The sequence below is a fragment of the Callionymus lyra genome, chromosome 14, assembly GCF_982586985.1.
Source record: "Callionymus lyra chromosome 14, fCalLyr1.hap1.1, whole genome shotgun sequence".
Taxonomy (NCBI): domain Eukaryota; kingdom Metazoa; phylum Chordata; class Actinopteri; order Syngnathiformes; family Callionymidae; genus Callionymus; species Callionymus lyra.
Window position 1 is genome coordinate 2,911,365 of NC_141831.1, and position 144,179 is coordinate 3,055,543.

The window sequence follows — 144,179 nt, forward strand, 5'->3', positions numbered from 1 at the left end:
AGCTGGTCATAATGTTACGGCTCTTGTTCTCCTGAAACATCTTCAGCTGGTCATAATGTTATGGCTCTTGAAACATCTTCAGCTGGTCTTAATGTTACGCTCTTGTTCTCCTGAAACATCTTCAGCTGGTCATAATGTTACGGCTCTTGTTCTCTTGAAACATCTTCAGCTGGTCATTATGTTACGGCTCTTGTTCTCCTGAAACATCTTCAGCTGGTCATAATGTTACGGCTCTTGTTCTCTTGAAACATCTTCAGCTGGTCATAATGTTACGGCTCTTGTTCTCCTGAAACATCTTCAGCTGGTCATAATGTTACGGCTCTTGTTCTCCTGAAACATCTTCAGCTGGTCATAATGTTACGGCTCTTGTTCTCTTGAAACATCTTCAGCTGGTCATAATGTTACGGCTCTTGTTCTCTTGAAACATCTTCAGCTGGTCATAATGTTACGGCTCTTGTTCTCCTGAAACATCTTCAGCTGGTCATAATGTTACGGCTCTTGTTCTCTTGAAACATCTTCAGCTGGTCATAATGTTACGGCTCTTGTTCTCCTGAAACATCTTCAGCTGGTCATAATGTTACGGCTCTTGTTCTCCTGAAACATCTTCAGCTGGTCATAATGTTACGGCTCTTGTTCTCTTGAAACATCTTCAGCTGGTCATAATGTTACGGCTCTTGTTCTCCTGAAACATCTTCAGCTGGTCATAATGTTACGGCTCTTGTTCTCCTGAAACATCTTCAGCTGGTCATAATGTTACGGCTCTTGTTCTCCTGAAACATCTTCAGCTGGTCATAATGTTACGGCTCTTGTTCTCTTGAAACATCTTCAGCTGGTCATAATGTTACGGCTCTTGTTCTCTTGAAACATCTTCAGCTGGTCATAATGTTACGGCTCTTGTTCTCTTGAAACATCTTCAGATGGTCATAATGTTACGGCTCTTGTTCTCCTGAAACCTCTTCAGCTGGTCATAATGTTACGGCTCTTGTTCTCTTGAAACATCTTCAGATGGTCATAATGTTACGGCTCTTGTTCTCCTGAAACATCTTCAGCTGGTCATAATGTTACGGCTCTTGTTCTCTTGAAACATCTTCAGATGGTCATAATGTTACGGCTCTTGTTCTCCTGAAACATCTTCAGATGGTCATAATGTTACGGCTCTTGTTCTCCTGAAACATCTTCAGCTGGTCATAATGTTACGGCTCTTGAAACATCTTCAGCTGGTCATAATGTTACGGCTCTTGTTCTCCTGAAACATCTTCAGCTGGTCATAATGTTATGGCTCTTGAAACATCTTCAGCTGGTCATAATGTTACGGCTCTTGAAACATCTTCATCTGGTCATAATGTTACGGCTCTTGTTCTCCTGAAACATCTTCAGCTGGTCATAATGTTACGGCTCTTGTTCTCCTGAAACATCTTCAGCTGGTCATAATGTTACGCTCTTGTTCTCTTGAAACATCTTCAGCTGGTCATAATGTTACGGCTCTTGTTCTCTTGAAACATCTTCAGCTGGTCATAATGTTACGGCTCTTGTTCTCTTGAAACATCTTCAGATGGTCATAATGTTACGGCTCTTGTTCTCCTGAAACATCTTCAGCTGGTCATAATGTTACGGCTCTTGTTCTCTTGAAACATCTTCAGCTGGTCATAATGTTACGGCTCTTGTTCTCTTGAAACATCTTCAGCTGGTCATAATGTTACGGCTCTTGTTCTCTTGAAACATCTTCAGATGGTCATAATGTTACGGCTCTTGTTCTCCTGAAACCTCTTCAGCTGGTCATAATGTTACGGCTCTTGTTCTCTTGAAACATCTTCAGATGGTCATAATGTTACGGCTCTTGTTCTCCTGAAACATCTTCAGCTGGTCATAATGTTACGGCTCTTGTTCTCTTGAAACATCTTCAGATGGTCATAATGTTACGGCTCTTGTTCTCCTGAAACATCTTCAGATGGTCATAATGTTACGGCTCTTGTTCTCCTGAAACCTCTTCAGCTGGTCATAATGTTACGGCTCTTGTTCTCCTGAAACATCTTCAGCTGGTCATAATGTTACGGCTCTTGTTCTCTTGAAACATCTTCAGATGGTCATAATGTTACGGCTCTTGTTCTCCTGAAACATCTTCAGATGGTCATAATGTTACGGCTCTTGTTCTCCTGAAACCTCTTCAGCTGGTCATAATGTTATGGCTCTTGAAACATCTTCAGCTGGTCATAATGTTACGGCTCTTGTTCTCCTGAAACCTCTTCAGATGGTCATAATGTTACGGCTCTTGTTCTCCTGAAACATCTTCAGCTGGTCATAATGTTACGGTCGTGTGTAGAAACCAGTCACATCCGTGATAAAAGGCTTTATTCTTGGGGGTCACAGGTAGGGGGCGCTCTGACAGGCCTGGTCAGGTCCGTCATCACGTCGATCAGGTTGTCCAGACCCCACAGGTAGCCGTCCTCGTGGTTCCCCTCCATCCAGGCCCGCCGGTGGTCCAGGGTCAGAGCCGGCGGGAGCGGAACCGTCTTCCCGAAGTCGATCATCCAGACGCCGGTTCTGCCGCTCGGGTCGTGAACGAAGAGAAGAGAAGAACCGACGACCTGCAGACATCGGGTTTGAATCAGTGACGCGACCTTGACTTCATTAGAATGTTTCTGTTTCGACATTTTCATCGCAATATGTCGCATAATATGTCCCTGAAGACACTTTACACTGATTCCTCCTGATGGCAGAGCTGGTGCATGTGGTGCAGCCTACAGCCTACTGCCGTCAGTATGTGTGAATGCATGACTGTCCAAAGCGCTTTGTGACCCTGGTCTAGGCGCTTTATAAATAGACAGTATTATTATTATTATAATATGTCGCATCCCAGTACATCGCGTCACAATATGTTGCAGCAAAATTTATTGCATCACAATATGTCGCATCCCAATAAGTTGCATGTTGCATCACCATATGTTGCATCACCATATGTCGCATCACCATATGTCGCATCACCATATGTCGCATCACCATATGTCGCATCACCATATGTCGCATCACCATATGTTGCATCACCATATGTTGCATCACCATATGTCGCATCACCATATGTCGCATCACCATATGTCGCATCACCATATGTCGCATCACCATATGTCGCGTCACCATATGTCGCATCACCATATGTCGCATCACCATATGTTGCATCACCATATGTCGCATCACCATATGTCGCATCACCATATGTCGCATCACCATATGTCGCGTCACCATATGTCGCATCACCATATGTCGCATCACCATATGTCGCATCACAATATGTCGCAGCCCAACACGTCGCATCACAATATGTCGCGTCACAATATGTCGGCATCCCAGCATGTCGCGTCACAATATGTCGGCATCCCAACATGTCGCGTCACAATATGTCGGCATCCCAGCATGTCGCGTCACAATATGTCGGCATCACAATATGTCGCGTCACAATATGTCGGCATCACAATATGTTGCGTCACAATATGTCGGCATCCCAACATGTCGCGTCACAATATGTCGGCATCCCAACATGTCGCGTCACAATATGTCGGCATCCCAACATGTCGCGTCACATTATGTCGGCATCACAATATGCCGCGTTACAATATGTCGGCATCCCAACATGTCGCGTCACAATATGTCGGCGTCACAATATGTCGGCGTCACAATATGTTGCGTCACAATATGTCGGCATTCCAACATGTGGATCAGAATCTACTTATGGTTCCACGCACACGGTTCAGGACCAGAGGAGAGAAATCTTTTCAGGCTGTTGCTCCTAAGCTTTGGAACGATCTTCTCTCTCTTTGCTCTTGATGATCTACTGACTCCTTTAAGAAACATCTTAAGACGTTTCTATTTGTTCAGGCTTTTCCTTGAATTTCTCGAACTCCTGTGTTGTTCTCAGTATTATCTTGATCTTTGAAGTATGTACTGTTTGGAGTATTGTTTTGATTGTTAAAGCGCTTTGTGACCCTGGTCTCGAAAAGCGCTATATAAATAAATATTACTTACTTACTTACTTACTTACAATATGTCGGCATCCCAACATGTCGCGTCACAATATGTCGGCATCCCAACATGTCGCGTCACAATGTCGCGGCACATTATGTGGGCATCACAATATGTCGGCGTCACAATATGTCGGCATCCCAACATGTCGCGTCACATTATGTCGGCATCACAATATGTCGCGTCACAATATGTTGCGTCACAATATGTTGGCATCCCAACATGTCGCGTCACATTATGTCGGCATCACAATATGTCGGCGTCACAATATGTTGCGTCACAATATGTTGGCATTCCAACATGTCGCGTCACAATATGTCGGCATCACAATATGTCGCGTCACAATATGTCGGCATCCCAACATGTCGGCATCACAATATGCCGCGTCACAATATGTCAGCATCCCAACATGTCGCGTCACAATGTCGCGGCACATTATGTGGGCATCACAATATGTCGGCGTCACAATATGTCGGCATCCCAACATGTCGCGTCACAATATGTCGGCATCACAATATGTCGCGTCACAATATGTCGGCGTCACAATATGTTGCGTCACAATATGTTGGCATCCCAACATGTCGCGTCACATTATGTCGGCATCACAATATGTCGGCATCACAATATGTTGGCATTCCAACATGTCGCGTCACAATATGTCGGCATCACAATATGTCGGCATCCCAACATGTCGCGTCACAATATGTCGGCATCCCAACATGTCGCGTCACAATATGTCGGCATCCCAACATGTCGCGTCACAATATGTCGGCATCCCAACATGTCGCGTCACATTATGTCGGCATCACAATATGTCGGCGTCACAATATGTTGCGTCACAATATGTCGGCATTCCAACATGTCGCGTCACAATATGTCGGCATCCCAAGATGTCGCGTCACAATGTCGCGTCACATTATGTGGGCATCACAATATGTCGCGTCACAATATGTCGCGTCACAATATGTCGCGTCACAATATGTCGCGTCACAATATGTCGGCATCCCAGCATGTCGCGTCACAATATGTCGCGTCACAATATGTCGGCATCCCAGCATGTCGCGTCACAATATGTCGGCATCCCAACATGTCGCGTCACAATATGTCGGCATCCCAACATGTCGCGTCACATTATGTCGGCATCACAATATGTCGGCGTCACAATATGTTGCGTCACAATATGTCGGCATTCCAACATGTCGCGTCACAATATGTCGGCATCCCAAGATGTCGCGTCACAATGTCGCGTCACATTATGTCGGCATCCCAACATGTCGCGTCACAATGTCGCGTCACATTATGTGGGCATCACAATATGTCGGCGTCACAATATGTCGCGTCACAATATGTCGGCATCACAATATGTCGCGTCACAATATGTCGGCATCCCAACATATCGCGTCACAATGTCGCGTCACATTATGTCGGCATCACAATATGTCGGCGTCACAATATGTTGCGTCACAATATTTTGGCATTCCAACATGTCGCGTCACAATATGTCGGCATCCCGACATGTCGCGTCACATTATGTCGCGTCACATTATGTCGGCATCACAATATGTCGGCATCACAATATGTCGCGTCACAATATGTCGGCATCCCAACATATCGCGTCACAATGTCGCGTCACATTATGTCGGCATCACAATATGTCGGCGTCACAATATGTTGCGTCACAATATGTTGGCATTCCAACATGTCGCGTCACATTATGTCGCGTCACATTATGTCGGCATCACAATATGTCGGCGTCACAATATGTCGCGTCACATTATGTCGGCATCACAATATGTCGGCATCACAATATGTCGCGTCACAATATGTCGGCATCCCAACATGTCGCGTCACAATGTCGGGTCACATTATGTCGGCATCACAATATGTCGGCGGCACAGTATGTCGGCATCCCAACATGTCGCGTCACAATGTCGCGTCACATTATGTCGGCATCACAATATGTCGGCATCACAATATGTTGCGTCACAATATGTCGGCATCCCAACATGTCGCGTCACAATGTCGCGTCACATTATGTCGGCATCACAATATGTCGGCGTCACAATATGTCGCGTCACAATATGTCGCGTCACAATATGTCGGCATCCCAACATGTCGCGTCACAATGTCGCGTCACATTATGTCGGCATCACAATATGTCGGCATCACAATATGTCGCGTCACAATATGTCGGCATCCCAACATGTCGCGTCACAATGTCGCGTCACATTATGTCGGCATCACATTATGTCGGCATCACAATATGTCGGCATCCCAACATGTCGCGTCACAATATGTCGGCATCCCAACATGTCGCGTCACAATGTCGCGTCACATTATGTCGGCATCACAATATGTCGGCATCACAATATGTTGCGTCACAATATGTCGGCATCCCAACATGTCGCGTCACAATGTCGCGTCACATTATGTCGGCATCACAATATGTCGGCGTCACAATATGTCGCGTCACAATATGTCGCGTCACAATATGTCGGCATCCCAACATGTTGCGTCACAATGTCGCGTCACATTATGTCGGCATCACAATATGTCGGCATCACAATATGTCGCGTCACAATATGTCGGCATCCCAACATGTCGCGTCACAATGTCGCGTCACATTATGTCGGCATCACATTATGTCGGCATCACAATATGTCGGCATCCCAACATGTCGCGTCACAATATGTCGGCATCCCAACATGTCGCGTCACAATGTCGCGTCACATTATGTCGGCATCACAATATGTCGCGTCACAATATGTCGCGTCACATTATGTCGGCATCACAATATGTCGGCGCCACAATATGTCGCGTCACAATGTCGCGCCACAATATGTCGCGTCACAATATGTCGCCATCCCAACATGTCGCGTCACATTATGTCGGCGTCACAATATGTCGCGTCACAATATGTCGGCATCCCAACATGTCGCGTCACAATATGTCGTCGTCCCAACATGTCGCGTCACAATATGTCGGCATCACAATATGTCGCGTCACAATATGTCGGCATCCCAACATGTCGCGTCACATTATGTCGGCATCACAATATGTCGCGTCACAATATGTCGCGTCACATTATGTCGGCATCACAATATGTCGGCGCCACAATATGTCGCGTCACAATGTCGCGCCACAATATGTCGCGTCACAATATGTCGCCATCCCAACATGTCGCGTCACATTATGTCGGCGTCACAATATGTCGCGTCACAATATGTCGGCATCCCAACATGTCGCGTCACAATATGTCGTCGTCCCAACATGTCGCGTCACAATGTCGCGTCACAATATGTCGGCATCACAATATGTCGCGTCACAATATGTCGGCATCACAATATGTCGCGTCACAATATGTCGGCATCCAACATGTCGCATCACAATATGTCGGCATCCCAACATGTCGCGTCACAATATGTCGGCATCCCAACATGTCGCATCACAATATGTCGGCATCCAACATGTCGCATCACAATATTTCGGCATCCCAACATGTCGCGTCACAATATGTCGGCATCCCAACATGTCGCATCACAATATGTCGGCATCCCAACATGTCGCGTCACAATTAGTCGGCATCCCAACATGTCGCGTCACATTATGTCGGCATCCCAACATGTCGCGTCACAATGTCGCGTCACATTATGTCGGCATCACAATATGTCGCGTCACAATATGTCGCGTCACAATGTCGCGTCACATTATGTCGGCATCACAATATGTCGCGTCACAATATGTCGCGTCACAATATGTCGGCATCCCAACATGTCGCATCACAATATGTCGGCATCCCAACATGTCGCGTCACAATATGTCGGCATCCCAACATGTCGCGTCACAATAAGTCGGCATCACAATATGTCGGCGTCACAATATGTCGCGTCACAATATGTCGGCATCCCAACATGTCGCGTCACAATATGTCGGCATCCCGAAATGTCGCGTCACAATGTCGCGTCACATTATGTCGGCATCACAATATGTTGGCATCACAATATGTTGCGTCACCATATGTCGCGTCACAATATGTCGCGTCACAATATGTCGCGTCACAATATGTCGCGTCACAATGTCGCGTCACATTATGTCGGCATCACAATATGTCGCGTCACAATATGTCGCGTCACAATATGTCGGCATCCCAACATGTCGCATCACAATATGTCGGCATCCCAACATGTCGCGTCACAATATGTCGGCATCCCAACATGTCGCGTCACAATAAGTCGGCATCACAATATGTCGGCGTCACAATATGTCGCGTCACAATATGTCGGCATCCCAACATGTCGCGTCACAATATGTCGGCATCCCGAAATGTCGCGTCACAATGTCGCGTCACATTATGTCGGCATCACAATATGTTGGCATCACAATATGTTGCGTCACCATATGTCGCGTCACAATATGTCGCGTCACAATATGTCGCGTCACAATATGTCGCGTCACAATATGTCCCGTCACAATATGTCGCATCACCACATGTCGCATCACAATATGTCGGCATCCCAACATGTCGCGTCACAATATGTCGGCATCCCAACATGTCGCGTCACAATATGTCGGCATCCCAACATGTCGCGTCACAATATGTCGGCATCACAATATGTTGGCATCACAATATGTTGCGTCACCATATGTCGCGTCACAATATGTCGCGTCACAATATGTCGCGTCACAATATGTCGCGTCACAATATGTTGCGTCACCATATGTCGCGTCACAATATGTCGCGTCACAATATGTCGCGTCACAATATGTCGCGTCACAATGTCGCGTCACATTATGTCGGCATCACAATATGTCGCGTCACAATATGTCGCGTCACAATATGTCGGCATCCCAACATGTCGCATCACAATATGTCGGCATCCCAACATGTCGCGTCACAATATGTCGGCATCCCAACATGTCGCGTCACAATAAGTCGGCATCACAATATGTCGGCGTCACAATATGTCGCGTCACAATATGTCGGCATCCCAACATGTCGCGTCACAATATGTCGGCATCCCGAAATGTCGCGTCACAATGTCGCGTCACATTATGTCGGCATCACAATATGTTGGCATCACAATATGTTGCGTCACCATATGTCGCGTCACAATATGTCGCGTCACAATATGTCGCGTCACAATATGTCGCGTCACAATATGTCCCGTCACAATATGTCGCATCACCACATGTCGCATCACAATATGTCGGCATCCCAACATGTCGCGTCACAATATGTCGGCATCCCAACATGTCGCGTCACAATATGTCGGCATCCCAACATGTCGCGTCACAATATGTCGGCATCCCAACATGTCGCGTCACAATATGTCGGCATCCCAACATGTCGGCATCCCAACATGTCGGCATCCCAACATGTCGCGTCACAATATGTCGGCATCCCAACATGTCGCGTCACATTATGTCGGCATCACAATATGTCGGCGTCACAATATGTCGGCATCCCAACATGTCGCGTCACATTATGTCGGCATCCCAACATGTCGCGTCACATTATGTCGGCATCACAATATGTCGCGTCACAACATGTCGCGTCACAACATGTCGCGTCACATTATGTCGGCATCCCAACATGTCGCGTCACATTATGTCGCGTCACAATTTGTCGGCATCCCGAAATGTCGCGTCACAATGTCGCGTCACATTATGTCGGCATCACAATATGTTGGCATCACAATATGTTGCGTCACCATATGTCGCGTCACAATATGTCGCGTCACATTATGTCGGCATCACAATATGTCGCGTCACAATATGTCGCGTCACAATATGTCGGCATCCCAACATGTCGCATCACAATATGTCGGCATCCCAACATGTCGCGTCACAATATGTCGGCATCCCAACATGTCGCGTCACAATAAGTCGGCATCACAATATGTCGGCGTCACAATATGTCGCGTCACAATATGTCGGCATCCCAACATGTCGCGTCACAATATGTCGGCATCCCGAAATGTCGCGTCACAATGTCGCGTCACATTATGTCGGCATCACAATATGTTGGCATCACAATATGTTGCGTCACCATATGTCGCGTCACAATATGTCGCGTCACAATATGTCGCGTCACAATATGTCGCGTCACAATATGTCCCGTCACAATATGTCGCATCACCACATGTCGCATCACAATATGTCGGCATCCCAACATGTCGCGTCACAATATGTCGGCATCCCAACATGTCGCGTCACAATATGTCGGCATCCCAACATGTCGCGTCACAATATGTCGGCATCCCAACATGTCGCGTCACAATATGTCGGCATCCCAACATGTCGGCATCCCAACATGTCGGCATCCCAACATGTCGGCATCCCAACATGTCGCGTCACAATATGTCGGCATCCCAACATGTCGCGTCACATTATGTCGGCATCACAATATGTCGGCGTCACAATATGTCGGCATCCCAACATGTCGCGTCACATTATGTCGGCATCCCAACATGTCGCGTCACATTATGTCGGCATCACAATATGTCGCGTCACAACATGTCGCGTCACAACATGTCGCGTCACAACATGTCGCGTCACATTATGTCGGCATCCCAACATGTCGCGTCACATTATGTCGCGTCACAATTTGTCGGCATCCCGATACAACGCATCAAAATCTTGTGCCACTATTAAAACAACATTTATATATTGAATTGCAGGAATTCGAAAACATTTGAAAATATCTCAATAAAATAAGTTTCAACATTTAAAACGTTCAACATGTGAATATAATCAACTCTTTACCTCGTGAGTCTTGAAGAACTGTGACTCCTCCAGGATGTTCCTCAGGTGCTTCAGCCTCTTCAGGTACGCCTGCTGGAGAGAAGATGTTAGAGAAGTCTCGTGCACGCTCGTCCACTCTCGTCCACGCTCGTGCACTCTCGTCCACGCTCGTGCACTCTCGTCCACGCTCGTGCACTCTCGTCTACGCTCGTCCACGCTCGTGCACTCTCCCGTCTACGCTCGTCCACGCTCGTGCACTCTCGTCCACTCTCGTCCATGCTCGTGCACGCTCGTCCACGCTCGTGCACTCTCGTCCACGCTCGTCCACACTCGTGCACTCTCGTCCACTCTCGTCCACGCTCGTGCACTCTCGTCCACGCTCGTGCACTCTTGTCCACGCTCGTCCACGCTCGTGCACTCTCGTCCACGCTCGTCCACGCTCGTCCACGCTCGTGCACTCTCGTCCACGCTCGTCCACGCTCATGCACTCTCGTCCACGCTCGTGCACTCTCGTCCACGCTTGTCCACGCTCGTGCACTCTCGTCCACGCTCGTCCACGCTCATGCACTCTCGTCCACGCTCGTGCACTCTCGTCCACGCTTGTCCACGCTCGTGCACTCTCGTCCACGCTCGTCCACGCTCGTGCACTCTCGTCCACGCTCGTGCACTCTCGTCCACGCTCGTGCACTCTCATCCACGCTCGTGCACACTCCTCCACGCTCGTACCAGCAGGCTGGACTGTGAGTCCACGAAGCTCCCGAGCGCCTCCATCACCTGCTCGCGGCTCCTGGTCCTCTTGAAGCTGGTGTGACACTCTCCACTGGACTTCTGCAGGACCAGCAGGCGTCAGCTCTGACGGACCAGGACCACCAGAAGAACTCACCCTGAAGCCTTCCACGCGGAAGCCGAGCGTGGTGGTGGAGCTGAGGCTCTCCCGCCACTGCATGTAGCGCGTCTTCAGCACCGCTTGCTGCTCCCGCTCCTGGCCTGTAGGGGCCGCCGGATCCACCGCCACCATCTTCAGGTACATGTCCCGGCGCGGCTGAGGACGCTCCTGCAGCTCCTCCTCCAGGTACGTCCTGGAACATCAACCACATGAGCACCTTAGCCGCTAGCTAACCTGTGATGTCACGTAAAGAAGGAATTACATTTATATACATATTATATTTTCTACACATACAGTTTGATTTTCTAACTCAAACAATTAAAGAAATAATTTTGTAAATTCAATATTTTTCTATTCGAAGCCTTTTAAATTCAATAAAAAAATAAAAATGATCAAACCTTCAGCCAATCACAGGACGCAGAGACGATCATGTGACAACATAGACTTTAACTGTCCATTGATGTTTTCTTGTATTTATACATATTTATTTATGTTCTACTATTTTAAATACTGCCAGTGAAATGTTGTAAAAAAGAATAATTGAATAAAAAAATCATAATAACAATAAATGTTAAAATATTGAGTAAACGATTAAATATACAAATACATAAAAGTTTAAACATATAAATAAATGTTTACAAACACAGAAATAAAACTGTTCTTAGAAATAAAATAAAAAGATTTGTATTTATACTTTGAATTTCGTATTATTTTACAATCTACCAGATGAAAAGAAGAAAAACAGAAACGATAGAAAAAAAAGGGAAAAGTTTAAATGACTCTCAGCCAATGATGCGACTCGCAGACGATCATGTGACGTCGTCGAAGTTATAACTCTGTTATAACAACACGTATATAATTAATTAAAAAGACTGTGAATTTAAATATATTGAATTAAGAAAATGTATGTTTGAAGATATTTTTTCAAATGTAGTTATTCTGTAAAAACTCATTTGATCTTAAATATAGGAATCATTTAAATCAATTTAAAAAAAAGCGAAAAAAAGGTTAAAATCTAACATAAAACGATACAAAACATCACAACGATCATGAATCCACTCGTGGACCCGGCGGGTCAAAGGTCGTACGAACCGACTGCCCATCTTGCAGTCCATGATGGCGGGCGCGTGGAAGTGCGTCAGCAGGTTATCCATCACGTTGAAGTCCTGCTGCTCGCGCCGCGTCACGCCGTAGTACGTCGGCACGAAGGAGCGAAGACCGTCGTCCATGAGCTTCAGGTAACACACCTGCTCCCGCGGGCAGAACCTCTTGAGCAGACGCCCACACTCGCCCACCTGGAAGTTCCCTGCGAGAGAAGGTCATGAGTGGCGGCGGCGGGGTCGCGACCCTTGACGGAGGCGCTCACCTGCGTGTCCGACCACCTGCAGCCACGGCGGCGTGTGGCGGCTCATGAGGACACGAGAAGGTCTGCAGCGTCTCAGGTGCTTCCATGAGAAGCTCCGGCTCATCAGGAAGACGTTCTTCTCTGCATCCAAACAAACACCTCAGACTTCAGACTCTTGGTTCCTGATGGCTGCTCGTCGCCGCGGTAACGGCTCGCCGTCGCGACTCTGACCTCGAGTCGGTCAAACATTGACGAGTGTCGTCTTCGTCTAGTTTGACCTCCGTGACCTTCACCAGGTTTCAACGTCTTTGAAAAATAATATAAATAAATAATAATAATTAATACAAATATATAATAATAAAAATATAAATAAATAATATAAATAAATAATAATAATTAATACAAATATATAATAATAAATAATATAAATAAATAATAATAAATAATGGAAATAAATAATAATAAATAATGGAAATAAATATTAAATAATATAAATAAATAAATAATAATAAATAATGGAAATAAATAATAATAAATAAATAATAATATATAATGGAAAGAAATAATAATAAATAATAGAAAGAAATAATAATAAATAATAGAAATAAATAATAATAAATAATGGAAAGAAATAATAATAAATAAATAATAATAAATAATATAAATAAATAATAATAAATAAATAATAATATATAATGGAAAGAAATAATAATAAATAATAGAAAGAAATAACAATAAATAACAGAAAGAAATAATAATAAATAATGGAAAGAAATAATAATAAATAAATAATAATAAATAATATAAATAAATAATAATAAATAAATAATAATATATAATGGAAAGAAATAATAATAAATAATAGAAAGAAATAACAATAAATAATAGAAAGAAATAATAATAAATAATGGAAAGAAATAATAATAAAGAATAGAAAGAAATAATAATAAATAATGGAAAGAAATAATAATAAATAAACACACGAATTAATGACTGAACACATTTGAACATGTTTAAATAAATCAGTAAATAAATGTGTAATAAATAAATATTAAATGTTTAAAGAAATAAATGTGTCAATAAACATTAAATTGTTGACATGTTTCATAAATAAATAAAAGTTTAAATAACCAATTAGATACATACTTATATGTACAACTAAATTAAAGTTAAAATGTATGAATATAATATAAACTTATTAATACTTAAATTAGCAAGTGTGTAAATAAATATTTAAAAAAATTGAAATATTGAAAATTGAATAAATGTATATGAGTAAATAAATAAATGTGTGAATAAAAAAATAAATGTGTGAATAAATAAAATAAAAAAATGTGTGAATAAATAAATGTGTGAATAAAAAAAAATGTGTGAGTAAAAAAATAAATGTGTGAATAAATAAATAAATAAATGTGTGAATAAATAAAATAAAATAATGTGTGATTAAATAAATAAATAAATGTGTGAATAAATAAAATAAAATAATGTGTGATTAAATAAATAAGTAAATGTGTGAATAAAAAAAATAATGTGTGAATAAATAAAATAAAATAATGTGAGAGTAAATAAATAAATAAATAAATGTATGAGTAAATAAATAAATGTGTGAATAAATAAATATAAACTAAACTAAATATACAGATAAAAAAACGTCTGAATTTATTGTTGTCGAAGATTTTTTCTATTTATTTGTACATTTAATTATTCATGTATTTCTACATGTATTTATTCATGTATTTATACTTTTCACTTTTGATAAATGTCTGTTTTTATACACTTGACATTGTGTCGGACGATAAGTGTAAACATTAAATGAATAGAAATGTATAATAATAATAATATAAAAATGTTAGAATCACAAAATATATGAATAATACATGTATAGATAAATAAATGTATTATTGACACATTTATGAATCTTTACATGTTTTTCTAATGATGTCATTTAAGAGTTAAATCACATCCTAGTATTTAAATACTTTCTAGGTCATTATTTACTGTTAAATGACGAACAAACATGTATTTAAGAACTAACAGCAGCAGTGTCGGGTGCCGGCCTGTGGGGGGCGCGCGCGAGCCGAGCAGGCTGTGACGCGACATGGAAAACCAGTCGCTCGGAGCGAAGAAGACTTGAACGTTCCCGGTTGTTCAGCCGCTGATTCCGCTGCCGTTTTACCTGCTTTTCCTGCAACACCCACGTCACAGATGCATCCCCTCGAGCCCAGCAGGACCGGCAGCATGTCCGGCCCTCCGTGTTCCGAGTGTTGACAACTGGACCGAAGGTACCGAGCGTTTATTGGCGGGTTTTCTCGGAACTACTCGTGTTGTTTTGCTCGATAACAGTCTCGGCGTCAAACTAGCGACCCTCGCACCTCTCGCGACACGTGCGCGCGCACGGACTCACAACTACACAACAACAACACAACAACAACACAACATCTGACTCACCTCGTCCAGCGTCACTCACAGCTGCGTCGACATTAGAACCAGCGACTCCTGCTTCTGACGCGACTCACCAGCGCCTCCTGCGGTTCACCGAGCAACTGCAGGCACAGATTTAAAGTCGCTCAACTGATTTAGACTCACGAGAGCTTCCTGTTCCAGAGTGTGACTGTGAACGTTAGTTTGTTGAGATTCTTTTGTGAAACTATTTCATGTTTTTGTTTGTTTGAGTTTTTCTATTGTTATGAAGTTTTTTATCCTTTTTCACTTTCTAACAACAACTTTCTGTTGCTATGACGACCAGAGTGTGTTTGTTTAGTCAAGAATGTTTTCATCCTGATGTGATAGTGTAGTAACAAGTATATATGTGTAGTATTGTCCAGTACTTGACTCTGGTGTTGTGATAGTGTAGTAACAAGTATATATGTGTAGTATTGTCCAGTACTTGACTCTGGTGTTGTGATAGTGTAGTAACAAGTATATATGTGTAGTATTGTCCAGTACTTGACTCTGGTGTTGTGATAGTGTAGTAACAAGTATATATGTGTAGTATTGTCCAGTACTTGACTCTGGTGTTGTGATAGTGTAGTAACAAGTATATATGTGTAGTATTGTCCTGTACTTGACTCTGGTGTTGTGATAGTGTAGTAACAAGTATATATGTGTAGTATTGTCCAGTACTTGACTCTGGTGTTGTGATAGTGTAGTAACAAGTATATATGTGTAGTATTCTCCAGTACTTGACTCTGGTGTTGTGATAGTGTAGTAACAAGTATATATGTGTAGTATTGTCCAGTACTTGACTCTGGTGTTGTGATAGTGTAGTAACAAGTATATATGTGTAGTATTGTCCAGTACTTGACTCTGGTGTTAAGATAGTGTAGTAACAAGTATATATGTATAGTATTGTCCAGTACTTGACTCTGGTGTTGTGATAGTGTAGTAACAAGTATATATGTGTAGTATTGTCCAGTACTTGACTCTGGTGTTGTGATAGTGTAGTAACAAGTATATATGTGTAGTATTGTCCAGTACTTGACTCTGGTGTTGTGATAGTGTTGTAACAAGTATATATGTGTAGTATTGTCCAGTACTTGACTCTGGTGTTGTGATAGTGTAGTAACAAGTATATATGTGTAGTATTGTGGAGTACCTGACTCTGGTGTTGTGATAGTGTAGTAACAAGTATATACAGTATGTGTAGTATTGTGGAGTACTTGACTCTGGTGTTGTCATATTGTAGTAACAAGTATATATGTGTAGTATTGTCCAGTACTTGACTCTGGTGTTGTGATAGTGTAGTAACAAGTATATATGTGTAGTATTGTCCAGTACTTGACTCTGGTGCTGCAGAATTTACAGACCACTTTAAAAGCTGCTGGACTCACTGTATCCTCTCGTCCTCAGTCATCATTCTTTCTTCAGCTGTTGAGAACATAACGACTGCTGCCATCTAGAGGCTGGAAGTTTGATTGCAACACAAAAACTAACACTGTTAATTGAAAGTAGAGAAACATTATTTTATTTAAAAAAACAACTTTATTTAAAAATAAACCACAAACTCCAAGAACTTCTACATGTTTGTCGTCCAGATCATGAATATTATTTACTGTAGTTTATTTGTATTAATACATTTTATATTTCATTTAACCTCATTGTATTCTTTAGTTAAATTTACTTTTCTTGATTGTTCTTAAAACTCTGGCAATAAAGGTTTTTGAAAACATTTGAATCCTGGATGTTTATACATTTTCATGTAAACATTAAAGTGAAGTGTCATCACCGTGATGTCATCACCAGGCGCCGTCATGGAGCTCAGCGCGGCGTCGGAGGAGCTGGTGTTCCGGGGGTCAGAGTTCACGGTGAGGATGGAGGTGGACCAGGGTCTGCTGCTGGTCCAGATCTCGGACGCGGCGACGGCCGACCAGTGGCGAGGAGAGTTCGACGCGGCGTGTGAGTACGACCCCCCCCACCCCTCTCGACCTCTGACCCCCGGCTGACCTTCGCTCTGACCTGCAGACATCGAGGATTTGAGCCGTAAAACCGGGAACTTCAAGCAGTTCCCGATCTTCTGCAGCATGTTGGAGTCGGCCGTCAGGAAGGTGAGGGAGAGAGGGAGGAAATCAGAGTTCAGTGTCTAGACTCACGTTTAGGCATTAAAAACTGTTTTTTATCTTTTAAAATATGACGTTTCATTTCTTTCTTTCAAGGTTTTAAAAATATATAATATATACTTTGAATAGTTGCATACATTTATAATTGTTTTACACTATATTATATATGTATTATATATTATTTAAATATTTCTCTCTGACTTGATTCAAAGTTTAATTCTGTGTTTTTTTGTTTTAAAATATTTGTTTTCTTTTGTCATATTTAATACTTGATCTTAAAACACATCATTATTTTTCATTTGATTTACGACAAAACTTTAAGTATATAATTATACTTTTCATTCAAAGTATTTAAAAGTAACATGTTTTACTGATGTGTTTATTTAATGCAGACGAGCGACTCGGTGACCCTTGACCTGTTGACCTACGCTGACCTGGAGCTGCTGCGGAACAGGAAGGCGGGAGTGGTGGGTCGGCCCCGTGGACCCCCCCAGTCCTCGGCTCTCACGGCCAAAAGATACTTGATCCTGATCTACACGGTGGAGTTTGACAGGTTTGATTCAAAACTATCATCACGTTCATGTTTTCATCAAAACTATCATCACTTTTAAACTATCATCGCGTTTAACGTGTTTTCATCAAAACTATCATCACTTTTAAACTATCATCACGTTCATGTTTTCATCAAAACTATCATCACTTTTAAACTATCATCACGTTCATGTTTTCATCAAAACTTTCATCACGTTCAACGTGTTTTCATCAAAACTATCATCACTTTTAAACTATCATCACGTTCATGTTTTCATCAAAACTATCATCCTATCATCACGTTCAACGTTTTTTCATCAAAACGATCCTCACTTTTAAACTATCATCACGTTCAACGTGTTTTCATCAAAACTATCATCACTTTTAAACTATCATCACGTTCAACGTGTTTTCATCAAAACTATCATCACTTTTAAACTATCATCACGTTCATGTTTTCATCAAAACTTTCATCACGTTCAACGTGTTTTCATCAAAACTATCATCACTTTTAAACTATCATCACGTTCAACGTGTTTTCATCAAAACTATCATCACTTTTAAACTATCATCACGTTCATGTTTTCATCAAAACTATCATCACTTTTAAACTATCATCACGTTCAACGTGTTTTCATCAAAACTATCATCACTTTTAAACTATCATCACGTTTAACGTGTTTTCATCAAAACTATCATCACTTTTAAACTATCATCACGTTCATGTTTTCATCAAAACTATCATCACTTTTAAACTATCATCACGTTCAACGTGTTTTCATCAAAACTATCATCACTTTTAAACTATCATCACGTTCATGTTTTCATCAAAACTTTCATCACGTTCAACGTGTTTTCATCAAAACTATCATCACTTTTAAACTATCATCACGTTCAACGTGTTTTCATCAAAACTATCATCACTTTTAAACTATCATCACAACTATCATCACTTTTAAACTATCATCACGTTCATGTTTTCATCAAAACTTTCATCACTTTTAAACTATCATCACGTTTAACGTGTTTTCATCAAAACTATCATCACTTTTAAACTATCATCACGTTCATGTTTTCATCAAAACTATCATCACTTTTAAACTATCATCACGTTCATGTTTTCATCAAAACTATCATCACTTTTAAACTATCATCACGTTCGACGTGTTTCACTGAACTTTGAATTTTTCTCTCATTTTTAGACATTTATTTGTCATTTTTACCAAATTTTTTAAGTGAAAATTTAGTTTTTTTTCACGTTGATTTCCTCGAACACGAACTTTTAAATTTCTCAAATTAATTTAATTGAAAACATTATTTTTTGTTGATTTCAAACTCGTATTGTTGGTCAAATGTTCGCGTGTGAGTCTGGTTCTGGTCCAGGATCCACTACCCTCTGCCGCTGCCATACGTGGGTAAACCGGACCCGGCGGCGCTGCAGAAGGAGATCCGGGGCCTGAGGGAGCAGCTGGCGTCGCTCACGACTCGAGGCTTCAACAAATCTGCAGAAGCCGAGATCCACCGGCTGAGGGCGGAGTGAGTGGCTGTCACTCAAGAGCTGTCACTCAAGAGCGCAGTGGTCAGTGGTCACGTGTGCGTCTCCTCAGGCTGGCTCAGGTCAAGCAGGAGAAGGACCAGCTGGCCAAGGTCGTGGAGCGTCTGCAGTCCAGCAAGGCGGCGGCAGGAAGCGACGACTGGAGGAGCCGCGAGCTGGTCCGGTCTCTGGAGGAGCAGCTGGTCCAGGAGCGGGTCAAGGGTCAGAGGTCGGCGGGGAAACGGTGCCAGGAGCAGCGGCTCCTCACGGAGCAGCTGGAGGAGCTGAAGGAGTCGGAGGCGTCGCTGAGGGTCCGGGTCAAGAGTCTGACCAACGAGCTGGCGCTGCTCAGGAGAGGGTGAGTCGCTCTTCACCTCTCACCTCTGACCCCCCTGACCCTCGACCTCTGCAGCAGGGCGACCCCGGCCCGAGAGAGGGAGGTCTACCGCTCGCTGTCCAGGGACAGGGCGGCGTACGACACCAGCAGGGGGCGCTCGTGCTCCAGGGACAGGGCGGAGAACAGGAGGGCCGACTCGTCCGGACCTCGCTCCTGCAGACCCTCGCCCTCGCCCACAGGTAGGTGCCAGCAGGTGGCGCTGGAGATCCCGTGACCCCGTGACCTCATGATCCCCTGCAGGGTCTCACGGACGCTTCGACCCGACGTCCTTCGTGCTGGACCGGCAGCGGCGCCAGAGGGAGGCGGAGCTAAAGAAGTGAGTCCCTCCTGAGAGGCTCTGGTCTTAACTTAACTCAAGTCTTCACTCAGGCTCAGGAAGGTTCGCAGGGACATGCTGTCGTCGCCCGTCCTCACAGAGAGGGGGCGCTCTCGCTCCAGGGACGCGTTTCCTCAGACGACCAGCAGGGGGCGGAGTTTGTCCATCGAGCGACGAGGAAGCAGGAATTCTTCTGGGAGTTCAGTCGTGGACGACGTGAGCCGAGCCGTGCTCAGGTGTGTGTGTGTGTGTGTGTTTGTGTGCGTGTTCTAATGATGAGTGTGTTGTGTGTGTTTTGATGATGTGTGTTTATGTGATGATAGTATGTTCTAATGATGAGTGTGTGATGTGTGTTTGTGTGATGATAGTGTGTTCTAATGATGAGTGTGTTGTGTGTGTTTTGATGATATGTGTGTTTGTGTGATGACTGTGTGTTCTAATGATGAGTGTGTTGTGTGTGTTTTGATGATATGTGTGTTTGTGTGATGACTGTGTGTTCTAATGATGAGTGTGTTGTGTGTGTTTTGATGATATGTGTGTTTGTGTGATGACAGTGTGTTCTAATGATGAGTGTGTTGTGTGTGTTTTGATGATATGTGTGTTTGTTTGATGACAGTGTGTTCTAATGATGAGTGTGTTGTGTGTGTTTTGATGATATGTGTGTTTGTGTGATGACTGTGTGTTCTAATGATGAGTGTGTTGTGTGTGTTTTGATGATATGTGTGTTTGTTTGATGACAGTGTGTTCTAATGATGAGTGTGTTGTGTGTGTTTTGATGATATGTGTGTTTGTGTGATGATAGTGTGTCCGTGTGTGTGTTGTGAGTTTGTTCTAATGATGTGTGTGTTTGTGTAATGACCGTGTGTGTGTGTGTGTGTGTTGACAGAGGACGTCAGTCGACCTTCAACGGGGCGAGTCTGGTGAGTCATCTTCATCTTCATCTTCATCTTCTCAGCCGACGTCGATCTGGTCCGAGTGTCTGACGGATCGTTTCCCTCTCAGTCCAGATCCGGTCACATGACCAGGAACCCGGTGAGCAGCACGCCGACTCAGCGCCTGAGGGTCAAAGGTGAATAACGAGCGCGTGTGTGTGTGTGGTCACGTGACTGACGTGTGTGTGTCACAGACGCGTGCGTGGACAACAGCGAGTTGTCGGAGATCGACGCGCGACTCCAGGCCCTGCAGGACTACATGAGGGACCTGGACACCGGACGCTGACCTTCATCATGACCTTTATTCTTCTGACCCCCAAGTGTTGCCAAGTGACTCCAGTGTTTTTATGGTTTGTCGTGTCATTAAATGATGTGTAACTGTTATTGTGCGTCGTTCGTGAGAACCTGCTCAGGCCTGGAAGGACGTGGACGGCAACAGTCCGAGGGTCCTGCGCTTGCCGAGGAGGGTCTGGATCTGGAGCGTGAGCTGCGGAGGGCGGTTGTGTTGTGTTACTTGTTGTGTTACATATCGTCGTTGTGTAGTCGTGGACTCACCGACTGCTGTGTGGTCAGGACGTCCCTGAACTGAGCCTTCCTTCGCTCCTGCTCGAGCTCGTCCGACGTCTTCCACGCCTTGGCCTTGACCTCGCGCTCCTCCGCCCTCAGCGTGGGGTACTGCTGGTGCTGAGGAGAGACGTGCAGGTGAGCGGGTCAGTGTGACCCGCGGGTCAGCGGTTCGGCGTCTCTCACCAGGATCTGCATGTAGTCGTGCAGCTTGAAGCTCTGCATCTTCTGCAGCGAGGCGAAGGCGTCGGCCACGTTGCTGCGGCTCTTGTTGAGCAGCGTCTGCAGAGAAGCTGGTGTCAGGCGAGGAAGTTTATCGTCTCAAGAGTTTTACCATCAACTCGTCGTTGCTCATGGACTCCAGGCTGGGCTGGTTGAGGCTCAGCGGCGCCACCTGTCTGTTGGCCTGAGACGAGAACACAAGTTGATGAGCTTTGACTTGGATACGTTTAAATATCGCAATATTTTCATCTGCTGTGTTTTTCACACCAACAATCAGTATTTCACTGATTTATAAAAGTATTTTTTGGATTTTAAATAATAGTTATTTTATGGTTTATATTTCAATAAAGTGAGTATAAAACAAAATAGTTTGTTTTTAGTATTTATAATTCATTTAAAACAATGTAAATATTCACAATGTTTATTTTTGTGTTGCAAATAAACTTCCTGCCTCTAGATGGCAGCAGTTGTTACATCCTCCATAGCTAAAGGAAGAACGATGACTGAGGATGAGAGGATACAGTGAGTCCAGCAGCTTTTAAAGCTGATGTTTGGACATATTTTGGTTTGAAAACAAATGAAAGTAGTTACGACTTCGTCAAGATTCATGTGGTCTGTAAATACTACAACATCAGAGTCAAGTACTGGACAATACTACACATATATACTTGTTACTACACTATCACAACACCAGAGTCAAGTACTGGACAATACTACACATATATACTTGTTACTACACTATCACAACACCAGAGTCAAGTACTGGACAATACTACACATATATACTTGTTACTACACTATCACAACACCAGAGTCAAGTACTGGACAATACTACACATATATACTTGTTACTACACTATCACAACACCAGAGTCAAGTACTGGACAATACTACACATATATACTTGTTACTACACTATCACAACACCAGAGTCAAGTACTGGACAATACTACACATATATACTTGTTACTACACTATCACAACACCAGAGTCAAGTACTGGACAATACTACACATATATACTTGTTACTACACTATCACAACACCAGAGTCAAGTACTGGACAATACTACACATATATACTTGTTACTACACTATCACAACACCAGAGTCAAGTACTGGACAATACTACACATATATACTTGTTACTGCACTATCACAACACCAGAGTCAAGTACTGGACAATACTACACATATATACTTGTTACTACACTATCACAACACCAGAGTCAAGTACTGGACAATACTACACATATATACTTGTTACTACACTATCACAACACCAGAGTCAAGTACTGGACAATACTACACATATATACTTGTTACTACACTATCACAACACCAGAGTCAAGTACTGGACAATACTACACATATATACTTGTTACTACACTATCACAACACCAGAGTCAAGTACTGGACAATACTACACATATATACTTGTTACTACACTATCACAACACCAGAGTCAAGTACTGGACAATACTACACATATATACTTGTTACTACACTATCACAACACCAGAGTCAAGTACTGAACAATACTACACATATATACTTGTTACTACACTATCACACACTACCACACTCTTGACAGAGTAAGCTCTGAGGGACACCCTGGACAGGAGGCCGGTGGACAGACAAGTGTTCTCCTCACCTCGGCCTCGTACTCGGCCCAGGCCGCCCTGCGCTCCGACTCCGTCAGCTCCTCGTCCTGCTTGTGGTCCAGCAGGGACTCGTGCTCGTGGCAGCTGACGATCTGGTCGCTGCACGTGTCCATCAGGATCTTCAGCAGCTCGTCCTGCACAACACACGTCGCGTTAGAACAGGGACCGGTCGCCAGTCTTGGGAGTCCGACCTTGGGCAGGATCAGACTTCTCCTCTTCTTGGTCTTGGGGCTGGGGTCGTCCAGCAGGTCGGGCTTGAAGGTGTAGAGCTCGGTGAGCTCGGTGAGCGTGAAGTGTCTCTCGATCTGCTGCTGGTCCACGACCCGGAAGGACAGAGACTGTTTGGTGACCTGCCGGTCGTAGATCTTCTCCTCCATGGTGCCCTGAGGACACGTGGAGGAACGTGAGCCGTTGTAGTCTAATCTGGTTTTTATTTTGTTTTCTATTTCAATCATTTCAATATTGAAAAGTTGTTTTTTTACATTTAAATAATTGATTTAAAATGTTTTATTTAAACATAGTTTAATATTAAATACAATTCAATATTAATAAATTCAATATTTAACATGTTAAAATAAAATCACCAGACAAAACTAACAGAGCTCAGAGCTACTGATCAAACTTTCAACTAATCATGTGACGCACAGAAGATCACATGACGACGTAGAAGCAAGTGATCCAGTAGCTCTGAGCTCTGTTAGTTTTGTCTGGTGACTATTGTACCAAAAATGTATTTTAAAAGGCTAAGAATTAAAAATGATTATATCTCAATATATATTTAAATAAAGAAAATATTGAGTTCAAATCTTTAAAGATAAATCGCTGAACAAGTTGAAACAGGAGAGACGATCCTCGTGTTCTGACGAACAGGTGAGCTCACCTGAGCCAGGAAGCGATACACGAACACAGGCTTCAACTGGCCGAAGCGATACACGCGGTAGATGCTCTGCATGTCGTACGACGGGTTCCAGGAGGCGTCGAAGACGATGACCCGGTTGGCCGACACCAGGTTGATGCCCAGAGACCCGGCTCTGGTGGAGATGAGGAAGAGTCTCCCTCTGAGGGGTCAAAGGTCAGCGTGGGGGGGGGGGGGGGTGGCGGTCAGAGTCGGTACCGTGTGTTGGACGGCGTGTTGAAGTGGTCGGCCCACTTCTTCCTCAGAGCGGCGGTCACGGTTCCGTCCAGACGATAGTAGTCCAGGTTCTTGATCCAGCTTCCGTCTGGACACAAACACGCAGTTACCGTCTGCGCCGCCAGGGGGAGCCAGACGAGTCACTACCTGAGGTCGGGTCCTGGTCCGACGCTCGCAGGAACTCCTCGATGAGGTCCAGGGAGGTCAGCGACTGGCTGAAGACCAGGCTGTAGGAGGAACATCTGGGGTGAGACTCCGGCCTCAAACGGACGTTCAGCTCACCTACACTTTGTCGTTGATGTCTTGCGCCATCTTGAGGATCTTGAAGAGAAGAACCATCTTCCCGGAATGTTCCAGGACTGCGGCGTCCTGACCCGTCATCAGATCTCTGAACCAGTCTTTGTCTGGCTTGGACTCTGAGGAGCATCTGAGTCAAACATCTGCACTGATGGAGCCTGAAGTAAGAACTCACCTGCAGCGCCCCCTGCTGCTCCGTCACTGAAGACGCCCGCCGTGCTGCTACACAGTCAAGTCAGTGTTTGTGAGTTTCTCACTAACGTGTGTGTGTTTGTGTGCGAGTGTGTGTGTGTGTGTGTGTGATCAAGTCATTGTGTGTTTCCTCCTATGATTGCAGATGAGTTGAAATGATGCTTTATGTTGACATTATTGTTAGAAATATGTGTGTAGATGCGAGTGTGTGTGTGTATGTGTGTAGATGTGTGCGTGTGTGTTTGTGTGTGTGTTAGTGTACGGTGTGTGTGCGCGTGTGTGTGTGTGTTCTTACCTCCCGGCTGGACTCTTGTGGGACGTCAGAAAAGCCGCGATGTTGCCCTGACTCTTCCTCGGCTGGTCCTGTGGATGGAAACCAGGATGATTAATGGATCCCAGATCATCGGCGCCGGACCCGTCGGACCTTCTTCTGCTTCTTGAGGAAGTCCAGCTCCAGACACCAGGGGTGAGCCAGGACTCGACTCAGCACCTGGAAGTCCTTGAACAGGTTCGCACCGGTCCTGGTCCTCAAGAAGGGATCCTGAGGATCAGCCTCTGAAGGAGCAAACACACCTGCGGGTTCACACCTGGACGCTTCTTCAAGCCTATGTAAATATGTTGGTATAACTGTGACACCAGACTATACCAACAGAGCACCGAGCTACTGGATCATGTGATTCTGTGGTAATCGTCGGTGCAGTTTGATCGAGTAGCTCGGTGCTCTGTTGGTTATGTCTGGTCACTCTATTATAGCAGCATTTATAAATTGAATTTAAAAGACTGAATAAACACATTTTGAATTAAGACATTTTCAAATCATTGATATATATATAAAAATTAAACCCTTTAGCTGAAGTGTTCAATTCAACCACTAGGAGGCGGAGCTAAACTTGACTGAAAGGAGCTTCTTACCGACCAGGTAGTCCAGGTAGTAGCGGTAGAGTCGGCGCTGAAGGGCCGAGATCCTCACGGCCACCACGTACTCGTGTTTGGGGGGTAAGAACTGGCTCAGCTCGGAGTAGTCCTTCCTCTGCGGGACATGAAAGGAGTCAAGCTCTGGTGCGCGACCCCGCGACCGGACGCGACGCTCACCTGCACGCAGCCGCTCAACATGGAGTGCAGCACGTGCGCTCTCTTCTTCATGACGCGCACGTCTCTGGCCGTGGAGTCGGCGCACTGGCCGTTCTGGATGGGGTTGATGAAGCGGTTCCGGAACTCCTTGAGCGAACCCAGCAGGTTCCTCTTGATGAAGTTCACCATGCAGTGATCTGAGCCGAGAGAGTTTCAATCTGTTATCGAACCGTCGGGTCTGGAATCATCGACTCCAATCAAATCTATATTTAATGGAAATCGTTTGACTTTTTCTGTTTGATAAAAGGTTTTTTTATTTGTAGTCTTTTAAATTCAATATATAAATGTTGGTGTAATAAGAGTCTCCAGACCAAACCAACAGAGCTCAGAGATACTGGATCAAACTTCCAGCCAATCATGCGACACACAGACGATCATCAGAGCGAAGCATGATGGGTAAACAGTTGGATCAAGGTCTTTAATACCAACATTTTTATACTGAATTACGGATAAAAACTTTTCTTGAAGTTAGAAAAATCAAAAGTATATGTGAAGAGAAAAAATCATTACTTTTGAAAATATTAAGATCATTTTTTAATCCGATTATTATCATTTTTTTAGCTCTTTCAATACAACTATTGCTATCAATGATACACAAAAATAACTTGATGCTTTAAACAAGTTCAAGGTCTGCTGATACTCACACTCCACCAGGTTGTTCTGCAGAGGCGTCCCCGTCAGCACGATTCTCCGCTGCGTCTTGATGGCGTTCAGGGCTTTGGAGACGCCGGAGGTCTCGTTGCGCAGGATGTGCCCTTCGTCACACACCACAAAATCGGGACCTAAAGGAGCAGACGGTGATCAGGCTGTCGCTGACACGACTGGAACACACGGGCAGCACCTGGATTGACGAGGAGGCTGTGGAGCAACTTCTTCTGCTCGCTGTTCTGCTTCTTCTGCATGGTCAGGTTCCGATACATCTCGTAGCCGGTGATCAACACGCCGCCGCCGCGCTGCCACAGACGCAGCGATTGAAGGCGCTCAGGTAACGACTTCGCCGTCGCGAGTTCGTACACCTGCCGGAGAGAATCAACTGTTCATCAGAAACTACCTTATCTACTCGATGACTGGAGGCCTTTATTTTGATGTTTAAAAGTGTTTTTATATTTGTCTCACAGATGTCTAGATTATTACTGACAGTTGTTGACTGTAATTTCAAATTCTTACAATAAGAACTTTTAAATGACTCAATTAGTAAATTAAGATTCTTTTGTTTAATCTGTGACTTGTTTAACAAATTTCCAATACAATAAAAACAATTTCTCCACATGTTTTACTTCATTTTCCTGCTGTTGAATGTAATGTCCAGGTGTGACTGAGTGTGTTTCGATCTCACACTATGGTTTAAGATTAAAATCCAGATAAACAAACTGGCGTCCTGTCCAGGGTGTCCCCTGCCTCTCGCCCTATGACTCTGGGATAGGCTCCAGTCTCCCTGCGACTCCGACCCCGGGATAAAGCGGTTGTCAATGAATGAATGAATGAATGAAGGATCATGATTGTGAATGTGTGTTGTCGCCACGAGAATTAATCTGTAAATGAATAATTTTTTAGATAAATGTAATAAATAATGTGTTAAAATATTTAACATGTTGCCTTTTAAGACTTTTTAACCATCAGCGAGAACCCTGTCCTATCTTCATCTCGCTCCCCCTCAGTGAACTCATCACTGTGGCTGTGTGTGTTCAGCAGTTTTGTCAACATGGTTAAAACATGTGTGTTCACACGTTCAACTCACTTGAAATGACTAGATTTTGAAAAGAGTCTCTTACCTTCACTTTATCGACTCCCAGGTTCTTCTGCCACTTCCTGAACTCGTTGACCCAGTTCAGGGCGGTGTTGAGCGGACACACGATCAGGCCCGTTTGGAACTTCAGTTTCATGGACAGCAGCACGGTGTTGAGGAAGGTCACCACCTTCAGAGGACCACCAAGAAACCCATGAGTCGCACGTCAAGCCTTGCATGAGGCTGTGAGAAGAACCGGGCTCACCTGAAGACTCTTCCCCAGACCCATGCAGTGAGCCACGATACACCCTGATCCCGGGGAGGTGTTGGACTTCTGCACCGACTCGCAGCAGCTGTCCCAGATGAACTGCACTCCTGGTGGCAAAGGTTCAGAGCAGCTGTGACGCCCGTCGTGATCGTGCCGCAGTTCAAAACTCACCGTCCACCTGGTGAGGCTTCAACAGGGTCACCAGGTTCCTGTGCACCTGGATCAGAGGTTCCTTGGTCACCGGGTCCTGGTCCAGCACCAGCTTCGTCGTGATGGAACAAGCCACTAGAGAGAGCTCGTCGTCGATGATCTGGGACTGCAGGACGGAACAATGAATGGTTCTGCTCTCTCATCTGGACCAGGGTCCATCTTCACCTCTCTGCGGTCCTCGATCTCCTTCTCTCGCTGCGACAGGCGCTGGACTCTCTCCTCCTCCTCCCTCAACGCCTCCTGGGTCTCGGCGCGAAGACTATCGTGGTCTATGATCCTGCGGATCTTTTTCCGTTTGTTGGGAGTGACTACGGCGTCTGCGCTCATGGCCTCCGGCTTCTCAGACTCGCCCTGCGGCCAAACATACTGTGAGCTCCAGAAGCTCCTGGTCGCTCAGGTCCAGGATCTCACCTCCTCAGAGCTGGTGTCTGACAGCAGGATGAAGGAGTCCAGTAACTTCTTCACAACGGTTTCTCCCTTCGACTCAACAACGTCGGGACTGGAAAAGATTGAATTATTGATCTACAAGACTTCAGGTCTTGATTACGACAACATTTGATTTGATTTTTTTTGTATTCATATTATTCCAGTCTTTAAATCATGTGCATCATATTTCTATTTAAAATATCTTTAATTATATTTTGTAAAGGTCACCGGACCATGATACTAGATCCAGGGTCTTCTACACCTTGTCTTGTTCCCGTCTGTCTTCTCTCTATCCCCCTGTTCTACACTTTTCTCTCTAATCTAACCTTTTTTCCTCTCATTCTCCCTCCCAGCCGGTCAGAGCAGAGAATCCACACACAGTCTGGTTCTGCTCGAGGTTTCTGCCTGTTAAAAGGACGTTTTTCCTCGCCACTGTGTCTCACTTTCATTTTCTTTCTAATCACAGTATTTTAAGCTGTAAAGTGTCTTCAGAGAATTCTGTTGTGATTTGAATTGTCAAATCACCCCCAAAGGCTCGTTTGTAAGTCAAACCCATAGTTCTAATGTCATCAAGTCAAGTGGGACACAATCGTGAAGTGGAACGAAATTTATTGGATAATTTAAACTTTTTTAACAAATAAAAAACTGAAAAGTGGGGCGTGCAATATTATTCGGCCCCTTTACTTTCAGTGCAGCAAACTCACTCCAGAAGTTCAGTGAGGATCTTTGAATGATCCAATGTTGTCCTAAATGACTGATGATGATCAATAGAAGGCACCTGTGTGTAATCAAGTCTCCGTATAAATGCACCTGCTCTTTGATAGTCTCAGGGTTCTGTTTAAAGAGAGAACCATGAAGACAAAGGAACACACCAGGCAGGTCCGAGATACTGTTGTGGAGAAGTTTAAAGCCGGATTTGGATACAAAAAGATTTCCCAAGCTTTAAACATCTCAAGGAGCACTGTGCAAGCAATTCTATTGAAATGGAAGGAGTATCAGACCACTGCAAATCTACCAAGACCCGCCGTCCCTCCAAACTTTCATCTCAAACAAGGAGAAGACTGATCAGAGATGCAGCCAAGAGGCCCATGATCACTCTGGATGAACTGCAGATAACTACAGCTGAGGTGGGAGAGTCTGTCCATAGGACAACAATCAGTCGTGCACTGCACAAATCTGGCCTTTATGGAAGAGTGGCAAGAAGAAAGCCATTTCTCAAAGATATCCATAAAAAGTCTTGTTTAAAGTTTGCCACAAGCCACCTGGGAGACACACCAAACATCTGGAAGAAGGTGCTCTGGTCAGATGAAACCAAAATCGAACTTTTTGGCCACAATGCAAAACGATATGTTTGGCGTAAAAGCAACACAGCTCATCACCCTGAACACACCATCCCCACTGTCAAACATGGTGGTGGCGGCATCATGGTTTGGGCCTGCTTTTCTTCAGCAGGGACAGGGAAGATGGCTAAAATTGATGGGGCCAAATACAGGACCATTCTTGAAGAAAACCTGTTGGAGTCTGCAAAAGACCTGAGACTGGGACGGAGATTTATCTTCCAACAGGACAATGATCCAAAACATAAAGCCAAATCTACAATGGAATGGTTCACAAATAGACGTATCCAGGTGTTAGAATGGCCAAGTCAAAGTCCAGACCTGAATCCAATCGAGAATCTGTGGAAAGAGCTGAAGACTGCTCTTCACAAACGCTCTCCATCCAACCTCACTGAGCTCCAGCTGTTTTGCAAGGAAGAATGGGCAAGAATTCCAGTCTCTCGATGTGCAAAACTGATAGAGACATACCCCAAGAGACTTGCAGCTGTAACTGCAGCAAAAGGTGGCGCTACAAAGTATTAGCGCAAGGGGCCGAATAATATTGCACGCCCCACTTTTCAGTTTTTTATTTGTTAAAGTTTAAATTATCCAATAAATTTCGTTCCACTTCACGATTGTGTCCCACTTGTTGTTGATTCATGACAAAAAATTAAAATTGTATATCTTTGTTTGAAGCCTGAAATGTGGCGAAATGTTGAAAGGTTCAAGGGGGCCGAATACTTTCGCAAGGCACTGTAATCCTTGACAGAATCAAAAGTCAAGATTCATGTCAAGACAATTGGATAAAAGCACAGGTTGTACCTTTCTTTCTTCTCACAAGCCTCCTCCTCCTCAGAGCTGCTCAGCTCGACCATGTGGTCATCCTGCTCACTCTCTTCACTGCCTTCACCTCCATCATCACCATCCTCCTCCTCCTCCTCCTCCTCTCCTTCAGCTTCAAACACAGAATCACACATTAAACCATACATTACCGGCAGCGACTGCTCAGATGTGTCCTTACTGCTCAGCTCTTCTGTCCACAGCTTCTTCTTCTTCTTCTCATTACCGTCGGACTTATCATCCTTCTTCTCGTCGTCCAGAGAGAGTTTGTGTCCGAGCAGGTGATGATGTTTGACGTTGGCCTGAGAGCCTGTTTCGTCCTCAACTGAAGGCAAATCTTCTCCTGCTTTAAAGAGTCGCAGCTCTTACAACCTCCCTGAGGCAACAGGACTCTAATGCTACTCTAAAGGAAATACAAAATTCTTTGGTCAGAAGTGAGACTTACCATCCGTCCGAAGATCCTTTTTCACTTGTTTAACCTCTTTCTCTCCTTCGGATTCTGACTCCTCGTCTGAGGTCAAATCGTCGTCCGAGGAGATGTTGGCTTTGATTTGGGCCAAAAGCATTTTCTTAGCGATTCTTTCAAGAGCAGAAGAGAAGAAGAAGGTCCTCAGTAATTATGGACTTGAGCTCACAGACTAACATTTGAAGTGTGTCCAAGGTCAAATAAACGCTCCGGAGACAAACTGGTTGAAGAATACGGTTTATTACAAGAAACAAGTGATCACAGAAAGAAAAAAAAACATATTTTTGACGAAGACGAATTGGTCTCGCGATACTGGTGTCAAGATTCTTTTTGTTCATGATTGACAACAATCCTGGAGTGTGTTTCGTTCGTATAAATTAGTGTTCAAGAGCAAACGACCACGAGGACACGCGTAACAAAATAAAGACTATAAACGTGTCGGATGAATTGTTAAAAACACTTGGACATCTTTCTTTACATATAAAGAAGCTAGACTTGACACACAAAGTGAAACCACAGAAGATGGAACAATATTTAAAGCCTTGTTTTCTAATACACGACAAAACTATAACTAGTCGAAGATATTTTAAGTCGTTTTTTTTCTTCTGCAACTTTCCTATGTATCGACCACTGCATTGGACCATGAATCAGAAGGTGACGCAAACACACTTACAGAACATCTGACCAGTTTTCGGAAAGATTAATGGGGGGGTTTTTGCTTCCCCTAGTGGCTACTAAGCGTTATAGAATAATCATCTTAAAGCAATTTAGTACAATCATTTTGTAGCTCCTGTATTTGCGTCATGTAAGGAGACAAATGAAGATTTCATCATAAATCGGTGACTAAATAAATAAAACATCCCAGAGTCAAACAGGGCAGAGCGGGATGTTACAACAGTTGTGACTACAGTTATCTTGTCGCTACACCTTCATGGAGCAACACTGGAGTCGAGTTTCCCTTCTTCTACCGCGCAGCTACATACTAGCGTTGACTGACATTTGTTTAAAGATAGTTTGTTCCATGTGAAGCTTACGTATCTTAGTCGACCCTAATTGACACTTAGATCTTTCTGCATGTGTTGACGTCTGCAGCGGACACTTGTTATATTTCAGGAGGGGGGGGGGATCCATAAACATGTGCAAGGACATTTTGAAAGGTAAACAAATGGTTGTTTTTTCCATTTGGTTTGTATGTAAACATGTACACTGAACATCTATTTAGTCATATTAATTGTGCTTAAAAGTCCAATTTTGTTTGGCCTGCTGCGGGGGCTTCCGATCTCAAGGGTCCGAACACAAGCGACACAGAGTTTTCACTCTAGAGCTACTTGTAAAAAAGACAGTCCGAGAGTAACACCGGGCTCAGGTCCATCATCAGAGTCGCTGTCATCGTCCGTGAATGACAAAAACAAAAAAACAACGTCTACTATACATTTTCAACGACTAACTATGAAGACTGTGAACATCACATTCCTGCTGACCATTTACCAAAGTCATGAACTCGTGTCAGCACGTCAAGCGGGAACATTGAGTAAGAGCCTACAGAGTTCCGGATCTAACGGATTCTTGTCTAACTGGATCGCAATCACTGACGTGTTGTCAGAAAATCCGACCTGGAGAGAAAACAGTGAGAAACAAACAGGGGGGTCATTATTCAGCAGTTGTAAATCGGGTGGCTACGTACAATGTGATGGTTGTTGTTTCACGGCCCACTCTCAATTCTCAGATGTAACATTCGCGTCCAGAGCGGAAGGGCAATGACCCGATTGGGTTTTTATTCCGATTGTGTTCTCAGAAACCGTTAGGTGGCGTCAAACAAAACGAGAGTTTGGCGTTGAAGTACTTTTGAAAATGGTCAGCAGTAATGTGTACTCTGTGCATAGAAAGTGGGCTAAAACAGACAAGGATGGCTGAGATGTACGAGGATGGGATGACGGGCAAAACAAGGTCGAGTTGAAAAGGCTCTTTACAGCTACAGGACAAATCCAAGGCCATCATGAAGTCGTGGCTAATTATTGATTGTCCAATAGACTACATCTATTTTTTTAATTGACCCAAACTTCTAGACTCTTTCAACATGAACTCAAGGTTTATGGTCAGAAAGGGGAGCCGTCAAAAGCTCTGAGACCCAATGAGAAGATAAAAAACCTTTATCTTGGGCTCTAAAAAGCGTTGCTTCACAAGGCCTTGTTTGTACGTCACTACAAAGTGATCAGCCGTAACATTCTGGTCCAATAAAACCATTGTGGCGAGAAATGTATGCAATATAATTTTATTTGCAAAAGAAAATGCCATGTCAATCTTAAAGTCACATTTAGGCCAATAAGTTTTATATGAGAGAAGAATAACATTTATTAAGAGAGGAAACAGAAGAACAATGCTACAGCTTTGTCACCATGGAAACAAAATCAAGGCATCAAGCGGTTCATCAAAGTTTCTAAGAAGTTAACTTGTACTTTTAAATACACTTAAAGCAACACCAACGTATGTATTTTTAGATATTGAAAAACTCTACTCTAGAATCAGGCCTTCTTTGGATTCATTGCACTAGACGGATAACAACTTTGGGGCGTTTAACTCAGCTTTCCAGCCAGAGTTCTTTACCTTCTGAAGAGTTACCTCATTAAATAATCAACTCTTAACTTATGGAGCATCAACTCCCTCTGCCATAAATAAGCTTTATATTTATTTCACAATGAGCAGCATCAAGAACTTCCTTACGGGACAATTCAATCTTTACGACCGGGACAATAAGCTGATAAATGTTCTCGTTCAAGTCATTCAAAAGTATTCTTGAACTAAATCATCAAGACAAAGTTGTTAATTTATAACCATTAAATTCTATGAAAGATAAAGTTAACAACAAAGACGATTAAAAAGTCCATCCCTGGGGACGGGAGGACTAAATGATATATATTTGATTAAATAGAGCTGTACAGATATTATCATTTATTAAACATTCTTAGTAATCAGGTGGTACAACAGCTTTTGCAGGAAATTATGAATAAGTTTGAATAATATTTCATGTTGTCCACCTGTTCATTGCACTGCTAACAAAATCTCTTATATACTTCACAAGTCGAAAGGTGAGGAGGTAACGTGACCAATCATTCTAGTATTGAATTAGAAATAAACGCAATACACTTGCAAGTCTCGTCCTCAGTTAAACGACTCTACACACGCACAGAAACATCCTCCACTTGTACTATAGTTAGTTTGCATATCCTTGTATTGGGTCAGCATGTTAACGTCCGACTTTCACAAACCAGAATAATGAAAAAAAGAAAGTGAAAATGATCAAATACAAAACAGTTGATACACATGTTCTAGAAAAGTCACCTCTGGACAACAACGATACAGTAACACAAGGCGAACAACTGTCATCAATCGTCACTGCAGACACTCAGTTGAGTTTGTGCCGAGCTGTAAGCTCTGGCGACAACTAGGATGTGTATTTAATCACAGTGGCTTTATTGCAGCTACGTCTTGGTCTGATCGATCGCAAGCGAGTGTTGATGACAGGACTGTTGCTGGATTGTTGACCGAGGTCACTGTTGGAAGTTGTGCTTTTTTTCCCACAAACTTTTTTTTTCACAAACTTTACTTTCAGTCTTTTAGAACCATACCTATTTTCAGGGTCGTCGTCATCTTCCTCCTCAGCCACCCAGGAAGGCCCGGAATGCTCCTCGTCTGATAGGGAAACAAATTGAGACAGTGACTGCGACAGTAGAAACGCACAAATGTAGCAAAAATAATTCATGCGTCACAAGGGATTTTTGGTTAACTGTAAAAAACAATGAGACCCTGACGATAGAAAGTGGCTTCATGTAACAAATTGAGGGATTTTCTCACAAACCATTGCTACTACACACAAGTTCATCTAGAGTAAAAAGATGTTAAAAGTTGCCAAACTTTTGTTAAGTTATAATGTCTCCAACATAACAATCTGACTCTTTTGATCGACACTCCTCACTCACCAGATGAAGGTTGGAACGTCGTTACCACTGGCAAGCTCAGGTTTTCGGTGATGGGCATTATCCGCTGATCGTCTTCGTCACTTCCCGACTCCTCCGAATCATCCTCGCTTGACGAAGTCGACAGATAAATCACCTCCTGAGATGTGTTGGTGTTGGGCTTAGTGGGGGACTTCATCCCAGACATCCTGACCATTCCATCTTCCTTCTTGACAGACTTTGATTTCCCAATTGACCTAATGGGTTTCAGCTGCTGCACTTGCTTGAGAGAGTCTTGATCATCACTTGAAGACATGGAGTTTGCGCGGCTCACTTTGCTTCGGGAGTCAGACTCTGGCGATCGATCGAGCATTTTTCTTTTATGGCAAATCCTCTCTGGGGAGAGCGGGGTGTTCTTGGGCCAGAAGAGACGCTGCTTGGGAACTTTGGTCGACGCCTTGCTGTCCTCTTCGCTCTGTTGCTCGTCCGAGCTCTGCTCCAGGGGTCCACACTCCAGCAGGGCCGAGGGGACCTCGTCAGAGTCCGAGTCGTCTCTCGTTCTGCTCTGTTCGCCGGTGGTGTTGGCTGGAACGGAGACCGGGTCGGAGTCGCTGTCACTGTCGGCTCCTGACAACGCAGACTTGACGACGACATCACTTGCTCGACGCAAAGGAGTCGTTTTTAGACGGGGGGACCGTCTGTTTCCGTGCTCCTCTTCCGGGTGCAGAGATGAACCGGGGTTGTCGTTGCCCGCCTTAGTGTCGATCTTATCTTTGTCCTCCTGATCGGAAACATCATCCTGCTCCATCTTCAGATCCTTGAAGTCCGAAGCCATGTTGGGCTCAGCCACGGACTCGTCCTGCTCCACAGGTACAGGAGTGAGTTTAACGACCAGTTTTTTCTTAATGCCATCATCGGGCGTCATGTCCGGGCTCTGCAGACTCTGTGAATCCACTTTTTCCCTGTGACCAGGATCTTTAAAGTCTGACTCGTCATCCTCCAAGTGTTCAGCTGCCAATTTGTTCAAATCACTCAGACATCTATGATCCGCGACGTCCATCTCACCGTTATCGTCGGTGTTTTTCTCATCATCAAGAAACTTCTCCCAACAACCGGCTGCATGCACATCGCTGAATTCCTCCTTCAAGCCGTCCTCAAACGCAGAGAGTGACCTCTGCAGCCCTTTGACCACCGACACAAACGCCTTGAGGTAGAGCTGACGAACACCCGGAGCTTTCTTGTCTTTTGTCGTCGACTGGAGGAAGCTGACAAATGTCCTGTTCACGTTGTTTGTGGAATCTACTAAATGTTTGGCCTTCTTGGTGAGATTCTTGGGAACGTCAAGTGTGTTGTAGTTGAACACCACGTTACCGTCCATCCCAGAGTGATCCCACTTATGCAAAGGAATGTTTTCGGACAATTCTGGCAAAATTTCATAAAGGCCAGACTTCCCTGTATCTACTCTGCCCTTCTTGCGGTGCCACAGACTCTCCATGTTCTCTAGAACCTTGTCACAAGCCATCACCAGACCAAAGAGGGGTTCGGGACTACAGATGTAGCAGTACCACTTGCTTTCCAAGATCCCAGACAGCTCCTTCCTCCCAAGATTTCTCAGAATACATTTCTTGCAAAAGGCATTGCTGCAGTAGTCGCAACAGATTAAGTTACCGCCTTCAGCACACCACCTGCACACAAGCATGAGGTCCATCAATTCAAAGGCAAACTTAAGAACATGTTTCAGCTCAAACAATCCTACCTGCACTGCTCATCCATTCCATCGCCGTCCTTACTGATGTCATCACTTAAATAATATTTGTAGCAGGACTGGTGAAAACAGAAAAGTACAATTATGAGATGTGGCGTTCACAAAAAAAAAAGAGTGCAACACAAGCCTTCAAGATTTACCTTGCAAATAAGGACCTTTAGAACTGGATGTCTGTAGAAAGAGTCTCTTTGGTAATGGTTCACTTGACGACCGCAGGCTGTGCAGCTGACGATCTCCATGTGCTCGCCTCCTACCAGACAACACGTGTCGTTATGAAGGTGAAGTCACAGAGGATAAGCAGCATTTTATTTTATACACACATACAGGTGTGCAATATTGGGAAAATATATAACTAAGAAAAGTGTTGTCAGAATCTAGGATACACATTTTTACAAACCTCCACGTTTTCTTGGAAAATCACTCCGCATACCGGGTTTCCGACTGCGGAACTCTGGTCCCCTGAAATCATCTCTTCCATTGTCAACAGGTTCTGGTTGAACCACTGCTGTGCCTGTGAAAACAATGCATGGAATAAATGAATGAATGCTTTAAATCAATACGAGTCCGAATTAGGTAGGAAGGTAGGTAGAAATGTAGAAACTCAGGAGGTCTCCTTCGGGAATTTTTTTTTTTCCAATTATCCACAGCAAATTCAGCAATTTTTCATAAAAAATAAATCTAAATAATATAAGAACAAGAACAAAGAGAAATAAAGAGAAAGAACAAGACGATAAAATCTAAGTCTAAAGATAAAGAACACAGATCAAAGAAAAACAAAAAAGACAAAGGTTACAAAGACTAACATGGAACAGAACATCCAGATACTTTCACTCCACTCCTGCCCCCGAACTCAAAATTGTACAATTTAATAGCCCGAGAAATGAATGAGTCCCTGAGTCTATTAGTGTTGCATCATGGGAAGGAGCATTCGTGCTTCATCTGCTTCTCTGCTCACTGATGACAGTGTTGAGAGGATGATGTCATCATCATGATGGACAGTAGTTTGTTCAATGATCTCCTCTCAGCAACTGTCACCAGTGAGTCCAGCTTCAACCACAGAGCTTCTGATCAACCGGTCCAACCTGTTGACCTCCTCTTGGACATATTCCCAACACACCACAGCATAGAACATGACACTGGCCACCACAGACTGGTAGAACATGCAGAGGAGCTTCTTGCAGATGTTAAATGATCGAAGCCTCCTCAGAAAGTACAGTCTACTCTGAACTTTCTTATATACATGGTCTGTATTGCAGGACCAGTCGCAGGATTAAAATGGGTGACTGATCATGAGTTCTACTAACATGAATATTGTCAAAGCTACCAGTCTTTGACACAGTTTACCTTTTGAAACATTTTACTTGAACAAATTATTGAGTTTGTTTTTGACTCTCCTCTGTTTAATTTTGCAAAATCTAGTATTTGTAAAATTGTGTTAAAGCTATACTACTATATTTAGAACTTATATTCAGCAAAATGGATACAAAAATAAAATGTTATCCCTCCTTAGAAAATGAAAGGATTTTCACAACATTCAGACTTTAACCACAAAGTATTTTTTTTATTTGTGCATGTATCCAAGATGTCCATATAACCTCCTAGTTGTGTGAAAATGCTGTACACTACTTTTTTCTTTTTTTATAAAAAAAAATAGTTGTATGTATTGGCTATTGGAAAAAAAAACAATTTCCCGAAGGTGACCTCCTGAGGGATCAATAAAGTTTTACCTTACCTTACCTTAAAATAAACTACATAGAAACATCACTTTTACCACCAGATCTTTCAAGTTTCCATCAAACTTATCTCAGGGTTTGTTTGTTTGGATTTAAAACCCAAGAAATAAATGAATAACATTTGTCAAGGACTTGAAAAAGTACACATAATTCATATTGTAAATAATATATACTAGTAAATATGTATATATACTTATAAACAAAACATTTGTTTCTGATAAAAATGGCACATCTTTAAGGAAACATCAAGGTTTTCTTTTTAATAGGATCAAACACTTGAGATTCTACCTTTGGGGACGTTGGTAAAGTCCAAGAGTCCATTGGCACTACATGGAAAAACCTCTTCACTGTCACTCGAGTCCCCAGACTCATCCAGCCCGGAATGTTTTATGACGAGTAAAGGTTTCCTGTGAAGCCATCAAGACAGATCAAAAAGATTCAAATATTAGCACTACATTTGAACAGGTATTGCAGACTTTTAATGAAGTAAAATAATGAACTTACCTTCGGGAGATTTTTCCATCCACACCCACCTGTCAATCAAAGGAAAATATGTCAAACCTGATTGTCTACAAATGTACAAACCTTTTCCAGAGGACACGTTTAGTACTTTTCAACATGTTAAACACGAGGAAGTACGAAAAGAAGTTCACACCACTTTTTTTTAACTGTATTACTTTCTCTCACCTCAGCCATGTTGTCTATGGAATCCCCTCTGCTGTTGAGATCTATGAAGAGAGCAGTCGTCAGCAACATCACCGCTCACTAGTTTTCCTTTGAATTGAACTTAAATGTTGTTTACCTTGGGCATTGAACAATGGTTCATTCTCGTCACCAGGTGAAGAGTGAGCCAGGTACTCGTGCAGTTTGTTTACCAACACATTCAGTTTGCTGGACGATGTGCTAAAAGTGAAAGTGAAACAAAAAAAACGTATTAATGGTTTATAGACAAATGCATCACTGTCCCAGTGGCTACTGTGACGACAAACGACAAATAAAGACACTTTCAGGTCGTGAAAATGATTGTTAGCAGGAGCAGAACTGTCTACAAATACGAAACACACATCGACTAGAGGCAACACCAGAACATACATCTATTGTATTATAGTAATCTGAGTAAAAATGTTTTGTTAAATCACTGTCAACGTACATCTATAGTAAAAACTAACTTTTATCACTGTTATCGTTAGCTATTTGACAGATAGCATTAGCAGCTAAGCTAATGTGGAGCTAGCCTAGCAAGTGGTAATATACGCTAGAAAATAACTGAAAATTTCTTTTTTAAACTTGTTTTTACCTTAAGGTCGCCACAGACATGTCGCCGAGGTGTAGTTACGAGGCGTTTTTACTCATATTTACAACAATAATAGGTTTTTCTCTCGCAGCAGCCTCGCGCTAAAACGAACAAACAGCGAGTTTCATCTTCTTCTGTGGTTCACAACAGTTTACTGGCGCACTAGCGCCCCCTGCGTGCAGGACTGCAACCTACGGGTTATTATATAAAGTTATTGATTTAAATAAAGAAAAATCATCTTTACATCATTTACATTTGAGGTCATTCATTAAAATTACAGTTTCAGGTTTGAAACGGAAACACAAAAACATGATCAAAAGTCAAACACGACCACAGAAATGTTTATCTAGTGATTTAATTTCTACATATATTGAATTAGTTTGGAATGACAAACAAATAATCCGCCTTGTATTAATGATCAATTAGACTTTATTTTTTTGCGCAACAATGACCACAAAACTGTGTTGATTTACACTTTCCATGGATGTCTTAATTATTTGAAAAATATTCAGGGAGATCATTGATATTCAGGTAATATTAACTTAAATCTATATTTATTTCATTTTCATTTAAATAAAAATGTTTTTTTTTGTCTAAATGATACAAAGGAAAAACAGTTTTTGTGAATACAATAATATGATTTATATACAATATAAACACATCAAATTGTCAAACATTGATATGAACTTTCTTTTCAAACTTGATTGTCTATAAAAACGAATGTATTTTGTCTTATTTTAAACCAGGTTTTGCCAACAATCTGCTCCACCTTAAAGTAAAACAAAGGTAAACGGTTCTTACTCATAAAGTGATTTCTCTGCTTTACACCCAGTCACACACACACACACACACACTCACTGGTGGCAGGAGGCTGTGACGCAGTAATGAGGGTGAAGTGTCTCAACGACACAATTGTCTTCAGTCCCGCCCGAGCTACTCTCTTGGTATCTGTTCACTAAGAGTGAATTATAAAATCCCGCCTTCTCTTCCTTCCTCATTCTCACAAAACAACTTTACCTTTAACTTCCTGTCAAACGAGATCATCACTATTTCTTCACCATATAATCAAATCAATTATTATTTCAGGACATTTTCTCTGTGGACACTTATTTATGTCACATTAAATGTTTTAATTTTAATTTAAAATAATAATTATTTAAGATATTGTATGACTTTATTGATCCCTGGAGGATAAATTCTGTTGTCGCAACAATAACACAACCATTTAAATAAACATCCTTGAATACAAAACAATCAAATATATACATACATACAGTCAATACAAACAAAACATATAAACTACAAACAAACAATTTCAAAGTTGCCCAAAAATGTATTATTATTTGATTAAATGATTTTCACTTTACCAACTAAATATAATTTACATTTAAGGTCATTATTTTAAATGGTTTGTAGTTTCAGGATTGAAATGGAAACACAAAAACATTGACAACTTCATTCTCTAAAAACACACTTTCATTTACGATAAATTAAAATGTTTAATCTTTTGTATATTTATTAATACCCTGACAATACTGACGATAACCACAGTATCTATCACAATAAACTGTGAAGTTTATCATCAATTTGAAGTAAGTAAGTAATTTTTATTTATAGAGCACTTTTCCAGACCATGGTCACAAAGCACTTAAACAATAAAAACAATATTCAATAAAGTATATACTTTAGAGTTCAAGATAAAACTGATAACACAACAGGAGTTCCAGAAAATCAAGGAAAAAGCTCATCAATTCACCAATTTGATGAAAATAAAGACAAATTATTTTTTTCACTTGATCAACTTAATATTCTTTACATTTCCATCCATTCATTCAGTTTCAGGCTTGATCACACAAACATTGATGACTTAATGGTATTTAAAACAGTTTATTTTATGATCAATTATAATCGTTTAAACCCATGTTGACTATTTTATCCTCGTGAATAACTCAACAACTCACCACATCTACTGCACTGAGCCGTGAAGCTTCTTCAACTCAAAAGTTAACGTACATTTATGATCAATTTCCAGTTTGTTTTTGTGACTTCACCATCATCAGAGGATGGCCACGCCCCCTCCAGTGATCCCACCAATCAGAAGAGACGCCATCAAAGTCATTTCCCGTCCTTTGAGCCTCGAAACTTCTCCAGGATTGTGATGTTTTTGTCTTTAAATGTGTTTCATCTACGCGCACGTTAACGTGACGCGCGCACGTCACCAGGACCGACAGCGTGATTCGGCTCCTGGTCGCGCACCTCCGCGCGTGACGTCACAGACAGGGCGTGGCCAACATTCCAAGTGTGGAGTCTTGGACGTGGATCTCAGATCCTCAGACCCTCAGACCCTGGACCGCCTGGACGCGCACACAGTAAGTACTTCCTGTTCTCTCGCTTTTATCCTGTTCGTGACAAGTTCGTCTCTCAGTCCAGGAGATTCAGAGACCGAAGTGTTTCCGGGAGACTCGCTCCTGCGTCGCTAACCTGCGAACTTTAGCGTCATTTTTCCCGAACCTTCCCTTCTGGTCCAGACGTGACTTCTGCGGATTTAAACCTTGTTCGTCGTTTAAAGAGAGAAAAGCAGCTTTAAAGTCACTCTATTGTGTTTCATTCTCGTGTTTGTTCCTCGTTTAAAGATGAAAACACGTTGAAATGAGAGAAACTTGTCAAACAAAAGCTCGTTTGTGCTTCAGCGCAGGATTTAAAAACTGCTTTTATAGCCAGTGAACCCTAGAATACACACACACACGCACACACACGCACACACACACGCACAGTCACAGTCACATGCAAACGTTAAACTTTATGAATGTTTATTTTTTTTTAATTAAATAAAAAAAGGTGATGAAACATCATCTTTAATGTCGCAACAAAGTCAATGTTGTGTGAAGTCAGGCCTTTAAAATACAACATGTGATTCAAAAGTAATCTTTTATTAAAACAGGATTAAAGCAGTTTTAAGATTTTAATCTCTATTTAGTTTCCTTCTCTTTCTGTTTTAATCTCCTTCACATCTCGATTCTTATGATTCTGTTCATCTTGGATCATAATATTGTGTCTCGTTCTAAACATGTTGTGTTTGATTCTTTATTTTCTTCTGTTGAACATCAACTGTTTTTGTCATGAAGCGTCTGTCATGTCATGATTTTGCTTCTTGTGACTCTTGTATTTGTTGAAGTGGTATTAAGTATTTATGTATTTGGAAGTTAAAGTCTAGGTTGTATTTTTGGAAGTTTAAGTTGTATTTCATGGAGTTTACGTTGTATTTATGGGAGTTCAAGTTGTATTTCTGGAAGTTAAAGTTGTATTTATGGGAGTTAAAGTTGTATTTATGGGAGTTAAAGTTGTATTTATGGGAGTTAAAGTTGTATTTCTGGAAGTTAAAGTTGTATTTCTGGAAGTTAAAGTTGTATTTATGGGAGTTCAAGTTGTATTTCTGGAAGTCTAAGTTCTATTTCTGGTTCTTCTAGTCAAGCTGTTGAGTTCAGTGATGTTTTGAATAGACTCTTGATAATCAACTCTTGTGTTTGTGTGAAAAGTAACAGACGAAATGTTGTTCATGTAGTTCCTGTTCATGTTGTTCATGTAGTTCCTGTTAATGTTGTTCATGTAGTTCCTGTTAATGTTGTTCATGTAGTTCCTGTTAATGTTGTTCATGTAGTTCCTGTTAATGTTGTTCATGTAGTTCCTGTTAATGTTGTTCATGTAGTTCCTGTTAATGTTGTTCATGTAGTTCCTGTTCATGTTGTTCATGTAGTTCCTGTTGTTCCTGTTCATGTAGTTCATGTAGTTCCTGTTAATGTTGTTCATGTAGTTCCTGTTCATGTTGTTCATGTAGTTCCTGTTGTTCCTGTTCATGTAGTTCATGTAGTTCCTGTTAATGTTGTTCATGTAGTTCCTGTTCATGTTGTTCATGTAGTTCCTGTTGTTCCTGTTCATGTTGTTCATGTAGTTCCTGTTGTTCCTGTTAATGTTGTTCATGTAGTTCCTGTTCATGTTGTTCATGTAGTTCCTGTTGTTCCTGTTCATGTAGTTCATGTAGTTCCTGTTAATGTTGTTCATGTAGTTCCTGTTAATGTTGTTCATGTAGTTCCTGTTAATGTTGTTCATGTAGTTCCTGTTAATGTTGTTCATGTAGTTCCTGTTCATGTTGTTCATGTAGTTCATGTTGTTCCTGTTCATGTAGTTCATGTAGTTCCTGTTAATGTTGTTCATGTAGTTCATGTTAATGTTGTTCATGTAGTTCCTGTTAATGTTGTTCATGTAGTTCCTGTTAATGTTGTTCATGTAGTTCATGTTCATGTTGTTCATGTAGTTCCTGTTAATGTTGTTCATGTAGTTCCTGTTAATGTTGTTCATGTAGTTCCTGTTAATGTTGTTCATGTAGTTCCTGTTAATGTTGTTCATGTAGTTCCTGTTAATGTTGTTCATGTAGTTCCTGTTAATGTTGTTCATGTAGTTCCTGTTAATGTTGTTCATGTAGTTCCTGTTCATGTTGTTCATGTAGTTCATGTTGTTCCTGTTCATGTAGTTCATGTAGTTCCTGTTAATGTTGTTCATGTAGTTCCTGTTAATGTTGTTCATGTAGTTCCTGTTAATGTTGTTCATGTAGTTCCTGTTCATGTTGTTCATGTAGTTCATGTTGTTCCTGTTCATGTAGTTCATGTAGTTCCTGTTAATGTTGTTCATGTAGTTCCTGTTAATGTTGTTCATGTAGTTCATGTTAATGTTGTTCATGTAGTTCCTGTTAATGTAGTTCCTGTTAATGTTGTTCATGTAGTTCATGTAGTTCCTGTTAATGTAGTTCCTGTTAATGTTGTTCATGTAGTTCCTGTTAATGTTGTTCATGTTGTTCATGTAGTTCCTGTTAATGTTGTTCATGTAGTTCATGTTAATGTTGTTCATGTAGTTCATGTTCATGTAGTTCATGTTGTTCCTGTTCATGTAGTTCATGTAGTTCCTGTTAATGTTGTTCATGTAGTTCCTGTTAATGTTGTTCATGTAGTTCCTGTTAATGTTGTTCATGTAGTTCATGTTCATGTAGTTCATGTTGTTCCTGTTCATGTAGTTCATGTAGTTCCTGTTAATGTTGTTCATGTAGTTCCTGTTAATGTTGTTCATGTAGTTCATGTTAATGTTGTTCATGTAGTTCCTGTTAATGTAGTTCCTGTTAATGTTGTTCATGTTGTTCATGTAGTTCCTGTTAATGTAGTTCATGTAGTTCCTGTTAATGTTGTTCATGTAGTTCATGTTAATGTTGTTCATGTAGTTCCTGTTAATGTTGTTCATGTAGTTCATGTTAATGTTGTTCATGTAGTTCCTGTTAATGTAGTTCCTGTTCATGTTGTTCATGTAGTTCCTGTTAATGTTGTTCATGTTGTTCATGTAGTTCCTGTTAATGTTGTTCATGTAGTTCCTGTTAATGTTGTTCATGTTCATGTAGTTCATGTTGTTCCTGTTCATGTAGTTCATGTAGTTCCTGTTAATGTAGTTCCTGTTCATGTTGTTCATGTAGTTCCTGTTAATGTTGTTCATGTAGTTCATGTTCATGTTGTTCATGTAGTTCCTGTTAATGATGTTCATGTAGTTCATGTTCATGTAGTTCATGTTGTTCCTGTTCATGTAGTTCATGTAGTTCCTGTTAATGTTGTTCATGTAGTTCATGTTAATGTTGTTCATGTAGTTCCTGTTAATGTTGTTCATGTAGTTCCTGTTAATGTAGTTCATGTTCATGTTGTTCATGTAGTTCCTGTTAATGTTGTTCATGTAGTTCATGTTCATGTAGTTCATGTTGTTCCTGTTCATGTAGTTCATGTAGTTCCTGTTAATGTTGTTCATGTAGTTCATGTTAATGTTGTTCATGTAGTTCATGTTCATGTTGTTCATGTAGTTCATGTTAATGTTGTTCATGTAGTTCATGTTAATGTTGTTCATGTAGTTCCTGTTAATGTTGTTCATGTAGTTCATGTTGTTCATGTAGTTCCTGTTCATGTAGTTCATGTTCATGTTGTTCATGTAGTTCATGTTCATGTTGTTCATGTAGTTCATGTTAATGTTGTTCATGTAGTTCCTGTTAATGTAGTTCATGTAGTTCATGTTAATGTTGTTCATGTTCATGTTGTTCATGTAGTTCATGTTAATGTTGTTCATGTTGTTCATGTAGTTCCTGTTCATGTAGTTCATGTTCATGTAGTTCATGTTAATGTTGTTCATGTAGTTCATGTTGTTCATGTAGTTCCTGTTCATGTAGTTCATGTTCATGTTGTTCATGTAGTTCATGTTCATGTTGTTCATGTAGTTCATGTTAATGTTGTTCATGTAGTTCCTGTTCATGTAGTTCATGTTCATGTTGTTCATGTAGTTCATGTTAATGTAGTTCATGTAGTTCATGTTAATGTTGTTCATGTTCATGTTGTTCATGTAGTTCATGTTAATGTTGTTCATGTTGTTCATGTAGTTCCTGTTCATGTAGTTCATGTTCATGTAGTTCATGTTAATGTTGTTCATGTAGTTCATGTTGTTCATGTAGTTCCTGTTCATGTAGTTCATGTTCATGTTGTTCATGTAGTTCATGTTCATGTTGTTCATGTAGTTCATGTTAATGTTGTTCATGTAGTTCCTGTTCATGTAGTTCATGTTCATGTTGTTCATGTAGTTCCTGTTAATGTAGTTCATGTAGTTCATGTTAATGTTGTTCATGTTCATGTTGTTCATGTAGTTCATGTTAATGTTGTTCATGTTGTTCATGTAGTTCCTGTTCATGTAGTTCATGTTCATGTAGTTCATGTTAATGTTGTTCATGTTGTTCATGTAGTTCCTGTTCATGTAGTTCATGTTCATGTTGTTCATGTAGTTCATGTTAATGTTGTTCATGTAGTTCATGTTCATGTTGTTCATGTAGTTCATGTTAATGTTGTTCATGTAGTTCCTGTTAATGTTGTTCATGTAGTTCCTGTTAATGTTGTTCATGTAGTTCCTGTTAATGTTGTTCATGTAGTTCCTGTTAATGTTGTTCATGTAGTTCCTGTTAATGTTGTTCATGTAGTTCCTGTTCATGTTGTTCATGTTGTTCATGTAGTTCCTGTTAATGTTGTTCATGTAGTTCCTGTTAATGTTGTTCATGTAGTTCCTGTTAATGTTGTTCATGTAGTTCATGTTAATGTTGTTCATGTAGTTCCTGTTAATGTTGTTCATGTAGTTCCTGTTAATGTTGTTCATGTAGTTCCTGTTAATTCTCTGGTTCACTGAACGACTTTAGCAGATCGTTGCTGTGTTTCCATCTGTTCCCGACTCACATCTGGGATCTTAATCCGACTCATGTCGACTCCAACACTTTTACTTCGACGCTCATTATTGTTTATCTTCCACAAAACAAGCGATGGTTTTATTTGAACCTTTAAAGTCGTAGAAAATCCCCTCGTCATGGTAACGTCTCGGCGCCGTCGACGACTTTAACTCACAATCTATAAACGAGTGAATCTAAGTGGCGACGTTTTCTCTGGCTCTTAACGACACTTCACACTCTGGCGAGGGAATGTCTCGTGGTCTAGGAGAACAGTTTGGGCAGATATGACTTTGATCTTAAAATGACCACATTCTGTTCCGAGTGACGTCACAATGATGGTCAAAGAACACGAGTGAAGTCACTTCCTCGTGATCTTGGGAAACGGCTCCAGAGAATCTTCGCTGAAGAACGGGCGTCTGTTCGACCAATCGTGTGCTCCGACCAATCGTGTGATCGACCAATCATCCGCTCCGTCCAATCGTGTGCTCCGACCAATCGTGTGATCCGACCAATCGTGTGCTCCGACCAATCGTGTGATCCGACCAATCGTGTGCTCCGTCCAATCGTGTGATCGACCAATCGTCTGCCAGGACGACCGCGATAACGACTTCCTTTGATACTTTCGTTGGCGTGAAATCAGTTTTTTACGTTAAATTCAAACTAACATGAAATTAATATTAAAATACTTGACGTGACTCTGAGACGCTTCACTCGCTCACATGGTCGCTGTGTTTCCTAAACACACGCGTGTGTGACGTGATCTGTGTACCAACAAACTAAACCGTCTGTGTGTCTCTGTCTGTGTGTGTGTGTGTGTGTGTGTGTGTGGGTGTGTGCATGTGTGTGTGTATGTGTGTCGCCCCTCGAGCAACAGGTTTCACCACTTCAAAGCTTATAAATCAACTTTATAACTTGTGTTTATAACTTCACTCATAAAATCTTGTTTAAACTGTTAAGTCTTCATATAAATCCTCGATGTTTGTAAGTTAGAGTTGATACTTGGAAGTTAAAGTTGTATTTCTGGAAGTTTAAGTTGTATTTTGGACGTCTAAGTTGTATTTCTGGAAGTTAAAGTTGTATTTCGGACGTCTAAGTTGTATTTCTGGAAGTTTAAGTTGTATTTCGGACGTCTAAGTTGTATTTCTGGAAGTTAAAGTTGTATTTCGGACGTCTAAGTTGTATTTCGGACGTCTAAGTTGTATTTCTGGACGTCTTAGTTGTATTTCTGGAAGTTTAAGTTGTATTTCTGGACGTCTAAGTTGTATTTCTGGACGTCTAAGTTGTATTTCTGGACGTCTAAGTTGTATTTCTGGACGTCCAAATAGTATTTCTGGAAGTTTAAGTTGTATTTTTGGTTCTTCTAGTCAAGCTGTTGTTGAGTTCAGTGTAGTTTTCAATCGACTCTCGAACGATCTGGTCGTCTTTGTTTGAGACTCGAGTCTCTTGATCACGTTGACCTTTGACCTTCTACGTTCGTTGGGCTCCATGATGGTTGACGAGACGACGTAACCGTGACGATGCTTTGCTCAAGAGCACTGTGGCTCAACCACCTTGTGTCACTCGTGGGCGTTTGATTCTCGATAATCATTTAAAATCACATTTGCAATGTGGCGCGACAGGTGTGTCTGCTCACCTGTGGCCGAGAGAAAACCTGTACAATCACATTCCAGCGTATCGGGTGAGTCGACTCCCTCCCGCCCTGGCTTGATGGGTTTGTGCGAGAATGTTGATGGTTTTTCTTTCTTTTATTTCAAGTCATACAAATGATGTATTTATGTAGTAAAACAAATGATATATTAAACAGTGACGATACTATCATTTTGTAAACATCTCTCGGATTGTTTTGTTTTCCTTGATTTCACATTTGTTTAAAGTGTATTCGTTTCAGAAGTACACACACATCATGCAGTACACGCCATGTATTAAAAACCATAAGAAATACAAACAATAATAAAAAAAGATGATGAAAAACAAAGATAATAACTTATAAATAACAAATAACAAATACAAATGCATAAATATACCGTAAAATGTGAGGAGCTAAAATGCTAATGTAGCTAAAATGCTAATGTATCAACAAAAATGTATAACTAAACAGTAACTACTGGAGATACATATATTTTAATAAATACACAGTGAACTACAGAAATAACTAATTAAAAACATGTTCATGTCATGTTTATTTAATCTCAGGCATTACATGGATTACAATTTTGATTTAAAAAAAATTGTTGGTAGCAAAAATACACACTAAAATTGCAAAAATCACAAAAAGAAAACCAAATTTCCCGTGTTCATATAAGTTTAAAATGTTTTTAAGAGCTTTAAAATATACATGCTTGTAAAAGTACATAAGTAAATAAGTATTTTATATCTGTAAAGCGTGAAGGAAGTATTAATATGAAAAGAAAGTATTCTAGACTCTGATCTCGGTGATTCTAGGATGAAATGATCACAGTTGTTTTCTGTAAAGATGTTAAATAAATATATATATTTATACCTTTTGAACCTTAACTGTGTTGAGTGTCAGTGGATTATGATTCAGTAGTTACTGACAAAGTGAGTATTTGTCAGTAGAAAAGATGTTTTCTTGATGATGCTTCAGTGACTAACATTAACCTAAGAAAACAGAAGCATCCGGGTCTGGACCTGGTCAGGACGAGGTCTGAGTCACTTCAGCTCCTCCTCAACCAACCGAGTCTCACATCTGCAGCCGATTGTCCTGCAGACTGTTGGGTGTGTGCGACAGACTCCACCACACATGGAACGCTGCCCGATCTATTTGTGTGTGAATGTGTGTTAACACAGTCTGTGGGTGTGTCACGTGTGCGACACTACTTTGAATATCAACACAGGTTTCACTCGACTGTGAAGTATATATCGTAGTTTTCACCTCCACTGTGAAGTATATCAAGTGTATATATATATATATCGTAATTTTCACCTTGACTGTGAAGTATATCGAGTTTATATCGTAGTTTTTACCTAGACTGTGAAGTATATGAAGTATAAATATCGTAGTTTTCACCTCGACTGTGAAGAATATCGAGTATATATCGTAGTTTTCACCTCGACTGTGAAGTATATCAAGTATATATCGGAGTATATATCATAGTTTTCACCTCGACTGTGAAGAATATCGAGTATATATCGTAGTTTTCACCTCGACTGTGAAGTATATCAAGTATATATCGGAGTATATATCATAGTTTTCACCTCGACTGTGAAGTATAACGAGTATATATATCATAGTTTTACCTCGACTATGAGGTATATCAAGTATACATATATCGTAGTTTTCACCCGGACTGTGAATTATATCGTAGTTTTCACCTCGACTGTGAAGTATATCAAGTATATATCGTCGTATGTTGATGAGTAAACTGTTAAAAGTGTCAACAAAGTTTGATTTATTTACAACAAGAGTCTAAACCTTTATTGACAGTGATGTCAAAACTGTAGTTTTAACCACAAACTAAAGTCTGAACACTTGTGTAGTGATTGAAAGAACAACATTACAAATTCAACTTTCATAAGAGGGATGGAATGGAATGATACTCGGAGTAGAGCCTACCAGGTACCACGATAGGATATATAGTGATAGTGTGGTAACAAGTATATATGTGTAGTATTGTCCAGTACTTGACTCTGGTGTTGTGATAGTGTAGTAACAAGTATATATGTGTAGTATTGTCCAGTACTTGACTCTGGTGTTGTGATAGTGTAGTAACAAGTATATATGTGTAGTATTGTCCAGTACTTGACTCTGGTGTTGTGATAGTGTAGTAACAAGTATATATGTGTAGTATTGTCGAGTACTTGACTCTGGTGTTGTGATAGTGTAGTAACAAGTATATATGTGTAGTATTGTCCAGTACTTGACTCTGGTGTTGTGATAGTGTAGTGACAAGTATATATGTGTAGTATTGTCCAGTACTTGACTCTGGTGTTGTGATAGTGTAGTAACAAGTATATATGTGTAGTATTGTCGAGTACTTGACTCTGGTGTTGTGATAGTGTAGTAACAAGTATATATGTGTAGTATTGTCCAGTACTTGACTCTGGTGTTGTGATAGTGTAGTGACAAGTATATATGTGTAGTATTGTCCAGTACTTGACTCTGGTGTTGTGATAGTGTAGTAACAAGTATATATGTGTAGTATTGTCCAGTACTTGACTCTGGTGTTGTGATAGTGTAGTAACGAGTAGTAAGCATTTGTTTTTAAACCAAAATATGTCCAAACATCAGTTTTAAAAGCTGCTGGACTCACTGTATCCTCTCGTCCTCAGTCATAACCAGGATTTAATTGTGAGCGACTGCTGTCATCTAGTGGACGGAAGTTTAATTGCAACCCAAAAATGAATAAACGCTGTAAATATTTGTTGGTTATAATGTTGAATATCAACATATATCAGGAAGTAGTACTGTGATATTCAAGTGTATCGATATTTTCTTACAATCCAAGTCACATTTTTATTTGTTCAGGCTTTTCCATGATTTTCTGGAACTACTGTGTTGTTATCAGTTTTATCTTGACATCTTGACTTGATAGAAGATCTAAACAAGTGCGACTCAGAGTAGAGTCTTGATAGAAGATCTAAACAAGTGCGACTCAGAGTAGAGTCTTGATAGAAGATCTAAACAAGTGCGACTCAGAGTAGAGTCTTGATAGAAGATCTAAACAAGTGCGACTCAGAGTAGAGTCTTGATAGAAGATCTAAACAAGTGCGACTCAGAGTAGAGTCTTGATAGAAGATCTAAACAAGTGCGACTCAGAGTAGAGTCTTGATAGAAGATCTAAACAAGTGAGACTCAGAGAAGAGTCTTGATAGAAGATCTAAACAAGTGAGACTCGGAGAAGAGTCTTGATAGAAGATCTAAACAAGTGAGACTCAGAGTAGAGTCTTGATAGAAGATCTAAACAAGTGCGACTCAGAGTAGAGTCTTGATAGAAGATCTAAACAAGTGCGACTCAGAGTAGAGTCTTGATAGAAGATCTAAACAAGTGAGACTCAGAGTAGAGTCTTGATAGAAGATCTAAACAAGTGCGACTCGGAGTAGAGTCTTGATAGAAGATCTAAACAAGTGCGACTCAGAGTAGAGTCTTGATAGAAGATCTAAACAAGTGAGACTCAGAGTAGAGTCTTGATAGAAGATCTAAACAAGTGAGACTCAGAGTAGAGTCTTGATAGAAGATCTAAACAAGTGAGACTCAGAGTAGAGTCTTGATAGAAGATCTAAACAAGTGCGACTCGGAGTAGAGTCTTGATAGAAGATCTAAACAAGTGAGACTCAGAGTAGAGTCTTGATAGAAGATCTAAACAAGTGCGACTCAGAGTAGAGTCTTGATAGAAGATCTAAACAAGTGAGACTCAGAGAAGAGTCTTGATAGAAGATCTAAACAAGTGCGACTCGGAGTAGAGTCTTGATAGAAGATCTAAACAAGTGCGACTCAGAGTAGAGTCTTGATAGAAGATCTAAACAAGTGAGACTCAGAGTAGAGTCTTGATAGAAGATCTAAACAAGTGAGACTCAGAGTAGAGTCTTGATAGAAGATCTAAACAAGTGAGACTCAGAGTAGAGTCTTGATAGAAGATCTAAACAAGTGAGACTCAGAGTAGAGTCTTGATAGAAGATCTAAACAAGTGCGACTCAGAGTAGAGTCTTGATAGAAGATCTAAACAAGTGAGACTCAGAGAAGAGTCTTGATAGAAGATCTAAACAAGTGAGACTCGGAGAAGAGTCTTGATAGAAGATCTAAACAAGTGAGACTCAGAGTAGAGTCTTGATAGAAGATCTAAACAAGTGCGACTCAGAGTAGAGTCTTGATAGAAGATCTAAACAAGTGAGACTCAGAGTAGAGTCTTGATAGAAGATCTAAACAAGTGAGACTCAGAGTAGAGTCTTGATAGAAGATCTAAACAAGTGCGACTCGGAGTAGAGTCTTGATAGAAGATCTAAACAAGTGCGACTCAGAGTAGAGTCTTGATAGAAGATCTAAACAAGTGAGACTCAGAGAAGAGTCTTGATAGAAGATCTAAACAAGTGAGACTCGGAGAAGAGTCTTGATAGAAGATCTAAACAAGTGAGACTCAGAGTAGAGTCTTGATAGAAGATCTAAACAAGTGCGACTCAGAGTAGAGTCTTGATAGAAGATCTAAACAAGTGAGACTCAGAGTAGAGTCTTGATAGAAGATCTAAACAAGTGAGACTCAGAGTAGAGTCTTGATAGAAGATCTAAACAAGTGCGACTCGGAGTAGAGTCTTGATAGAAGATCTAAACAAGTGAGACTCAGAGTAGAGTCTTGATAGAAGATCTAAACAAGTGCGACTCGGAGTAGAGTCTTGATAGAAGATCTAAACAAGTGCGACTCGGAGTAGAGTCTTGATAGAAGATCTAAACAAGTGAGACTCAGAGTAGAGTCTTGATAGAAGATCTAAACAAGTGAGACTCAGAGTAGAGTCTTGATAGAAGATCTAAACAAGTGAGACTCAGAGTAGAGTCTTGATAGAAGATCTAAACAAGTGAGACTCAGAGTAGAGTCTTGATAGAAGATCTAAACAAGTGCGACTCAGAGTAGAGTCTTGATAGAAGATCTAAACAAGTGAGACTCAGAGAAGAGTCTTGATAGAAGATCTAAACAAGTGAGACTCGGAGAAGAGTCTTGATAGAAGATCTAAACAAGTGAGACTCAGAGTAGAGTCTTGATAGAAGATCTAAACAAGTGCGACTCAGAGTAGAGTCTTGATAGAAGATCTAAACAAGTGAGACTCAGAGTAGAGTCTTGATAGAAGATCTAAACAAGTGAGACTCAGAGTAGAGTCTTGATAGAAGATCTAAACAAGTGCGACTCGGAGTAGAGTCTTGATAGAAGATCTAAACAAGTGCGACTCAGAGTAGAGTCTTGATAGAAGATCTAAACAAGTGAGACTCAGAGAAGAGTCTTGATAGAAGATCTAAACAAGTGAGACTCGGAGAAGAGTCTTGATAGAAGATCTAAACAAGTGAGACTCAGAGTAGAGTCTTGATAGAAGATCTAAACAAGTGCGACTCAGAGTAGAGTCTTGATAGAAGATCTAAACAAGTGAGACTCAGAGTAGAGTCTTGATAGAAGATCTAAACAAGTGAGACTCAGAGTAGAGTCTTGATAGAAGATCTAAACAAGTGCGACTCGGAGTAGAGTCTTGATAGAAGATCTAAACAAGTGAGACTCAGAGTAGAGTCTTGATAGAAGATCTAAACAAGTGAGACTCGGAGTAGAGTCTTGATAGAATCTTCATGGTCTTGTTGTAACTGGAGTGTTTTCTGGTGAGGCTTCAACTCTCAGATGTTCTGACCCGACGAGGCCCGACAGTCGCGGGTCCAGCTGTCGGAGGCGAGTGTCGTTGTCATCTGTCGCCTCACAAACCTTCTATTCTTCTGCCTCTCGATCCGTCGCACAGTTGCTCGCCTCTCTCTCCGTGGACTTAACCCCGTGACCAGTGCTGCTCATGAGCTCATGTCGGCGCTCGCGGCGGCGCTGACTTCACACTCACATCCTCCAGTTAATTATAGCAACACACACACATTTTCCTAATAGTTTACGAGCAGCGCCGCTCCAGGGTCGGCCGGTCGGAGACGACGCGAGGACACATTTCTCTGGTGGATCTGGAATCGTTGGAAAATACCTTGAGTCACGTCTGGTCCACGTGGCGACGGATGAATCACTTCTGGGCGAGAGCTTCCAATGGCTTCCTCCGTGGAGCAGGAAACACATTTGCGGAGCATTGTTTGTTCGCCTCGGAGCAGCCGAGCCTTTCAACGAGTCGAGGCTATCGACGGCCTCCATCTGTGACGCCATTTGTGGCGGAAATACCGACGGTGTTGTTCTAGCGTGAAGCTAATGTTCCTGCATCTGGAGCCGCTAACACATGCTAACGTGCTAACATTTGCTACATGTCACGACGACAACAGTCGCTAATAAAGCAGCATTTATTTCATCTTAGTTTCATTTATTTACAACAAGAGTCTAAAACTTTATTGACAGTGATGTCGAAACAAAACAATGTTTTTAGAAAATATTGAATAAAAGATGTTTAAAGTGAAACAATGGAACTTATTAGGTTTGATCCACAAACACGACTTTAAACATGATTTGAATGATGATGGTTTAATTCTTTGGAAATAAAAACGAGATTCAAGCAAATAAACAATATTAAACATTAAAGACTAATTAGATACAGTTTGGAGCAGCTAGCATTAGCATTGTATTCTGTGCATTATTATGGGATGTGATTCCGGACAGAAGTCGCGTTGAACGAGTAGAAACAAAAAACTTCGGCCAAACAATAATGTAATGTTAAAACTTAATATTTTTTGTGTCGTCGTGGAAACGTAAAGTAAATAAATAAATAAACTCAGTGACTTGAGGTGACGGTGGTTCTAATGCACGACATTATTGTTTAAACGCAAACACAACTTTAAACATGATTTAAAGAGTAATATTGTTAAAAATGTACAAATTCATTGAAGCTGATTTAAAGAACAAAATGAGATTCAAATAAATAAAACATATTAAAAATGTAAGACTAAATAGATACAGTTTGGAGCAGCTAGCATTAGCATTGTATTCTGTGCATTATTATGGGATGTGATCCGGACAGAAGTCGCATCGAACAAGTTAAAACAAAATGGGGAAAAAGAAGCATGACTTCGGCCAACAGTGTAAGGTTAAAATAAAAATGTTTTTTGTATCGTCATGGAAACGTAAAGTAAATAAATAAACTCAGTGACTTAAGGTGACGGTGGTTCTAATGCACGACATTATTGTTTAAACGCAAACACAACTTTAAACATGATTTAAAGAGTAATATTGTTAAAAATGTACAAATTCATTGAAGCTGATTTAAAGAACAAAATGAGATTCAAATGAATAAAAAAATATTAAACATTTAAGACCAAATAGATACAGTTTGGAGCAGCTAGCATTAGCATTGTATTGGTTGTCTTGCATGACTGTGCATTATTATGGGATGTTCAGGATTCGGACAGACGACACAATTTTGTGTAACTTCACCACAAAAATGCTGTGAACGTTCCCGGTGGAGGTTTTGAGCTCTTGGATCAAACGTCAATATTCTGACTTTTCCAAACCGAACCATCTTTGGTCACGACGAGCCTGAAGCTCATCTTTGTTTTCTGAGGGTTAGTGTTCCAGAGGAATGCCATCGCACCAGTTCGAGGCAGCACGCCCTGCTCCGGCGCTGGATCTGGAGCATTCCTCTGGTCTGTTCCTCCTCCAGAGAGCCAGGGAAAGACCAGAACGTTTAACTTCTCGCTGATTCGACCGTCGCTTCCTTCTTGTGACCGCACAAGATGTTCTGAGGTGACCTCCTGCTTCTGACCCACAGCCTCTCCTGCACGACCACCTCGTCCCCGCAGAGAAGATGAGTGCCAAGATCACCAAGGAGGACGTCGAGGAGATGAGGGAGACCTTCGGGAAGATCGGTGAGTGTTTCAAACTGTTGCCAATAGTTGAGATTCTCAGCAGTTTCTGATCATCTGAGCAGAGGCTCCACCGCGAGTCTCTCACGGATCACTGTGCTTCTCACTTTAGTGGACTAGATGATGGATGGAGTTTATTAAACCCTCTAGAGATCTCCTTCGGGAAGTTAGGTTCCTAGTAAACGACAATAGAAGGTACAGAAGTTTCATAATGTACTGTATCAGTATTTGCCAGTTTTGCCACGATATCAAAACGCCAGCAGTCGACACCAACACCATCATTTTCCAACTTTGATACTAGGACTGCACGATGTTTCGGAAAAATATCGATATCACGATATTGGCACGTGCGATATACATTGAAAACATGTGCGATAATTATAATTTAATTGTATAAAGTAAGCATTTATTAAATGCACACTTCCATCAATCAGTGTCACGTTCTGTAAAGTTGTCAATTTGTACTTCTATGTCTCGTTGTTGTTTACGTCTCCGTCCGTCTGTGAACTGTGCAGCTTGTTAGGCTCGGTTGCTATGGCGACGTGTCTTAGCTCAGTATATACACAGAAGTAATACTAACTTATGATCTAGTCAAACACTAGTGATCCAGTGAAGTAATACTAACTTATGATCTAGTCAAACACTAGTGATCCAGTGAAGTAATACTAACTTATGATCTAGTCAAACACTAGTGATCCAGTGAAGTAATACTAACTTATGATCTAGTCAAACACTTGTGATCCAGTGAAGTAATACTAACTTATGATCTAGTCAAACACTAGTGATCCAGTGAAGTAATACTAACTTATGATCTAGTCAAACACTAGTGATCCAGTGAAGTAATACTAGCTTATGATCTAGTCAAACACTAGTGATCCAGTGAAGTAATACTAACTTATGATCTAGTCAAACACTAGTGATCCAGTGAAGTAATACTAACTTATGATCTAGTCAAACACTAGTGATCCAGTGAAGTAATACTAACTTATGATCTAGTCAAACACTAGTGATCCAGTGAAGTAATACTAACTTGTGATCTAGTCAAACACTAGTGATCCAGTGAAGTAATACTAACTTATGATCTAGTCAAACACTAGTGATCCAGTGAAGTAATACTAACTTATGATCTAGTCAAACACTAGTGATCCAGTGAAGTAATACTAACTTATGATCTAGTCAAACACTAGTGATCCAGTCACTCGTCTCTTTCAACCTCCTTTGTTAAAGCAACATATTGTAAGAACTTTTCATCTCGTCTCAGTTGTTTTCTTATAAGATCGTGAACTTCCAAACAAACCTGTCCGTCTTCACCGTATGCTAATGAGCTAAGTTGTTAGCGTCATTTATAGAGTGTTATGTGTCCGTCTTCACCGTATGCTAACGAGCTAAGTTCTTAGCGTCATTTATAAAGTGTTACGTGTGTGTGTACAAGGATTTATTATTGATTTGGTGATATCACGACGCGCCGGCGGCTCCTCTCTGATGTCGCTCAGTTTGGTGGGAATGCAAGTCCCGCGAGACTGAGCGTTATAAGAGATATTTTTCTACCATCATGTCGACACAGAAGTGCAGAAATAAATGAAAGTGAAATATCGTTTTCCTTCTTTAAATCCTCGGACCTTCACTACAGTACTTGCAGCTACAGTTTTAGGTGAAAGAAAAGATATCGCAATAATATCGATATCGCAATTCAAGTCACCAATATTGAATATCGCACATATTTCCAATATCGTGCAGCACTTATTGATACCATCAATAAAAGGTATAGATCTTTATATACTTCATGTCTTCTCACCTCTTTCACCAACACAGATCAGTGCATCATCTGCATAACATCTGACGTAACCACAACTGTTTGTCCATCTCTCGCTCCGTTCTTCCCTCACTCGTGAACAAGACCCCGAGATACTTGAGCTCCTCCACTAAGGTTGACCTGGAGAAGACGCCCCACTTTAGTTTAAGGGTCACACTCCTGGGGGTCTCTTACTAGTTCCTCAAACATGAACTCACCGGACTCTTGTTCTCCCTCAGACCTGGACAACGACGGCTTCATCTGCGACCACGAGCTCCAGGAGCTCCTCAAAGAAGCCAACTGTCCCACGCCGGGGTTCAAGGTGCGCGAGATCATCCAGAAGCTGGACCGGAACAACGACAACAAGATCAGCTTCGACGAGTTCATGCTGGTGAGTGGACCGGGCTCCTGGTTCCCTCTGGTCTGGACCTTCCTGAGAGGGACCAGTGTTCGGCCCAGACGGAGGGAATGTGGTGAAATCAGCAGAGTCGGCTTCAGTGTTTGGTTTCAGCGCCGATGATGGACGAGACGTTCATGGCAACAGTTTGTGCTGCAGTTCAAACACCAGACGCTTCAACGTCGACTAATATATTTCACTGAGCGTTCATTGTTGATGAAGATAAACAGTTATTTATTTAAAAACTGATTTTACACTTTATGATGACGACCAGTTCACATCGTTGACAAGATGAGTCGATACATTTATTTTAGAATAATAAAATAATTAGATTTTCTTATTTACAATTAACATGTGAATATTCAGTCTTTAGTCGTTTTTGTGTTGCAATTAAACTTCAGGCCTCTGGATGGCAGCAGTCGATACGTCCTCCACAGCTAAAGGAAGAATGATGACTGAGGACGAGAGGATACAGCAGGTTTTAAAGTTGATGTTTGGAATATTTTTGATTTGAAAAACAAATGAAAGCAGTTACGACCTCGTCAAGATCATGTGGTCTGTAAATACTACAACACCAGAGTCAAGTACTGGACAATACTACACATATATACTTGTTACTACACTATCACAACACCAGAGTCAAGTACTGGACAATACTACACATATATACTTGTTACTACACTATCACTACACCAGAGTCAAGTACTGGACAATACTACACATATATACTTGTTACTACACTATCACTACACCAGAGTCAAGTACTCGACAATACTACACATGTATATATTTGTTACTACACTATCACAACACCAGAGTCAAGTACTGGACAATACTACACATATATACTTGTTACTACACTATCACTACACCAGAGTCAAGTACTCGACAATACTACACGTATAAGGTAAGGTAAGGTAAGGTAAAACTTTATTGATCACTATCACAACACCAGAGTCAAGTAATGGACAATACTACACATATATACTTGTTACTACACTATCACTACACCAGAGTCAAGTACTCGACAATACTACACATATATACTTGTTACTACACTATCACTACACCAGAGTCAAGTACTGGACAATACTACACATATATACTTGTTACTACACTATCACAACACCAGAGTCAAGTACTGGACAATACTACACATATATACTTGTTACTACACTATCACAACACCAGAGTCAAGTACTGGACAATACTACACATATATACTTGTTACTACACTATCACAACACCAGAGTCAAGTACTGGACAATACTACACATATATACTTGTTACTACACTATCACACCACCAGAGTCAAGTACTGGACAATACTACACATATATACTTGTTACTACACTATCACAACACCAGAGTCAAGTACTGGACAATACTACACATATATACTTGTTACTACACTATCACTACACCAGAGTCAAGTACTGGACAATACTACACATATATACTTGTTACTACACTATCACTACACCAGAGTCAAGTACTGGACAATACTACACATATATACTTGTTACTACACTATCACAACACCAGAGTCAAGTACTGGACAATACTACACATATATACTTGTTACTACACTATCACTACACCAGAGTCAAGTACTCGACAATACTACACATATATACGTGTTACTACACTATCACAACACCAGAGTCAAGTACTGGACAATACTACACATATATACTTGTTACTACACTATCACAACACCAGAGTCAAGTACTGGACAATACTACACATATATACTTGTTACTACACTATCACAACACCAGAGTCAAGTACTAGACAATACTACACATATATACTTGTTACTACACTATCGCTACACCAGAGTCAAGTACTGGACAATACTACACATATATACTTGTTACTACACTATCACGACGTCACTATCCTTGTTTTGACACGTCGAGGTCGTGCTGTCGTGGATGTTTCTCCTGGTACTCAGCTGGACCTTGTGCTGGTGGTGAACTTCACTGCTGACCAGACTCTTGTGGTCCACGAAGGACTGACGAGTCGACGCTTCATATTCATGAAGCTTCATCTGAAGCCACATCCGTCCTCACACGAGGTTCTCATCATGACTATCATGACTCCACAGAACTGGACCCGCGACAGTTTCCTGATGACGGTGTGTTTGGAGAGTTTTCTGCTGATGAAGATGAAGCTTGTTTTCCAACAACAAACACTTTAGAGAATCAAATGATTTTCACCAGATTATTACTGTGTCGGTTCTTGACAACAAAGTCTGATGTTTGATGAGTTAGTAATATTTGTAGAGTGTTTTCTAGACCAGGGTCACAAAGCACTTAAACAATGAAAACAATACTCAATAAAATGGGTAGGTAGAACTTTATTGATCCCTCAGGAGGTAAATAGTTGTTTTCCAATCCGCCACAGTAATACAATTATTCATATAAATAAAATAAGAACAAGAACAAAGAGAAATAAAAAGAAAGAACACAATTACACACCAAGTCTAAAGACAAAGATCACAGATCAAAGTAAAACAACAAAGACAAAGGATACAAAGACTAACATAGAACAGAACATCCAGATACTTTCACTCCACTCCTGCCCCCGAAGAATTGTGCAATTTAATAGCCCGAGGAATGAATGAGTCCCTGAGTCTATTAGTGTTGCATCATGGGAAGGAGCATTCGTGCTTCATCTGCTTCTCTGCTCACTGATGACAGTGTTGAGAGGATGATGTCATCATCATGATGGACAGTAGTTTGTTCAATGATCTCCTCTCAGCAACTGTCACCAGTGAGTCCAGCTTCAACCACAGAGCTTCTGATCAACCGGTCCAACCTGTTGACACTCCTCTTGGACACATTTCCACCCCAACACACCACAGCATAGAACACTGGCCACCACAGACTGGTAGAACATGCAGAGGAGCTTCTTGCAGATGTTAAATGATCGAAGCCTCCTCAGAAAGTACAGTCTACTCTGAACTTTCTTATATACATGGTCTGTGTTGCAGGACCAGTTTACTGTCCATCCACACACCGAGGTACTTATAGTTGTCCACTATCTCCACCTCGTCGCCTCTGATGGACACTGGACGTGACTTTGTCCTGGACCTCCCGAAGTCCAAGACCAGCTCCTTGGTCTTTGAGGTGTTCAGCTGCAAGTGGTTCCTCTCACTCCAGTCCACAAAGTCACGTATCAGACTCCTGTACTCGTCTTCGCTGTTGTCCCTGATGCATCCAACAATGGCAGTGTCATCAGCAACTTCTGGACGAGACTCAGCTCTGAGTTGTAGCAGAAGTCTGAAGTGTAGATGGTGAAGAGGAGAGGGGTCAGTACTGTCCCCTGAGGTGCTCCTGTACTGCACACCACAGTGTCAGACGTGATGTCCTTCAGCTTGACATACTGTGGCCTATCGGTAAAATAATCCGTAATCCAGGAGACCAGACCAGGGTCCACATGCATCTGTGTCAGTTTGTCCTGCAGCAGAGTGGACTGGATGGTGTTGAAGGCTCTAGAAAAGTCCAGGAACAGGATCCTCACTGAACCGCTTGCTTTATCCAGGTGGGAGTAGGTCTGATGCAGGAGGTGAAGGATCTTCTACACCAACTGCTAGGCGGTATGCAAACTGCAGGGGGTCTTGCGCGTGCTGGACTTCTGGCCTGAGATGTTTGAGGACCAGCTGCTCCAGTGGTCCTCAAATATATTTTAAGAGATCAAGACACATAAGACAAACACAGGAATTCCATAATATCGGGGATAAGCTCAAATAATGGTGTCTTAAGACCTCAGAGCCCGAGCTGGGGTGTAAGTCTGGATCAGATCACTGATGGAAGGTCTGACCATGAATAGATCTGAAAGTAAGAACCAGAATTTTAAAATGATCCTGAAAGAAACTGGCAGCCAGTGAAGAGTTTGAAGGAGAAATGTGAGTTCTTCTACTAGAGCAGCCAGTGAAGAGTTTGAAGGAGAAATGTGAGTTCTTCTACTAGAGCAGCCAGTGAAGAGTTTGAAGGAGAAATGTGAGTTCTTCTACTAGAGCAGCCAGTGAAGAGTTTGAAGGAGAAATGTGAGTTATTCTACTAGAGCAGCCAGTGAAGAGTTTGAAGGAGAAATGTGAGTTCTTCTACTAGAGCAGCCAGTGAAGAGTTTGAAGGAGAAATGTGAGTTCTTCTACTAGAGCAGCCAGTGAAGAGTTTGAAGGAGAAATGTGAGTTCTTCTACTAGAGCAGCCAGTGAAGAGTTTGAAGGAGAAATGTGAGTTCTTCTACTAGAGCAGCCAGTGAAGAGTTTGAAGGAGAAATGTGAGTTCTTCTACTAAAGCGGCTCAGAATTCTGGCTGCAGAGTTTAGTATGAACTGCTGTGACAACATTTATCGACGGCATGTTGTTCCTCAAGTTCAGCTTCAGAAACGATCAACTTTGAACGACTGAATAAAGGTGTATTATCACAAAAGCTGATGATGTTCTTGAGAATGTTGGAGGTTCTCGGCCCTCAGAGGGACGAACATGTTCTTCTCGATGCATTAGAAAATAATCTCGACTCCGTTTGTCTCTCAGATCGTCACGGAACTGAAGGGAAGCAAAGAAGCCAAGAAGTTCCGAACCATCCTCAACAAGAAGTCCGGGATCCTGGCTATAGGAGGAACGTCGGAGCAGTCCAGCGAGGGAACCCAGCACTCCTTCTCAGGTCAGGGTCCAGGAGGCGTGATGTTGTTGTTGTTGTTGTTCTGGAGAGACGACGTGTGCTGGTCCTCAGAGGAGGAACGCTTCGCCTTCGTCAACTGGATCAACACGGCCCTGAAGGACGACCCCGACTGCAGACACGTGCTGCCCATGGACCCCGTCAGTGAAGACCTCTTCAACAAGGTGGACGACGGGATCGTCCTCTGGTCAGTTTTTAACTTTTAACGGCTTCAAAAAGTTTCTTATTTACAAATGAGTAAAAAATCATGAAACATTTTAACATCAACATCGTAAGAACTTTTATTTCAAACATTTTCTTTGACCCTTTAGTGAACCTTGACCCTGAGATGACACAGGGGTTAAGTTTCAGGTTAAGATTATAAAACTCTTTTTATTTCTGTTTTTTAAGCAAATTAATAAAAATTTAAACCTTAAAAAAGTTGTAAATGTTAAACTTTTAAAGCTTTTTTATAAATTGGTATAAATTAGAGTTCTTAAAAAGTTAAACTTTTGAAGCAAATTAATGAATTTAAATTATAAAAATGTTAAAACTTTCACATTAAGAAGGTAAAAACTATTTTTTTTAACAAATGAATGAAATAAAAAGAACATTAATGGTTCAAATTAATATTTTTGGAACTTTTAAAAACAAGTTAATACATTAAAAAAATATATTTTTGTGAAGAAAATAAATTTAAAAGATAAAATATGAACATTAGGATAATACATTTATATTTTTAAGTTTGGAAAGTTTCTTATTAAGATTGTAGGAACTCTTCAAAGCAAGTTAATAAAATAAATCTTATGTTAATGTCAAACTTTTTAAGGCGAATTTGTTTAAAAAATGTTTTTCAAGTTTCACTTTAATCTTGTTGAACTAATTCTTGAGCAAATGAATAAAAAACGATGTTTCAAACGAAGACTTGAAGAAGCGTGTTTTAAATCTTGTGTTCCTGCTGTAATCGTCGCTGATCTTCTCGCTCGTGAGACGAGAACCTGACGTCATGTTCTTCACAGCAAGATGATCAACCTGTCGGTGCCGGACACCATCGACGAGCGCGCCATCACCAAGAAGAAGCTGACGGCCTTCACCAGACAGGTGCGTTCAAACCTGCCGTTACACTCTGGCGCCGCCCTCACCGACCCTCGCGACCCTCGTCCTGCAGGAGAACCTCAACCTGGCCCTGAACTCGGCTTCTGCCATCGGCTGCCACGTGGTCAACATCGGAGCCACGGACCTGCGCGAGGGCAAACCTCACCTGGTCCTGGGTCTGCTGTGGCAGATCATCAAGATCGGTCTGTTCGCGGACATCGAGCTCAGCAGGAACGAAGGTTTGATGACGACGTTTACGTCAAAACATGTGGAAGTTGATCAGTGTCAGAATATTGAGTTAATCTAACATTTAGATGTTGAAACTTTGAGTTTCTTTATTCATATTTGTATTCGTAGTCTTAACTTCAACATTAAACTGTTGGTATAATAGAGTCGCCAGACATTACTAACGGAGCACAGAGATACTGATCAAACGATCAACTAGTCATGACACGCAGAGGATCACATGACTTGGAAGTTAACGTAGCTCAGTGTTCTGTTAGCGTGTCTGACCTGTTGGTGTTTGTATGACTATATAACTTGTATAGGTTATAAACGTGTTATAAACTTGTGTATCAGTTATAAACGTGTTATAAACTTGTGTATCAGTTATAAACGTGTTATAAACGTGTGTATAAGTTATAAACGTGTTCTTAACACGTTTTAAACATATTATAAACGTGTTATAAATGTGTGTTAAACAAGTTTCTAACACGTTTATAACTTATACACACATTTATAACATGTTTATTACTTTAACACCCATTTATAAGTTAAAAAACGTGTTCTAAACGTGTTTTAAACGTATAATAAACGTGTTATAAACATGTGTATAAGTTATAAACGTGTTATACACAAGTTTATAACTTATACACAGGTTTATAACTTGTAAATGTGTGTATAAGTTAAAAAACATGTTCTTAACGTGTTGTAAACGTGTTATAAACTTCTGTAAAGGTTATAAACTAGTGTTTAAGTTCTAAACGTGTTCTAAGCGTGTTCTAAGCGTGTTCTGAACGTGTTCTTAACGTGTTTTAAACATATAATAAACGTGTTATAAACGTGTGTATAAGTTATAAACGTGTTATACACAAGTTTATAACACGTTTATAACACGTTTGTAACTTATAAATGTGTGTATAAGTTAAAAAACATGTTCTAAACTTGTGTATAAGTTCTAAGCTTGTTCTAAACGTGTTCTAAACGTGTTCTAAACTTCTGTAAAGGCTATAAACTAGTGTATAAGTTCTAAGCGTGTTCTAAACGTGTTGTAAGCTTCTTCTAAACATGTTGTAAACGTGTGCACCAGCTCTGGCAGCTCTGCTGAGAGAAGGAGAGACTCTGGAGGACTTGATGAAACTGTCGCCTGAAGAGCTTCTGCTGCGATGGGTCAACTATCACCTGGACAACGCCAACGTGTCCCCGATCAACAACTTCAGCTCCGACATCAAGGTGTGTGTCTGTGTGTGTGTGTGTGTGTGTGTCGGTGTGCGTCAGCCGAGCGTTGTGTTGACAGTGACTCTCTGCAGGACTCGAGGGCGTACTTCCACCTGCTCAACCAGATCTCTCCTAAAGGCACGGAGGACGAGCGTCCGGCCATCATGATCGACATGAACGGCATCAACGTGAGTGAGAGACACACACACCAGCGAGAGAGTGTGTGTGAGCCTTGTGTGTGTGTGTGTGTGTGTGTGTGTGTGTGTAGGAGCGAGACGACACCAGGAGGGCGGAGGCCATGTTGCAACAGGCCGACCGGCTCGGCTGCAGACAGTTCGTCACACCGAGGGACGTCGTCAACGGTCATCCTAAACTCAACCTCGGCTTCGTCGCCAATCTGTTCAACAAATATCCAAGTCTGGTCAAACCAGTGGACATCGACTGGGCCGCGCTTGAAGGTACGAGTATATATGTGTAGTATTGTGTAGTACTTGACTCTGGTGTTGTGATAGTGTAGTAACAAGTATATATGTGTAGTATTGTGTAGTACTTGACTCTGGTGTTGTGATAGTGTAGTAACAAGTATATATGTGTAGTATTGTGTAGTACTTGACTCTGGTGTTGTGATAGTGTAGTAACAAGTATATATGTGTAGTATTGTGTAGTACTTGACTCTGGTGTTGTGATAGTGTAGTAACAAGTATATATGTGTAGTATTGTCCTGTACTTGACTCTGGTGTTGTGATAGTGTAGTAACAAGTATATATGTGTAGTATTGTCCAGTACTTGACTCTGGTGTTGTGATAGTGTAGTAACAAGTATATATGTGTAGTATTGTCTAGTACTAGACTCTGATGTTGTGATAGTGTAGTAACAAGTATATATGTGTAGTATTGTCCATTACTTGACTCTGGGGTTGTGATAGTGTAGTAACAAGTATATAAGTGTAGTATTGTCCAGTACTTGACTCTGGTGTTGTGATAGTGTAGTAACAAGTATATATGTGTAGTATTGTCGAGTCCTTGACTCTGGTGTAGTGATAGTGTAGTAACAAGTGTGTAGTATTGTCCAGTACTTGACTCTGGTGTTGTGGTAGTGTAGTAACAAGTATATATGTGTAGTATTGTCCAGTACTTGACTCTGGTGTTGTAGTATTTACAGACCACAGACTCTTGACAAAGTCGTAACTGCTGTCATTTGTTTTCAAACCAAAATATGTCCAAACATCAGCTTTAAAAGCTGCTGGACTCACTGTATCCTCTCGTCCTCAGTCATTATTCTTACTTTAGCTGCGGAGGACGTAACGACTGCTGCCATCTAGAGGCCGGAAGTTTAATTGCAACACAAAAACGAACAAATGCTGTAAACATTTGTTAATCTCGTATTAAAAAAAAATCCGTTCAATATTACAAAATTTTAAACAATATACTGTATCAATATTTTAGTAATCGTCAGTGACTCATGAATTAATTAGTTTGACTCAGTTAATCACATGTTGATGTAAACATTAGAACTGATGAGGGTTTGATGACTGAAGAGATTATTATTATGTATAAATACATGTATTCTTGCGTTGAACAGATGAAACGCGGGAAGAGAGAACTTTCCGGAACTGGATGAACTCGCTGGGCGTGTCTCCTCACGTCAATCATCTCTACGGGTGAGTGTTCAAACCTGGACTCGACAACTGCGCCCTCTGCCGGCGACATGAACGACTGCACCTCCTACAGCGAGACTTTACTTGAAGAATAGATTTCATTGTTACTATGAATGTATATCAGTGTATCTCAGGTTTTTATTTAAAGGTTTTTTAATATTTGCATTTTCTTTTCGAATAATTTAACTAAATAATTTCTTTATTGAAAAGTATATATTTTGTTTAATAATTATTAAATTTAAAAGATTTGAATATTTTGTGAATAAATCCTTGTTTTAAACAGAGTTTGATATTTTAGTTCCATTTATTCATAAAATAAATGTCATAAATTCAACATTTTTTTCCATTCAGTCTTTTTTTACCAGACATGACCAACAGAGCTCAGAGCTGCTGGATCATGTGTTTCTTCGTCGTCACATGATCTGTGATGACATTATGTCGTCATTTTTACATTGCATTTAAAAGACTAGTGATAAAAAATACTATTATTATATAAATTAAATGTTTAAAAAACATTTAATTAAAAAAATAAATTCAATAAAAAACATTGTTTAATTAAATTATTCAATACTTAAAAAACAACATCAAGGTTCATCGTTATAAATGTTAAAATAAATCATTAATTCTGATTAACCACTGATTAAAATCAACTGTGTTGATCGTGGGATGTTACGAGTCTATAAGTAAAACATATATATTGTATATATTATAAATATTCTATCATACGTTGACCTGTGTGTCCGCAGTGACCTCATCGACGCCGTCGTCATCCACCAACTGTACGAGAAGATCAAGGTGTGCGTCGACTGGAACAAGGTCAACAAGCCGCCGTACCCCAGGATGGGCGCCAGGATGAAGAAGGTAAACCAACGACTCGCGACCTCGTGACCTCGTGTCCTCGGTTCACTAACCTTGTCCTGCAGCTGGAGAACTGCAACTACGCCGTCAAGCTGGGCAAAGACGCAAACTTCTCTCTGGTCGGCATCGACGGGTCGGACCTGCATGACGGGAACCCGACCCTGACCCTGGCGCTGGTGTGGCAGCTGATGAGGAGGTGATGGCGCCGCTCGCTACTGACTCGCTACTGACTCGTTAATGACTCGTTACTAACTTGTTACTAACTTGTTACGTACTCGTTACTAACTCTTTACGAACTCTTAACCCAACTCGTTACTAACTTGTTACTAACTCGTTACTAACTTGTTACGCACTCGTTACTAACTCTTTACGAACTCTTAACCCAACTCGTTACTAACTTGTTACTAACTCGTTACTAACTTGTTACGCACTCGTTACTAACTCTTTACGAACTCTTAACCCAACTCGTTACTAACTTGTTACTAACTTGTTACGCACTCGTTACTAACTCTTTACGAACTCTTAACCCAACTCGTTACTAACTTGTTACTAACTCGTTACTAACTTGTTACGCACTCGTTACTAACTCTTTACGAACTCTTAACCCAACTCGTTACTAACTTGTTACTAACTTGTTACGCACTCGTTACTAACTCTTTACGAACTCTTAACCCAACTCGTTACTAACTTGTTACTAACTCGTTACTAACTTGTTACGCACTCGTTACTAACTCTTTACGAACTCTTAACCCAACTCGTTACTAACTTGTTACTAACTCGTTACTAACTTGTTACGCACTCGTTACTAACTCTTTACGAACTCTTAACCCAACTCGTTACTAACTTGTTACTAACTCGTTACTAACTTGTTACGCACTCGTTACTAACTCTTTACGAACTCTTAACCCAACTCGTTACTAACTTGTTACTAACTTGTTACGCACTCGTTACTAACTCTTTACGAACTCTTAACCCAACTCGTTACTAACTTGTTACTAACTCGTTACTAACTTGTTACGCACTCGTTACTAACTCTTTACGAACTCTTAACCCAACTCGTTACTAACTTGTTACTAACTTGTTACGCACTCGTTACTAACTCTTTACGAACTCTTAACCCAACTCGTTACTAACTTGTTACTAACTCGTTACTAACTTGTTACGCACTCGTTACTAACTCTTTACGAACTCTTAACCCAACTCGTTACTAACTTGTTACTAACTCGTTACGCACTCGTTACTAACTCTTTACGAACTCTTAACCCAACTCGTTACTAACTTGTTACTAACTCGTTACTAACTTGTTACGCACTCGTTACTAACTCTTTACGAACTCTTAACCCAACTCGTTACTAACTTGTTACGCACTCGTTACTAACTCTTTACGAACTCTTAACCCAACTCGTTACTAACTTGTTACTAACTCGTTACTAACTTGTTACGCACTCGTTACTAACTCTTTACGAACTCTTAACCCAACTCGTTACTAACTTGTTACGCACTCGTTACTAACTCTTTACGAACTCTTAACCCAACTCGTTACTAACTTGTTACGCACTCGTTACTAACTCTTTACGAACTCTTAACCCAACTCGTTACTAACTTGTTACTAACTCGTTACTAACTTGTTACGCACTCGTTACTAACTCTTTACGAACTCTTAACCCAACTCGTTACTAACTTGTTACGCACTCGTTACTAACTCTTTACGAACTCTTAACCCAACTCGTTACTAACTTGTTACTAACTCGTAACCCAACTCGTTACTAACTCGTAACCCAACTCGTTACTAACTTGTTACGCACTCGTTACTAACTCGTAACCCAACTCGTTACTAACTCGTTACGAACTCGTAACCCAACTCGTTTTGAACTCGTAACCCAACTCTTACTTACTTGTTACACACTCGTTACTAACTCTTTACGAACTCTTAACCCAACTCGTTACCAACTCGTTACTAACTTGTTACCAACTCGTTACTAACTCGTTACCAACTCGTCACTAACTCGTCACCAACTCGTCACTAACTCGTCACCAACTCGTCACTAACTCGTCACCAACTCGTCACTAACTCGTCACCAACTCTTAAACGAGCGCGACTGACGCCTGGATCTGCAGGTACACGCTGAGGATGCTGGAGGATCTCGGTCAAGGACACAAAGTTAACGACGAGTTCATCGTCTGCTGGGTCAACAAGGCGTTAGGAGACGCTGGAAAGACGTCCAAGATCTCCAGCTTCAAGGTGACAATGAGGCTGAAGTGCAAACAAGTATCGACTGTGTTTATATGGACGGAGATCATCGGAATATGTTTTCATTCGTTTGAACTTTGAATTTTCATAATATATATATATAATATATTCAATATATGTTGTTATAATAGATAAAAATAGCGTCACTAGACAAAACGTACAGAGCTTTTTCAGCCAATCACGGGACGCACAGGTGATCATGTGACGACTGGGACTCTGTGCTCTGTTGGTAATGTCTGGTGATTATTATACCAGCATCTGAGTGATCATTCTCTTGTCTTGTTTAACCTGGACTTCATCCCTGAACCTAAGCCTTTGAAAGTTAGGTCTCAGAGGCGTGTCATCTCAGCCGATACTGCAGACAGTTTTTCTGCTATGTTTGACCGTCTTTCCTTTGATGACTGCACAGACGTGGACAGTTTGATTCACTGTTTCACTGGTCATTGTGTTGAAATACTGGATCAAGTGGCACCTGTTAAATCGAATGAAGATCTCCTGAGTCTGAAGAGACTTTGTCGAAAGACTGAGCGTCTCTGGAAGTCTACTAAACTTGAGGTGCACAGACTTCACCTCAGGGATCTGATGACTTCTTACAATGAGATGGTAGAAACTGCTAGATCTGATTACATCAGAAAACTAGTAGCAGCAAATAGAAAAAAAAAACAAAGTTTTGTTTGACACAATTAATTCTCTCGTGTCTCCTGCTCCTCAAATCACGCCTGTCTTCTGTGAAGCTGACAGCAATGCATTGTTGAGATTTTTCATTGACAAAATTAAATTGATCAAAGAGAAAATCTCTCCCCCTTTGTTTGGAACCCCTACTGTCTCTGAGCCCCTCTCCTCCTCTTGGTCTTCCTTCACTGCTGTATCTTTGGGTGATATTTCGGCACTAGTGAACAAGATGAAACCCTCCTCTTTGCTCTTGATGGATCTACTGACTCCTTTAAGAAACATCTTAAGACGTTTCTATTTGTTCAGGCTTTTCCTTGAATTTCTCGAACTCCTGTGTTGTTCTCAGTATTATCTTGATCTTTAAAGTACGTACTTTTTTGAGTATTGTTTTGATTGTTTAAGCGCTTTGTGACCCTGGTCTGGAAAAGCGCTATATAAATAAATATTACTTACTTACTTACTTACTTTTATATTGAATTTAAAATACTAATAAATGAAAAATATATAAATAGTAAGTAAGTAAGTAAGTAATATTTATTTATGTTTATTTAAAATGTTATTGTTTACTTACTTCTTACTTACTTATTTCTGTGTAATAAAAATATATTGTTTAATGATTTTACATTCAATTGTTGTTGTTTGGTGTAAAACAAATGTAACTCTTCATTATAGATTTAATTAATAAAAACTAATTAAACTCTTCAATATAGAAATAATTAATAAAAACTAATGATGAAATGTAATTTCGAGTCCCGGTTGTTGACGCTCATGTTTGTGATCCAGGACAAGGGGATCAGCAGCAGCATCGCGGTCCTGGACCTGATCGACGCCATCAAACCCAACAGCATCAACCAGGATCTGGTCAGAACCGGTTGCCTGAGCGACGAGGAGAAGCTGGAGAACGCAAAGTAAGACCTCGGGTCACCACGACCCGGACGAGAGCGAAACGAATAACGAGTCCGTCTCCACAGATACGCCGTCTCCATGGCGAGGAAGATCGGCGCCCGGGTCTACGCGCTGCCCGAGGACCTGGTGGAGGTGAAGCCCAAGATGGTGATGACGGTGTTCGCCTGCCTGATGGAGCGAGGGATGAAGCGATACGAGGAGTTTCACTAGACCTTTGTTTTGGAGGAAAAATGATGAAAAAAAGAAGAAAACATCTGAAGGGAAGTCTTTGATCTGCAGGAACACGTTTGTTTCTTCTAAACATTCCACTTTTGCTAACAATAACGCAGCAAGAAACTCGTATTTAAGTCTTAATAAGGGGCGTCGTCGCGACCTCTGACCTTTTATTCATCTCCTCGTGCGTCGCTGCAGGTTTGAAGGTTTTTTTCTACTCGTGTTGTTGTTTGTTGTTGTTGTTGTTGTTGTTGTCGAGGAGCAGCGACTGGACCTGGAGCTTCAAACATCTGTTGCTTCTGCTCGACTCGCGTTTGTATCCAAGGCTTGATGTTCTGACGCCTCGTGTTCCTGGAAACACGTCAATAAATATGGTTTTGTAAACTGCATCTGGTTCGTCCTCCTTTTACAAACAAAGCTCAACACCATTCAGTGAAAACATATATAAATATAAATGAAACAAACCCAAATTGTAAATTATATATAAACCTTATTTATATTTTAAAGTTCTTCACATGAATGTTACAATATCTAATTAAAAAATAAAAGTATTAGAAATATATTAATATGTAAATAAAACAAACCGAAATAGTTCATTTATTGGATTTTTCTCATTTATACAAAACTGATCTTAAATCACACTAATGTTGAAATGTCAAATAAAAGAAAAGTATTTAAAATATAATTATATATGTATATATATATATATATATATATTAAAAAAAACGAGGGCAGGGCTGCGGTTCCAGGGGTTGTTTGTCCTAAGCTGGACGAAATCTGGGACCACGCGTTGCGGCTGCGGGGCCTCCCTTAGGGTCCGGAGGAACCTACTGCCGTGTGGACGGGATGGACTGGCGGCGCTGTGTCCCGGAGCCCGGATGCGGTACGTGCTGCCCTCGACCTGGGAGCTCGGCTCTGGCCAGGCCGACCTGTAGCTCTGCCTAAAGCTGAAGACAGGTTGACGGCTATGTTGTTCAACAGAACCTTTATGGGGGGGACGCAGGTGGTCTCTCTCGCGAACAACATGGCTCTCCTGTGCGGTGCGCTCGACAGGCTATCTGGACGACTGGTTGATCCTTGCCAGGTCAGAGGCAGAAAGTTTCACTAACACACAGAAGGTGTTGAGCCATATTGCCACCCTGGGGTTCACAGTGAACCCCAGCAAGAGCGCTCTGACTCCAGTTCAACAGTTAGTTTACCTGGGGGTACTGTTGGACTCGGAGGAGGGAGCGCGCCTCCCAGACGTGCGTATCCAGCCCATTCTCCGACTGACAACACAGTTGCTGGAAGCTCTGCGTCAAGTGACGACAGCAGGCGCTGATATGTCCCTCCTGGGGCTCATAGCAGCAGCTCACACTGGGCTTGCTGCATATGAGGAGCTCCAGAGATGGTTTGGTCGTCTCAAGCTAGACCTCAAGCGGAAACAGGGTCGAAAAGTGCACCTTCCCGCTCGGGTTTTGCAGGACATCCAGTTTTTGGAACCCTCTAACCAACCTCAGACGAAGAGTTCCATTAGGTTGCGTCCTTCATAACACTCAGGTGTTCACAGACGCTTCTCTGACAGGTTGGGGAGGCACCTCGGGTCAGGCCTATGTCAGCGGGGTCTGGAACAGACCAGTGTACAGACACATAAACTGGCTAGAGCTAAAGTCTATTTACAATGTCCTGCTCCACCTCTCTCCCCAACTGTCACGGTCCAGCGTCCTAGTGCTATCCGACAGCTCCACCGCCGTGGCGTACGTAAATCGCCAAGGTGGAGTCAGATCCCCAGCCCTTCTGAGTGTGGCAAAGAAGATTTGGCTGTGGGCGGACCGTCTCCTGCTCTCTCTCAGAGCTCAGCATGTGCCGGGCGAGCTGAACACAGTAGCGGACAGACTGTCGAGGGGGGCCGTCCAGGACGAATGGGGTCTGTCCGAGGCAGTGGCAGCCGAGATATGGTTCGGTCACCTGGTGGCAGACCTCTTCGCCAGCAAGGAGAACTTCAAATGTCCTCTCTGGTTCTCCCTCAGGGCATCGGATTGCCCCCCGCTAAGGGTGGACGCTTAAGCCCACTCGAGTTGGCCGGCCTGACTATTGTAACAGTTTGTTTTCATGTCTTAACAAGAAGGAGCTGTTTCGCCTGCAGTTGATTCAGAACTCTGCAGCGAGAATTCTGAGCCGCTCTAGTAGAAGAACTCACATTTCTCCTTCAAACTCTTCACTGGCTTCCAGTTTCTTTCAGGATCATTTTAAAATTCTGGTTCTTACTTTCAGATCAATTCATGGTCAGACCTTCCATCAGTGATCTGATCCAGACTTACACCCCAGCTCGGGCTCTGAGGTCTGTGGATCAGAATCTACAGGCTGTTGCTCCTAAGCTTTTTCTTCTCTCTCTTTGCTCTTGATGATCTACTGACTCCTTCAAGAAACATCTGTGTTTGATGATCTACTGACTCCTTCAAGAAACATCTGTGTTTGATGATCTACTGACTCCTTCAAGAAACATCTGTGTTTGATGATCTACTGACTCCTTCAAGAAACATGTGTGTTTGATGATCTACTGACTCCTTCAAGAAACATCTGTGTTTGATGATCTACTGACTCCTTCAAGAAACATCTGTGTTTGATGATCTACTGACTCCTTCAAGAAACATCTCTGTGTTTGATGATCTACTGACTCCTTCAAGAAACATCTGTGTTTGATGATCTACTGACTCCTTCAAGAAACATGTGTGTTTGATGATCTACTGACTCCTTCAAGAAACATCTGTGTTTGATGATCTACTGACTCCTTCAAGAAACATCTGTGTTTGATGATCTACTGACTCCTTCAAGAAACATCTCTGTGTTTGATGATCTACTGACTCCTTCAAGAAACATCTGTGTTTGATGATCTACTGACTCCTTCAAGAAACATCTCTGTGTTTGATGATCTACTGACTCCTTCAAGAAACATGTGTGTTTGATGATCTACTGACTCCTTCAAGAAACATCTTAAGACGTTTTTATTTGTTCAGGCTTTTCCTTGATTTGCTGGAACTTGTGTTGTTCTCAGTATTATCTTGATCTTTAAAGTATATACTTTATTGCAGTGGTCCCCAACCCCCGGGCCGCGGACCGGTACCGGTCCGTGGATCAATTGGTACCGGGCCGCACAAGAAATAATTAATATTTTCCGTTTTATTTATTATCAGAGTATTAACAATCTTTTATTTTGAAAAACCTTTTATTTAAAAAAATGACCGGATTCGCTCGTTTGCATCCCGGTCACTTGTGCGCCAAATTTTAACCCACAAGCTAGCAAAATGAGTAAGAAACAGACGTCTTTGGATATTTTTTTTGCGAAAGGGAAAAGGCCTAGTGAAGAGACAGAAGAAGAGCCTACGAGTTCAAAGAAAAAGAAAACTTTTACCAGACAATACCAGGAGACCTACTTAAAATATGGGTTTATCGCGGCAGGTGATTCCCATATTTCAAGCCCGCTCTGCATAATATGCGGCGACCGGCTTGCTAATGAGGCAATGAAGCCTTCAAAACTGCTTCGCCACTTGGAGACCAGGCACCCTGGATTAAAAGACAAGCCCCTGGAGTATTTTGAAAGAAAAAAACAGGAACACGAAGGACAGAAGAAATTACTGAGGGCCACCACATCAGTAAATGCGAATGCACTTAGAGCGTCATACTTAGTGGCTAACTGTGTTGCTAAGGCTAAAAAGCCATTCACTATTGGTGAAGAATTGATCTTGCCCTCCAAAGACATTTGCCGTGAACTTCTAGGGGAGGCCGCTGTTAAAAAGATAGCACAGGTGCCTCTGTCGGCTAGTGCCGTGACTCGGCGCATTGAGGAAATAGCCGAAGACATTGAGACACAATTGTTGGAGAGGATTAATACATCACCGTGGTACGACCTCCAGGTTGATGAATCTACAGATGTTGACAACAAGGCAATACTACTTGTTTATGTGCGATATCTTTATCAGGAGGATGTGCATGAGGACATGTTATGTGCACTATCGTTGCCAACCAACACCACAGCCGCAGAACTGTTCAAGTCGCTGGATGGTTATATATCAGGAAAAATGACCGGACGGCTGTCTGGTTTAACTGCTCGGATTAAGGAGGTTGCACCTGAGTGTGAATCTACGCATTGTATCATTCACAGGGAAATGCTGGCAAGCCGCAAAATGCCACCGGAATTGAACAGCGTATTGACTGACGTCGTTAAAGTTATTAACCATGTCAAAGCACATGCCCTTAACTCGCGCCTGTTTGAGCAGCTTTGTGAGGAGATGGACGCAGAGCATAGATGCCTTCTCTTATACACAGAAATAAGAAGGTTATCCAGAGGGAAATCGCTGGCCAGAGTTTTTTGAATTACGAGAGCCGCTGCAAAGATTTCTCTCAGATAAGAAGTCACCGCTAGCAGCACATTTCAGTGACGAGGAATGGGTCGCAAAACTGGCTTACCTGTGCGATATATTCAACCTGCTCAATGAACTCAATCTGTCACTTCAAGGAAAAATGACAACTGTCTTCAAGTTGGCAGATAAAGTAGCTGCATTTAAAGCCAAATTGGATTTGTGGGGACGGCGAGTGAACAGAGGCCTATTGGACATGTTTCAAACATTATCTTTGGGTGAGACTGAGCCTTCATTCTCCCAGCTGGTGCACGATCACCTGTCTTTGCTTTTAAAGGAGTTCGAGCGCTACTTCCCAACCACAAAGGACCCACGAACTGGCAAGGAATGGATCCGCAACCCATTTGTCAACAAACCAGGTGAACCTAGCATATCTGTGCAAGAAGATGATCAACTGCTGGAGATCGCAAATGACGGCGGCCTTAAAATGATGTTCGAGACAACAACTCTGCCGGTGTTCTGGATTAAAGTCATGGCAGAATACCCTGAGATCGCCACCACCGCACTGAAAACCCTGTTGCCATTTCCGACATCCTATCTGTGTGAAGCGGGGTTTTCTGCAGTGACAGCAACCAAAACAAAACAACGGGGTAGACTGGATATAAGCAACACACTTTGGGTGTCATTGTCTCCCAATGACAAGCGCAGGGCTCCCATTGATTTGGCATTATGGTGAGTAAAAATTTCCATGCACTTTATATTAGTTTTTGTGGTGTATCTGTATCTGTGCAGGCATGTAAAACATACGCACGTAACTCTCAAAGGGTCGGTGCACTAACGCGGCGCACCAACACCCCCCCGGACCGCGGTAAAATTTGCTGCTTTATTGAATATTGTTTTGATTGTTTAAGCGCTTTGTGACCCTGGTCTGGAAAAGCGTTATACAAATAAAACTTACTACTTTTCGCCTTCCCTCCTCCGCGGCTCCTCTTTCCCTTAGTTCAGAGGACGAGGCGGGAGGGGCTGAGGTTAATACTGGTAGCGCCAGACTCCCCGGGGGCGCTCTGGTTCCTAGAGCTGGTGCGCATGGCGGTCGGGGACCCGTGGGCCATCCCTTGAGCCCCCGCTGCCCTGTGTCAGGCAGGGGGGGCTCCTGCCGGTGCTGGGCCTGCCTCTCAAAGTGTGGCTCCTGCATGGGACAAGCTGAGCGGGACTTGGGACCCACACGCTGGAGAACGCCCGGACCCCCCTCGACACTCAGGCTTTATGCCTCAAAGTGGGGGATTTTCCGCTGGTGTGCAGACAGGTCCTTGGACCCCAGCTCCTGTTATGTCTCCGCTGTCCTGTCTTTCCTGCAACATTTGCTGGATAGCGGACGGACTGTGGCGACACAGAGTGTCATAGCGACGTGGCATGTCGGATTTGAGGGTGCTTCGGCTCGCGACCAACCTCTGGTGGCGCATTTCTTACAGGGTGCCTGCAGGCTTCGACCGGGCGAGGACCATCACGCTGCGGGCCTTTCATCCGCCGCCCCACTCGGACCCAGGTCAGGAACGTCTTCACCTGTTGTGTCCAGTGAGGGGCGAGGCGATCTCCTCCCAGAGGTTTTCTCATCGGGTGAGATCGGCCATTATCCGGGACTACCAAGCAGCGGTGGATCTGATCCTTGCGGACCTCGTCGCCCAGCAGCCGCCTTTCTCGCTGAGTTTTCAGTTGGAGGAAGTGCGGCGGGTGTTTCCCGCCTTTATAGGAAGTGGACTGCCCCCTGCTGGGTGGCGAGTTCATTAAGGTTTCTCAGAGACGAGGCGGTGTCTCGGGGTAAACCAATAGCGAAGCGGTTAGAGGGCTTCGCACCAATTCGTAGAACCTGAGATTATGAAGATAACTCAGGGGTTTTAACTCATTTCACACGTTTAACTGGATGTTAATTCAAACTATTAAATAGTATTTATTTTAAATCTCAACTCGATAATTTAACCAAAAAGATAATCGTTTTTTTTTATACAAAATTTACAATAAAACAGTTAATTACAGAACTTTTATCAAGACTTGAAGCGTTTATATGTTTTTAAATATTCCAGCAGATGTTTAGGTTTTATTTACGAATTTTAATCGATTTGATCAAATGTTTTTAAAGATCGTTTGAACTAGTTGTTAGCATCACATGCGTTAGCCTCTTAGCTCGTGTTGCTAGCTAGCCCGCGCGTTAGCTAGCTTGAAAAAAAAAACACAACTTTATCTTAATAGTTGTAAAGTTTAGTCTTAAATCAAAAACTTATAAACGATTTTAAATACACAGTAGTTCAGAATGAACTCTAAGGTCAGAAATAATTCATATGTTTATAAATGTTACATCGAGCAGATGCTAACACGGTAATAACTGGTTAAATTATATACAATAATATGTGTAGTTCTTATCAGTATTCGGCTAAAAAGTCTTAAATACATTTTTTTTACCGTTAACAATCAAAACACAAAAGTCTTCAGCAGTAACAAATTTATTTTATTTAAAATAATTCCCGACATATTTCCACACGAATCAGAGTCTGGTCTTCAAACATGAAGGATTGTGGGTAACGAGTCCACACGGATGGAAGCACGTTGTATTCGCCGCTCACGGGTCACACAGGAAGTGAGGTCATACAAAAGAACCAGACAGAATAAATATTACAAATCACTGGATCAATAAATCTCTAAACCGACGTGAAAACAAAGTATTTCCTTCGTAAGTGTTTTTTTCATCAAACTATTTCCCTCTAAAATCCTCCGAAGGCATCGAGTGGATTTAAATCTTCGTCTAGAACTTTAGAAAACTGCAAACTCTAGGAAGTTATAAAAACATGGAGTAAAAGTGAAATGTGCTCATTCCAGATCCAAAAGTTGCCCTTTTTAGGAAGTGTTTCCTGTTGCGACAGGAAGTTGATCAGAAAACAATAGAATCACTAGATTAAACGACACTGAAGCAGGTTCCAGTTACACAGCAAAGATTATATATATTTATATATATATTATAAACAAAGTGTCGCACGGATCCGTCACGTGTTGATATGAACGTCAACGTCGACAAACTCTCGCCGCCGCGGTTCTTAAGGTTAAAAACGTGTCAGATGGAAAACCTGGAGCGGATCAGACGGACTCCAGAGCAGAAACATGGAAACCATCATAAAGTGAAGAAGAAAACGAGTAGAAGTTTGTTCAGTAAACATCGAGTCACTTTTTAAAAGCAGGTTTGTGCCAGTGAGTCGTACAGTAGAGTCTCCGGGTCTACGATGACGGGAGGATCATGTAGTGTGTGAGAGTGTGTGCGAGTGTGTGAGTGTGTGTGTGAGTGTGTGTGTGTGTGAGTGTGTGAGTGTGTGTGAGTGTGAGTGTGTGTGAGTGTGTGTGAGTGTGTGTTGTTCAGCAGGAACAGGCTCCTTCACTGACGGGCTGCTCAGGGGGCGGAGTCAGTTGGATGTGAGTCACTGAGAAAAGAGTTGAGGAACAAACAAGTATTTGTTTTGAACACGTATGTACATCAGTGTCATCAGAGTATTGTATTTTGAATTCAAACGATAAAAACTATTTCAAAAGACTATAGGTGACTATAGGTGAGCACATGTGATTATAGGTGACTATAGGTGAGCACATGTGACTATAGGTGACTATAGGTGAGCACAGGTGACTATAGGTGAGCACAGGTGACTATAGGTGACTATAGGTGAGCACATGTGACTATAGGTGACTATAGGTGAGCACATGTGACTATAGGTGAGCACATGTGACTATAGGTGACTATAGGCGACTATAGGTGAGCACATGTTACTATAGGTGACTATAGGTGACTATAGGTGAGCACATGTTACTATAGGTGACTATAGGCGACTATAGGTGAGCACATGTTACTATAGGTGACTATAGGTGAGCACATGTGACTATAGGTGAGCACATGTTACTATAGGTGACTATAGGTGAGCACATGTGACTATAGGCGAGCACATGTGACTATAGGCGAGCACATGTGACTATAGGCGAGCACATGTGACTATAGGCGAGCACATGTTACTATAGGTGACTATAGGTGACTATAGGTGAGCACATGTGACTATAGGCGAGCACATGTGACTATAGGCGAGCACATGTGACTATAGGCGACTATAGGTGAGCACAGGTGACTATAGGTGAGCACAGGTGACTATAGGTGAGCACAGGTGAGCACATGTGACTATAGGTAACTAAAGGTGAGCACATGTGACTATAGGTGACTATAGGTGAGCACATGTGACTATAGGTGAGCACAGGTGACTATAGGTGAGCACATGTGACTATAGGTAACTAAAGGTGAGCACATGTGACTATAGGCGAGCACAGCGGACTATAGGCGAGCACAGCGGACTATAGGCGAGCACATGTGACTATAGGTGAGCACAGCGGACTATAGGCGAGCACATGTGACTATAGGCGAGCACATGTGACTATAGGCGAGCACAGCTGACTATAGGCGAGCACAGCTGACTATAGGCGAGCACATGTGACTATAGGCGAGCACAGCTGACTATAGGCGAGCACATGTGACTATAGGCGAGCACAGCTGACTATAGGCGAGCACAGCTGACTATAGGCGAGCACAGCTGACTATAGGCGAGCACAGCTGACTATAGGCGAGCACAGCTGACTATAGGTAACTAAAGGTGAGCACATGTGACTATAGGTGACTATAGGTGAGCACATGTGACTATAGGCGAGCACATGTGACTATAGGCGAGCACAGCTGACTATAGGCGAGCACATGTGACTATAGGCGAGCACATGTGACTATAGGCGAGCACATGTGACTATAGGCGAGCACATGTGACTATAGGCGAGCACAGCCGACTATAGCCGAGCACAGCCGACTATAGGCGAGCACAGCAGACTATAGGCGAGCACAGCCGACTATAGGCGAGCACAGGTGACTATAGGCGAGCACAGCTGACTATAGGCGAGCACAGCTGACTATAGGCGAGCACAGCTGACTATAGGCGAGCACAGGCGACTATAGGCGAGCACAGGCGACTATAGGCGAGCACAGGCGACTATAGGCGAGCACAGGCGACTATAGGCGAGCACAGCTGACTATAGGCGAGCACAGCTGACTATAGGCGAGCACAGCTGACTATAGGCGAGCACAGCTGACTATAGGCGAGCACAGGCGACTATAGGCGAGCACAGCTGACTATAGGCGAGCACAGGTGACTATAGGCGAGCACAGGTGACTATAGGCGAGCACAGGTGACTATAGGCGAGCACAGGTGACTATAGGCGAGCACAGGCGAGCACAGGTGAGCACAGGCGAGCACAGGTGAGCACAGGTGAGCACAGGTGAGCACAGGTGAGCACAGGTGAGGATACTGTTCTGTTTGTTCTCCTGCGAGGTGTCCATACCAGGCAGAGCTGCTGCCACGCGCCGGAACAGCTGCAGGAAACAAACACACGTCAACAACTCAAGTCAACAACACATTTGAGAGAGAAAACACACGAACACCTTTCCCTGAACTCAGAGTGTTTGAGAGAAACAGTCGTCGCTAGAAGGTTGATTTGAAAATCGATTGATCAAGTTTATCAGGAGATTTCAAGACGGAAACACCGATCGATATGTTCAGGAAAACGTGTGAAAACCAAAGTGAATCAATGCCGTGAAAGAAGCGTCTTCATCGCCCGACGCAGACGTTGATGGACAGAACTGACCCCACTGTGCTTGACCTCTGATGCAACTCAACTTTCAGTGAGGTCAGCGAGGTCAGCGGGGTCAGCGGGGTCAGTGGGGTCAGTTCTCCATCATGTCACGAGCAGAGATCGGTGAAGGTTGATTTAGAAACTCACGTCAGTGACACGCGTGTTTAAATCAAGCCTCTGAGGACGAACACCTGATGATAACATGCGTCTCTGAAGCCAAACACTCTCTACCTGTTTGACATTGTAGCCTGTCTTTGCACTCGTTTCAATAAACAGAACATTCATCTCTTTCGCTCTCTGCTCTCCCTCTTCAGTGGTTATCTGTCTGCGATGAGTCACGTGCACACCGACAGGGACACACACATGTACACACACACACACACATGTGTACACACACACACACACACACGGAGACAAGACAGGGGAGAAAACACACACTTGATTATTAGCTCGTGGACTAACAAGTCGTGCTCTTTCATCTGCTGCCGTTGCTGCTACTTTTAACTCCAACCTCCACAGATCACATCAGGATCAACCAGAACACGTCGGGTCATACTGACCCAACCAACCTACTGACGGGTCACCGAAACTCTTTCAAATGCCAGAGCAAATATCAAAGTACGTCAGTGCCGTCAGAACATCGGACCGTTTCAAATATTTCTAGAATCAAAAGGTTTTTTAACAATTGAATAAAAACTTTCAAAATGATTTTATTTCACGTTATTTTGATTCCAATAATTAAAAAAACAAGTAAATGACACATTTTTACATTTGTAGTCTTTTAATTTCAATATTAAAACAAGAGCCTAGAATCCAGTAGCTCGGTGCTCGATTAGTACTGTCTGGTGACATCATTATACCAACGTTTGTATATTGAATTCAAAAGGTTACAAATTTAATGTATTTTTTCAATGATTGGAATCAAACTTTTTCATTAAATTACTAAAAAATAAACTTTCAAAACAGAAATAATTTGAATAGAAAACAAAATATCCTGGTTTTGACACGTGTCCATAAGTGAAGTTTATTATAACTTCGACCTGGAAGGTTGACCCTGAAGGTTGACCCTGAAGGTTGACCCTGAAGGTTGACCCTGAAGGCTGACCCTGAAGGCTGACCCTGAAGGTTGACCCTGAAGGTTGACCCTGAAGGTTGACCCTGAAGGTTGACCCTGAAGGTTGACCCTGAAGGTTGACCCTGAAGGCTGACCCTGAAGGCTGACCCTGAAGGTTGACCCTGAAGGCTGACCCTGAAGGTTGACCCTGAAGGTTGACCTTGAAGGCTGACCCTGAAGGCTGACCCTGAAGGCTGACCCTGAAGGCTGACCCTGAAGGTTGACCCTGAAGGCTGACCCTGAAGGCTGACCCTGAAGGCTGACCCTGAAGCGGCAGCATCGGCGGTGTGACGGCGAGCACGACGCACACACACTCACACACTCTTACCTGCTTGACGTTGTAGCCTGCTTTGGCACTAGTCTCTATAAACATTACATTAAGTTCTTTGGCTTTCCGCTCGCCCTCCTCAATAGAAACCTGCCTGCGGTGGATAAACATGTTAGAGGCAGAACGACACCTGAGGGGGCGGAGCCTGATGACATCATCGTCAACACAGAGTTCAGAGTTAAACCTTTTGTAAATGTTTCGTTGGAAGGTTATGACCCGAATATATTAAATAAAATCAATGGTTTCTGAAAAATCTTTGCATAAATAAGTAACACATTTTATTCTTCCAAACTCCTTAATTATATGTGAGAAAAAAAAATAGGACCTTAAAACTGTTATTAAAACCTCAATTAAAAGGAGTTTAAGAAAATAATGTTACACATAAATATCAAGATGTTTTAACCGCATCAGTGTTATATAACAGTATTGATTTTTAAGAGTATTCTAAATCATGTTTTTTTTATCACAGTTCTTTTATAGTTTATATGTTTAAACAAAGTGTGTTTGCAATAAATTAATATGATTCTTTAATTTACTAGTTTACATTTAAATATTCACCAGGTTTATTTTTGTGTTGCAATTAAACTTCCGGCCTCTAGATGGCAGCAGTTGTTACATCCTCCGCAACTAATTGAAGAATGATGACTGAGGACGAGAGGATACAGTGAGTCCAGCGGGTTTTAAAGCTGATGTTTGGACATATTTAGGTTTGAAAACAAATTAAAGTAGTTATGACTTCGTCAAGAGTCATGTGGTCTGTAAATACTACAACACCAGAGTCAAGTACTGGACAATACTACACATATATACTTGTTACTACACTATCACTGTATATCGTATCCTTGACTCTGATAAATATAGTATCAACAAACCTAGTAAATGTATTTCTACTTATTTATATTTGTGTACAGGTCGAGTCAAAATAAGGATCAAATTACTCCAAACATTTGTCCCACTGAGGTAAATATATCAGTTTACCAACATAAATATTAGAGCATGTTCTCCTGCAGCCTCTGGTGTCAGGTGTCAGAACAAGATGCTGCTTCAGGAAACTCTGTGGATCCGTATCGACAGCTCGACAACGATCAATGGCTTCATTAGTTCTTCTGACGGAGGAGGAGGCACAGTTACCTTTTATCTGCAAGGTCGGTCTTGTTTCCAACCAGCATGATGATGACATCACCTCCTCTCTCCGTCCTCACGTCGTCGATCCATTTGGTGGTCTGCTGGAAGGAGTTGACGTCTGCGAGGCGGGAGAGGAACTTGAGTGACCGTTCAAAACACATGTGACAGGATTCAATGACACAAACTGAGGATCGGTGGCGTCCAGACGTCAAACCGATCCACCATTAAAGTCTTCGACGAGAGGATCCACCTACTCGTGATGTCGTAGACGACGACGGCGGCGGCGGAATCCCTGATGTAGCTCGGGATGAGGCTCCGGAAGCGCTCCTGACCCGCCGTGTCCCACAACTGCAACCGGATCTGTGGAGCCATGGAGACACGACACCAGAAGATGGAGGCGGAGAGGTTATGGTGGCGAATAAAAGAAAAATGACATCAAATCAAACAGAGAGAAAGTTCACAAAGAGCGTCAGAGGCGCACAAATAACCAGCCTGTACTCGTCACTACTGTATTTTCCGCACTATAAGGCGCACCTTCAATAATGGCCTATTTTAGAAGTGTTTTCATAGATAGTTTGCAGCGGATTATAAGGCGCATAGAATAAAAGATACAAACGTTCAAGTGGGGTTGTGTTATCATCTACTAGATAAAGCTGTGCTTAAGGGAACGTCAACAAAACAGTCAGATAAAGTCAAACTTTATTAAGTGTTCTGACAACTCTATTCACTCCCATGGTAACGATGTTAAAATGATGTTGAAAAGGCTTCAAGCAGCAGCGCCTAAGACTGTGTTGTGAGCAGACTAATGTTGAGTGAGCAGCAGAGAAGTTGAGCGCGTGTATGACGGCTACAGCGCAAGTGTATGACTGGTTGAGCAGCGAGGACGGAAACCTCCCGTGGAGCAGAAGGGCAAAAGCTCGCTTGATCTTGATTTTGCTTTAAGCACAGTGATTTTGCTTTAAAAAAATGTTTTGAGTGTACAACAACCAAAACTCGCTCAAAACGGTGGCAGTAATCTTACTCCACAGTAGTCCGCCGTGATGTGACGTGCGTCGTTAATCCCACCCCGTGATGACGCAATGACGTAATCCCACCCACGGCGTGTCGGCTCAGTGTCATGAAGGTGTTTGTAAACAAGTCGCCCACCAGGTAATGTTCGTATATAAAGCGCCTTGGATTATAAGGCTTTGTTTTTTGAGAAATTTAAAGGCTTTTAAGTGAACCTTATAGTGCGGAAAATACGGTAATGCTCTCCTGAACAAGGTGTTTCAAATTACAATGAGGAGGATGGAGGAGAGGGAGGAAGAGGAAGAAGCAGGTTTACAAGAGAGTGCAGATATAAGAAGTCTTCGATGTCATTGAGACACGACTCGTGTGAAGACGACTCAAAGTTTTACGACGTTAACTGGAAACATATTTGCGGCTCATTTAATCATTTATCTTATTTTCAGTTTAACTCTGGATGAAGTTTCTCGAGCAGCAAAGACGTAGAAGAAGAAATCAAGGCTTCAAAACTTACAGTTCTGTCTTCCAGGTACATGGTTTTCGAGAGGAAGTCGATTCCTATCGTAGCCTGAAACGAGTCGTGAAAGAGAGATTCAGACGTGAAACTAAGAGTCACTCGTTCATCGAGGAGTCGCCGGTCTCACCTGGTAGGTGTTGTCGAAGCTGTCGTACATGAACCTGGTGATCAGCGAAGTCTTGCCAACTGTAGAAACAGGTGAAGGGAGATGTTAAACAATGTCAAACGTAAGTCATTCCAGTCCGTCGTTGTGTCGTTGACACGTATAGACACACCATAGTAAACAAGCTGTATTTGCAGGCGTATCCGTGAAGAGATATAAGAGTCATGAAAGTTTAGTCATCAAAATGAGCAGACATTTTATTTAAAAGCTCACAATGCCACTTGAACAACAACAAGGAACAAATAAATAACATAATACATTAACATAATACAAAACCATAGCATGAGATTTACACAATTGAATAAAGAAATAGCAGTAAGAAAAAAAGAGAAGTTACTCAACAGGTGGATTCGAAATTCCAGTTATTCCACATCTCGACTGGGAATGAGTTTCTAATATCATTGTCACTTGAGGTGTGTTATAACAAATTCCACACAAAACAATGTAACCATGAGATTAAATATGTGTTAAGATTAAAAGTTATTAAATGGAAACTTCAAGGGAATTATTTACTTGTTAAGTCAGTCTTAACCGTTTACACTTTCTATCCACAGCGAGTAAAAGCTTCTGGTGTTGACTTTATGAAGGAAATTCAATCATTTAATATTATTTTCAAGAGTGTTTTATGAAAATCAAAACAAACCGAACCAATGTAACGTGTCGCTGGGATCACATCTACACCAGTGAACTCTAATAAAACAACAGTATGAATGTAATAAGTAAGTAAGTAATATTTATTTATATAGCGCTTTTCGAGACCAGGGTCACAAAGCGCTTAGACAATCAAAACAATATTCAAAAAAGTACATACTTTAAAGATCAAGATAATACTGAGAACAACACAGGAGTTCGAGAAATTCAAGGAAAAGCCTGAACAAATAGAAACGTCTTAAGATGTTTCTTAAAGGAGTCAGTAGATCATCAAGAGCAAAGAGAGAGAAGATCGTTCCAAAGCTTAGGAGCAACAGCCTGAAAAGATTTCTCTCCTCCTGAGCCGTGTGCGTGGAACCATAAGTAGATTCTGATCCACAGACCTCAGAGCCCGAGCTGGGGTGTAAGGCTGGATCAGATCAGTGATGTAAGGAGGAGCCTGACCATGAATAGATCTGAAAGTAAGAACCAGAATTTTAAAGTTGATCCTGAAAGAAACTGGAAGCCAGTGAAGAGTTTTAAGTATCGGAGAAATGTGAGTTCTTCTACTAGAGCGGCTCAGAATTCTCGCTGCAGAGTTTTGAATCAACTGCAGACGAGACGATCCTTCTTGTTAAGACATGAAAACAAACTGTTACAATAGTCCAGACGAGAAGAAACAAATGCATGGATTATAAGATCCAGATCATGTTCCGACAACATTTTCCTAAGTTTAGAGATTTTTCTCAGTTGAAGGAAACAGTTTCTGGTCAGTTTTCTTCAGTGTTGAACAAGAGACATGTCTTTATCAAATACAACACCCAGGTTTCTCAGGCTCAGTTTAAAAGAACATGAAGGTGCTGGGATCACATCTACACCAGTGAACTCTAATAAAACAACAGTATGAATGTAATAAAAGAACATGAAGGTGCTGGGATCACATCTACACCAGTGAACTCTAATAAAACAACAGTATGAATGTAATAAAAGAACATGAAGGTGCTGGGATCACATCTACACCAGTGAACTCTAATAAAACAACAGTATGAATGTAATAAAAGAACATGAAGGTGCTGGGATCACATCTGCACCAGTGAACTCTAATAAAACTACAGTATGAATGTAATAAAAGAACATGAAGGTGCTGGGATCACATCTACACCAGTGAACTCTAATAAAACTACAGTATGAATGTAATAAAAGAACATGAAGGTGCTGGGATCACATCTACACCAGTGAACTCTAATAAAACAACAGTATGAATGTAATAAAAGAACATGAAGGTGCTGGGATCACATCTACACCAGTGAACTCTAATAAAACTACAGTATGAATGTAATAAAAGAACATGAAGGTGCTGGGATCACATCTGCACCAGTGAACTCTAATAAAACAACAGTATGAATGTAATAAAAGAACATGAAGGTGCTGGGATCACATCTGCACCAGTGAACTCTAATAAAACAACAGTATGAATGTAATAAAAGAACATGAAGGTGCTGGGATCACATCTACACCAGTGAACTCTAATAAAACAACAGTATGAATGTAATAAAAGAACATGAAGGTGCTGGGATCACATCTGCACCAGTGAACTCTAATAAAACAACAGTATGAATGTAATAAAAGAACATGAAGGTGCTGGGATCACATCTGCACCAGTGAACTCTAATAAAACAACAGTATGAATGTAATAAAAGAACATGAAGGTGCTGGGATCACATCTACACCAGTGAACTCTAATAAAACAACAGTATGAATGTAATAAAAGAACATGAAGGTGCTGGGATCACATCTGCACCAGTGAACTCTAATAGAACAACAGTATGAATGTAATAAAAGAACATGAAGGTGCTGGGATCACATCTACACCAGTGAACTCTAATAAAACAACAGTATGAATGTAATAAAAGAACATGAAGGTGCTGGGATCACATCTACACCAGTGAACTCTAATAAAACAACAGTATGAATGTAATAAAAGAACATGAAGGTGCTGGGATCACATCTGCACCAGTGAACTCTAATAAAACAACAGTATGAATGTAATAAAAGAACATGAAGGTGCTGGGATCACATCTGCACCAGTGAACTCTAATAAAACAACAGTATGAATGTAATAAAAGAACATGAAGGTGCTGGGATCACATCTGCACCAGTGAACTCTAATAAAACAACAGTATGAATGTAATAAAAGAACATGAAGGTGCTGGGATCACATCTACACCAGTGAACTCTAATAAAACAACAGTATGAATGTAATAAAAGAACATGAAGGTGCTGGGATCACATCTGCACCAGTGAACTCTAATAAAACAACAGTATGAATGTAATAAAAGAACATGAAGGTGCTGGGATCACATCTACACCAGTGAACTCTAATAAAACAACAGTATGAATGTAATAAAATAACATGAAGGTGCTGGGATCACATCTGCACCAGTGAACTCTAATAAAACAACAGTATGAATGTAATAAAAGAACATGAAGGTGCTGGGATCACATCTACACCAGTGAACTCTAATAAAACAACAGTATGAATGTAATAAAAGAACATGAAGGTGCTGGGATCACATCTACACCAGTGAACTCTAATAAAACAACAGTATGAATGTAATAAAAGAACATGAAGGTGCTGGGATCACATCTGCACCAGTGAACTCTAATAAAACAACAGTATGAATGTAATAAAAGAACATGAAGGTGCTGGGATCACATCTGCACCAGTGAACTCTAATAAAACAACAATAGAGCTGTGATAAAAGACTACGGAGCTGCTGGAATGTTCCCGGGCAGGTGGAGCTCTGACACGGTGACCCTGAGGGGGGGGAACACCCTAATCTGACGTGTAATCGCTGAGCTCATACTTGTTGGACTTTAACCGAGATTGATGCGGTTGAACAACATGTCTCAGGTGAACACGAAGAGGACATTTTTAAACACTTTCCTTCGACTATTGATGGGAATAAAACCATCAACTTGACCAACAAGTCGGTTCAGTGTCGCGACATGACATAGTTTAAAAACACAGTTAAACAACAAGGTATCGTTTCATGTGTTAATAATAATAATTATTATTAAAACTCACCACTTTGTTCGCCGAGGAAGACAAGTTTAAATTTCCTCAAAGGGTTCCCGAAGTCTCCGGCCGCAGACATGACAGGACAGCTAGCCTGCTAATGCTAGCCCTCCTCAAGTATCAGCAGCGGTAGATTCACAAGTTTCTGCGGCTCGAGTCTCGGTGTCGCTCCGCCACAGATGTTCCCAGATCTTCGCGAATTCCTTGGAAGTCGAGGAGACTTTTTGAAGAACTCACGGCTGGAGACAAGTTAGCCTCTCTGTCTGGAGCCCTGACGTCATCCGGCTTCTTCTTCTTCTTCGCGCAGGAGGTCAACTCGGTGACGACCGCCACCTGGCGGCCAGAGCTGAACACTACACGGTGTTAAAGTATTAATTTTAGAAAAATTCAGTGTAAATCTGATAATCCAACAAACTAATTACTATATATTCAAAGGGAATTTAAGAAAGTCATACTGTTAGTATAAAATATACATTTTTCCTAAATGTACAAAAATTCGTTGTTTTTTTTTGAAGAATTCCTTAATGGATTTCAAAATAAATCTCTTGTTATTGTTGTTATTGTCATAGTCTAATAACATCAATACAAATACTACTAATACTAGGATAGTTTAAATCCCACGGATTTTAAATCTGTGATTAACAAACGATGGAAGCGATTCCCTTTAAAACTATTATTATTATTACATTTTATTTTGACCAGAGTAGAAGAAATAAATAGTAATAAAAGTATTTCTTCTGTTGAACCAGAAGGAAACGACAGTGATTTTAAGTTCGTCGTTCAGCCACAAGAGGGCGAGATTCACACACGTCTGGAGATATTTATGAATCGAGGGTTTCAGCAACGAACGAGAACATTTGCTCGATGAAAACCAAACACATTTCAGCAGAAAGATAAACTGGACAGAAGATAGGTGAGGAGAAACTATCATTCAGGGGCTACATGTTTGAGAAGCTCTTGAGGTTCATGTCAAACACAGAATCAAGTGAAGACCAGAAGCATCAGTGAAGCTGAGACTCTGATCCTTCATGTCATGGACAGAAAGTTCCTCTGGTTCTTCACCTGATTTCACCTCTTGTTCGTCCTCGAAGTACCCTGACCTTCCTCAGACCTGTGAGGATATGAATGAATATTATATTCAACCTACATATGTCGTCCTCTCTTCTTCTACAGAGATATAATGTCCTGAACCTCTTGGCTTTTCAAAGTCTCTCATACATGGTGTTTATTCATGTGAAGCTGGTTCAAGGCAGGAGCAGATGATCATCAAAAGTGTAGATGAAGCTTCAGTGTTTCCTCGAGCTTCAGGTTCAGTGAGACCCACAACCATCCGGCTCTGAACCCTCCACGACTCAAGCCGGCGCTTCTGCTGCTCCGTTGAGCCTGCAGAGCCGTGACAGGCTCAGCCAATCACAGGCCTGCAGCCCTGCAGCCCACCCCGCTACCTGCCCGCCCCCCGCAGCCTCCTACGCCATATGTCCTTGATCAGGAAAAGACCCCGAGTCCAGCTCTAAAGATGCTGAACTGACAGAATCCTCTCGTGGCTTTCCCTCTCTCTCTCTCACACACACTCACATGCACGCACACACACACTCACACACTCACATGCACGCACACACATACACTCACACACACTCACGCACACACACGACAGATAGATGACACTGTTCCGCGCTGATGTATGTTGTGTCAACGTGTTATTAGGTGCCATCAAGAAACCAAGAGAAGCTTAAAGATGAACCCGACGTGTGTGTGTGTCAGACTTCATTGTGTGTGTGTGTGTGTCAGACTTCATTGTGTGTGTGTGTGTGTCAGACTTCATTGTGTGTGTGTGTGTGTGTCAGACTTCATTGTGTGTGTGTGTGTGTCAGACTTCATCGTGTGTGTGTGTGTCGGACTTCATTGTGTGTGTGTGTCAGACTTCATCGTGTGTGTGTCGGACTTCATTGTGTGTGTGTGTGTGTCAGACTTCATTGTGTGTGTGTGTGTGTCAGACTTCATTGTGTGTGTGTGTGTGTGTCAGACTTCATTGTGTGTGTGTGTGTGTCAGACTTCATCGTGTGTGTGTGTGTCGGACTTCATTGTGTGTGTGTGTCAGACTTCATCGTGTGTGTGTGTGTCGGACTTCATTGTGTGTGTGTGTCAGACTTCATCGTGTGTGTGTCGGACTTCATTGTGTGTGTGTGTGTGTCAGACTTCATTGTGTGTGTGTGTGTGTCAGACTTCATTGTGTGTGTGTGTGTGTGTCAGACTTCATTGTGTGTGTGTGTGTGTCAGACTTCATCGTGTGTGTGTGTGTCGGACTTCATTGTGTGTGTGTGTCAGACTTCATCGTGTGTGTGTCGGACTTCATTGTGTGTGTGTGTGTGTCAGACTTCATTGTGTGTGTGTGTGTGTCAGACTTCATTGTGTGTGTGTGTGTGTGTCAGACTTCATTGTGTGTGTGTGTGTGTCAGACTTCATCGTGTGTGTGTGTTTCGGACTTCATTGTGTGTGTGTGTCAGACTTCATCGTGTGTGTGTCGGACTTCATCGTGTGTGTGTGTGTCGGACTTCATCGTGTGTGTGTGTGTCGGACTTCATCGTGTGTGTGTGTGTCGGACTTCATTGTGTGTGTGTGTGTCGGCCTTCACTGTGTGTGTCACCGCTGCATCATTTACTCGAGCAAAACTTGACTCGGTCTTCCCCACAAGCTATGAGTCACTTTCGTGAAGCGACTCTTTAGTGTGTGTGTCGTGGGTTGAGTTGTGTTGCAGTGTGTTGCAGTGTGTTGCAGTGTGTCCACGACCCACCTCTGTGTGTGCGACCGAGGGAGAGCGTCCCGTCTCGATATCCATCTAATGAACGTTCAATGTCACAGCAGAGAGCAGGACATCTCTCCTGAGGGTGGAGAGCAAAGGTGTCGTGATGGAGGGAGAGAGGAGGAGGAGGAGGAGGAGGGCGAGAGGAGGAGGAGGAGGGCGAGAGGAGGAGGAGGAGGAGAGGAGGAAGAGGAGGAGAGGAGGAGAGGAGGAAGAGAGTAGGAGGAGGAGGAGAGGAGGAAGAGGAGGAGGAGGAGAGGAGGAAGAGAGTAGGAGGAGGAGGAGGGCGAGAGGAGGAAGAGGAGGAGAGGAGGAGGAGGAGGAGAGGAGGAGGAGGGCGAGAGGAGGAGGAGGAGGAGAGGAGGAGAGTGAGAGGAGGAGGAGGAGGAGGAGGAGAGCGAGAGGAGGAGGGCGAGAGGAGGAGGAGGAGGAGAGTGAGGAGGAGGAGGAGGAGGAGGGCGAGAGGAGGAAGAGGAGGAGAGGAGGAGGAGGAGGAGGAGAGGAGGAGGGCGAGAGGAGGAGAAGGAGGAGAGGAGGAGGAGGGCGAGAGGAGGAGGATGAGGAGAGGAGGAGAGGAGGAGAGGAGGAGAGGAGGAGAGGAGGAGAGGAGGAGAGGAGGAGAGGAGGAGGAGGGGGAGGAGGAGAGGAGGAAGAGAGTAGGAGGAGGAGGGCGAGAGGAGGAGGAGGGTTGGGTCAGGGTAAAATAGGTGTGTTGTCACCAAGGATCCAGGAAGGTGTAGAAATGAGGGGGGGATGGGATGGAGGAGAACATCTATTCTGCTGTAATCTCTTCCTGGACAGGGAGGATGACAGAGAGAGAGAGAGAGAGAGGGAAACACCAGAGAGGGGAACAGAAAAGACAGAATGCACCACAGGAAGTGGTCCTTCTTCTTCTCCTTCTCTTTCTTTCTTCCTGTGCAACATCAGGCAGGAAGAGTCGCTACAGTGGGAGGCGTTTCTTGCAAGAGAAGCAGCGATCAGGGGAGCAATCCAAGCACATTTATCAAGGAGAGCAGAGGGAGGAGAGGAGGAGAGGGAGAGGGAGAGGGAGAGAGAGAGGGAGAGAGAGAGAGAGAGAGAGAGAGAGGGAGGGGGAGAGAGAGAGAGAGAGAGAGGGAGGGGGTGTTGCAGGATCACAGCGTGACAGAGATAGAACGAGTCCATGAGCGAGGAGAAGATACAGGGGCGAGCGAGAGGCTGAGATGGGGAAAGGAAGACTGAGATAAGAGGGGATGAGGATCAGGATCGGGATCAGGTTCAGGCCGGACAGGACAGTCTCTCCGGGGCAGACTCCGGACACTGGACTGTGCTGAGATTAGCCAGAACACGGGACGTCTGCAGTGGCTCAGCCTCGCTGGACGCAGCAGAGCAGCTGATTTATTACTGAGGGTCCGGGTGTGTGTGTGTGTGTGAGTGTGTGTGTGTGTGAGTGTGTGCAGTTTTTATGGGTCCTCGTAGTGCACGGAGCGATGGGGGCGAACCATTCCTCCAGTCGTGAAATGACATTCAGCAGGCGGGAGCGTTGTGAGCTGCTGAGGAAGTAGCGCTGGGATCAGAGGGAGCGCGAGGTAAGACGTCGCTTCACGTCTTCAGGGTAGAGCGAGGATGCAGCAGAGGCAGCGGAGGATGTGAGCACGAGCCCGGGATGAACCGGTGGCAGGGAGAGCAGAACCAGAACCAGAGGTACCGGCGCTAGCGTGGAGGGAAGACTCAGAAGAGAGCGGGTGATCATGGCTGTCAGGCAGTGAGCTATAGCATATGCTGTAGAGTGGTGCGGCAGGGGGAGGACAGGCATCACTGCACGAGTGAGGAGGGTGAGGAGGGTGAGGAGGGTGAGGCGAGGAGGGGGGGTGTCACATAAGCACCTCTTCCCCACCAGGTCGGTCAGCCAAGAGAAGGCGGTTCAAGAGCAGCCAGGTCGACGCTGTAGAGGTCAGGAGCTGGTGTGTGACACCGGTCGGATGCTCTGCCGCCGGTCGGCGGGTCCACGAGAAAGCAGGCCGGTCCTGGAGGGAGGAACGCCAGAGGACGAGGAGGGGGCTCCTCCGGTACCGATCCGCCTGAGAACCCGGTCACCTTCCCGCCACCATGGGGGAATGGACCATCCTGGAGCGGCTGCTGGAGGCGGCCGTCCAGCAGCACTCGACCATGATCGGGAGGTAAGAAGCTCCTCGAGCGCGACGCTCGTGTTTTCTCGTGTCACGCGTGAGAGACCGTCATCGAGATCCCCACGCCATCCCCACGCCATCCCCACGCCATCCCCACGCCATCCCCACGCCATCCCCACGCCATCCCTCCTCCTCAGCCCGTCCATCAACACCTCACCGTCACCTCATCGACCTCATCCCTCCATCCACGCCGACTTCACGGGCACACGGTTAAATCGAAGACGTCCCGCGTTGACACCGCCTTAGAAGCCTCGCCGTTGATAGATGACACTTCTGGCGGCGGACCAGAGGAAGTGGGAGTCAAGAAGGCTGCGCAGGATGAAAGGAGAGCCAGGTGTGGATGGAAAAAGGAAGTTAAAGTCTCAACCGTTTGAACTTCGGTGCGTCGACAAACGTTGTTTTTTTGAACGAGACAAGCTGTGTCACAAGCGTGTCCCACATCATCTCTGTGTGATTAATGAAATGTACCAGAGAATTTTCTGCTCATTGAACACAATCCAACTGTCCCGCTGTGACGCCCGTTTACTGGAGTGAAAACAAACTGATTTTCTCTTGCATTTAGTGACTTGGGGGGGGAAACGAAAAGGCTTATTGGACGGACGTGGCCATCGGTGACATTAATCTGAACTCAATTATTGGCGCTTGTTAAACAAGACCACGGGGTCTTTTTCGTCGTCGACGTGTGTGAGAGTGTGTGAGTGTCTTCAAGCCCCAGAAGTGAAATCTCTGGAAGATGATGTCACGGTGGCACATGTGACACCGTTAGGAACACAATAAGTGGGTCTTTACTATATATACAAGTCCTTCCCTCTTTAGAGTCGGTAAATACGATCAGAAGGTAGGAAAAGATTCAGAGGTTGATCAGTTTCCAGACGTCCTCGGAGGTTCTCACCTGCTTCTCCAGTATCCAGAGCTGGTGTAAAACTATTCCTTCTGCCAACTTGGTTGACGTCAGGATCCTCAGGGAAAACTCCGCTGCAGTAGCCAAACATCTAAAGTTACACTTGTGTTTATTGAGGTTTACAGAATAACATTCAGGAGGATCCCAGGCGTTAAAGTCAGAACTGCTTCTGCTGAAAGCATTTGTCTCGCTCACAGATGCGCCATCTTACGGAAGCGCAGCTTTACCGACTTCGGGGAAATATAATCTTAATGAAGAATTATAAAAGCGTTTCTTCGAAGAGGCCTCACGTTAAAAAATCATCCTATTACGTAAGTTCCATGTGACAAAAGTGCCACGTTATGAAAGCACTTAGTTATGGAGTTAGTCCCTGATCGTGAACAATGCTACGCTAGGATAGCGCTCGCTAGCACCTGTCAGGTTCTCCCAGTCACGTGAACACGTTTTATGATTATATTATATATTTTAATTGTATTTAACTCAAGATTAAAGTCAAGATACGACCAGATCCAGCATCAAATGATCATCTTCCAGAGATCGTGCAGTGACGTCTGGGCTTGTTGACAACAACAACAACAACAAAGGTTTTGACCGTCAAGACCAGGGAAATATAATCCAATGGAGATGATGTCGTTCACGTACGAGGTTTGAACCTATGTCGATGTAAACATTGGATTAAGGTTCGTTCATATCCCATCTAAGACCCGACGACTTGGCTTCGACATGCGTCACACTTCTCAACAGGAACTCTGGTCTCATGATTGTATTGTCCCTGTACTGACCTCGGTGATCGAGAGGGACTTCACGTACATGTCTGACCAGTCGTGGAGAAGGTGCGACATGGCAGCGAATGAACGGCAGTATTGGAATTACATTCCACAGGTGGCCAGAAAAAGGAGACCGAAGAGATGTTCGTGTTGCTCTGTTTCTGCTGGATATGTAAGTAGGCGACTGTTTGCTACGTGGTACTAGTAGCAACCCGCTAAGCTAAATGTTGTGACTATGTATTAGAGTCTTTCTGCCCCCTAGTGGTCATAAATTACTCAACGCAGCTTTAAAAAATCCTGGCAGCTGAATCTGTGACGCCCGTAAACACAGGGCCCAAAGACCCCTGAAATTAATCCCCGGACGATTGAAGGACCGTGAGCCACCTACAGGGTCAGAGGCACAGAGGCAACTCTCAATTTGTCTGCTACTTCTTCCAAAATGAATAATCTGGTGTCCGACAAAAGTTAATCCCATTGCTTCTGTTACATTTGGTCATAATTGGAGCGGGCCTGGCTGTAAGACGTGTCAGCGTGATGATATTATTAGCGATAAACAAACGTAAAGAGAAGGTGATTTGTGCTCGCGATCAATCCAGTGAAATCCAGTATGTGTTTGGGTTCCCGTTCAGACTGTGTTTGTCCGACACAGCTCTTGATTTGACCCTCGGGCATGAGGTGTAACTTAAGCTGCTTCCCGACAAGGTTCCATCCATTTACTCTGCTTGTCTGTGTAACACAAGTTAGCGTGTACAGTAGCGTGTCAGTGCAGTGCATGGACTGGAAGCTTAGTTTGGTTTGACCGTTAGCTTGTTAGCTCACAGGACAGACCAGGAGTTAAAACACTAATTTGTTAATCGATGGTCTGGATTTTTGCACCTATGACGTAAGAAAAGTAGCCAAAACAGAAACTAATCCAAAGACTTGACTCCTTACCTAAGCATGCGTCTCCATTGGTCAGGAAAACAATAAAAACCAAAACCTAAACTGATCTGATCTTCATTGGACGTACCAGCAAGTTGCAGAATTGTTCACCACTGGTGCAGTTTTACGCTGCACAGGTGCCTCCTCGATCTTTAACTCCGTCTTACAAGGAGCCAAAATTGTTGCACTGACCTCTACGGGTTGAAAGGTTCAAGTCTGTCGCACCTCGGACCACCCTCAACCGGAAGGGGTTGGGGCTGGTCCGGGGTGGACCCGATGCATTTGTGAACTCATCCAACTGTGTGGACGAGTCGCACACAGTTGTGGCATGTGGAGATTCTGACCATCACATCGTAGGTCGTACGGGACGTCCAGAGTTTGCATGCCTGCGGGTGGAGGGGACGCCGTTTCACAGAACTGATCCGTGGCGTCTCCGGGCGTAGGGTCCATGGAACGCATGCATGACGTGTCATCCATCGCAGGCCGTTCGAGACTTGATTGTTGGACGTCGAGACCGTCCGGTCCAGCTACAATTAAGCTCATTTTAATTGTAGCGCTTAAGCTAACCCATGCCTGGCAGAGACGAGTCAAGGGTTTGAAGGAACGGAACGAGCGGCATAGGTTAGCTTAACGGTAGCAGAGACGAACCGAGAGTTGCTTCTGTGTCTCCGACTAACCCGCTGGCTTGCACATGACGACTCATACAAGATTAATGTTGTGTATTGTGATCTTGAGCCTGACTACTAATGGAACTCGGCGAAGTGTGTGCATGGATAACCCACCGCTGTAATGATGATTCAACTGTGTCAATATCGGCTCTCGGGCTCTCGAAGCTCGAGCGCAAACAAGAGAAGAGCCGCCGTCGCCTCACGTGGTCACCCTGAGGTCGGACACAAGACGGAGCAAAAACCATCAAGTTATTAATGATAACTTTGCATCTCATGCTGTCTGTTCCACGAAACTATGTTTATAATCTTATATTCACCAGATTGACATGAACACAAAAAAAATAAAGAAAAGTTATTTTATGGGTTTTTCGGCAATGTTTCTAATGTCCATCTGAGTAATGGACATAAACATGTACGTTGGTATCGTGACCCACGATCACCAAGAGTTTTCTCACAAGATGAGGCGTTAATAAAACAGTTTCAAGATACCAGTAAGAATGTTGTTCAACCAATATCTCGAGCTGTGTTTACAAATATATATCAGGAAAATAATATACTTGAAACTAATCACAAAAAAGTGAGTCGTAATATGTCATATTTTGCAGGTTATTTATGATTTTTCCTTCATTTTCCTTCACGAGAACAGACGTGCGCTGACGAGGCCGAGGTTAAAAAACTCGTCTTCAACACGTTCTCCTGCGGATGTTGAATATTTCATGACTTCAAAGCAACAAACGTTTGTTTGCTCCTCTGGACTCTTAAATATGAATGTGACAGATAACTTTTCCGTGGCGAGCGTCTATTTCTGGAGACAGAGAGTTGAAACAAAAGGCTTGAATAGAGCAGAAGTATTCGATGAAGATGACGGAGAGACACGGAGTCGCATCCAACTGTTGCTTCATGACGATGATGGACTGAAACTGAAATTTTTATCTCCTCGTCCTGTGAGTCAGGACTCGGTTCGTATCGACCACTGAGTGATTGATAGGAATATATAGACGCTAACGTTCTTAAGACCCTCAAATTAAACTGAAGTAGTGACCAATCAGCCGTCGCTAAATAGAGCGGCGTGCAGAAAAGCATCATGGGAGTTCAGTGTTTTGTTGGCGCCATAGAAAAGCTATATTTACATCTGTGATCCAGCGAGGCCTCATAAGGCGAACCTACTATGATCAATGTTGTCTGACGTCCTCCCCTCACCTGGTCCCAGGTGTGCTCACCCACTGAGACCCCCTGCTGTGAAGAGCGTCCACGAATCCCACCTCACATCTGCAGTGAGGTCAGAAGACAAACAGAGAGAGGAGATGACGGAGCCGAGCAGGAAGACAGAAGATAAATAAGTGAAGGCAGGAAGGACGAAGGGAGAGGAAGAAGCGAGAGGATGTGAGACGAGAGTCGAGGAGGAAGAGAAAGTTTCCTCTGCAGAGACACGAGAATCTGTGTCAGCGGCGTCCTCTGTCGCAGCTGCCTGACCCGACCGCTGAGGATACCAACAAAAACCTCAACATGTGCTGCATTACGCTGCCGTCTCCTAATGACTCGGGAATGCAGCACATTTGCTGCAGCGCGGAAGCTATTCTGAGAGACTGACATGCAGTATTCAGTCGCGCAGCAGCAGGTTCGCTCGAATCGACGTCGCTAATGAATGATCCGGTCCAGAGCGTCAGATCGCGGACCCCAGAGGAGAGCCTGGACCAGGACACGCAGGGATGTGGTCTCGCTTTGACAAGAGCAGAACTGTCAACGTGTTTCAAGAAAAAAAGATCTATTAAACACTTGTTACAAAAAAGATGAATCTAAGGAAATAAATGATCAATAAATGTAAAAAAAACAAGAATATAAATACAGAAAATGAAAGAGGACATAAGAACGTGCTCCATTGATCCAGGTCGACCTTTGACTTCCACCCAAAGTCATCTCAAATGAGCTTCGACCTCCAACGACCTGAAGTCAAATATGAAGATATTTGTTTTCATCCCTAGAATCACCTGCAGGTTCGACCCTGAGCTTCATGAAGGTTCGTGGTCTGAACGGATCAAAACAAACTTAAAATGTATAAAGAACTTTATACTTTATTATATATAACGACGCTACATGTAAATATATATTTAATATTGTTTCTATGATTACATTATTGTCGCTGTGGAATCATAAATATGAAGGAAGTTAAATATTGAACAATCATTTCAGAATAAATCTCAATAATATAATTATATAAAAATTATTTCAAGAAAAAAAACATAATTATAAAAACTATTAAGTGACAAGAAATCATCAATAATAACAATACCTTCAAACGTCAGATAGTTTCGTACGTCGGACACTTTTGTATGTAAGATGCTTTTGTACGTCAGATACTTTCGTACGTCAGACACTATCGTACATCGGATACGTACGTCGGACACTTTCGTACGTCAGATACTTTTGTACGTCAGATACTTTCGTACGTCAGATACTTTTTTACGTCGGACACATTCGTACGTCAGATACTTTTGTACGTCAGATACTTTCGTACGTCAGATACTTTCGTACGTCAGATACTTTTGTACGTCAGATACTTTCGTACGTCAGATACTTTCGTACGTCAGATACTTTTTTACGTCGGACACATTCGTACGTCAGATACTTTTGTACGTCAGATACTTTCGTACGTCAGATACTTTCGTACGTCAGATACTTTTGTACGTCAGATACTTTCGTACGTCAGATACTTTCGTACGTCAGATACTTTTGTACGTCGGACACTTTCGCATGTAAGATACTTTTGTATGTCAGATAGTTTCGTACGTAGGACACTTTCGTATGTAAGATGCTTTCGTACATCAGATACTTTTGTACGTCAGATATTTTTGTAGGTCAGTTAGTTTCGTACATTGGACACTTTTGTATGTCGGACACTTCCGTATGTCAGATGATTTTGTAAATTCGGACACTTTCGTACGTCAGATTCTTTTTGTACGTCGGGACACTTTCGTATGTAAGATACTTTCGTACGTCAGATACTTTCGTACGTCAGATACTTTTGTACGTCAGATAGTTAACTCATCGGACACTTTTGTACGTCAGATACTTTTGTACGTCAGATACTTTTGTACGTCAGATAGTTTCGTTCATCGGACACTTTCGTATGTAAGATACTTTCGTACGTCAGATACTTTCGTATGTCAGATACTTTCGTACGTCAGATACTTTCGTATGTCAGATACTTTCGTACGTCAGATACTTTCGTATGTCAGATACTTTCGTACGTCAGATACTTTCATACGTCAGATACTTTCATACGTCAGATACTTTTGTTGGTTGTGAAACTGGTCTGTGTTGGGTTCAAGTCTCTGTCTGCCGCAGTGCTCTGCAGCCTTGAAAACATGACATTGTTACAGTTCAACCGTTGTTAACCAGGTCAGGATAACCAGGTCAGGATAACCAGGTCAGGATAACCAGAGAATGTCTCGGGTCTTGAGGAAGGAAACAGGAAGCAGACGAGGTGTCAGTCGAGGACGTCAACATATATTTCACGAGTCATTAACAAGCTGCTCTCGGGACGAACCTGACTTGCAAAGGAAAACGTTGCAGCCATTTGTCAGTGACAGCTTCAGCGACCAGGTCTCCGTGGAGAGATGGCGTCTCTCAAGTGAAACCATTTCTCTCGGCGTCCATGACTCGGTCAGCGCCGCGTCCCCCGATGTGGGAGCTATTGATTGTTCTGCTGACGCTCAGAGCTGGAGATCGTGTTATGCTGAGCTTCAAGACCTTCACCTCAATCTCTGTCCGAGCGTCAGATTTGATTCTTAAGACCGTGAACATCTTTCATTTAATCAAACTTCTGGAAGTCACTTCCTGTGGAGCCTCCATGAACCAGGACTAGATGGTTCTGTTCGTCACTAGGACTCAACGTTCTCTTCCATCTCTTCATTCAAGACCAAACACTTGAATGAACGAAGAGACACAACAATCAACGGTGATTTAATTCACCTTCAAGCAGAGACAAGAACACCTGAGACGAACATCTAAGAGGGTCCAAGTCTGTCGAGGTCCTGGTTCTCCAGAGAGTTCCACATGGAGGCAGAGTTTTAGAAGTTGAGACCAGGATCAAATATAAATACAAGAGTTTTGTCTTGATACAGGTGTGTAACTAAAGTGTGTGTTGATGTGATGTGTGACTCTATTGTATCATCAGTGTGTGTGTGTTGTTGTGATGTGTGACTCTATTGTATCATCAGTATGTGTGTGTTGTTGTGATGTGTGACTCTATTGTATCATCAGTGTTTGTGTGTGTTGTTGTGATGTGTGACTCTATTGTATCATCAGTGTGTGTGTTGTTGTGATGTGTGACTCTATTGTATCATCAGTGTGTGTGTGTTGTTGTGATGTGTGACTCTATTGTAACATCAGTGTGTGTGTGTTGTTGTGATGTGTGACTCTATTGTATCATCAGTGTTTGTGTGTGTTGTTGTGATGTGTGACTCTATTGTATCATCAGTGTGTGTGTGTTGTTGTGATGTGTGGCGCTATTGTATCATCAGTGTGTGTGTTGTTGTGATGTGTGACTCTATTGTATCATCAGAGTGTGTGTGTGTGTTGTTGTGATGTGTGACTCTAGTGTATCATCAGTGTGTGTGTTGTTGTGATGTGTGACTCTATTGTATCATCAGTGTGTGTGTGTTGTTGTGATGTGTGACTCTATTGTATCATCAGTGTTTGTGTGTGTTGTTGTGATGTGTGACTCTATTGTATCATCAGTGTGTGTGTGTGTTGTTGTGATGTGTGACTCTATTGTATCATCAGTGTGTGTGTTGTTATGATGTGTGACTCTATTGTATCATCAGTGTGTGTGTTTATTGTTGTGATGTGTGACTCTATTTTATCATCAGTGTGTGTGTGTTGTTGTGATGTGTGACTCTATTGTATCATCAGTGTGTGTTGTTGTGATGTGTGACTCTATTGTATCATCAGTGTGTGTGTGTTGTTGTGATGTGTGACTCTATTGTATCATCAGTGTGTGTGTGTTGTTGTGATGTGTGACTCTATTGTATCATCAGTGTGTGTTGTTGTGATGTGTGACTCTATTGTATCATCAGAGTGTGTGTGTGTGTTGTTGTGATGTGTGACTCTATTGTATCATCAGAGTGTGTGTGTGTGTTGTTGTGATGTGTGACTCTATTGTATCATCAGTGTGTGTGTTGTTGTGATGTGTGACTCTATTGTATCATCAGTGTGTGTGTTGTTGTGATGTGTGACTCTATTGTATCATCAGTGTGTGTGTGTTGTTGTGATGTGTGACTCTATTGTATCATCAGTGTGTGTGTGTTGTTGTGATGTGTGACTCTATTGTATCATCAGTGTGTGTGTTGTTGTGATGTGTGACTCTATTGTATCATCAGTGTGTGTGTGTGTTGTGATGTGTGACTATATTGTATCATCAGTGTGTGTGTTGTTGTGATGTGTGACTCTATTGTATCATCAGTGTGTGTGTGTTGTTGTGATGTGTGACTCTATTGTATCATCAGTGTGTGTGTTGTTGTGATGTGTGACTCTATTGTATCATCAGTGTGTGTGTGTTGTTGTGATGTGTGACTCTATTGTATCATCAGTGTGGGTTGTTGTGATGTGTGACTCTATTGTATCATCAGTGTGTGTTGTTGTGATGTGTGACTCTATTGTATCATTAGTGTGTGTTGTTGTGATGTGTGACTCTATTGTATCATCAGTGTGTGTGTTGTTGTGATGTGTGACTCTATTGTATCATCAGTGTGTGTGTTGTTATGATGTGTGACTCTATTGTATCATCAGTGTGTGTGTTTATTGTTGTGATGTGTGACTCTATTTTATCATCAGTGTGTGTGTGTTGTTGTGATGTGTGACTCTATTGTATCATCAGTGTGTGTTGTTGTGATGTGTGACTCTATTGTATCATCAGTGTGTGTGTGTTGTTGTGATGTGTGACTCTATTGTATCATCAGTGTGTGTGTGTTGTTGTGATGTGTGACTCTATTGTATCATCAGTGTGTGTTGTTGTGATGTGTGACTCTATTGTATCATCAGAGTGTGTGTGTGTGTGTTGTTGTGATGTGTGACTCTATTGTATCATCAGAGTGTGTGTGTGTGTTGTTGTGACGTGTGACTCTATTGTATCATCAGTGTGTGTGTTGTTGTGATGTGTGACTATATTGTATCATCAGTGTGTGTGTTGTTGTGATGTGTGACTCTATTGTATCATCAGTGTGTGTGTGTTGTTGTGATGTGTGACTCTATTGTATCATCAGTGTGTGTGTGTTGTTGTGATGTGTGACTCTATTGTATCATCAGTGTGTGTGTTGTTGTGATGTGTGACTCTATTGTATCATCAGTGTGTGTGTGTGTTGTGATGTGTGACTCTATTGTATCATCAGTGTGTGTGTTGTTGTGATGTGTGACTCTATTGTATCATCAGTGTGTGTGTGTTGTTGTGATGTGTGACTCTATTGTATCATCAGTGTGTGTGTTGTTGTGATGTGTGACTCTATTGTATCATCAGTGTGTGTGTGTTGTTGTGATGTGTGACTCTATTGTATCATCAGTGTGTGTTGTTGTGATGTGTGACTCTATTGTATCATCAGTGTGTGTTGTTGTGATGTGTGACTCTATTGTATCATCAGTGTGTGTTTGTACAAAACTCTCTCTTCATTAAATATTGACATTAGAAAATGATCTTAAGCTCCGCCCACTGAAAACACTTTGTTTTTCTGGAGATGAAATCCAGTTGACCATAACCACACCCACTGTGCTGTGATTGGTCAAGCGTGGAGGTTTGTCACCGCGCGTCATCAATCCTGGAAGTCATGATTAGCCACAGACTGAGACCGAGGAACGTAAGTTATATTTTAAGCAAACATTAGAACTAAAGAAATATTTAGAAGTAAATGTGTTTGTATGTTTTCCCCCGAGCTTGTGTGGGTTTACTCCTGCTACTCCAGTTTCCTCCCACAGTCTCAAAAGATTCAGAGGTTAATTGATAACCGTGTCCTGCGAAAGACTCCCCCGCCTCTCACCCGAGGTAGCTGGGATGGACTCCTGATCTATTCTAAGAGTTAGGAGATGATGAGGCTCCATCTCTGCTGCCTCCATAGAAAACATCCTCCATAGATGTTCCTCACGGAAGGTGTTGAGATACACACACACACACACACACACACACACACACACACACGCACACACACACACACAGCTATCCATCCTCCTGGTGAAGGTGTGCATGTGTGGACGAGTGCATCTGCTGTCACGCCCGCGGCTTCTGTTTCTCCCTGGAGGACGACGACAGCAGCTGCTGTTTGACTGCACTAGTGTGTGTTTGTGAGTGTGTGTGTGTTTGTGAGTGTGTTTGTGTGTTATTGAGTGTGTGCGTGCGTGTGTGTGTGCGTGCGCGTGCGCGTGTGTGTGTGTGCGTGTGTGTGTGTGTTGGAAGCCCGCGGGAGCCAGTCTGTCCAGCCGGCACCAGCTGAAGATCAGCCACACACACACACACACACACACACACACACACACACACACACACATACACACACACACACACACACTCGCACACACACACACTCGCACAGGTCAGTGGTCGAGGATGTGTTTTCACCTCCGTGGGACGACTTCAATCATTAAAATTATACTTTTCTAACTTGTTTATAATCTTTAAAATAGAAGATTCCAATAATATTTGACACTCATGGATTGATTCTGAATCTAAACATTCTAAATTATATTGAATATGTTGAAAATGTTTGGATTAAATAATAATATTTGAATTACAATTATTAAAAAATATTTAAATTATTGAATTAATTTAATCAACAAAAACAAATTCAAACCTTTTAATTTAGAAAATATTGAATTCAATCATTAAAAAAAGATTAGAAAACAAAAGATTTGAAGATTTGTTAAGTTTCAACATTTTAAATGTTAAATTCAACCATTAATTATGTGACGTCACTGATTTACTTTCATATTAAAAATAAATAAAAACAAAACAGAACAAAAAAGTTCCTCATCATGACCATCTTTTTCACTTGAGTTGCTCTGAAATCTGGACGAACAAGAGGTTACAAGAGTCCATTATGACGTAATAATGGCTTCACTCCTCGTTTGGTTTATACAAGAGTCCCTTGGAGACCACTGATGACGCGCGGTGACAAACCTCCATGCTTGACCAATCACAGCACAGTGGGTGTGGTTATGGTCAACAAGATTTAATCTCCAGAAAAAAAGTGTTTTCAGTGGGCGGAGCTTAAGATAATTTACTAATGTCAATATTTCAATGAAAAGAGTTTTGTACAAACACACACTGATGATACAATAGAGTCACACATCACAACAACACACACTGATGATACAATAGAGTCACACATCACAACAACACACACTGATGATACAATAGAGTCACACATCACAACAACACACACTGATGATACAATAGAGTCACACATCACAACAACACACACACACTGATGATACAATAGAGTCACACATCACAACAACACACACACTGATGATACAATAGAGTCACACATCACAACAATACACACACTGATGATACAATAGAGTCACACATCACAAGAACACGCACTGGTGATACAATAGAGTCACAAGAACACACACACACTGATGATACAATAGAGTCACACATCACAACAACACACACACACTGATGATACAATAGAGTCACACATCACAACAACACACACACTGATGATACAATAGAGTCACACATCACAAGAACACGCACTGGTGATACAATAGAGTCACAAGAACACACACACACTGATGATACAATAGAGTCACACATCACAACAACACACACTGGTGATACAATAGAGTCACACATCACAACAATATACACACACAACCTGATGATACAATAGTCACACATCACAACAACACACACACGTTAACACGCATGTACATACACACTTTAACACACGTACACACTTTAACAAACATGTACATACACACTTTAACACACGTACACACTTTAACAAACATGCACAGACACACTTTAACACACGTACACACTTTAACAAACATGCACAGACACACTTTAACACACGTACACACTTTAACAAACATGCAAAGACACACTTTAACACACCCAAACACACACGCACATACACACTTTAACACAGATGCACATTAACACTTTAAAACAGACGCACATACACACACACTTTAAAACAGACACACACACACAGATCTTACACAACGGTACATTTTCAATCATCTAAGATGAACTGAAGCAGTAAAAGTTTGAATCCTCCACATCAGTGCGATGGAAGCAAAGGATTGTGGGAAGTGAGAGTTAATCCCAGCAGACTGTGGAGGTGAAAACACTTTCATCAACACCAGCTTCATCTTCAGGGAGGAGAGTTTACACCCACCAGACCAGATCCTTTCATCTCGTCTCCACCGACGCTCTTTAGTTTCACACCAGAGCGTCTTCTCATCGTTAGCAGCTCTTTGGACGAGTCTGCAGGTTCAGAACTGGGTCCGTCCCGCCCTGACCCGCCTCCTGCACACCCCAGAACACCGGTGTTTGCACATCAGACTCTTTCTGCACATGCAGCGATCTGCCATGTGCTGATGATCCTGTTATCCACTCACACACACACGCACACACACACACACACTAACACTCGTACACACACACACACACACACACACACACTCACCAGCGCTCAGGTCCGCATGAAGACAAAACTGCGCAGCAAACAAGTTCCTGTGAAGCTCCAGCATCTGCAACACAATAATTGGAAAAGTTAATAGGATTTTCCTGCTGCTGCATCTGCTCATTGATTATTGATCGCCAGGAGAAACTCAGACGTCAAACGTGCACGAACACAACGGATCGGTGGAACAAACACCTCGTAAAAAGGATGTTTCGATAGCGTTTGAATGTTGTTGAAGACGCGGCATCGGCTGTTTTGATTGACACCTGGCTGATCGATGGGCGGAGCTTATGACAGAGAAACATCAACATGTTTTTTTGTGACTGTGTAGAGTCGATAAAGTTGTAAATGGACTTATATTAACAGAATCAAATACCAAAAATGTTATACTAGACAAGAGTCGGTGACCTATGACATCATCACTCTGAGACGATAAACATCTCTGATGTGAGTGACAGGTTGGATGATGGACTGACGTCATGTGATCCACGCCCTTGATCACGATCGACATATTGATCAGCCCTGGTTTAAATCATTGTGAAAATAAAATAGATGAATAATTGTAGTAAAAAACGAATGTTTCAATCATTACTTTCTAAGAGTTCTAACTCCTTTGAAGTACATTAGTAACATGTGACCGAAGCTGAATGAAATCTTCTGGAAAACAACAACAACTAATTATTAATTAAATTGAAATAATTCATGATTGAACATTTGTAAACACAGTGAGTTCACGATGAAGACAACAGGGATGGATCAGGACGACAGACGGACGAGTGATTGGACGAGAGATTGGACGAGAGATTGGACGAGAGATTGGACGAGAGATTGGACGAGAGATTGGAAGAAAGATCGGAAAAGAGATCGGACAAGAGATCGGACGAGTGATTGGACAAGAGATTGGACGAGAGATTGGAAGAGAGATCGGAAAAGAGATCGGACGAGAGATCGGATGAGTGATTGGACGAATGATTGGACGAGAGATTGGAAAAGAGTTCGGAAAAGAGATTGGACGAGAGATCAGACGAGTGATCGGACAAGAGATCGGACGAGAGATTGGAGGAGAGATCGGACGAGAGATTGGAAGAGAGATCGGACGAGAGATCGGACGAGTGATCGGAAAAGAGATCGGACAAGAGATCGGACGAGTGATTGGACAAGAGATTGGACGAGAGATTGGAAGAGAGATCGGAAAAGAGATCGGACGAGAGATCGGATGAGTGATTGGACGAATGATTGGACGAGAGATTGGAAAAGAGTTCGGAAAAGAGATTGGACGAGAGATCAGACGAGTGATCGGACAAGAGATCGGACGAGAGATTGGAGGAGAGATCGGACGAGAGATTGGAAGAGAGATCGGACGAGAGATCGGACGAGTGATCGGACAAGAGATTGGACGAGAGATTGGACGACAGACGGACGAGTGATTGGACGAGAGATCGGACGAGAGATTGAAAGAGAGATCGGACGAGACATCGGACGAGAGATCGGACGGGTGATCGGACAAGAGATTGGACGAATGATCGGACGAATGATTGGACGAGAGATTGGACGAATGATGGGACGAGAGATTGGACGAGAGATTGGACGAGAGATCGGACGAGAGATTGGACGAATGATTGGACGAATGATGGGACGAGAGATTGGACGAGAGATTGGACGAGAGATCGGACGAGAGATTGGACGAATGATTGGACGAATGATTGGACGAGAGATTGGACAAGAGATCGGAAAAGAGATCGGACGAGAGATCGGACGAGAGATCGGACGAGAGATTGGACGAATGATTGGATGAGAGATTGGACGAGAGATTGGAAAAGAGATCGGACGAGAGATTGGACAAGAGATTGGACGAATGATTGGACGAGAGATTGGACGAGAGATTGGATGAGAAATCGGACGAGAAATCGGACGAGAGATCGGACGAGAGATCGGACGAGAGATTGGACGAGAGATTGGACGAGAGATTGGATGAGAAATCGGACAAGAGATCGGACGAGATTGGACGAGAGATCGGACGAGATTGGACGAGAGATCGGACGAGAGATTGGACGAGAGATCGGACGAGAGATTGGACGAGAGATAGAATGTTGCAGCAGCTCTCAGGTGAAGAATCAAACCATGTTCTTCTGTGATCGTTGGCATCTGAACACACTCTGGCTCAGGATGCAGTGGAAAGAGAAACAAAGCTTCTGTCGCCTCAGATTGTTCCCTCTGGGCTTCCATACGATGATGAGAACATCTGAGAACAATTATGAGAAGAATAAAACCTCAGTGAAGTTCAAATGTAAAGAAAAACATCCAAAAGAAATAAATAAATAATTAATGTTTTCATTATATTATTCCTGATTTAAAAGAGGAATATTTCACTTTAATATAATAATACCTAGAGGCGTGTCAAGTAATATTGTTGAGTACTTGACTCTGGTGTTGTGATAGTGTAGTAACAAGTATATATGTGTAGTATTGTCCAGTACTTGACTCTGGTGTTGTGATAGTGTAGTAACAAGTATATATGTGTAGTATTGTCTAGTACTTGACTCTGGTGTTGTGATAGTGTAGTAACAAGTATATATGTGTAGTATTGTCTAGTACTTGACTCTGGTGTTGTGATTGTGTAGTAACAAGTATATATGTGTAGTATTGTCCAGTACTTGACTCTGGTGTTGTGATAGTGTAGTAACAAGTATATATGTGTAGTATTGTCTAGTACTTGACTCTGGTGTTGTGATAGTGTAGTAACAAGTATATATGTGTAGTATTGTCTAGTACTTGACTCTGGTGTTGTGATAGTGTAGTAACGAGTATATATGTGTAGTATTGTCCAGTACTTGACTCTGGTGTTGTGATAGTGTAGTAACAAGTATATATGTGTAGTATTGTCCAGTACTTGACTCTGGTGTTGTGATAGTGTAGTAACAAGTATATATGTGTAGTATTGTCTAGTACTTGACTCTGGTGTTGTGATAGTGTAGTAACAAGTATATATGTGTAGTATTGCCCAGTACTTGACTCTGGTGTTGTGATAGTGTAGTAACAAGTATATATGTGTAGTATTGTCCAGTACTTGACTCTGGTGTTGTGATAGTGTAGTAACAAGTATATATGTTAGTATTGTCCAGTACTTGACTCTGGTGTTGTGATAGTGTAGTAACAAGTATATATGTGTAGTATTGTCCAGTACTTGACTCTGGTGTTGTGATAGTGTAGTAACAAGTATATATGTGTAGTATTGTCCAGTACTTGACTCTGGTGTTGTGATAGTGTAGTAACAAGTATATATGTGTAGTATTGTCCAGTACTTGACTCTGGTGTTGTGATAGTGTAGTAACAAGTATATATGTGTAGTATTGTCCAGTACTTGACTCTGGTGTTGTGATAGTGTAGTAACAAGTATATATGTTAGTATTGTCCAGTACTTGACTCTGGTGTTGTGATAGTGTAGTAACAAGTATATATGTGTAGTATTGTCCAGTACTTGACTCTGGTGTTGTGATAGTGTAGTAACAAGTATATATGTGTAGTATTGTCCAGTACTTGACTCTGGTGTTGTGATAGTGTAGTAACAAGTATATATGTGTAGTATTGTCCAGTACTTGACTCTGGTGTTGTAGTATTTACAGACCACATGACTCTTGACGAAGTCGTAACTACTTTCATTTGTTTTCAAACCAAAATATGTCCAAACATCAGCTTTAAAAGCTGCTGGACTCACTGTATCCTCTCGTTCTCAGTCATGGCCAGGATCTCGCGTGGCTTCATTGTTGCTTTAGCTGCGGAGTATGTAATCAAGATATTTAATTGTAATGGATATATATTTCTCCAGCTCTAGTATTATCTTCAGTATGTATCACAGTGACTCTCAACCCTAGAGCGTCACTGGAGGATCTTTACGTCGTGGATTGAAGCAGAAATCACTTCAAACCTTCCTTCACACGAACATGTTTCCTCCAGGTTGCACGAGGAACGGTGGTGAGCGTGAGCGTTGAAGAGCAACAGTGAGAAGCATGGACGTCTCTCCGGAGACTCACATCCATCATCTCCACAAATCACGTTCAGCTCGTGAAGGAGAGGCTTTTATTTTGTTAGACTTTTCCATCTGATGCAGTCAGTGTAGCGTACTGTGGCCCAGCTGCTCACAGACGGACATGTTGGTGCACATGACTGCGTCTTGCTCTTTGTTTCTGTCCTCGTGTCGCACGACTCTCGTCCAGGCGTGTGATCTCAGGTGCGACGCTGTCTTCACCTGAGCTCGGCCTGCAGCGCCATCTTTGTCACGACACATGTCTGCAGACTCACCTTATCGTGGCAGGCTCGTCCAGTTCCCTGCACTGGACTATCACTAGAGGTGTAAGAAAGTATCTATTCACTTAGGTTTCACGATAACGTATTTATATAATTAATTTTATTATTATTATCATCATTTTATTATTATTATTATTTATTTATTTTATGGATCCATAAAATACTAATTAAATAATTCTTTATTTTTTATTTACAATGAACATATTGATTTTTGCCACACAATTTAACTTCCGGCCTCTAGATGGCAGAAGTCATTAAGTCCTCCGCAGCTAAAGGAAGAATGATGACTGAGGACGAGAGGATACAGTGAGTCCAGCAGCTTTTAAAGCTGATGTTTGGACATATTTTGGTTTGAAAACAAATGAAAGTAGTTACGACTTCGTCAAGAGTCATGTGGTCTGTAAATACTACAACACCAGAGTCAAGTACTGGACAACACTACACATATATACTTGTTACTATACTATCACAACACCAAAGTTAAGTACTGGACAATACTACACATATATCGTTGTTACTACACTATCACAACACCAGAGTCAAGTACTAGACAATACTACACATATATCCTTGTTACTACACTATCACAACACCAGAGTCAAGTACTAAACAATACTACACATATATACTTGTTACTACACTATCACAACACCAGAGTCAAGTACTAGACAATACTACACATATATCCTTGTTACTACACTATCACAACACCAGAGTCAAGTACTAGACAATACTACACATATATACTTGTTACTACACTATCACAACACCAGAGTCAAGTACTGGACAATACTACACATATATACTTGTTACTACACTATCACAACACCAGAGTCAAGTACTGGACAATACTACACATATATCCTTGTTACTACACTATCACAACACCAGAGTCAAGTACTAGACAATACTACACATATATCCTTGTTACTACACTATCACAACACCAGAGTCAAGTACTAGACAATACTACACATATATACTTGTTACTACACTATCACAACACCAGAGTCAAGTACTGGACAATACTACACATATATACTTGTTACTACACTATCACAACACCAGAGTCAAGTACTGGACAATACTACATATATATCCTTGTTACTACACTGTCACAACACCAGAGTCAAGTACTGGACAATACTACACATATATACTTGTTACTACACTATCACAACACCAGAGTCAAGTACTGGACAATACTACATATATATCCTTGTTACTACACTGTCACAACACCAGAGTCAAGTACTGGACAATACTACACATATATACTTGTTACTACACTATCACAACACCAGAGTCAAGTACTAGACAATACTACACATATATCCTTGTTACTACACTATCACAACACCAGAGTCAAGTACTAGACAATACTACACATATATCCTTGTTACTACACTATCACAACACCAGAGTCAAGTACTAAACAATACTACACATATATACTTGTTACTACACTATCACAACACCAGAGTCAAGTACTAGACAATACTACACATATATCCTTGTTACTACACTATCACAACACCAGAGTCAAGTACTAGACAATACTACACATATATACTTGTTACTACACTATCACAACACCAGAGTCAAGTACTGGACAATACTACACATATATACTTGTTACTACACTATCACAACACCAGAGTCAAGTACTGGACAATACTACACATATATCCTTGTTACTACACTATCACAACACCAGAGTCAAGTACTAGACAATACTACACATATATCCTTGTTACTACACTATCACAACACCAGAGTCAAGTACTAGACAATACTACACATATATACTTGTTACTACACTATCACAACACCAGAGTCAAGTACTGGACAATACTACACATATATCCTTGTTACTACACTATCACAACACCAGAGTCAAGTACTAGACAATACTACACATATATCCTTGTTACTACACTATCACAACACCAGAGTCAAGTACTGGACAATACTACACATATATACTTGTTACTACACTATCACAACACCAGAGTCAAGTACTGGACAATACTACATATATATCCTTGTTACTACACTGTCACAACACCAGAGTCAAGTACTGGACAATACTACACATATATACTTGTTACTACACTGTCACAACACCAGAGTCAAGTACTGGACAATACTACACATATATACTTGTTACTACACTATCACAACACCAGAGTCAAGTACTGGACAATACTACATATATATCCTTGTTACTACACATCACAACACCAGAGTCAAGTACTGGACAATACTACACAAATATACTTGTTACTACACTGTCACTATATAGCGTATCCTTGTATCGTGTATTTTTTTTTTTTTTTAGAATCCCTTATTAGTCCCGCGAGGGGAAATTCAACCATTCACACATACTGATGTGAGTAGGCATGCACACTTGCGCCAAGTTCACCATCAGGAGCAATCAGGGTGAAGTGTCTTGCTCAGGGACACAACGACACAAGCTTGTCTGGAGCTGGGATTGAACCTGCAACCTTTTGGACTGCAGGCAACCACTCTACCATCTGAGCTATGTCGCCCCATATCACATATATGTATCGTATCAACAGATTCTTGACAATACACACTATTATGTTGACAAATCTCAAGAGGATTCTTGGGAGATCTCTGTTTATTTCAATCTAAAGATGCCAGGATGTAGTCCAGCTCCTCTAAGTCAGAGACCATGATTCTCAGAAGGAAGGTTTGATGATCCTGAAAACATTGTGACGAAGCTGCATTATGAATTCAATAGTCCAACCAGCTCTGCTCAGAATATTTCCCAGAAACCACTCCTTCGAAGCAACACAACTAAAACTCACTAACTTTTTCATATGGCACTCGAGGGCGGGACAAAACACTGTTAGTTTGACTGACATATGAACATCCAATCACAGTCGCACACGTTCCACGGGTCAATAAAATGTTGGGTTTTGTCAGATATAATTGAATCTCGTGGCTGCAGACGAGTCGTGATCAGGATTTCGAGCAATAAAAACACATTTCCTGTGTTTGAATTATTAACGTTTGACGTGCAGTGGAAACTAGAATACTGGGTCACACCATCAACACGTGTTTAGTAGATTAGGATTCCTCTAGACTTCTGTTCACATCATCCCTGGTCTTGGCTCTCGGCCTTGACTGTGAATCTCTTTCTTTCACGAGATGGTGGGAGGAGCTTCGTTCTGCAGCCAATTAAAGTGTCTCTGACAGAGGTGGGAACATACATGTCCCCCGTGACATGTACGAGGGACCGCGGGGAGACCCGGGACCCTCGCTGTTGTCCCGGGAACGCTGCAGCGGCAGAAGAAAACGACTAGAAACCTGAATGGAAAAAAATCAGATTTTTCACTTTGATGTAAATGTAACACAACGACACCGATCCCAGCAGCGGCACAAGCTTCCCTCCGTCCCCGGCTAGCTGGCCCCGATCGTGTCCCGCGCTGCACTGTGTGGTGAATGTCGAGGGAGGCCCGTGATCTGCAGGCTCTTCCTGCCTCATTATAAGGAGCTGACGCTGCAGCGACACCTCGTCCTCTGCAGTATCTGGATCCACACCAGGAGACCAGGGGAGCAATAACACCACCGTCTCTGGATTCAACCCCCGCAGGCGAGGACGTCTCCGTCCACCTGCCGCCACGTTAATAACACGCTCGTTCAGAGGCAGCTCGCTCACCTGGAGACTAGAACGACACGAGCAGTACTAGACAACAACAGGTTTTTTTTAATGGAACTACGGTGGACAAATCAAGGGCCCCGGGTCTCAGGTAAAATTGGTTGACACCTGAGAACGACGGCGTTCAATCGTCATCATTCCCTGTTTGGATCTTTATTTCCTGTCAACACAAGGCCAGTTATAGACTGTATGTGTAGTTTGTGTACTTTAACATGTTGACACGTGTGATGTAAAGGGTTGTTGTGTTTGCTCATTTAAGAGACATTTCAACGTAGGATGTTTAATTCTGTCAAACAAATACGTCGATTCACTCATTAAAACCCATATTTTAATATGTTTTCTCACTTAATCTTACTATATTTATACTACTATATAGTTCTAGTTTTAAATACAGTTGATAAACATGAGCACAGATAGCAGTAGTGTTCAGGAACTTGCTGTGTCTCAAATCGCATACTTGCGTACTCAAAGTTAGTATTTTTAGTGCTTCTCAATTCTTAGTATGCAACTTTAGTGCACCATACACACTAAATTGTCACTAAAACGCCCACAAAACTGAGTATGGTTCGATGGACACTATCTATCCTAAACATCCGCCATCTTAGTGACGTTGTAAACGAATGTTACGTCATATATATGCACGTTCAAACAGCTGGTTGAAACCATTGATAAATAGTAGTAGAAGAAGAAGCTGTCGCGTCATTTCCTGTTAGTGTGTAGCAGCAGAGTTTGATTTGAGACATACTATCTGTGGAGAATTAGTTACTAGTTAGTACGTACACTATCCGGATGATACTAACTTCTAGTATACTAAAATAAGTATTTTTGAGACATACTATCAGTGGAGGATTAGTTACTAGTTAGTACGTACACTATCCTGATTATACTAACTTCTAGTATACTAAGAGAAGTATGTTTGAGACATACTATCAGTGGAGGATTAGTTACTAGTTAGTACGTACACTATCCTGATGCATACTAACTTCTAGTACACTAAGAGAAGTATGTTTGAGACATACTATCAGTGGAGGATTAGTTACTAGTTAGTACGTACGCTATCCTGATGATACTAACTTCTAGTATACTAAGAGAAGTATGTTTGAGACATACTATCAGTGGAGGATTAGTTACTAGTTAGTACGTACACTATCCTGATGATACTAACTTCTAGTATACTAAGAGAAGTATGTTTGAGACATACTATCAGTGGAGGATTAGTTACTAGTTAGTACGTACACTATCCTGATGATACTAACTTCTAGTATACTAAGAGAAGTATGTTTGAGACATACTATCAGTGGAGGATTAGTTACTAGTTAGTACGTACACTATCCTGATGATACTAACTTCTAGTATACTAAGAGAAGTATGTTTGAGACATACTATCAGTGGAGGATTAGTTACTAGTTAGTACGTACACTATCCTGATGATACTAACTTCTAGTATACTAAGAGAAGTATGTTTGAGACATACTATCAGTGGAGGATTAGTTACTAGTTAGTACGTACACTATCCTGATGCATACTAACTTCTAGTATACTAAGAGAAGTATGTAATTTGAGACACAGCACAGGTTCTCGTGAGCACGAACAATTAATAGATCCAGTTAGAAGAAATAAATGATCCGTTCTTTCTCCTGTCGTCAACATTTCCTCACAATGTTTTGAGTAATTTTTGAAAAGTACGACACAAAGAAAACCTTAAGTGAGAGGAAACAGTTCAAATGCTCAGATAAAATGATCGTCGGAGGAACAGACTCAAAAAACGACCTTTCGTATCAGTGCAAGTGCTTATTATCTTCTCTTAGAAATGTTCAGTGAGTTCCTCTGATGTGCAGACGCCGAGGAGCCCCACTCGTCTCCGAGTGTGGTTAGTCACAGCTGTGTCGCACACTATCCTGCACATGGACGCACAACACTTCTAAAGCTTCACTTCCAAAATAGCCCGGAGTCAAACAAGTGGAAAGCCTGCGATCAACAACAACCTCTCCCTAAACTGCACTTCAAACACGCTAAAGCTTCTTCCCTCTGTGTCTCCGCAGGATCCTGCTGACGGTGGTCGTCATCTTCCGCATCCTCATCGTGGGGATCGTCGGCGAGAAGGTGTACGAGGACGAGCAGATCATGTTCATCTGTAACACCATGCAGCCCGGCTGCAACCAGGCCTGCTACGACAAGGCCTTCCCCATCTCGCACATCCGCTTCTGGGTCTTCCAGATCATCCTGGTGTGCACGCCCAGCCTCTGCTTCATCACCTACTCCGTGCACCAGTCGGCCAAGGCGCGAGACCGGAGCTACTCCCTGCTGCACCCGTACATGGACCACCACGGCCACGGGCACCACGGGCGCCACCACGACCATCACGCCCGCAAGCTGCACTCGCGGAACATCAACGGCATCCTGGTGCACCCGGACAGCAGCAAGGAGGACCACGACTGCCTGGAGGTCAAGGAGATCCCCAACGGACCCCGGGGGCTCCCCCAGGCACACAAGAGCGCTAAGGTGCGCCGGCAGGAGGGCATCTCCCGCTTCTACGTCATCCAGGTGGTCTTCCGCAACGCGCTGGAGATCGGGTTCCTGGCGGGTCAGTACTTCCTCTACGGCTTCAACGTCCCCGGGATGTTCGAGTGCGACCGCTACCCGTGCGTGAAGGAGGTGGAGTGCTACGTGTCCCGGCCCACGGAGAAGACGGTCTTCCTGGTCTTCATGTTCGCGGTCAGCGGCATCTGCGTGCTGCTCAACCTGGCCGAGCTCAACCACCTGGGCTGGAGGAAGATCAAGACGGCCATGCGAGGCGTGCAGGCCCGCAGGAAGTCCATCTGCGAGGTGCGCAAGAAGGACGTTTCTCATCTGTCCCAGACCCCCAACCTGGGCAGGACCCAGTCCAGTGAGTCGGCGTACGTCTGACAGAGGCTCCTCCGCCGCCTGAGGTGCTAGAAGAACTTTTTAAACGATGTCGAAGAGCTTTTTCCACGGTCCGGGACCCCCTGAAGACTGGGGCGCGAACTCACCACTGCATTATTATTCAGGAGCACAGGCAGTCTTTGTGCGATCACGACGAAGCGTCGACTCACAAAGAAGACTTCAAGAGAGATGAATCATCCTCTTCTAAAGACGTCTGCGTCGCTGGATCAAAAGCTTTTTCGCCTCGAGCTTTCACAGAAGACACTTCTCCTCCGCCTAGGTGACACTGGGTGCCTTTAAACAAGCCAACAGAGAAAACTGAGCAATTACTAATATTATAACGCTGTCAAAGTAGAGCCAGAGAAGTCGTTAGAATGAGACCTTCATTGTTTGCCTTCGCCGTAGAAAATAACCCCCCTTTTTTCTTATCATCGGTGCATATGCAAAAGCTTACGCGTGTGCATGCATAGGCATGTGCCGGAGAAAAAAGCCAATTTTGATGGGAAAATTGAACGCTTGAGAGAGAGAGCGGTAGATAGAGAGATAAATAGAGAGAGAGAATCACGTGTCTTGCTGTCCGCAAAGTAAAAAAAAAAGCACCTTGAAAATGACTTTCACGAGATCTCGTGGTTTCCTTTTGTATCCTCGACGACAGCAGCTTGTAGCAGACGTAACTCGTAGAACCGTTCGACGCAGAGACGCCGTCGTGCCAGGTGAACATAGATCCGAGCATCGCTACCTTGGTTTAGGCGACAATTTTGATAACAATTACAAACTTGTATTCTTTTATCGACGCTCAGAGCGCCCCCTACTGAGCGGCCGCTAATGCTTGAGCCTCTATGATGTCATAACACCAAACTGTGACGACCTCACGCATCATTCGCCCGTCGGGGTGTAGACTCGAGTTTTCTGCCTTCGTGGCGGCGACGACCGCTCACGTGACGCCACATCAACACACAAACGGTCACTTTTCCAACACTGTGTTGTGACGCCCACGAGTGCCCTCGAGGCCTCCTGTTTACTGTCAGAACCCACTGTCCACTTTCTACGTTGCTCTCTACGGGTATGAATGGACTTCCTCATGGTTTTTTCAATATCGTCGCAAATGTTCGATGCTTTTTTCACGACAGAATTTGGTGCCATATTTCCAAGGTACTGTACATAGACTCCACGTTGGCTGGGCTTCACCTGTGCGTGGGGTCGGGGGCTTCACCTGTATGTGGGGTCAGGGGTCGTAACGAAGACGGTAGATTATGCAGCTTTAACAACATGTATTATTAAGTCTTTGTTAAGCCTTCGCCCTCTTGATGGAGACGGTTTGTTCCAGGAAGTGTTTCCTCCTCTTACGGACTGACTTAAGGCATGTTACCTGAAGCATTACTAGAATGGATAGATTACGATATGTATCTAAAAGAGTTTTATTTATTTGCATCCTGCTCCTGTGAAATGTACTACTCAGCATGCGTTAAGATGAAAATATAAAGAGATATGACATTGAAAGTTAAAAACCCGAAAGGCTCCAGAACTGCAGCAATAATAATATATTAGAGTATGTGAACAAAAATGTAAATAAATTATTATGCAAACAACATTTTTGCTTGTTTTATTCATTGTTTTAAAACTCTATCCAAATGTGTCGGACGCCCTGGTTCCCACGACGACCTTCTGACCCAGATGAATACCGAGGACCACCAGGACACATAGTCCCTCAAACCTGTCCTGGGTTGCCCTCGGTACCTTCCTTCAGCTGGACGTCCCTGGAACACCTCAGCAGGGAGGTTTCTAGATCCTTCCTAAAAGGATTCTCATCCGACTTCTCCTGGTGTGGCTCTTGTTTAAGTATCTCCTCAGGTGATCTCTAAAGCAGGATCCATCCAGAACAAGTACCATAGAGGGAATAGCAGGGTCTGTACTTCAAGGGCGACCAGACGTCCTCTTTATCCTGGTCGTGTCCTCTTTACAAGAGGTAGAAAAAAAAAATGCCTACACTGGGATTTTCCTAAATGCTCGTGATCACTGACCCTCTCGCTCACTTCCACTCGTGGTGAGTGAAGGCAGATGAACGAAGGACCGATGCTGACGAAAGAGTGACCGTGTCATTGAACGACTTCTGTTCCGTGGCGGCATCCGAACCCTGGACGAGCGTCAAAAGATGAAGACGAATAGAGAGATGTTGAGTTCCCTGACGGAAAATCGTATTTAGTGACTTGTATCTCACCATGAGTGAGAGTAGGATTCATTGAGATCTTCCTTCAAACTTCTTCCAGCTGAGAACCATGGCCTTAGATTTAGGGTCACTAGGGTGGTTATGATCAATTAACCCATGATGTTTGGGTATCAATTAAAATGTGAGAAGAGACGAGTCACAGTCACAGACCAGCCTCACGTCCTCGACAAGACCGGTCCCAGAATTGATGGAACGTCCCGGATCACCTGGTGACTCAGGAAGCGAGGACCCCTGAGGGTCCACTGCTGCGAGCTCATTAGTGGTCGCCGTTAAAGGGAGGTCTCTCGGGGAGCAGAGCGCGACAGAGATGGAGGAGGGATCAGTGAAATGGTTTCTTAGACAGACAAACGAGGGAAGTGATTCTCAGTTAAGATGTGGAGATAAGAGTTTCACTGAGAGCAACATGGAGGCCGTTGTTCTGGTCACAGCGGATTTTACAGGCTTTCCCGGAATCTGACGCAGAATCTGACGCAGGATCTGACGCATTACTGGAGCGGATCATCGCCAGAGAGGTTACCGAGGGAGGACCGGTCGTGGGGGGCGGTGAAGCTTTTAACATTATTAAACCCGGGGTCTATCGGGGGGAACACCAGCCGGACCAGGGAGATGAAGTGATGATAAAGTCGATTGTCGGATGAGACGTAGAGATGAACGTCATCCTTATTCATCCACTTAAAGGCCGTGTCGCGTTGGTATTGACATGTGTTCTGTGGTGATGCACACGCGTGTGCGAGTCGACGACACGGAAGCTCTGGCAGGGCTGGAACGGGGATGGTTGCCATGGTCACCAGAGGGCACTGATGATGAGGAGCAGGAGCAGTTCATGACACGAGCGCTTGAACCTGAAGACTTTGAACATGATAGAAGGTTGTTATTCACTCTATCCATCCATACATCCATCTATTCATCCATCCAATCATCCATCTATCTATCAGCAGTTCATCCATCTATCTATTCATCCATTCAATCATACATCCATCTATTCACCCATCCAATCATCCATCTATCTATACATCAGTTCATCCATCTATCTATACATCAGTTCATCCATCCTTCCATACATCCATCCATCTGTCCGCAGGTCTGTCTGTCTGTCCAACCATCCATCCATCCATCCATCTATTGATTTATCCATCCATCCATCCATCCATCCATCCATTGATTTATCCATCCATCCATCCATCTATTGATTTATCCATCCATCCATCCATTGATTTATCCATCCATCCATCCATCTATTGATTTATCCATCCATCCATCCATCCATCCATCCAACCATCCATCATCCATCTATTGATTCATCAATCCATCCATCGATTGATTCATCCATCTATCTATTGATTTATCCATCTATCCATCCATCTATTGATTCATTGATCCATCCATCCATCCATCCATCCATCCAATGATGATCCAAGTCCAAATTAACTTTATCATTATATTCCTGGACAACAAACCTACTTTTTAAGGGGAAAAATTCTGAATTTCTGGGACAAACATGTGACAATGAAGCTCTTGAATTTAACAGCTGATGCAGACGATGAAATCAGAGATGAAGGTTCATCTTCTCCTACTCTTACAACCTGATCTGATCTCAGAGCAGAACTATCAGAGAAGAATGATCCACTAGTTTCTTTGATTCGACCCATGATCTCCCCCTAACTGCCTTCAAAACCTCTAGTCAAACACAAACTCTATTGTTCTGCTGCAGTCCCAGGATTTCTGGACATTTGATGCATAAACAAAGTTCATCAATACCTGATATGTTTCCAGTTTCTTCCTCAGGACATGTTTGTTTCACGGATCAATGACTGTAATCACAGTTCCGTCCCGAACGTATCATTTATGTCGTTTAACAGCCGTCACCTTTGAATCATCGCTCGCCCTTGACAGACGCGTAAACAGAAATCTCTCCTCGTATTAATTATAATCTCTCATCCGTCCGCGGGGATCAATCGTCGTCACACAATAGATTTTCCAGCCACGTGTCTTCCAGGTTGACTCACTCCTGCTCATCGTGTTCACCCACTCGCTGACCCAGCTGCTCCATTCATTACCAGGTGATAAGACTCGCAGGAGCAGCGCTTCATTATTCCTTCGCCGTGATCCTGCGATACGTCTCGTCCGCCTCATTCACAGACATGACATGAGAGCTGCTGGCTGGAGTGTGATCTCAGGTTCACAGTCGCAACTAGAAAATAACCTTTGGAAACGAAGCTTTTAGTGTAAACGTGTGTGGAGCTGCAGGATTATCTAAACTCAATATCAACGCTGCAAGATCTCACCACAGTTTTTAAGACGCCGGGCAGAGAAAATAGTATAGGAAGTCTGATTGTGATATTGTCGATCTTGCATTGATCTATGAAAATAATCTCAGTAAGTCCTAGAAAATATCTGTTCCTTATTAGTTTGTTTTCATAACCAGAAGGATGTGTCTCGCCTGCAGTTCATACAAAACTCTGCAGACTGAATTCTGAGCCGCTCTAGTAGAAGAACTCACATTTCTCCTTCAAACTCTTCACTGGCTGCCAGTTTCTTTCAGGATCATTTTTAAATTCTGGTTCTTACTTTCAGATCTATGGTCAGACCTTCCATCAGTGATCTGATCCAGACTTACACCCCAGCTCGGGCTCTGAGGTCTGTGGATCAGAATCTACTGATGGTTCCTGAACACGGTTCAGGACCAGAGGAGAGAAATCTTTTCAGGCTGTTGCTCCTAAGCTTTGGAACAATCTTCTCTCTCTTTGCGCTTGATGATCTACTGACTCCTTCAAGAAACATGTGTGTTTGATGATCTACTGACTCCTTCAAGAAACATCTGTGTTTGATGATCTACTGACTCCTTCAAGAAACATCTGTGTTTGATGATCTACTGACTCCTTTAAGAAACATCTGTGTTTGATGATCTACTGACTCCTTTAAGAAACATCTGTGTTTGATGATCTACTGACTCCTTTAAGAAACATCTGTGTTTGATGATCTACTGACTCCTTCAAGAAACATCTGTGTTTGATGATCTACTGACTCCTTCAAGAAACATCTGTGTTTGATGATCTACTGACTCCTTCAAGAAACATCTGTGTTTGATGATCTACTGACTCCTTCAAGAAACATCTGTGTTTGATGATCTACTGACTCCTTCAAGAAACATCTGTGTTTGATGATCTACTGACTCCTTCAAGAAACATCTGTGTTTGATGATCTACTGACTCCTTCAAGAAACATCTGTGTTTGATGATCTACTGACTCCTTCAAGAAACATCTGTGTTTGATGATCTACTGACTCCTTCAAGAAACATCTGTGTTTGATGATCTACTGACTCCTTCAAGAAACATCTGTGTTTGATGATCTACTGACTCCTTCAAGAAACATCTGTGTTTGATGATCTACTGACTCCTTCAAGAAACATCTGTGTTTGATGATCTACTGACTCCTTCAAGAAACATCTGTGTTTGATGATCTACTGACTCCTTCAAGATACATCTGTGTTTGATGATCTACTGACTCCTTCAAGAAACATCTGTGTTTGATGATCTACTGACTCCTTCAAGATACATCTGTGTTTGATGATCTACTGACTCCTTCAAGATACATCTGTGTTTGATGATCTACTGACTCCTTCAAGAAACATCTGTGTTTGATGATCTACTGACTCCTTCAAGAAACATCTGTGTTTGATGATCTACTGACTCCTTCAAGAAACATCTGTGTTTGATGATCTACTGACTACAGATTTTCTGGAACTCCTGTTGTGTTATCAGTTTTATCTTGAGCTTTAAAGTATATACTTTATTGAGTATTGTTTTGATTGTTTAAGCGCTTTGTGACCCTGGTCTGGAAAAGCGCTATATAAATACAAATTACTTACTTACTTTCTTATCTTATCTTTAATAGCAACATGAACATTAAAAGAATAAAAGAATAATCCATCTGTCCATCGAAAAGACTGAAGTAACGTAGGACATGTGAAGATGTTTATACAATCTTGATCAAAGAATAACCTTCATGATTTACTTTGACTATATTTATCTGATGGTCAAACCAAGAGTACAATGTTAAACGAGTGATTTCTGCTCTATATTATCTTATCTCACCACAAATATTGGGCAAGTTCACCTAAAGACACGTGTCCACCTGGCACTGACTTCCTCCCCTGCTAGACTCTCTCACCTTTTCCTCCCTGTGACCTTCAGTTTACCCTCTGAACATCCACCTGAAAGAAACAGATTGTATTGATTCTTGTTATCTTTCATCTGCTCCTCTCACCCTTGATGTCTTCACGACTCGCTTGACTCGTCTTTTTTCAGCTTAAACTTTATTGATTTTCCCTGAACTCTACGCTTTTCTTGCCTAACATGACTAGACCAGAACATTATGACCAGGGGAGGAAAACAATAACAGTCTATGGGTGAGCACCTGGCTAAGCTTTGCTAAATAACCTTCAGGCTGGAGAAAGAAAAATGAACCTTGTTTGTGTTAAATGAGAATCCACATGAGTGTATAATTTTTTTTTTTAAAGAGTAGCGGATCAAAGACTCAGCCTTGAGGGACCCCAGTTCTAGGTCAACAGTAGCAGAATGTTCGAGTGGTGTACTATTTTTATGTTTTAAAACAAGCTAATGATGAAGTGTCTTAGTATTTAAGCGCAATATTATCAAACCCTAAACATGGAGATTCAACAGTGACAGGTTTCATAAGAATCCAGATTGTTTTATATTTAAGATACATTCAAAATGTGAGTTTAACAATATTAAAGATAACAACATTAGCATGATAATCACAATAAATGACATGTTGAAAAGTAGCTATCGTCGAAACAATGACGCTAACATTTACCACACTTTGAATGTAAAATGTAGAGTTAACGACCCATGAGTACATCGATCCTATAGTGCTAGCTAACAACTAGTCAACTCAACAGTTAATTTGATTTTTGTGTTGTTTCCAATGACTTTGCCTGTTCACCGGTTGTGTTGTGAAAGGAGAAACCAGTGCTAGGTCAACAGTAGTAGTATGTTCTATGGAACCTGTTCTATGTTAGCATCATTAGCAACCTACTGATGCTAACAGACATGCTAACATAGCACAGTGTTTTAGCATTTTGCCACAAAAGCTATTATCAAATTACGAAAACACTGTTTACAGATTTAACACTTTGAAAGGTTCCATAATAATTACTATGTTATAGTTTAGCTATACAAAAAAAAGAGCATTAGAATATGAAAGATCAAAACATTAGCATGCTAATGTTAAATGGTAAATGGAAAAAGTTATATCTCGTTGGAACGAGTCTCAAACAATTACCTTACAATGTACTTTGAATGTTATACGTTAATAAAATGTTATATTAGAAAGCAAACAACTAGTACATCAATCTTACAGCGCTAGCTAACAGAAAGTAAACTCAACAGCTAGTTCGATTTTTTTGTTGTTCCAAATGATCTTGAAAGTTTTTCATGTTCTGAGGTGGTTTTTTTTCCATCTAAACTTCTTTCCTCACATGATACTCTCTTTATTTCTAAATGCAAGATGGCACCTCAGATCAGAATCAGTTTTATTGCCAGTGTTAGTAAAAGGTTATTTTGTGGTAGACCTGCTTTTTCCACTTCACAAGAACAAAATCACCTTTGGGTTTTTTTCACAACTGGCCATAAATAAAGATGATTCCGATCATGTGGACCAGTATAGTTGTGAAAGATGAAACAATGTGTGTATAAAACAGATAAAAGAAATGGAGCGGGCCTAGGACGCGGCCCTGCAGGACCCCAATGCTCCTCGGCAATCGTTCGCACGTTTGAACGCGAGTATACAAAATAAGAGGAGGATGTTTGGATGTGTGGAAATCTTCGTGTTACCCATGATTCATTGCACCATTATCTCCCCGGCCATCTTTAATTATCTCTTTTTTTTTATATATTTCTCCAAAAATCTGGAAAACAAATTCCTTAAACTAAAAACACGATTTGTTTTCTTTCTTTTTAACACGTTTTTATCAATTTAATTAATGTATTAACTTACTTTCTCCTCATAGTTTGTAACTATTATGTTTACATTTGAGATATTAAAGTTTTTTTTTACTTTAAATACAACGTTTTTCCCGTTGCAGGAACTTTTTTACTTATATTTATTCAATATATTTATATTATGTTTGTAATTATAAGTTGGTCAATATTATTATATACTCATGATGTATTTAAGAAAATATAATAACAATGTAATTAAAACTAATAATTAATATAGTATGACTCAAAATATTCAATATTCAATATTAAACCAGGTGTGTATCGTGTACAGTATGAATACATGTGTTGGAATTGATTAAATCCTACTTTTGCTAAACATTATTGATTCTAACGGCACTTGACGCCGTTTTTATTGTGATTTAATGATGATTTAAAAATGTGGACCAGTATAGTTGTGAAAGATGAAACAATGTGTGTATAAAACAGATGAAAAGAAATGGAGCGGGCCTAGGACACGGCCCTGCAGGACCCCAACGCTAGGTCATCGTAGCAATGTGACTTTCAATCGATGCTATAGGACAAACACACGAGACGTCCAAAGATCAACAAATCAAGTCGATCCTGTGGAGAAGCTACTGTCGCCGAGGCGACTGCAGTCAAACGCGGCAGGATTGGAAACAATGGAGGTCGAATCTCTGGACTTTAGCAGCTGGTCGGAGACGAGGAGTCTAGAAAGAGCTCGACCACACATGTGCACATATTTCACGAGGATTCTGCCTAAGAGCCTGTAATCCCCCACCGGAGCCCAAATTAACCGGCGCAGCAATAAATTCACTCACTGTCGACTGCAGAGAAGCTGCTCTGGTCACGAAGAGCTTGGAGAAGATCTTCACCAACTCCATCTGAATCAAGGCTCATTTCACCGCCGAGACTCGGATCAATCGCTCACACGAACGACAATCTTCTTATTCCTAATTGAACCGCGGTTAAGTCGAGAACATGATGCTGACATGGAGGCTTTAAATACGACAGGGATGACCAGGAGCAGCTGGAGAGCAGGGATGAGAACCCGCCCCCCCCCCCTCCTGTCACCACATCTTCACCTTGAACATGTTCATGATGCAGTTGGTCAACATCTCACAGCGTTATTACACAGAGAGATGGAGAGAGGAGGAGATTTATATGGACGTTTGGGGGTCACAGTTTAGCGGCTCAGTAGCTGCAGAACTCTGAGGCTGCTCTGACACACAGCGACACCAAGAGGCGAACACTGGCCAGTGCAGCTCAGGTTGAAATCTAGTGACACATTTTTCTCCTGTATTACGTATTGCTTCCTTATATATAGATATATATATATAGATTCTACTTCTTTTGACTGACATGATCGTAGCTATTAAGCTACACTTTTCAAAACAGCCTCAAGACAAACTCAGGTTTGGGAGAAAAGAAAACACATGCAGATCAATAAATGTATTTGCAGTATTGAATGTTGGATTTAACAATTTAACATTTGACACTTTTAAGTTTTTTTATTGAAAATATTTTTTTAAAAGGTTGTATTTCGTTTCAATTTAATAAAATATACTAAAAATGAATGATTTTTTAACACTTTTACGTGGTTCTATATCGACATTTCAATAAAAATAATTCAACAGTTAAAAATGTTTAATTGTACCATTTAATATTTTGGGATTACATATTTATTCTCTCTCAAAGTTTTTAAACATTGATAATTTTGATTGTAATTTTATCAAACCTGAAGAATATATTGGTTTTACAATTTCAATCATATCATAATGAGATTTATACTGTACATTATACATTATACATCTTTTTTAACAAAATATTTCACACAAAATGTATATTATCGAAGATATTACTGTGTAAAAATTTAAATAAAGGTTGAATATCATGAATACTGAGCAGAAGATCCTGAATAAAGATGAGTTTTGTACCTTCACTCCTGCTGCGCCTCACCGGACCCCCCGGGGTCGTCGTCATCGGCGTGTCCTCGCCTTTCACGTGACCTTCGACCTCTGCCGGCACCTCTGTTGACAAACAAACGTGGATCATCGATTATCAGGACGAAAATACGTCAGAAATCTTTCTCCAGGTGATGGATGTGTCGCTCCGAGCGGCACAAGGTCGTCCGAGGACGAACTCAACGCTCAAAGTCAAAACTGAAACCATAATAATTCACAGTGAATCTGGAAAAAGATACCATGTTAGCATCGCGCGGCGCCTTGGCAGCTAGCCACAGAAGCCATTACCAAAATACTCAAAACATAAACATGAATATTTAACATGGCGACAGGTTCAACAATAACACTGAATGTGATATTTATCTTTAAAACACTTGAGTAGAAGTAGAAACATATATCAGCACATTATGTAGTATTGTCAACGCCGCGTTAGTATGTAGCTAATGATGCTAAGTGACTGAGAGTTAGCTCTGTTTTTTTTAAAAGAAAAGAAAATAGTCTTAAACTTTAACACAGACATTGTCAGCAGTTTAAAGTTACACAAAACTAAAATAGCCTCGAAGTTTTACCTTTAAAACACTTGAGCAGAAGTAGAAACATATATCAGCAGATTATGTAGTAGTGTCAACGCAGCATTAGCATGCTAAGGATGCTAAGTGACTGAGAGTTAGCAGCATTAGCATGCTAAGGATGCTAAGTGACTGACAGTTAGCTCTCTTTCTTAAAAATGAAAAGAAAATAGTCTCAGAAGTTTAAAGTTACACAAAACTAAAATAGCCTCGAAGAAGATTCACCGACACACAATAGTTTGTTAAAATATATTTATTAACTATTATTGTTATTATAAGTTATTAGCTAGTTTTTGGGCATTTTTTACCAGTTTATCCCAGATATTAGTGAAACAGGAAATTAATAAATAACTAAATGAGTGAAAATAATGAGATTAATTGAAATATTTGAAATAAAAAACACAATAAAAACAAGAATACTTTTTCGCGTTTTTGTAAAATAATATATAATACACGTAATTGTTTTAACATCCTTGCATTATTCATGACATTTAACTTATTATTTGTAAAACATATGTTTAATTAATTCTTCAGAAACCTGCAAATATTTACCGAACAAAGGTACCGTTCACACCTTGATGACGTCATAGACGTGCGACCTCCTCAGGCGGAGACTTCTTCCTCATATTTGATCCTCAAACTGAGAACAAACGAACAAACAAATTAAAAACAAATGATTCGTTTGCAGACTCGCCGACAGGCGGCGCTGCAGGTCAGCGGACGTGAGCTCACCTGTCAGGAAGTGGAGCTCAGGTGAGATTGTAAACACGTTTGAACGCGAGTCTATAAAGTAGGATGATGTTTGGAAGTCTTCGTGTTACCCATGATTCATTGCGCCATTATCTCCCACATATAAACAGAAACGCGCCATCTTTAATTATCTCCCCTTTAAAGTGATTTATTTCTCTAAAAATCTGGAAAACAAATTCCTAATATTTCAAAAGTTTAAACTATAAACTTGATGCTTCATTAAAACATTAAATCCTTTTTTTAAACAATATTTTTCCACCAAAGAAAACACTATTCATTTTCTTTCTTTTTAACACGTTCTTATCAGTTAAATTAATGTATTAACTTACTTTCTCCTCATAGTTTCTAATTATTATGTTTACATTTTAGATATTAAAGTTTTTTTTAACTTTAAATACAACGTTCTTTTCCCTTCGCAGGAACTTTTTTACTTATATTTATTCAACATATTTATATTATTTTTGTAATTATTAGTTTGTCAATATTATTATCTACTCATGATGTATTTAAGAAAAATACAATTATAATGTTAATAAAAATAAATTAAAGTATGACTCTTTTTTTAAATGTATTATTATTATTATTATTAACACTAGCTCTAAAATTTTCTAAAAGATTTTAATTTTTTAATACGGCATTATTAGTTATTAGTCGTTAAAATATAAGGATAGAAATTCAAAATATTCAATATTAAACCAGGTGTGTATCATGTACAGTATAAATACATGTGTCCATTTGAATAAATCCTACTTTGGCTAAACATTATTGATTATCTGTTTTTATTGTAATTTAATGAGGATTTAAAAATGTTTATCTGTCTGTCTGTCCGTCCGTCCACCCCTTCATCCCTTCATCCCTTCATCCCTTCATCCCTTCATCCCTTCATCCCTTCATCTCATTCACTAATGAATGTTTCTAATGATTGTAAACATGTGAAGATAAACTTAACGACTGTTTTGTTACATTTTTCTGAAGCTTCGTCACGTAAACAACATTTTTCTCCTGCGATCTCTTTACATCACGTTCGTCTGATTTTCCTCTTTCATTAAACGCCTCGTCGCCTCCTGGTCTGACATTACCCACAATCCCCCCTGTCCCCGACCAGGCTGGAATGCTGCGACTCCCCGTTGCCGTGGAGACCAGATAAGGTCATGAGTTGCTACAAGTCGAGATGTTTCTCAGGATGTGTCACGACCTGCTTCCTCTTTCGCAACACGAGTGTCTCGTTTCCGTTCCTGCTGCACAAACGTGGTCTTGACTCTGATCCAGGATCTGTGCAGCAGGAACTCTGCAGGATTCTCTCCCGGACCGAACCCTCGTCTTCCTCCCGGACGTCTCGGCTGAAGAAGGAATTCCGAGGCAGGAAGAAGGAACATCTGTGGGCGGGAGTGAAACACGAGGCCTGGGAGGCGCTTCCTGTTGGACGTGAAGTCATCGCTTCCACATCAGGGCGTGGATCTGGACCAGCTCAGAGACACCAGCAGACTCACCTGGACGCACCTGAGATCTTCTCCAGCGAGTAAGTGACCCAAGAAACTTGATCTTTCACACGAGGTTAGTGAGTCGTGTTTGTAGAACCAGAGTCAAGCAGATCTAGAACCAGATCTGCTGTTGCTGAGTTAATATTTATTTATTATCCTCGATGTGTTTGTTCGTCAGTCTCTGGAACTTTAGTGGTTAGTGTACGTTTGTGTTTAAACTCTTTTTGTGTTTAAACCTCTTTGTTTTCAAGCTTTAGTGTTCAAAGTTTTGTGTTAAAACCTCTTTTTGTGTTTAAACCTCTTTGTGTTGAAACTTTTGTGTTGAAACTTTTTCGTGTTTAAACCTCTTTTTGTGTTAAACCTCTTTGTTTTCAAGCTTTAATGTTCAAAGTTTTGTGTTTAAACCTCTTTTTATGTTTAAACCTCTTTGTGTTGAACCTTTTTTGTGTTTAAACCTCTTTTTCTGTTTAAACCTCTTTTTGTGTTTAAGCTCCTTTTTGTGTTCAAACATCTTTATGTTCAAACATTTGTGTTTAAACTTTTTTGTGTTTAAACTTCTTTTTGTGTTTCAACTCTTTTTATGTTTAAACCCCTTGTGTTGAAACGTTTGTTTATCGACAGGCAGGCTTGTCCAGTTCCCTCATTCAACTCTTGCTTCATGTTAAAAAAGTGAAGCTTGTAAAAAAGGCGCTCCTTCATGACATCACTCTATTAAACTCTTGCTTAATGGTTAACTAACTGGGATTTGAACCAGAAACTCTAACCAGCTTCAAATCACTTGAACATAATCAGCTAGCTTAGCATGAGTAGCTATCGTTGCTATAAACTAAACGTACGTAGAATAAATGACCAACATAAGACAGAAGGTCTCGAGGAGAAGAATTAAAGTCACGTTCTTTAAAACTACATTTATTAACTTAAAACTGTTGAACGAACTGATGGAATGAACTTTTGAGCAGCAGGTCCAGGAACAGAAGCTCCAGCGTCTGCTTCTCTTGAACGTTGGTCAGCAGATTATCGAAGGTCACAGGAGACAACAGGTCACAGTGACAACGAAGCAACAACAGATTCCACGAGTCAAAACAATTCCATTCATTGTCAGATCAGATGAGTTCAGCGGCGCTAAGCTAACGTGCTAACGTGACATCGTCATGAACCTCCGTCAGACGGACGCGAATAAAAAAACACGTTTCCTGTCGACGAGGTTTTTCGTTACGAGGAAGCAGATCCGAGATCTGCGTCCACGACACGAACTCGTGCAACAAAGAAACAAAATACAAGATAGAAATGATTGTAAAGACAAAGTTTAGACTTTATTTGAGTTTTCTCTGAACACATGAAGTATTTCAGATATTTAAATAGTATAAAGTATAAAGAGGTTTAAATAGTATTTAACTTGCATCTACATTTCATTTGATAGCATTAGCTTTTAGCATTTAACAACAGAAAAAAACAATAGTCCAATATCGCTAAAGTGTCCACTGAACCAGGAAATAAAACAGGAAGCAAAAGGAAAGAACAGGAAACAGGAAACATTAGTTTCCAAATAGTATTTCCTTACTTGCATCTACATTTCATTTGATAGCATTAGCTTTTAGCATTTAATAACAAAAAAACAATAGTCTAATATCTCCAAAGGTCCAGTAAAATGTCCACTGTACCAAGGAACCAAACAGGAAACAAAAAGAAAGAACAGGAAACTGGAAAGATTAGTTTCCAAATAGTATTTCCTTACTTGCATCTACATTTCATTTGATAGCATTAGCTGTTAGCATTTATTAACAAAAAAACAATAGTCTAATATCTCTAAAGTGTCCACTGAACCGAGTAATAAAACAGGAAACAAAAGGAAAGAACAGGAAACTGTAAACAAAAAAAACATGTTTAAATAGTATAAAGTATAAAGAATTCAGACTGTTCCAGTTTAGAGTTTAAAAGTTTAAATATAAATGTTTTAATACAAATATTTTAATAAAATATTTGTTTAAATAAAATGTTTTAGTAAAAAAGCTCTGGTTTCAGTTGCTTCATGTCTTGCTCAAGGGTCGGCAGAAGTGTCTGAAGATCCTTGAATATAATTCACGTCGACCTCTGACCTCTTGATGTCGTCACGTCTGCTGGAGTCGAACGGTTCAGAGTTCGCGTCGGAAGAGTTTGTTATCTCGTGTTCACGGATCTCGTTGTCGTCGCACCGACGTGCCCTCGAGCAAACACACCTCACGTCGATCCTTCAAAGTCTGGGAAAAATAGATCTACAAACTAAGAACAAACTAAGAACAAACTAAGAACAAACTATGAACAAACTAAGAACAAACTAAGAACAAACTATGAACAAACTAAGAACAAACTAAGAACAAACTATGAACAAACTAAGAAAAAACTAAGAAAAAAACAAAGAACAAACTAAGAAAAAACTAAGAACAAACTAAGAACAAACTAAGAACAAACTAAGAAAAAAACAAAGAACAAACTAAGAACAAACTAAGAACAAACTAAGAACAAACTAAGAACAAACTAAGAACAAACTAAGAACAAACTAAGAACAAACTAAGAACAAACTATGAACAAACTAAGAACAAACTAAGTACAAACTAAGAACAAACTATGAACAAACTAAGAAAAAACTAAGAAAAAAACAAAGAACAAACTAAGAACAAACTAAGAAAAAACTAAGAACAAACTATGAACAAACTAAGAAAAAACTAAGAAAAAAACAAAGAACAAACTAAGAACAAACTAAGAACAAACTAAGAACAAACTAAGAACAAACTAAGAACAAACTAAGAACAAACTAAGAACAAACTAAGAACAAACTATGAACAAACTAAGAACAAACTAAGAAAAAACTAAGAACAAACTATGAACAAACTAAGAAAAAAATAAGAAAAAAACAAAGAACAAACTAAGAACAAACTAAGAACAAACTAAGAACAAACTAAGAACAAACTAAGAACAAACTAAGAACAAACTAAGAAAAAACTAAGAACAAACTATGAACAAACTAAGAAAAAACTAAGAAAAAAACAAAGAACAAACTAAGAACAAACTAAGAACAAACTAAGAACAAACTAAGAACAAATTAAGAACAAACTATGAACAAACTAAGAAAAAACTAAGAAAAAAACAAAGAACAAACTAAGAACAAACTAAGAACAAACTAAGAACAAACTAAGAAAAAACAAAAAAAAAACAACTAAGAACAAACTAAGAAAAAACTAAGAAAAAACTAAGAACAAACTAAGAACAAACTAAGAACAAATTAGGAAAAAACCAAGAACAAACTAAGAACAAACCAAGAACAAATTAAGAAAAAACTAAGAACAAACTAAGAAAAAACTAAGAAAAAAACAAAGAACAAACTAAGAAAAAACTAAGAACAAACTAAGAACAAACTAAGAACAAACTAAGAACAAACTAAGAACAAACTAAGAAAAAACTAAGAACAAACTATGAACAAACTAAGAAAAAACTAAGAAAAAAACAAAGAACAAACTAAGAACAAACTAAGAACAAACTAAGAACAAACTAAGAACAAACTAAGAACAAACTATGAACAAACTAAGAAAAAACTAAGAAAAAAACAAAGAACAAACTAAGAACAAACTAAGAACAAACTAAGAACAAACTAAGAAAAAACAAAAAAAAACAACTAAGAACAAACTAAGAAAAAACTAAGAAAAAACTAAGAACAAACTAAGAACAAACTAAGAACAAATTAAGAAAAAACCAAGAACAAACTAAGAACAAACCAAGAACAAATTAAGAAAAAACTAAGAACAAACTAAGAAAAAACTAAGAAAAAAACAAAGAACAAACTAAGAAAAAACTAAGAACAAACTAAGAACAAACTTAGAACAAACTAAGAACAAACTAAGAAAAAACTAAGAAAAAACTTTTAAAAAAAAACTTTAAAAAAAAAACTAAGAACAAACTAAGAACAAACTAAGAACAAATTAAGAAAAAACTAAGAACAAACTAAGAACAAACTAAGAACAAACTAAGAAAAAACTTTAAAAAAAAAATAAGAACAAACTAAGAACAAACTAAGAACAAACTAAGAACAAATTAAGAAAAAACTAAGAACAAACTAAGAACAAACTAAGAACAAACTAAGAACAAACTAAGAACAAACTAAGAAAAAACTTTTAAAAAAAAACTTAAAAAAAAAAACTAAGAACAAACTAAGAACAAACTAAGAACAAATTAAGAAAAAACTAAGAACAAACTAAGAACAAACTAAGAACAAACTAAGAAAAAACTTTAAAAAAAAACTAAGAACAAACTAAGAACAAACTATGAACAAACTAAGAACAAATTAAGAAAAAACTAAGAACAAACTAAGAACAAATTAAGAAAAAACTAAGAACAAACTAAGAACAAATTAAGAAAAAACTAAGAACAAACTAAGAACAAACTAAGAACAAACTAAGAAAAAACTTTAAAAAAAAACTAAGAACAAACTAAGAACAAACTAAGAACAAACTAAGAACAAATTAAGAAAAAACTAAGAACAAACTAAGAACAAATTAAGAAAAAACTAAGAACAAACTAAGAACAAACTAAGAACAAACTGAGAACAAATTAAGAAAAAACTAAGAACAAACTAAGAACAAACTAAGAACAAACTAAGAACAAACTAAGAAAAAAACAAAGAACAAACTAAGAACAAACTAAGAACAAATTAAGAACAAACTAAGAACAAACTAAGAACAAACTAAGAACTGAAAAACACAAGCGTGCGACAAGAGAACCGACGAACAAACAGCGCAGGAACATCTTTGATCTTCTCACAGGAAACGGGAAAAGGGAGAACAGGAAGTGAGAGCACAAAATAAAAGTCAAAACAGAAAATAGAGTTTTATTAAGAATTAAACTAACAAAGACATTTTTTTCAATGTTTTTTTCTGCTGACTCAGCATTTTTACATTAAGAGACGAATCGATGCAGTCAAAGGGCCAAACATGGCCCCCAAACCTCACTTTAACCAGATCTGTACGAAGACTTTTCTAAAACTCACTCAATCAGTCGTTGTTCACATGATAACATAATACTAACCTTGAATTATTTATAATAATACGATCAATAATTATACGATCATTAATAACACTGTCATTACTCTGCAGCCTAAAGTTCTTCTGGACCATGAAGCTGTTGCTATGGCGACCAGGCGTGTTTACTCCTCTGTGTAAACACAACAATCTTGTCCAGAATGTCAGGAAGGAAGTCGGACAAACAGGAAGCAGGAAGTGGCGTGATAGATGGGACACAGACTGTGTTCGCCTCAAACTATTTCTGGCAGAAGTCGTGGCCGCAGAACATGTTGAGATTTGTTTGTTGCTGAAGAACCTGATGTTGCTCTGAACTGTTGTTTTGATTCACGGAAGCTTGTTATTCTTGATTTAAAAGAGGCTTAAATCCGTTCTATCATGTTCTGCAGAATCATGGCAACACATGGTCCTCGTTTCGGCTTCAGCCGAGAGGTTCAGTCCAAGATCGACAAGAAGTACGACCCGGAGCTGGAGGAGCGTCTGGTGGACTGGATCCTGGCTCAGTGCGGGGCGGCCGTGACCCGACCCGAGGCCGGGAAGGACCGGTTCCAGGAGTGGCTGAAGGACGGATGTGTGAGTGACGTGTGGCTGTCAATCAAAGTTTGTCGTCAGAAGATCGAAGGAGTCGAACTAATGTTGAAGCTTTGAATCTTTTATTGACATGTTTTTTTTAAGCATTTTAACAATCATTATTAATTATTAATTTAACATCATTTTTATATTTATTGATTCCTTTTATTATTAATTTGACAACATTTCTATATTTAAAGGTTTGTTTTTTTAATTGAATTTTGAATTTTAAATACTTTAACACGAAAACTAAAACGTTATTTGTTTTGTTTTTAATATAATTGGATTAAAAAAATTGGAATATTTTCAAAATTACAGATTTATTTTTTATGTATTTAATATACAAGACTAAAAATTAAAAAATATTTAATTAGAAAATGTTTTCTGAAAAGTTAATATATCAAATTCTACGAGTTAAAATGAAGAATTCACTTTCAAAATTTTACATTTGAATCCATTTTTTGAAAAAACAGATTAAACTTTGAATATAAAAAAACAAACATTTTTATTATTTAAAATATTTATTTATATATATATATTTAAAAATAAATTAACAAAAAAAAGTTTCAATAAGAAAATGAAATGTTAACTGTGTGTTGTCTCAGGGTCAAGGTGACCCGAAGCGCCCTGGAAAACAAATGTCATTGTTTTATCCCAAGGTCAACGACCTCCCAGGCTTCAATAAATACATATGCAGTGGTGGATGTTGTCTTGACCCTGAGACAACACAAGGGATACGACCAACACATTTGTTTTCAGGCCTCTGGGTCACTTTGACCCAGAGACAACACAAGGGATACCACGAACAAATTTGTTTTCAGGCCTTCGGGTCACTTTGACCCTGAGACAACACAAGGGATACCACAAACACATTTGTTTTCAGACCTTCGGGTCACTTTGACCCTGAGACAACACAAGGGATTCCACAAAAACATTTGTTTTCAGGCCTCTGTGTCACTTTGACCCTGAGACAACACAAGGGATACCACCAACACATTTGTTTTCAGGCCTATGGGTCACTTTGACCCAGAGACAACACAAGATTTACCACCAACACATTTGTTTTCAGGCCTTCGGGTCACTTTGACCCAGAGACAACACAAGGGATACCACCAACACATTTGTTTTCAGACCTCCCTGAGACAACACAAGGGATACCACCAACACATTTGTTTTCTGACCTCACTGAGACAACACAAGGGATACCACAAACACATTTGTGTTCAGCCTTCGGGTCACATTGACCCAGAGACCACACATGGATAAACGTCCTGAAGACACTGATGTTCTCCTGCAGGTCTTGTCTCATCTCATCAACAGTCTTCACGGAGACAAGAAGCCTGTGAACGTCAAAGGTTCTTCGATGGCCTTCAAACAGATGGAGCAGATCTCGCTGTTCCTCAACGCCGCGGAGAAGTATGGAGTCATCAAGATGGACCTGTTCCAGACCGTGGACCTGTACGAAGGTGAAGATCAGACCCACAGTTCAAGTCTCAGATACGAGCTCAAAACTTTTTCACTGGATTAGAAACGTCGACACGTTCTTAAAAACGACAAAAAACAGGTTCTGGTCTGCAGTGATGATGATTCAAATGTTGAAAGTTTTTCGAATTATAATTATTTTTATTTAAATAATTTGATTCAATATTGTCTTAACGAGAGGTTGACTTTTTATCTGTCATTTTTATTGAATTTAAACATTTTAATATCATTTTATATTAAAAAAACATCTTATCTTAATACAATTATTAAATGAATATATTGTTTTTTAATTCATAGACTTATTTGATATTTATTTCATTAGTTTAAGTCTATGAATTAAAGAATAATATGTTATATAGTGTATAATAATATGGTATAATAGTGTATAATAATATGGTATAATAGTGTATAATAATATGATATAATAGTGTATAATAATATGTTATAATAGTGTATAATAATATGGTGTAATAGTGTATAATAATATGATATAATAGTGTATAAATAATATGATATAATAGTGTATAATAATATGATATAATAGTGTATAATAATATGGTGTAATAGTGTATAATAATATGATATAATAGTGTATAATAATATGGTGTAATAGTGTATAATAATATGATATAATAGTGTATAATAATATGTTATAATAGTGTATAATAATATGGTGTAATAGTGTATAATAATATGATATAATAGTGTATAATAATATGATATAATAGTGTATAATAATATGGTGTAATAGTGTATAATAATATGATATAATAGTGTATAATAATATGTTATAATAGTGTATAATAATATGGTGTAATAGTGTATAATAATATGATATAATAGTGTATAATAATATGATATAATAGTGTATAATAATATGGTGTAATAGTGTATAATAATATGATATAATAGTGTATAATAATATGGTGTAATAGTGTATAATAATATGATATGATATAATAGTGTATAATAATATGGTGTAATAGTGTATAATAATATGATATAATAGTGTATAATAATATGATATAATAGTGTATTATAATATGGTGTAATAGTGTATAATAATATCGTGTAATAGTGTATAATAATATGGTATAATAGTGTATAATAATATGATATAATAGTGTATAATAATATGATATAATAGTGTATAATAATATGGTGTAATAGTGTATAATAATATGATATAATAGTGTATAATAATATGATATAATAGTGTATAATAATATGGTATAATAGTGTATAATAATATGATATAATAGTGTATAATAATATGATATAATAGTGTTAATAAAATGGTATAATAGTGTATAATAATATGGTTTAATAGTGTATAATAATATGATATAATAGTGTATAATAATATGATATAATAGTGTATAATAATATGATATAATAGTGTATAATAATATGGTTTAATAGTGTATAATAATATGATATAATAGTGTATAATAATATGATATAATAGTGTATAATAATATGATATAATAGTGTATAATAATATGGTGTAATAGTGTATAATAATATGATATAATAGTGTATAATAATATGGTGTAATAGTGTATAATAATATGGTGTAATAGTGTATACTAATATGATATAATAGTGTATAATAATATGATATAATAGTGTATAATAATATGGTGTAATAGTGTATAATAATATTATATAATAGTGTATAATAATATGATATAATAGTGTATAATAATATGGTGTAATAGTGTATAATAATATGGTATAATAGTGTATAATAATATGCTATAATAGTGTATAATAATATGGTATAATAGTGTATAATAATATGGTATAATAGTGTATAATAATATGATATAATAGTGTATAATAATATGGTGTAATAGTGTATAATAATATGATATAATAGTGTATAATAATATGGTGTAATAGTGTATAATAATATGATATAATAGTGTATAAATAATATGATATAATAGTGTATAATAATATGATATAATAGTGTATAATAATATGGTGTAATAGTGTATAATAATATGATATAATAGTGTATAATAATATGGTGTAATAGTGTATAATAATATGATATAATAGTGTATAATAATATGTTATAATAGTGTATAATAATATGGTGTAATAGTGTATAATAATATGATATAATAGTGTATAATAATATGATATAATAGTGTATAATAATATGGTGTAATAGTGTATAATAATATGATATAATAGTGTATAATAATATGTTATAATAGTGTATAATAATATGGTGTAATAGTGTATAATAATATGATATAATAGTGTATAATAATATGATATAATAGTGTATAATAATATGGTGTAATAGTGTATAATAATATGATATAATAGTGTATAATAATATGGTGTAATAGTGTATAATAATATGATATGATATAATAGTGTATAATAATATGGTGTAATAGTGTATAATAATATGATATAATAGTGTATAATAATATGATATAATAGTGTATAATAATATGATATAATAGTGTATAATAATATGGTGTAATAGTATATAATAATATGATATAATAGTGTATAATAATATGATATAATAGTGTATAATAATATGGTGTAATAGTGTATAATAATATGGTGTAATAGTGTATAATAAAATGCTATAATAGTGTTAATAATATGGTATAATAGTGTATAATAATATGGTATAATAGTGTATAATAATATGGTATAATAGTGTATAATAATATGGTATAATAGTGTATAATAATATGGTATAATAGTGTATAATAATATGATATAATAGTGTATAATAATATGGTGTAATAATGTTAATAATATGGTATAATAGTGTATAATAATATGGTGTAATAATGTTAATAATATGATATAATAGTGTATAATAATATGGTGTAATAGTGTATAATAATATGGTATAATAGTGTATAATAATATGGTATAATAGTGTATAATAATATGGTGTAATATTGTTTAACCATGAAAATAAGTGAATCAATGTTTTCTCACACCTGTGACGGACACAGGAAGTTGTGTAGTTGTGTCACATCGTGTGAAGAGGAAGTTGTATAGTTGTGTGTAGATGAAGTTGTGTAGTTGTGTGTAGATGAAGTTGTGTAGTTGTGTGTAGATGATCTGAAGAACGTGATCTTGTGTCCAGCACGAGACTTGGCTGCCGTCCAGAGGACCCTCATGGCTCTGGGGAACCTGGCCGTGACCAAGCAGGATTTCTACCAAGGAGACCCCACCTGGTTCAACAGGTGAGGCTCGTACCTGTGTGTGTGTGTGTGTGTACCTGTGTGTGTACCTGTGTGTGAGGCTGTGTCTGCGCAGGAAAGCTCAGGAGAACAAGCGCGAGTTCTCTGACGAGCAGCTCAGCGAAGGCAAGAACGTCATCGGGCTCCAGATGGGAACCAACAGAGGAGCTTCTCAGTCCGGGATGAGCTACGGACGACAACGGCAGATCATCAACGACCCCTGAGGAACCTTGACCCTGAACCGGACCTGAACCCTCGTCTTGACGTTCACGCTGACCCTGAACCGGACCAAACATCATCATTTCAAACCTTCGGCCTGAAGCCGATCCACGTCCTGAAGCTCCTTCAACATCTCACCTCTGGACCTGCTGGTTCAAGGACTCGTCTGTGGTCCTGAACCTCCTGCAGCTGCTGCCAGAGGAACATCTACATTTCAAAATCAGAACCTCTCGTACCTTGATCACGTGTCGAGTCTTTAAATAAAGTTTTATTGTCCGTCCAACGATTCTTCTCGTGTCACATGATCACATCCAAGGTTTAATGTCAACAACATCATGAAAGTGACTCTGAACGTGAGAAACTACAATAAGAAGAAAGTAGCAAAAGAACATGTTGTAAGTAAGTCATTGTTATTTGTAAAGCGCTTTTCCAGACCAGGGTCACAAAGCGCTTAAACAATCAAAACAATATTCAATAAAGTATATACTTTAAAGATAAAGATAAAACTGATAACACAACAGGAGTTCCAGAAAATCAAGGAAAAGCCTGAACAAATAAAAACGTCTTAAGATGTTTCTTGAAGGAGTCAGTAGATCATCAAACACAGATGTTTCTTGAAGGAGTCAGTAGATCATCAAACACAGATGTTTCTTGAAGGAGTCAGTAGATCATCAAACATAGATGTTTCTTG

The 144,179-nt window shown here is 41.1% G+C and overlaps 7 protein-coding genes across 15 annotated transcripts; 4 read left to right on the forward strand and 3 right to left on the reverse strand.

The window, feature by feature from the left end:
* Positions 1 to 2,334: 2,334 nt before the first annotated feature.
* LOC148065707 (inositol-trisphosphate 3-kinase C-like) lies at positions 2,335 to 15,816 on the reverse strand. 3 transcript variants are annotated; one of them, XM_087808202.1, is made up of 7 exons: positions 15,438 to 15,816; positions 13,011 to 13,130; positions 12,737 to 12,950; positions 11,642 to 11,837; positions 11,533 to 11,586; positions 10,780 to 10,848; positions 2,335 to 2,585 (listed from the first exon to the last, which is right to left on the reverse strand). In XM_087808202.1, exons 2-7 carry the CDS (start codon positions 13,111 to 13,113, stop codon positions 2,349 to 2,351), a joined length of 873 nt encoding a protein of 290 aa, XP_087664328.1. In that variant the 5' UTR covers positions 13,114 to 13,130; positions 15,438 to 15,816; the 3' UTR covers positions 2,335 to 2,348. The 3 variants fall into 3 exon arrangements, with proteins under 3 accessions (XP_087664328.1, XP_087664327.1, XP_087664326.1); XM_087808201.1 differs by having other exon boundaries at positions 11,485 to 11,586; positions 15,438 to 15,815; XM_087808200.1 differs by having other exon boundaries at positions 10,780 to 10,851; positions 11,485 to 11,586; positions 15,438 to 15,815.
* An 822-nt stretch (positions 15,817 to 16,638) lies between these two features.
* On the forward strand, positions 16,639 to 21,639 carry ccdc61 (coiled-coil domain containing 61). Of its 3 annotated transcripts, none has more exons than XM_087808197.1 (11): positions 16,639 to 17,384; positions 17,451 to 17,533; positions 17,938 to 18,098; positions 19,460 to 19,612; positions 19,684 to 19,968; positions 20,026 to 20,186; positions 20,248 to 20,323; positions 20,377 to 20,559; positions 21,210 to 21,243; positions 21,326 to 21,392; positions 21,450 to 21,639. In XM_087808197.1, the coding sequence occupies exons 1-11, from the start codon at positions 17,219 to 17,221 to the stop codon at positions 21,539 to 21,541; spliced, it is 1,461 nt and encodes a 486-aa protein (XP_087664323.1). In that variant the 5' UTR covers positions 16,639 to 17,218; the 3' UTR covers positions 21,542 to 21,639. The 3 variants fall into 3 exon arrangements, with proteins under 3 accessions (XP_087664323.1, XP_087664322.1, XP_087664324.1); XM_087808196.1 differs by having other exon boundaries at positions 16,641 to 17,384; positions 20,023 to 20,186; XM_087808198.1 differs by lacking the exons at positions 21,210 to 21,243; positions 21,326 to 21,392; positions 21,450 to 21,639 and adding an exon at positions 20,692 to 20,705 and having other exon boundaries at positions 16,642 to 17,384; positions 20,023 to 20,186; positions 20,377 to 20,602.
* On the reverse strand, positions 21,539 to 40,586 carry LOC148065709 (chromatin remodeler ATRX-like). The gene is made up of 35 exons (XM_087808195.1): positions 40,456 to 40,586; positions 39,961 to 40,061; positions 39,846 to 39,886; positions 39,663 to 39,691; positions 39,447 to 39,565; positions 37,823 to 37,936; positions 37,566 to 37,675; positions 37,417 to 37,484; positions 35,685 to 37,345; positions 35,334 to 35,397; positions 31,687 to 31,820; positions 31,423 to 31,587; positions 31,224 to 31,356; positions 29,071 to 29,158; positions 28,825 to 29,010; positions 28,621 to 28,765; positions 28,447 to 28,556; positions 28,228 to 28,371; positions 27,297 to 27,471; positions 27,100 to 27,237; positions 26,417 to 26,592; positions 26,237 to 26,354; positions 25,749 to 25,879; positions 25,620 to 25,687; positions 25,308 to 25,354; positions 25,122 to 25,251; positions 24,983 to 25,062; positions 24,818 to 24,923; positions 24,584 to 24,761; positions 23,895 to 24,086; positions 23,694 to 23,837; positions 22,154 to 22,225; positions 22,006 to 22,101; positions 21,811 to 21,939; positions 21,539 to 21,742 (listed from the first exon to the last, which is right to left on the reverse strand). Exons 1-35 carry the CDS (start codon positions 40,473 to 40,475, stop codon positions 21,665 to 21,667), a joined length of 5,490 nt encoding a protein of 1,829 aa, XP_087664321.1. The 5' UTR covers positions 40,476 to 40,586; the 3' UTR covers positions 21,539 to 21,664.
* Positions 40,587 to 42,663: 2,077 nt separating this feature from the next.
* Positions 42,664 to 73,555, forward strand: LOC148065710 (plastin-3-like). The gene is made up of 16 exons (XM_087806983.1): positions 42,664 to 42,821; positions 57,126 to 57,222; positions 59,251 to 59,402; positions 63,954 to 64,083; positions 64,153 to 64,285; positions 65,097 to 65,178; positions 65,246 to 65,411; positions 66,482 to 66,624; positions 66,702 to 66,797; positions 66,878 to 67,067; positions 68,191 to 68,269; positions 69,013 to 69,127; positions 69,190 to 69,320; positions 71,243 to 71,366; positions 72,831 to 72,955; positions 73,019 to 73,555. The coding sequence occupies exons 2-16, from the start codon at positions 57,162 to 57,164 to the stop codon at positions 73,161 to 73,163; spliced, it is 1,872 nt and encodes a 623-aa protein (XP_087663109.1). The 5' UTR covers positions 42,664 to 42,821; positions 57,126 to 57,161; the 3' UTR covers positions 73,164 to 73,555.
* A 6,430-nt stretch (positions 73,556 to 79,985) lies between these two features.
* LOC148065711 (ras-related protein Rab-6A) lies at positions 79,986 to 91,460 on the reverse strand. Of its 4 annotated transcripts, none has more exons than XM_087807912.1 (8): positions 91,168 to 91,460; positions 87,414 to 87,472; positions 87,284 to 87,337; positions 86,019 to 86,124; positions 85,771 to 85,882; positions 84,640 to 84,733; positions 82,874 to 82,937; positions 79,986 to 80,967 (listed from the first exon to the last, which is right to left on the reverse strand). In XM_087807912.1, exons 1-8 carry the CDS (start codon positions 91,235 to 91,237, stop codon positions 80,903 to 80,905), a joined length of 624 nt encoding a protein of 207 aa, XP_087664038.1. In that variant the 5' UTR covers positions 91,238 to 91,460; the 3' UTR covers positions 79,986 to 80,902. The 4 variants fall into 4 exon arrangements, 3 of the variants coding, with proteins under 3 accessions (XP_087664038.1, XP_087664037.1, XP_087664040.1); XM_087807911.1 differs by lacking the exon at positions 84,640 to 84,733 and adding an exon at positions 83,429 to 83,522 and having other exon boundaries at positions 91,168 to 91,459; XR_015713333.1 differs by lacking the exon at positions 79,986 to 80,967 and adding an exon at positions 83,429 to 83,522.
* A 4,378-nt stretch (positions 91,461 to 95,838) lies between these two features.
* On the forward strand, positions 95,839 to 121,555 carry LOC148065712 (gap junction delta-2 protein-like). 2 transcript variants are annotated; one of them, XM_087807915.1, is made up of 3 exons: positions 95,839 to 96,117; positions 97,910 to 97,966; positions 119,105 to 121,555. In XM_087807915.1, the coding sequence occupies exons 1-3, from the start codon at positions 96,047 to 96,049 to the stop codon at positions 119,967 to 119,969; spliced, it is 993 nt and encodes a 330-aa protein (XP_087664041.1). In that variant the 5' UTR covers positions 95,839 to 96,046; the 3' UTR covers positions 119,970 to 121,555. The 2 variants fall into 2 exon arrangements, with proteins under 2 accessions (XP_087664041.1, XP_087664042.1); XM_087807916.1 differs by lacking the exon at positions 97,910 to 97,966 and having other exon boundaries at positions 95,842 to 96,117.
* An 11,141-nt stretch (positions 121,556 to 132,696) lies between these two features.
* On the forward strand, positions 132,697 to 143,771 carry LOC148065713 (transgelin-like). The gene is made up of 5 exons (XM_087807917.1): positions 132,697 to 132,977; positions 138,377 to 138,560; positions 139,855 to 140,023; positions 143,173 to 143,272; positions 143,346 to 143,771. The coding sequence occupies exons 2-5, from the start codon at positions 138,381 to 138,383 to the stop codon at positions 143,491 to 143,493; spliced, it is 597 nt and encodes a 198-aa protein (XP_087664043.1). The 5' UTR covers positions 132,697 to 132,977; positions 138,377 to 138,380; the 3' UTR covers positions 143,494 to 143,771.
* Positions 143,772 to 144,179: the final 408 nt, after the last annotated feature.

Coding starts and splice junctions, on each gene's coding strand:
- LOC148065710 (XM_087806983.1), top strand. CDS start 57,162: ATGAGTGCCAAGATCACCAAGGAGGACGTCGAGGAGATGAGGGAGACC. Junction 57,223..59,250: donor GGAGACCTTCGGGAAGATCG/GTGAGTGTTTCA, acceptor GTTCTCCCTCAG/ACCTGGACAACGACGGCTTC. Junction 69,128..69,189: donor TGGGCGCCAGGATGAAGAAG/GTAAACCAACGA, acceptor CTTGTCCTGCAG/CTGGAGAACTGCAACTACGC.
- LOC148065711 (XM_087807912.1), bottom strand. CDS start 91,237: ATGTCTGCGGCCGGAGACTTCGGGAACCCTTTGAGGAAATTTAAACTT. Junction 82,938..84,639: donor CAGGCTACAACGTCAAGCAG/GTAAGAGTGTGT, acceptor TGTTTCCTGCAG/CTGTTCCGGCGCGTGGCAGC. Junction 80,968..82,873: donor GCAGGAGAACAAACAGAACA/GTATCCTCACCT, acceptor CTCTTTTCTCAG/TGACTCACATCCAACTGACT.
- LOC148065713 (XM_087807917.1), top strand. CDS start 138,381: ATGGCAACACATGGTCCTCGTTTCGGCTTCAGCCGAGAGGTTCAGTCC. Junction 140,024..143,172: donor GACCGTGGACCTGTACGAAG/GTGAAGATCAGA, acceptor TCTTGTGTCCAG/CACGAGACTTGGCTGCCGTC. Junction 143,273..143,345: donor GACCCCACCTGGTTCAACAG/GTGAGGCTCGTA, acceptor GTGTCTGCGCAG/GAAAGCTCAGGAGAACAAGC.
- LOC148065712 (XM_087807915.1), top strand. CDS start 96,047: ATGGGGGAATGGACCATCCTGGAGCGGCTGCTGGAGGCGGCCGTCCAG. Junction 96,118..97,909: donor CACTCGACCATGATCGGGAG/GTAAGAAGCTCC, acceptor TACATTCCACAG/GTGGCCAGAAAAAGGAGACC. Junction 97,967..119,104: donor GCTCTGTTTCTGCTGGATAT/GTAAGTAGGCGA, acceptor GTGTCTCCGCAG/GATCCTGCTGACGGTGGTCG.
- ccdc61 (XM_087808196.1), top strand. CDS start 17,219: ATGTCATCACCAGGCGCCGTCATGGAGCTCAGCGCGGCGTCGGAGGAG. Junction 20,560..21,209: donor GTGAGCCGAGCCGTGCTCAG/GTGTGTGTGTGT, acceptor GTGTGTTGACAG/AGGACGTCAGTCGACCTTCA. Junction 21,244..21,325: donor CCTTCAACGGGGCGAGTCTG/GTGAGTCATCTT, acceptor TTTCCCTCTCAG/TCCAGATCCGGTCACATGAC.
- LOC148065707 (XM_087808200.1), bottom strand. CDS start 13,113: ATGAGCCGGAGCTTCTCATGGAAGCACCTGAGACGCTGCAGACCTTCT. Junction 11,838..12,736: donor GACTGCAAGATGGGCAGTCG/GTTCGTACGACC, acceptor TTGATGTTCCAG/GACGTACCTGGAGGAGGAGC. Junction 2,586..10,779: donor AGTTCTTCAAGACTCACGAG/GTAAAGAGTTGA, acceptor CGATGTCTGCAG/GTCGTCGGTTCTTCTCTTCT.
- LOC148065709 (XM_087808195.1), bottom strand. CDS start 40,475: ATGTCTGTGGCGACCTTAAG. Junction 28,557..28,620: donor GAAGCCTCACCAGGTGGACG/GTGAGTTTTGAA, acceptor CTTTGCCACCAG/GAGTGCAGTTCATCTGGGAC. Junction 25,252..25,307: donor AGCAGCAGGGGGCGCTGCAG/GTGAGTTCTTAC, acceptor GATGCTCCTCAG/AGTCCAAGCCAGACAAAGAC.